We start from the raw sequence: 144179 nt of genomic DNA on the forward strand, positions 1-144179 counted from the left end.
GTTGCCACGGGACGGTAGGACAAAAGATGTCATGCAAGTTCTTTTCCATAAGCACGTATGACTATATTCGGAATACATGCCTACATTACATTGATGAATTGGAGCTAGTTCTGTGTCACGCTATGTTAAGACTGTTACATGATGAACCACATCCGGCACAATTCTCCATCACCGATCCAATGCCCACGAGCTTTCCATATATTGTTCTTCGCTTATTTACTTTTCTGTTGCTATTGTTACAATCATTATAAAACACCAAAAAAAATACTTTTGCTACCGTTACCTTTCGCCACCGTTACCACTACTCTCATATTACTTTGCTACTAAATAACTTGTTGCATATATTAAGTTATCCAGGTGTGATTGAATTGACAACTCAGCTGCTAATACTTGAGAATATTCTTTGGCTCTCCTTGTGTCGAATCAATAAATTTGGGTTGAATACTCTACCCTCGAAAACTGTTGTGATCCCCTATACTTGTGGGTTATCAGCCTCACCGCCTTCCTCCATGACCAACGCGAACAATATCTCTTACTCACCAATATCTTTGTGCAAAACTTTCATTTCCATGCTAGGAGCTCACCATCTTCGGTGGAATTTTATTTATATGATGAGCATAAGGAGATGTCACTTCGTGATTTTTGTCGGGTTTGTTTGATACCTTTTGAGGGCAGCATAGAGGAACCACATCGTGATGATGTGGAGGGATTTGTTGATATGATTGTTGTAGGGGAAACGAGGAAAGTTTCCGATGCAAGAATCACTAGCATACATTTTCCTGTTTTACGTTAATTTGCATTATTTGCTAGTAGATGCTTAATTGGTCGCGGAAACTGTGGCAACCTTAGTGCCCCTGATATTGTTATTTTGTGCCATGCCTTATTCCGTGACGACACATTTAGTCTGGGCACTATTGTTGCAAAGCGATTAAATCTTAACCGTACGAAGGGCCCCATCTTGGGAGGTATCTTCGCCTCGCGCCTCGCTGCACATTTTAACATCCCTATTAGGCATTATGAGAAAGAAGAAAAGTTGCTGCCTCCTGTTTTTATAGACTATAAGAGTATGGTAGCACACGATTTTATCGTTAAGAATAAGGAAAAGATGTTTAAGTACAAGCTGATATTTGATAAAAATCACCCTAAGACTATTACTTTGCCTGCTCCTTCCTTGTTTGACTTATCTGCAGGCAAGTACCTTGTTCCGCCGAAGGCCATTCACGCCTACCGAAACCCCACACCAGCTACAAAGTCAGAGCCGGAACCACAATTTGATCCTTCACGACAGTCTGTTTACCAGTGGGATCCGGTGGAGATTGCCAACCAGTGGCAACCCGAGGTTGCATCACAGTACGACCCCAACTACAACTTTGGATATCCAGCAGGCCAGTCGTGGCAGTAGACCAACTTAGGCCAAAAGCCTAAGCTTGGGGGAGTACGTACTTCTGACCGACATTACATTTCTGTTCACACACTCATGCTAGTTGTCGGTGTTCATACTTTTTCACTGTATCATCCATGCTAGTTTATTTCCTTTTTTATGCTTTCTTCTTGTGTGTTTGATAAACCTTAAGAAAAACTAAAAAAATAGTTGTAGCTTTTAGTTAGTTTACTTTCCATGCTTGTAGTAGTAGTAATTAAAATAAAACCCAAAAAGATTTCTCGTTCTTTTTTTGCTTGTTGGGAGCTTTCCCGTGTAAATAGTTTTGTTTCTTTTCTTTGTGTGTCGAGAGGAGAAGACCATAATGAAAATGTTGAGTGGCTCTCATATGCATTATTGTTGATCTAACAAAGAGCCCATATTACCTTGTCTTCTCTCTTGAATTGAATGCTTGCAGATTCCAGCTTAGTCCAATGCACGTGCACTATTATTATTATCCACACTATTCGGTCGTGCAAGTGGAAGGCAATAATGACGATTATATCATGAACTTATTGAGATGAGAAAAGCTGGTATGAACTCGACCTCTCTTGTTTTTGTAAATATGATTAGTTCATCGTTCCTCATTCAACCTATTATGAAAGAAACATATTTGCAATGACAATTAGAGATTATAGTTGCTTATGTCATGCTTAATTAGCTAGGAGCTTATAATGGTTTGCCTTGCATCCCAACATGCTATTAAAATGGTTGTGATGTGGTATGATAGGGTGGTATCCTCTTTTGAATGATTCGAGTGGCTTGACTTGGCACATGTTCACGCATGTAGTTGAAACAAAATCAACATAGCCTCTACGATATTTATGTTCATGGTGCATTATATCCTACTCATGCTTGCATTCGGTGTTGATTAATTTTAATGCATGTTCATGACTGTTGTCACTCTCTAGCTGGTCGCTTCCCAGTCTTTTCTGGCCTTCACTTGTACTAAGCGGGAATATTACTTGTGTATCCAATTCCATAAACCCAAAAGTTGTTCCATATGAGTCCACCATACCTACCTATATACAGTATCTACCTGTCGTTCCAAGTAAATTTGTATGTGCCAAACTCTAAACCTTCAAATAAACATTCTGTTTTGTATGCTCGAATAGCTCATGTATCAACTAGGGTTGTCTGTATCTTCCATGCTAGGCGGGTTATTCTCAAGAGGAGTGGACTCCGCTCCTCACTGCCGAGAAAATGGCTGGTCACCGGGATGCCCAGTCCCATGCTTTATGCAAATCAAATCAAAATAACTGCAAACAAAACTCCCCCGAGACTCTTGTTAGTTGGGGGCACTCGTTGTTTCGAGCAAGCCATGGATTGATGCTTGTTGGTGGAGGGGGGTATAACCTTTACCATTCTGTTTGGGAACCGCCTATAATGTGTGTAGCATGGAAGATATCGAGATCTCTTGGTAGTTATGTTGACAATGAAAGTATACCGCTCAAAACATTATTCATATATATTTCAAAACTGAGCTCTGGCACCTCTACAGATCCCTGCTTCCCTCTACGAAGGGCTTATCTATTTACTTTTATGTTGAGTCATCATCCTCTTATTAAAAAGCACCAGTTGGAGAGCACCACTGTCATTTGCATCCATTACTGTTAGTTTACATTGAGTATGACTTGACTGGATCTCTTTTACCATGAATTACAATGTCTAGTCAGTCCTTGATCTTTCAAGGTGCTCTGCATTTATGTTTTGCGGTCTCAGAAACGGCTAGCGAGATACCATCTTGTTATATCATATGATGATTGTTTTGAGAAAGTGTTGTCATCCGAGATTTATTGTTATTGCTCGCTAGTTGATTATGCCATTGATATGAGTAAACATGAGACCTAAATGTTATTGTGAATATGGTTAGTTCATAATCTTTGCTGAAAACTTGAATGTTGGCTTTACATATTTACAACAACAAGAGCAAACAGAGTTTGTAAAAGTTTTTCTTTATCACTTTCAGTTTATCAACTGAATTGCTTGAGGACAAGCAAAGGTTTAAGCTTGGGGGAGTTGATACGTCTCCGTCGTATCTACTTTTCCAAACACTTTTGCCCTTGTTTTGGACTCTCACTTGCATGATTTGCATGGAACTAACCCGGACTGACGTTGTTTTCAGCAGAATTGCCATGGTGTTATTTTTGTGCAGAAATAAAAGTTCTCGGAACGACCTGAAAATCAACGGAGATTATTTTTGAAATATATAAAGAATATTGGAAGAAAGATCCACGTCAGGGGGCCCACACCCTGTCCATGAGGGTGGGGGGCGCCTACCCCCCTGGGCGCGCCCCCTGCCTCGTGGGCCCCCTAGCGCTCCACCGACCTCAACTCCAACTCCATATATTCGTGTTCGGGGAGAAAAAAACAAAGATAAGGATTCATCACGTTTTACGATACGGAGCCGCCGCCAAGCCCTAAACTCTCTCGGGAGGGCTGAACTAGAGTCCGTTCGGGGCTCCGGAGAGGGGAATCCATCGCCATCATCATCATCAACCTTCCGCCATCACCAATTCCATGATGCTCACCGCCGTGCGTGAGTAATTCCATCGTAGGCTTGCTAGACGGTGATAGGTTGGATGAGATTTATCATGTAATCGAGTTAGTTTTGTTAGGGTTTGATCCCTAGTATCCACTATGTTCTGAGATTGATGTTGCTATGACTTTGTTATGCTTAATGCTTGTCACTAGGGCCCGAGTGCCATGATTTCATATCTGAACCTATTATGTTTTCATGAATATATGTGAGTTCGTGATCCTATCTTGCAAGTCTATAGTCACCTATTATGTGTTATGATCCGTTAACCCCGAAGGACAATAATCGGGATACTTACCGGTGATGACCATAGTTTGAGGAGTTCATGTATTCACTATGTGTTATTGCTTTGGTCCGGTACTTTATTAAAAGGAGGCCTTAATATCCCTTAGTTTTCAATAGGACCCCGCTGCCACGGGAGGGTAGGAAAAAGATGTCATGCAAGTTCTTTTCCATAAGCACATATGACTATATTCGGAATACATGCCTACATTACATTGATGAACTGGAGCTAGTTCTGTGTCACCCTATGTTATAATTGTTGCATGATCGATCGCATCCGGCATAATTCTCCATCACCGATCCATTGCCTATGAGCTTTTCCGTATATTGTTCTTCGCTTATTTACTTTTTTGCTGCTACTGTTACAATCACTACAAAAACCAAAAATATTACTTTTGCCACCATTACCACTACTATCATATTACTTTGCTACTAAATACTTTGCTGCAGATATTAAGTTTTTAGGTGTGGTTGAATTGACAACTCAGCTGCTAATACTTGAGAATATTCTTTGGCTCCTCTTGTGTCGAATCAATAAATTTGGGTTGAATACTCTACCCTCGAAAACTGTTGCGATCCCCTATACTTGTGGGTTATCAGGTCCCATCAAGATGAAGATGACCACCATTTGGTCTTTGCCACCTCACCTACACCCCATGAGTGGAATGACAACGGTAATATAGGTGACGGTGATGCTCTAGTCCCACTAGTGGACATTCTTGACATTGATTGCTTGCATGATGTTGATCAACCTATTTCCATGCTTCATGCTAGTGTGACTTCACCATGCGATAATTTGCCCATTTATGATGTGTATGATGATTGCCATATGGAGTCTATTAGTTGTGATGCCATGTTACATAGGATTTCTTGTTCTAATTCTCTTGGTCACATCATGTTTGCCAATCCGCTTGACTTGAAATATGCTATGCATGAGATCAATCATATGTCATATTTGCAATCTCTTCATAGTGACTATGCATATGCTATTAAAATAAACCCAATTTGCACATATGGCATAGATGACAAGCCCATGGCTATTGGCATTTGTTTTCTTGTGATGACATTGATATGCTCCCTTTGCATCATTTATCTCATATGCCATGCCATGACCACCTAGCTTCGGATATGCATTGTTTTGGATGTTGTCCATTTTCTCCATATGATGTTTCCGATATTGCTCATGAGGAAACCCCCATAGTTTCCTTATACATTTTAGGAGATTTTGGTTCATCCCATTCATTGCATGATCCCAATACTTGTGTGCACAATATGCTCCCCATGAATAAAAATGCTATTGTTGTGCCTTATACTTGTATGCTCAATTTGCATCCCTATCGTGTTATACACAATAACTATTTTTTCCTGATGGATGACATGTTCTTATACCATGCATCAAATTTCTTTGAGCGATGCTTATCTTGTGCTAACTCTCACGTGCACATACACATCAAGATGGATGATGTGTACATTTACCACACACACAATTTCTTTCGTTTGTGTCTCTTTTGTGTAGGTACCCATGAATTCTTGTCAACCTCGCAATCACACGAGTTAACAAAACGAGCTCTAGAGAGCAATGATGACTTGGGATCCCATGGATTGTCTTTCCCACCGCTCTCTTCGCGTAAAGACTTCGCGCATTTCTTCTACATGACCCTCACTTGGCTATGGGTTATTGTCCATTATATATCATTTGCCCATCTTGCCATGTTCACTTTGCATGATATGCTCATTCCTATACCTTTGCCATGCATTTGTGACCCATGCTTTGCATTACACATGATGATTGATTCTACTACTTGTATGTGTATTTGCAAGCTTGGTGGAGATATTGCTTGCTATTGCCATGTTTGCTTTGTACCCCATGCCTATGATGATACTTTCATCTTGCTTTGTGTTCGTGCTTGTGATATGTCATGTACATTGCCTAGGACTATCATTTTCTCACACGACATGATTGCCATGATTTCCTCTAGTATGTTGCATCTTCGCACTACTAGCTTGCATGACTTGATTCCTACGATTGCTTGCCTTGTTGCATCACCGATGATTCATACTTTCTCATTTCATGCGGTTGATGACAACCATCTACATGTTTTGCACATGGTTGTTATTGCTTGCCGTCATATATCTCCATATGTTGCCTCTCTCATGCTAGATGATTTTCCATGTATTGAGCGCAACCATGATTTTAGTCTTGCTAATGAGATTGCCACCATAGCATTCTCGCATATATTTGGAGGTTTTGACATATTTTTTGTGAAGCATGCTTGTCTTCCTTCTTTGCACCATATACCTCGTGCCATGAATATTGCCATTGTTGCATCATATTGTTCATGCACTTGTGTTTCTAATGGTTATGTGCAAGAGAAGAGAACCATCATGATGGATGATGTGTTTATCTACCATGCGCATATGTTCTTTGTTTTGTTGTGTGCATGTGTAGGATACTTGGACCTTGTGTCAAATTCCATGTCACGTGAGTTGACAATCCGAGCTCTTGAGAGCGAACCACCTTCTACCATGATGATTCTACATCGCACTTGCTTGTACTTCGGCATTATGAAGGACGCACAAGGACATCCTTTCAAGGTGATATCCTTCTCTTTTGAGAACCCCCAAACCATGAGCATGGATATTATGGATCATACTACTTGTGTTGCTTTCCCCATGAGACTTATTATTCATCTTGGACCACTTGATTGCACACTTGTTAGAGATCTTGCTTTGACTTGTCATTTTCACCATTCCATGCATCATGATATATATGCCTTGTGTGTTGCATCCAATTCTTGGATTACTTGCTCCTCCCATATGTTTGGTTGCAACAATGTCATCACTTCACATATGCCATGTCCCATTGCTTGTCACATGATTGACTTGATTGCCTCACACATGATGAAAAATTGCTCCTTCTATTGTGTTGAGTGCCACACTATATTCACTACACCCTATGCACATTATGTTTGGTTTGTCTTGCACTTGTCCCATGTGTTTAGACACTTCATTTTACTTGGTGTTGTGAATGGGTCCTATGCCTACCATCGACCATTTGTCGAGCGCTTAATCCATGATTGCTATGACCTTGAGGTTGATGCTTCTTCTCTTGTCACACATATTTGCATCACTACCACACATTTGCATGCTTGTTTCCATGATGTCCTTCTTTGCGCTCAATTGATATTCTTACATGCCATGTCACAATCCTTTGTCACACCATATGCTTTACATGATGACGACACTTGTTTGGTGAATCACCTCTTGAATGCTTAGTTTTGCAACGCTAACCACATTTGTTTTTCCAAGTGTTTGTTGTCCTTACTCCTTTTGAAGGAATCACAAGATGGTGCGACATTGGAGAGTGCCCATTTCGAGCTTCAAGATGACAAGAACTTGGTGAACGTCCACTTCTACACGGCGAAGCCATCTCTTTTCCATGGTGATTTGGTTTTCGATCCGAGGTCGGATCTTTCCCAAGGGAGGGGAGATGATGCGGAGCATCCTACGGATATCACCATGTCAAGAGTCCGTTTGGCAAGTGACACGTTCGACATCCACTTCACATACACAAAGGTGAATCATCTCCTTTACACGTGTTCACTTGACCCCTTCGAGGATGGTATACTACTTGACACTCCACTCGTGTGCATGCATAGGTATTGTTGGAACGCTACGGACGACGAGTAGGAGTGCGGGCACAAGTGTACAACTACACCATCCGCGAGGGAAGCGTGGAAACGAAGACGCAAAAAGAAGAGTTGCTGAAGAAGCTCCAGCGAGCAGACGTCCGGACGACACCGGACGACCGGCCCCTCCCAGCGAGCGGACGTCCGACCCCCACCGGACGACTGGCACATCTACACCCGAGCCAATTCAACGGAAGACCGACGACACCGGACGACCGGCGACCGGACGACCGCCAGCTACCGGACGTACGGTGCCACCTCAACCGAGCCAAAGTGAGCGGAAGTCCGGCGACTACCGGACGTCCGGAAGCCCACGAGCCACCGGACATCCGATACCTGTCTGCGTACAGAGATCGGGCCCGAGGCCCATGTATCCCTCTCCCATTTGCCCCTTCGTGGACCTAGACTATATATACTCATCCACCTCCTCCTAGTTAGGGTTAGCGTTGTCTTAGCTCATTTGTGAGATAAAGCTTCGCTCATCCATATCGGATCTACTCCTTGAGAGAGACCGCGGCCCCTCTTCGAAGAAGATCCACCTTAGATTCAAGACCCCTTTACCGGAAGATCCCCTTGTGGATTCAAGACCTCCTCACGAAGAAGAACCGGCTACCCTTTGTATCGTCCCTTGTTGGATTTGGATCGTATATCTCTTTGTGTTTCGAGGATCTAGCATATGTGTGACCGTATCTTGTTGGTTTTAGTGTTTCTCTCGTGTTTCCCCTCGTGATTCCCCCATTCCCCCCCTCGTGTTCTTTGTGTTCTTCGCGGGATCCGCTCCTTTCGTGAAAGATCGGCCACATAGGGTTCCACCCTACATCATAAAGTGTTCTAAATAATCAGATGGCACGCCATCATTTTTTAGGCCTTGCGATGTTTACTAGACTCGGCAATAAATATTGTTTTCTATAAGGAAAAGTGGCGGATGATCTGCCTTTGCATTAAAGAGTAGAAATCTACACAAAAGATAAAGGCCCCGAGAGCAGGGGCGGACCTAGAGAGAAAATGACCAGGTGTTCTACCATATGATCACTCATATTTTTCATCTATAGATAGGGTGTCACACACCATATTTTGCATAAAACTTATACAAAGAAAACATCTTGCGCCCGGTGTCCTGTGCAGGCGGGTAGCTCAACTTGGGTACGCCCTGCCGGAGGCAAAGAAAAACAGAAAAGATAAATCCTTTTTTATGTCAATTTTAGTTGACGCGACGATGACAAGTTTAATTGGCAAACATGATAGTTTTCTTGCAAAAAACGAACTGCGAAATTGTCATGGCCAAAATCCGAACGTTTGGACTTATCGGGGGCCAAGAAAAAACATTCAGCGCTAGAACACCAGCTATACACGGTAGGCAGAGCCTCACACATGCATCATGATATACTGCTTAGTGTTGGACTCTTTAAAAAAATTGTTTAATAATTCGTCCGATTAATCAATTAATTTGCCGATTAATTCCTACTCACAGGTTCACTGAGTAGCCGATAAACTAAAAAATTGACTGATTAATTGATTAAATGGCCGATCAACTTACTGGTTAACCCGCTAATCTCCTACCCGCTAGCCAACCGAGCAACTATCAGTTAATTATTTCCTCAAGATGCAAAAAAAAACACACCACATTTGTAGCTCAATGAAGATTAATTTTGAAAGATCCGATGATTTCTTTCGTTCCATATATATTCCAAGCGAAGAGGAAGGCACCTTTGGTTGCAAGTTGTTTGGGCCAGAGGCGATCGGGCTGCAATAAATATTGCGACCAATATAAACACTCCAATAGAATTCCAAGTCGTGTCCATGGTACTTCCTAATGCCGCAAAGTCGTCGCTCTGGCGTACGGTCGAGTCTCCCTCTTTTTCAATGAGGCTGGTCATAGTGAAGAGTAACTTAAATGTATGCAATAGTCTATGTTAGAGCATCTTCAGCCGCGTCCCCAATAAAACCCTCTAAGTGACTTTTTAGCCGTCAGCGTCGAAAAATCGGTCCGGTCGCGTCCCCAAAGGCCCTTTTCTCACCGGCTCGGATCGAAATTGGTGCCGACGGACTCAGGCCGAACCCGGTGCGCTGGAGGCGTTTGGGGGCGTCGGCCGAACCGTTTTTGGCGTGAAAATCGGCGGACCCTCCTCGGCAGTGACTCGGCGCTTCTCATCGCTTCGTCGTCCTCATCGCCTCGGTTCCCGTGGCGGAATCAATGCCAAAGCTGTCATGCGCTGCCGTGCCGGTCAGACTTCTCCATTGGTGCCTCATGGGCGGCGCAGTGAAGACGGGACGACGCGTGTCCTCTCGCCCGTCACGCGTACACACGGTGGCCACGCGAGTGCCGCCTATATAAGCCGACCCCTCCCGCACCGGTGACGCACAGACTCTCACCGCCGACGCCCCCGTTCCTCCCTCTCTTCTCGCTGTCTACAGTTCACCCAATGGCCGAGCGCTTTCCAGACGACGGCGCGGCGGCGAACGGCTTCGGCCGCCGCCACCTTCACGAGGACAAAGCTCGGTTTTTCTATAAGGCCGAGTACCCGGTCCCGCCAGACATGCGGGTGCCCGGGGCTTGGAGGATCAGCGCCGGTTGGATCCCGGTGCCACCGCCGCCCACGGGGGCGGCGCGTTGTGCAGAGATCGCCCGCATCCGCGCCTCTCTGTCATAGGCGGCGAGGGAAGAGCCGAGGTAAGTTCCCGATAGCCCGCTGTGGGAGCAGTACTTCCATCGCTGCTGCACCGAGCAGCTCGAGGCCACCAACATCGTCGTGCCCTCCGGAAGGCTCAACTCTGACGTCCGCCACCGATGGTGGGGCGTGCCCGACCGCACGTTGGAGGCCGTCCTTGAGTACATCGAGGGCGGCAACACGCCCAGGATGGAGTACCCCGCTCCCCCTCCTTCTCCCGCCGGCGTGGGAGCTCGTGGACGTCGAGACGCATGGACCCGGCGTCCTCCTCCTCGTTCGGCCGCTCGTCCGGCTCTCCCTCCCTCCTCCCCGTCAAGCCGGAGCCTCAGGACGCGTCGATCAGCCAGCGCACCCGCAGCTCCGGCGTCCGCATCGCCGACTCCTCCCCCACCTCTGCCTGGCTGGTTAGGCCAAAGGTGGAGTCCGGCCTCCCCGCAGAGTACGAGGCCATAGTCCAGCACGGCTTCTCCAGCGAGGAGGCCCTAAAGTGGGCGCGGGAAGACTACCTCCGCGACGAGATGGTCCGGCAGCGCCGAGCCCTGGAGGAGATAGCCGCCCACTAGCGTGGGCGCGAGGACGAGAACGGCGTGGTGATCCTCGACAGCGACGAGAACGAGGACGCCCCCGGACCGTCCAACCCGTCGCGCGTCGGCGACCCTGGGCAGGGGAGCAGCAGGGACGGCGGCCGCGGAGGAGGCGACGACGGCGACTACACGAAATTCTACAGGCTCCTCGGCATGTAGAGCTTCGTGGGCGGCGGCGACGGCGACTACACGAAATTCTACAGGCTCCTCGGCATGTAGAGCTTCGTGGGCGGCGGGCGGCGAGGAACGGCGAGGGCGAGGTGGGTCTAGTAGTGTTTTTTTCCTTATTTTGTAAAATATTTTAAATATGTTATGAACTCGCCGAAGTTTGGTTGAATTTGCGCCTTGTTTGTTTTTCAGAAAAAAGTGGGCGCGGCGACTGGGGAGCATCACGCCTCCAGCGCGCGGTTAGCGCCGGTACGCCCCCAGGCGGCGAATTTTAGCGCCTTTTGGTGTATTTTTTTTACGAACAAATTTTTATTCTATTCATCTATAATCATGGTAGTACAACAAATACTAGAAATAATAAAAATTATATCTAAATCCGTAGATCACCAAGCGACGACTAAAAATACTGAAGCGAGCCGAAGGTACGCCGATGTCATTGCCTTTCCCTCGTCAGAACCGGGCAAAACTTGTTGTAGTAAACAGTCGAAAAGTTGTCATGCTAAGGCCCCATAAAACCAGTGTACCAGAATAGCAACTGTCGCCATATGTGTGGCGCTATACAAAACTTCTATTACTAGATTGTAGATTCATTTTGTGTTGGTATGTGTGATGCTACGGTAACATATCATGTTACCGGAATCTTCTATTTCTTTATTAGTTACTTGTCACATCATATATTTTACCTAGATAGATGTGATGTTACCCACTTCGTTTCATAATGTAGTGTATGTAAATTTTTTGAAAAGTCAAACTTTACAAATTTTGATCAAGTTTACAGATAAAACTACTTATATTTACAATATTAAATATATACAATATGAAAGTGCACCTGTTGATGTACCTAAGGATATGTATTTGGTATTCTAAACGTATATGCTTTTCTCTACATACTTGACCAAAGTTTATAAAATTTAACTTTAAAAATAAAATACACACCACATTATGAAACGTAGGGAGTATCACTTATGCTACTCCCACTGTATGAGTAGCCTGACAGTGCGGAATTGACTACCGTACGCCCACGTCCCATCCATCTGTCTTCATCTTCCCCTTAACCTCCACGTACACGTCAAAGACCTATTTTTACAAATGGCCGGCCGACAGACCTAGAAAGCAACCAGTTTTCCTTGTTAAGTCCCCACCCACACCACCCCAGACCCCACATGTAAACGTACGTGCAAGACATTGCGCGCATCCGTGGATGGATGGAAACCTGCTCGGTCGTGTACCACTAATCCGTGGATGGATTGCACGCATCTGAGAGATTGAGTCAATAGATCAGATTGACGAAGGTACTTCATAGTTGAAGTTGACAAATACACCACATCATTAAGGGCGTATTTGGTTATCTGCATGATTTTTTGCCCATTTATATACTTGTAACTGTTGAGCCTGGCTGAGCAAATGTAGAACAAAAACCAACATCTGCACTTAGTTTGGTTGTCTGCATGTTCTTTTCCTGCATCGTAATGATGTCTCTACGTACTGTGTTTGATTGCTCTCATTGTACGTGCTCAAGGGTGCACATTGTTTGGTTACATACAAGCATAGAGTTGTGCTCATCTTGTACCCTACTTGATGAGCTTATCAACACCTTACACACTATCACACCGAGCACACCAACGCCGTAGCACTGCTATGACGACGAACTAGATGAAATTGCCTAGCTCAAAATATATAAGTGAAGCACATAGAGTATTCTAATAAATCATGATGCATGTGTGTCCCTCTCAAAAGGTATGTGTACGGCAAGGATGATTGTGGTAAACTAAAGAGCAAAGACTCATATCATACAAGACGCTCCAAGCAAAACACATATCATGTGGTGAATAAAAATATAGCATCAAGTAAATTTACCGATGAATGAAGACAAAAGAGGAGATGCCTTCCGGGGCATCTCCAAGCTTAAGCTCTTGGTTATCCTTGAATATTACCTTAGGGTGTCTTGGGCATCCCCAAGCTTAGGCTCTTGCCACTCCTTATTCCATAGTCCATCAAAATCTTTACCCAAAACTTGAAAACTACACAACACAAAAAACTCATGAGATCTGTTAATATAAGAAAATAAAATCATCACTTTTGATATTGTTGTGAACTTATTCTTTATTTATATTGGTGTAATATCTACTGTATTTCAACTTCTCCATAGTTCATACCCCCCGATACTACCCATAGATTCATCAAAATAAGCAAATAACACATAGAAAACAGAATCTGTCAAAAACAGTACAGTCTGTAGTAATCTGTAAACCTCGAATACTTCTGTAACTCCAAAAATTCTGAAACATTAGGACAATAGATGCAATTTGTATATAAATCTTGTGCAAAAATAATCAGTATTTTATCGCACTTTTGTTAAAAATGAAAATTAATTTCCTGGACACAAAAGTTTCTGTTTTTCAACAAGATCAAATCAACTATCACCCTAAACCATCCCAAAGGTCTTACTTGTCACAAACACTAATTAAATCATAAAAACATATCTAACCAGAGGCTAGATGAAAATTTTATTGAAAACAGGAACAAAAAAGCAAGAACAAAAATAAAATTGGGTTGCCTCCCAACAAGCGCTATTGTTTAACGCCCCTAGCTAGGCATATTGCAATAGATCTAGGTATTGTCATCTTAGGTATGCAATTTTTCAATTGCACACTTATAATCTTTAGGAGGTTCTTTGGTTTTATCAATGATCAAACTCCTAGGCAAGAAATCAAGAAATTCACTCGTGGCAAATGGTTCCTTAATAATATCAAAAAGGTTACGGTGAACACTTATCATTTTGAGATCTTCATTTCCTTTACTAGAAGATTCACCCTTATTCTTAGGAACATAAATAAACTTTGTAGCTTTAGTAGGAGGAAAATTTGGAGTAGTTTTAACGGAGGAAAAGGCGAAACCCAAGTTAGCAATAATATCTTCTAGTTTGCCAATTCTAGTAGAATCTTGATCTATATTTTTATTAACTATGAGTTCCTTTTCCCTTAGATTCTTTAAAGTAACTCCTACCTTAGAGCCATATTGTGTGATATGATTATGAATCTTTTTATCCAAGTTTTCAATCAGCTCCATGGCAGCAATTTTATTATCAATAATATCAAGCCTTTGCATCACATGTTCCAAAGTTAAAACAGTTTCATTAACCAGGCCTACCAAATCTATCATAGCATTATAAGCATCAAAAGTATGGATTGCCAAGAAATTTCCCCTAGTAATGGTATATAAAACATATCTATTCCAAGGAGTAACGCCCACATAAAAATTGCGAAGGAGAACGGTAGTAGATTGCTTATGAGTAGATCTATTCTGAGCATTTCAAATTCTATACCAAGCGTCCTTTAAATTTTCTCCCTCCCTTTGCTTAAAATTAAAGACCCCATTCTCGAGAGTGCTAACAATGATGGAAGGACTAGCCATGAAAGTGAAACAAACGATCAAACATACGAGCAACAAAAGGAAAATGAAAAGACGAACTGAAGAACGGCGAATAAAAAGGCAAATATTTTTATGCTTTTCTGAAAATCGTTTTAGAAGTGAGGGAGAGGAAAACAAGAGGCAAATGGCAAATAATGCAATGCAAGAGATGAGAGTTTATGATGGATACTTGGTAGGCTTGATGTAGACCTCCCCGGCAATGGCGCCAGAAATTCTTCCTACTACTTCTTGAGCTTGCGTTGGTTTTCCCTTAAAGAGGAAAGGGTGATGCAACAAAATAGAGATAAGTATTTCCCCCAGTTAGAGAACCAAGGTATCAATCCAGTAGGAGGTACAAGCAAGTCCCCAATCTATGCACCTGCACAAACAATCAAACACTTGCACCCAATGCGATAAAGGGTTGTCAATCCCTTCACTGTCAATTGCAAAGGTATAAAAGATTACTAAAAATGTAAAACAAAGTAAAAGTAAATAAATTGCAGCTAGATATTTTTTGTATTTTTGGTTTATAAATCTGAAAGTATATAATGGAAAATAGACCCGGGGACCATACGTTTTACTAGAGACTTCTCTCTTGAAGGCAAATAATACGGTGGGTGAACAAATTACTGTCGAGTAATTGATAGAAAAGCGCAAAGTTATGACAATATCCAAGGCAATGATTATGCACATAGGCATCACGTCCGTGTCAAGTAGACTGACTCCTGCCTACATCTACTATTATTACTCCACACATCGACCGCTATCTAGCATGCATCTAGAGTATTAAGTTCATAAAGAATGGTGTAATGCCTTAAGTAAGATGACATGATGTAGAGGGATAAACTCAAGAAATATGATGAAAACCCCATCTTTTTATCCTTGATGGCAACAATACAATACGTGTCTCGCTACCCCTACTTTGTCACTGTGTGAAATCACGCAAGATTGAACCCAAAACTAAGCACCTCTACCATTGCAAGAAATACCAATCTAGTTGGCCAAACCAAACCGATAATTCGAAGAGAAATACAAAGATATCAAATCATGCATATAAGAATTCAGAAAAGATTCAAATAATATTCATAGATAATTTGATCATAAATCCATAATTCTTCGAATCTCGACAAACACACCGCAAAATAAGATCACATCGGATAGAACTCCAAGAACATCGAGAAGAACATGGTATTGAAGAACATACAAAGAGAAGAAGTCATCTATCTACTAGCTATGGACCCGTAGGTCTGAGGTAAACTACTTATGCTTCATCGAAAGAGAAATAGGGTTGATGTAGATGCCCTCTGTTGATCGAATCCCCCGCCGGCAGATCGCCGAAAAAGACCCCATGATGGGATCTCACGGGAACAGAAGGTTGCGGCAGTGGAAAAATATTTTCAAGGCTTGTTCTAAAGGTTTGGGAATACATGTGAATTTATTGGACGAAGAAGTAGGTCGGTGGACTCCCGAGGGGACCACAAGCCAGGGGAGCGCCGCCGCCTCGTGGGTCTTCTGACTTGGACTCCAAGTCCTACGGATGTATTCTGGTCCAAGAAAAATCATCGCAAAAGTTTTATTCCGTTTGGACTCCATTTGATATTCCTTTTCTGCGAAACTCAAAAACAAGGAAAAAACATAAACTGGCACTGAGCTCTAGGTTAATAGGTTAGTCCCAAAACTAATATAAATAGCATATTAATGCATATAAAATATCCAAAACAAATAATATAGTAGCATGAAACAATAAAAATTATAGATACGTTGGAGACGTATCAATCTCACACATCTTGTTAAGCACAAAAGTGGAGAGGAACAACTGCCATTTCATGTTGTTCCCCCTGCCATCCTTCTTCTCCTTTGTTGCTGCCTTTAGAGTAGCAGCATGAGCAACAACATTGGGTTGAGCCAGCACAAGTGGAGGAACTGTAGGCGGCACCTCGAAACCCTCTGAATGAAGAGGCATCTGTTCCAGAGGAAGCTGGGAGTGCTCGATGTACGACGGCGGGAACTGGCTCTCGGACAGCACGAGAGCCTGACTAAACTCTCGCGTGCTCATGTCCTAGAAACGTAAGTGTCATCAACACCACAAGACACTATGTTGAGGCATATCTCTCTCAAGGTAGTTTTGGTGATTATTGACAATATGTTTGCGGACTAATCATGTGCTTTGAGTAGTTCACAGATTCATCCTTGGCACGAGACGTTTTCTTCCCTTCGGAGTGTCATTCAAGACAGTGTAGCTTTTTCGTTTCTCTCTCGGTGGACTAGTTGCATAGAGGGCACCGTACTATCAAGAGGGGGTCCACTGGGGTATTGCATGGGTGGAATCAACACGTACACATCAGCTTCTCACCCTCCTAGCTCTTCCACTTCTTAGAAGAGATCTCTCCTCTTTTCTATGTCCTGTCTGGGTTCCAGTGGCAGTACCGCGCAACCCAGCGGTAGTACCGCTGAGGAGCCACAAGCGGCAGTACCGCTCCGCAGCGGTAGTACCGCCCGTGACTCCATAGCAGTAGTACCGCTGGGGTGCCTGGCACCACCGCCTCGTCCTCAGGCTCTATGGAGAGATCCTCTCTCTCTTCTGTGTCCCTGCGGTAGTACCGCACTAACAGCGGTAGTACCGCCGAAGGGTCATAAGAGGCAGTACTGCTCCGCAGCGGTAGTACCGCCCGTGACCCCGCTGCCGTAGTACCGCTGGGCTGTCTGGCTCCTACCGCCTCGACTCGAGGGCTCTTTTTCTCGTGTCGGGTTTTGCGGCACTAGTTGCGGTTGTAGAGGCGGTAGTACCGCGCTGGGTCCAATTCCCTACTAGTCTTCTCTGCGCGGCAGTACCGCTGGCTGGAGCGGCAGTACCGCTGGGCTAGCGGTAGTACCGCCCCCTCTCAGCGGTAGTACCACCCTGTGCGGGGCTGGTTGGTGGGGCAACGGTTGGTGTGTTGCCCCCACTATAAAAGGGGGTCCCCTTCTTCTCCTTTGACCTATCTCTTCCCCCTCAAGCTCCATTAATGCTCAAGCTCCATTAAATGCTCCAAGCTCCATTTTCGCCCGATCTATCTCTCTAGCCAATCAAACTTGTTGATTTGCTCGGGAGTGGTTGAGAAGGCCCCGATCTACACTTCCACCAAGGGATTTTCGATTCTCCCACTCATTCCTAGCGGATCTTGTTACTCTTGGGTGTTTGAGCACCCTAGACGGTTGAGGTCGCCACGGAGCCATAGTCCATTGTGGTGAAGCTTCATGGTTTTGTTGGGAGCCTCCGATTAAGTTGTGGAGATTGCCCCAACCTTGTTTGTAAAGGTTCGGTCGCCGCCTTCAAGGGCACCGATAGTGGAATCACGGCATCTCGCATTGTGTGAGGGCGTGAGGAGAATACGGTGGCCCTAGTGGCTTCTTGGAGAGCATTGTGCCTCCACACCGCTCTAACGGAGACGTACTTCCCCTCAAAAGGAAGGAACTTCGGTAACACATCCTCGTCTTCACCGGATCCACTCTTGGTTATCTCTTACCTTTACTTGTGCAAGCTCTTTAGTGTTACTTCTCTTGCTTGCTTGTATGCTTGTTGTTATTTCATCATATAGGTTGCTCACCTAGTTGCACATCTAGACAACCTTCTTTGATGCAAAGTTTAATTTGATAAAGAAAAGTTAAAAAATGGTAGTTGCCTATTCACCCCCCCCCCCTCTAGTCAACCATATCGATCCTTTCAATTGGTACCAGAGCCTCGTCTCTTTATTAAGGACTTTACCATCCAAAGAGTATGGTTGATACCGTAGACGGTGTGGAGGGACACTCCGATGTGAATCTGACCTCGTCTACGGGCGATGGGGGAACCTCGGTCTCTCGTGAGGAGTTCAATGTGGCCTTGGAGACATTGAAAACCTCCATGACGACCGAGGTGGAAAGCATGTTTACTAAATTTCTTAAGGGGCTTAAACTATCCACCGCACCGTTGAAAGTGGGTGACCCCACCGACAAGGTGACGGATGCTATCCCCGACAAGGGGGAAGCTAGTAGTGAAAAGGCTCCTTCTTCTAGTGGTAAAAATGGCACCGGCATCTTTGCTCGTGTGGAACCACCACTTGTTTATGGTGGACCGGTTCCTTCTACTCATTTGAATCATGCCGGTCCTCCCCCTAAGATTGTGAAAAATGAGGACTTTGATTCTTGGGTTTACCGCTTTAAACGTCATTTAAATCATGTGAACACTAACCTTTGGAGAATCATTGAAGAAGGTTTCTATCCGCATGATCCAAGCAACTTCACTCCTCGAGAAGCCGCGGATAATCAATTCAATGAGAATGCTCTCTTCATCATTCAAGATGCAATTCCACTCGAAGACCTACCTCATCTTCGTCCTTTCTCCTTGGCCAAAGATGCATGGCATTGTGTTGTCTCTCTCTACCGGGGAAGCGCAAGCATTCAACGCTCCAACTATGAAGTGGTGCAAGATGAGGCCGATGAGTTTGCTATGAAAGAAGATGAAGAACCTCGTGGGCTTTATCGGAGAGTAACCAAACTCGCGGTCTCACTACGAGATCACGGGAGCAAGGATACGGATGACAATTGGATCAAGCGCAAATTCCTCAAGGCAATGATGCCCTACCACAAGGCCATGTCCTCCGTCATTCGTCAAAGACCGGACTTCCACACTTTGAACTCAAGCGAAGTGTTGGATGAGTTTGCGGCCATGAACATTTTGGACAAGACCACCGACAATGCGGTGCTTCGTTCTCAACGGGCAAAGAAGCCTAACCTTGCATTGAAGGCCAAGCTCACCGTTGAAGAAGAAGAAGAGAAAGAAGAGGAGAGCAACCCCGAAGATACGAAGTATGCGTATCATGAACACATGGCACTTGCTTCAAGGCAATTTTGGAGCAAGAAAAACTCGAGGCCAAACTTTAGCAAAAACAACTCGAGTGGCACGAAGAGCAAGCAACGTGTAAGGACTTACTACAATTGTGGCAACGTGAGTCATTTTGTCGCGGAGTGCCCGTATGAGAAGAGGGAAGACAATGGTGGCAAGCTCATCCGAAAGGACAAGGCCAAGTCATTCCCCAACAAGAGCAACTTCACCAAGAAGACTCCTCCCAAGGCATTGGTGGTACAAGAAGAGTACAATGAGGATGATGACGATGATGAAGGTGATGAGTCGGTTGCCATGGCCTCCGTTGCCATTGCGACGACTTCAAGGGTGTCTCTCTTCGACTCACCCAATGAGAGCATCACCGCCAAGTGCCTCATGGCTAAAGCCACCAACAAGGTAACCTCCAACATCAAAACTACCATCATTAATCATCCTTCTCCGACGGATAGCATTAATGAACTAGAGGGAGCTAATGTGGAGGCTAATGAGTTTGAGGCCTTTATGTGCAAACTCAAGGGAAATCCAAGAAGCACTTTGTTGCTCTCTTGGAACAACTTGGTGAAGCCAATGACATGATCGAGGCTCACGAAGACACCATCACTAATATGGAAGGGCATAGTCGTGACTATGCCGATGAGATTTCGGATCTTTCCAATGCTCTTGAGGAAGAGAGTGGTCTTCGTTTGGCTCTTGAGGAGTCACACAATGTTGATCATGTTGGGGAACGTAGCAGAAATTCAAAATTTTCTACGCATCACCAAGATCAATCTATGGAGTAACCTAGCAACGAGGGGAAGGAGAGTGCATCTACATACCCTTGTAGATCGCTAAGCGGAAGCGTTCAAGTGAACGGGGTTGATGGAGTCGTACTCGTCGTGATCCAAATCACTGATGATCCTAGTGTCGAACGGACGTCACCTCCGTGTTCAACACACGTACAGCCCGGTGACGTCTCCTACGCCTTGATCCAGCAAGGGGAGAAGGAGAGGTTGGGGAAGACTCCATCCAGCAGCAGCACGACGGCGTGGTGGTGGTGGAGGAGCGCGGGACTCCAGCAGGGCTTCGCCAAGCACTACGAGAGACGAGGAGGAAGAGGGGTAGGGCTGCGCCAACAGGGAGATTGAATCGTCTGTATGGCAGCCCAAAACCCCCACTATATATAGGGGAAAGGGAGGGGCTGCACCCCCACCTAGGTTTCCACCCCTAGGGGTGGCGTCCAGCCCTAGATCCCATCTAGGGGGCGGCCAAGGGGGGAGAGAGGGGGGGCGCACCACTAGGTGGGCCTTAGGCCCATCTGAGCCTAGGGTTTCCCCCTTTTCCCTTCTCTCTTCGCCTTGGGCCCTGGTGGGAGGGCGCACCAGCCCACCTGGGGCTGGTCCCCTCTCACACTTGGCCCACGCAACCCTCTAGGGCAGGTAGCCCCACCTGGTGGACCCCCGGGACCCTTCCGGTGGTCCCGGTACGTTACCGATAGCACCCGAAACTTTTCCGGTGACCAAAACAGGACTTCTCATATATAAATCTTTACCTCCGGACCATTACGGAACTCCTCGTGATGTTCGGGATCTCATCCGAGACTCCGAACAACATTCGGTAACCGCATACATACTTTCCCTATAACCCTAGCGTCATCGAACCTTAAGTGTGTAGACCCTACGGGCTCGGGAGTCATGCAGACATGGACGAGACAACTCTCCGGTCAATAACCAACAGCGGGATCTGGATACCCATGTTGGATGCCACATGTTCCACGATGATCTCATCGGATGAACCACGATGTCAAGGACTTAATCAATCCCGTATACAATTTCCTTTGTCTAGCGGTACGATACTTGCCCGAGATTCGATCGTCGGTATCCCGATACCTTGTTCAATCTCGTTACCGGCAAGTCTCTTTACTCGTTCCGTAACACATCATCCCGTGATCAACTCCTTGGTCACATTGTGCACATTATGATGATGTCCTACCGAGTGGGCCCAGAGATACCTCTCCGTTTACACGGAGTGACAAATCCCAGTCTCGATTCGTGCCAACCCAACAGACACTTTCGGAGATACCTGTAGTGTACCTTTATAGCCACCTAGTTACGTTGTGACATTTGGCACACCCAAAGCACTCCTACGGTATCCGGGAGTTGCACAATCTCATGGTCTAAGGAAATGATACTTGACATTAGAAAAGCTTTAGCATACGAACTACACGATCTTTGTGCTAGGCTTAGGATTGGGTCTTGTCGATCACATCATTCTCCTAATGATGTGATCCCGTTATCAACGACATCCAATGTCCATGGTCAGGAAACCGTAACCATCTATTGATCAACGAGCTAGTCAACTAGAGGCTTACTAGGGACATGGTGTTGTCTATGTATCCACACATGTATCTGAGTTTCCTATCAATACAATTATAGCATGGATAATAAATGATTATCATGAACAATGAAATATAATAATAATAAATAATTTATTATTGCCTCTAGGGCATATTTCCAACAGATCATGCTAAGTTAAAGAAAGATTATGATCATGTCCTCATTGTTTCTCATGTGCTAAACTCCGAGAAGGCCGAACTTGAGGTTGATCTTGCTAGACTCAAAGAGGAGTTTGATATACTTGACAAGGCTCACAAGGTCTTGAAGGGTGCTCATGCTAGCCTCAAAGAGTCTCATGATCAACTTCAAGTAAAGCTAACCAAGGAAAAAGCCACTTTCCCTCGTATGATGTTAATTGATAATGCAAATGCTACTAACCCGTGTTGTGAGCATGTGCATCTCATTGAGGAGAACGCTAAGGTAAAGGGGCAACTTGAGAGAGGTCTTGTGACTTGCATACAAGGCAAGAAGAACCTCAATGATCTCTTGATCAACCAAAAGAGAGTTGTGGCCAAGGAAGGGGTTGGGTACGTGCCCGACTCCAAGAACAAGAAGAAGAATGACAAGACCAAACGACCTCCTCCTCTCATGCAAACCTTTGTGAAGGAGGGAGAGAGTGCCTCCCAGGAGAAGAAGAAGAAGAACAATGCAAAGGGTGGCAATGTCAAGAAGGACAATGCCACCCCTCCCAACAAAGCCGGCGATTTTAATCCTTCTTATGTGTTATGCCGTGCTAGTGATGGGCATGTTTATGCCAAATTTGTTGGTTCTCTTCATGAATACATTGAATGGTCTATTTGGGTTCCAAAGATCCTTGTTACTAACAACAAAGGACCCATTACAAAATGGGTACCTAAAACCAAGAATTAATCTCTTGTAGGTGTTTGCTTCCGGTGGGGGATCATGGTTGTTCGATAGCGGAGCTACAAATCATATGATCGGAAGCAAGGACTTGGTGGTGGAAGTGCACAAGATTCCATCTATGCCCACCAATGTCGAGTGGGGTGATGCCTCATCCTCCAAGGTATTGGGACTTGGCAAGGTGGGCATCTCTCATGATCTCACGATCGAGAAGGTCATGCTTGTTGAGTCCCTTGCATACAATTTACTTTCCGTTCGTCAACTTGCAATCATGGGCTTTGCCACTTTCTTTGATATCGATACCGTGGCCCTCTTGTGGAGCAAGACTCCTAAAGTAGCCTTTGTTGGGCATGTCGAGAACGGTCTATATGTGATTAACTTTTCGGAGCGACCCACTAAGACCGCGACATGCCTAATGGCTAAAGTTGATGTGTGATGGATTTGGCATCGCCGTTTAGCCCATGTCAATATGAGATCTTTGCAAAGTCTCCTCAAGGGGGACCATGTCCGTGGACTAACGAATGTTAGTTTTGCTAAAGATCGTGCTTGCAGTGCTTGTATCGAAGGAAAGCTACATGAGAAGGCTCACCCTCCCACGACTATCATTTATTCAAAGAGGCCTTTGGAGCTCCTTCACATGGATCTCTTTGGGCCTCCATCCTTCGATAGTCTTGGAGGTAGGAAGTATTGCTTGGTGATTGTGGATGACTACTCAAGGTACACGTGGGTGTTTTTCTTTAAGAGAAAGAGCGAGACCCAACAAACCGTCATTGACTTTGCAAATGAAGCACAATGTCAACACAATGCAAAGATCTTGACAATAAGAAGTGACAACGGCACCGAGTTCAAGAACTACACCTTGGATGAGTTTCTTAGTGATGAGGGGATCAAGCATCAATATTCGCACCTTACACCCCTCAACAAAATGGTTTTGCGGAGAGGAAGAACCGGACGTTGATGGATGCGGCAAGGACCATGATGGCGGAGTTAAAGTCTCCGTACAACTTTTGGGCCGAAGCCATCAACACCGCGTGTCATGCATCCAATCGGCTCTACCTCCGCAAGGGCTTGAACAAGACTCCATATGAGATACTCACCGGTAACAAGCCCAACCTCAAGTACTTTCGGGTATTCGGGTCTAAGTGTTTCATTCTCAAGTAAGGTGTTCGGTTGTCTAAATTTGAGGCTAGAGCTTATGAGGGCATATTTGTTGGTTATGCTACAAACTCTCATGCTTACCGTGTCCTCAATAAATCCACGGGACTTATTGAGGAGACGTGTAACGTGGAGTTTGATGAGAATAACGGCTCCCAAATGGAGCAAAGTGGCACTTGTGATGTAGGTGATGAAATTCCTCCCCAAGCCATAAAAAGAATGGGTGTTGGCTTTATCATACCCATTGAGGAACCCCTTGTGGCCGAAGGAGAAGGACAAAGCTCCACTCAAGTGGAGCCATCACCAACCCAAGGCCCACACGCTTCCGAAGAACAACATGAAGGCCCTCATCCTCAAGGACATGATCAAGGGCAAGATCACGCTCAAGACGGTGTTGACACATCAAGTGATGTCCAAGGTCAAGTTCTCTCCTCCGAACAAGTTCAAGAATAAGAACAAGCCCAAGACGACATTCAAGATGATCAAGTGACCACTCCTCGTCTCACCCCGAGGAGGAATTAGAGCGTCGTGCCGCCAAGGTTGCTTCCAAGGTCTCCACCAAGGATCATCTCATGACGAATGTGCTTGGAAGCTTGAGAAAGGGGGTAAGCACTCGTAGACAATTAGCAAATTATTGTGAGCATCACGCGTTTTTCTCTTGTGTGGAACCCCACAAGGTCTATGAGGCGCTAGAAGATCCGGATTTGCTCAATGCCATGCATGAAGAACTCAACAACTTTGAGCGCAACAAAGTGTGGAGATTTGTGCCAAGACCGACCAGGAATCACAATGTCATTGGAACCAAGTGGATATTTAAGAACAAGTAAGATGCCCATGGGATTATCATTCGCAACAAGGCTTGTTTGGTAGCACAAGGCTACTCCCAAGTCAAGGGTATCGACTATGGTGAAACCTTTGCTCCCGTTGCTCGTCTTGAATCCATTCGCATGTTGATTGCATATGCTTCTCATCATAACTTTAAGTTACAACAAGTGGATGTGAAGAGTGCTTTTCTTAATGTCCTATTAATGAATTGGTTTACGTCAAGCAACCCCCCGGGTTCGAGGATCCCTACTTTCCCGTTCATGTGTATCAACTCGATAAGGCACTCTATGGCCTTAAACAAGCCCCACGTGCGTGGTATGACCACCTTACTGAGTTATTACAAGACCGTGGTTTTGAAGTTGGGTTAATCGACCCCACTCTTTTTACTAAGAAGGTCAAAGGGGAGTTGTTTGTGTGCCAATTATATGTTGATGATATTATCTTTGGTTTACCTAACAAAGCTTTCAATGAGGAATTTGCCGCTCTCATGACCTCAAAGTTCGAGATGTCCTCCATGGGAGAGTTGAAGTTCTTTCTAGGTTTCGAAGTGAAGCAAAGAAGAGAAGGAACCTTCATCAACCAATCCAAATACACTCAAGACATGCTCAAGAGATTCAAGCTAAGTGACGTCAAGGCGGCTTCCACTCCAATGCCCACCAAGTGCCAACTTGACTTAGATCCCAATGGTAAAGTGGTGGATCAAAAGGTATATCGCTCCATGATTGGATCCTTGCTTTACCTTTGTGCATCTAGACCGGATATCATGTTGAGTGTGGGAATTTGTGCACGGTTTCAAGCCGCACCTAAGGAAAGTCACTATGTGACGGTCAAACGAATCTTTCGATATTTGGATCATACCCCAAACTTTGGCTTATGGTACCCAAGAGGATCAAACTTCAAGCTTGTAGGGTACTCGGATTCCGATTGGGTGGGAGACAAAGTGGATAGGAAGTCCACTTCCGGAGGGTGCCAATTCCTTGGTTGCTCTTTGGTAAGTTGGTCCTCCAAAAAGCAAAGTTGTGTGTCTCTCTCGTCCACCGAGGTGGAGTATGAAGCAGTCGGTAGTTGTTGTGCACAACTCCTATGGATGAGGCAAACTTTAAAGGATTACGGTGTCACTTCTGACAAAGTGCCTCTTTGGTGTGACAATGAAAGTGCCATCAAGATCTCTCTCAACCCGGTGCAACACTTCAAGACGAAGCATATTGAGATTCGGTATCACTTCATCCAGGATCACATTAGGCGAGGAGAGATCGAGCTCAACTATGTCAACACTCATGACAACCTTGCAGATATTTTCACGAAGCCCTTGGATGAAGCAAGATTTCGCGAGTTAAGGCATGAGCTAAATATCATTGATTCGAGCAATGTGGCTTGAACCCTTGCACACCCCACCACGCTCAATTTGCTGTCTAGTTTAGGTGTAGGCATGGACATAGGGGGAGTGTTGTTCTCTCAATGAACTATCCCTCCCCCCATTATGCATAAATTGGTCAATTCTTTCACTTTAGCCATTGTTGATGGTAGTTGTGTTTCAAAGACGAGTTTTGATCATGGGCCCAAGGTTAAAATATTCACGGCGCCATACCTCTAGACTCAAACATAGGTGGCCTCGGCCACCGCCCTCTCTTGAAGAGGTGTGTCTTGGTCGTTTGCTGGTGTGCTCTCTTTTCTTGTCGTTTTGTTTTCCCTCGAGCTAAGCCGTGTTGTTTGGTTGCCGTGGCGTACTGGGTGGTACTACCGCTGGTGGTGCGCGGTACTACCGCTTATAAGCGGTACTACCGCCCCCCAGCGCGGTACTACCGCTGAGGGACGGGACCAGGGGGTTATATCGGGGCAGGGGGAGGTTTCTTCTCCCCCATACCCATTCTCTTCGCCCCCTCTTTCCTCTTCCTCTCTCCAGCCTCCTCTCGCCGCGGGAGGGCTCCGACAGATCTTCGTCTCCGGGGCGTCCCTCTCCATTTCCTTCGGTGGAGTCGATCCCCACCTCGTTCTCTTGCCATGGATGCCGCTATTGCCCCTGTTCCTTCTCTCCTTTTGTCTCATTTTTCAGATCTTGTTCTTAGGGGCAATGGTGGTTGCATCTCTAGATTTTTGGCTAAATCTAGGCTTGAGTAGGTTGGAGAAGGCAACTAGACTATCTTGATTAGAGTTTGGTAGGAATATTTTTGAATTTGGCAGGCCGGTAGTGCCGGATCTAACCACGGTAGCAAGAAACTGTTGTTTCCCCGTCTCGAGCGGTACTACCGCTCTCTTTGGAGCGGTAATACCGCTTGGGTGGTACTACCGCGAGCATGTCACGGTACTACCGCTACCTGCCAAGCTCCATCATATTCCTGCCTTTTCTTTGATCCTTTTGTTGTGTTTGTTGGCTTATGCTCGTTCTTTCTGGTTGTTTTGCGTGTTCTTGTGTTTGGCTCCAGGTGATGAACATCTTGAGCATCAAGCTCGCTGTATCAACCCAGGGCGTGCAACATCAAAACGCTACCGCACCTCTGAGCTAGCCGGTGGTTCCTCTAGCACCCAACCGCCTCCAGCAAGTGCATCCGCAAGTGTTCCTCCACCTCCTCAGCACTCGAAGAGATCCGCCACCAAGCCAAAGGGGAAGACTGTGACTGAGATGGCCAACAAGGAGTTTTGGGAAAGGCATCGCTGCAATCCCTATGAGGTGGACCAAGAACCCACTTTGGTCAACCGACCGTTCTGGAACCGATTTCAGTTTGCCATCTATTTTGATGTGATCAAGGCCAAGAAGAATCTCTTTGTTGATGTTCGCTCCATTGACACTGATGCTATGGAGAAGGACCCGGAGTACTTTGGCGAAGCCCTTCAGATGTGCACTCAGCTGAACATTCTCAGGATCATGCAATTCAACAAGGATTTCGATGCAGATTTGGTGGCTCAATTCTTTGCCACTGTTCATCTTGGGACGGATGTCGACAGAACTATGACATGGATGACCAATGGCAAGATGCTTTCCATCAAGTGGAAGGCTTTCATGGAGTTACTTGATGTGGTGGATCACGGGCTTGAGACTCCAGTCGGTTTCCGCCCTCACCGCAATGCTACGTCCACCCACAAGCAAGCCCTTTGGCCCTACTGCACTATGAAAGTTCACCCAGTTACTGAGAAGAAAACCTATGAGTTGTCTCCGTATCTGGACATTCTTCATCACATCTTCCGTGAGACTCTCTTCCCTCGAATCGGGAATCTGGATATGGTCCACTCTTATCTCGTGGACATGCTTCTTTTCTGTCAGTATGAGAAGGAAGCAAACACTGGAGAGAGCCTAGATATTTCTCATGTCATGTGGTCTGAACTTCTCTCTGCCGTGTCTGGGCGCAAGTGCCCGATATATGGTTCATTCATCATGAGGCTCATTGAGAGGGCCTGGGCACAGATCTATCCCAGAGTGTTGCTGGAAACTGGAGACTTGGTTTCCCATGAGATCAAGCGTCTGAGGAAGAAGGACAATTGGGTCACCCCAGCACCTCAACCCGGGGGTCCGTCTGCTGTTGCTGCTGCTGCTGTCATGGAGACCGAGGGTGGGGCAGCCACTAATGATCACAAGGAGGATCTTGGGCCCTCTAGTGCTGAACCCTCTAAAGGAAATATGCCCTAGAGGCAATAATAAAGTTATTATTTATTTCCTTATTTCATGATAAATGTTTATTATTCATGCTAGAATTGTATTAACCGGAAACATAATACATGTGTGAATACATAGACAAACAGAGTGTCACTAGTATGCCTCTACTTGACTAGCTCGTTAATCAAAGATGGTTATGTTTCCTAACCATAGACAAAGAGTTGTTATTTGATTAACGGGATCACATCATTAGGAGAATGATGTGATTGACTTGACCCATTCCGTTAGCTTAGCACTCGATCATTTAGTATGTTGCTATTGTTTTCTTCATGACTTATACATGTTCCTATGACTATGAGATTATGCAAATCCCGTTTACCGGAGGAACACTTTGTGTGCTACCAAACGTCACAACGTAACTGGGTGATTATAAAGGAGCTCTACAGGTGTCTCCAAAGGTACATGTTGGGTTGGCGTATTTCGAGATTAGGATTTGTCACTCCGATTGTCAGAGAGGTATCTCTGGGCCCTCTCGGTAATGCACATCACATAAGCCTTGCAAGCATTGCAACTAATGAGTTAGTTGCGAGATGATGTATTACGTAACGAGTAAAGAGACTTGCCGGTAACGAGATTGAACTAGGTATTGAGATACCGACGATCGAATCTCGGGCAAGTAACATACCGATGACAAAGGGAACAACGTATGTTGTTATGCGGTCTGACCGATAAAGATCTTTGTAGAATATGTGGGAGCCAATATGAGCATCCAGGTTCCGCTATTGGTTATTGACCGGAGACATGTCTCGGTCATGTCTACATTGTTCTCGAACCTGTAGGGTCCGCACGCTTAAGGTTTCGATGACAGTTATATTATGAGTTTATGAGTTTTGATGTACCGAAGTTAGTTCGGAGTCCCAGATGTGATCACGGACATGACGAGGAGTCTCGAAATGGTCGAGACATAAAGATTGATATATTGGATGGCTATATTCGGACACCGGAAGTGTTCCGGGTGATTTCGAAGAAAACCGGAGTGCCGGAGGGTTACCGGAACCCCCCCCCCCCCCCCCGGGAGAAGTAATGGGCCTTATGGGCCTTGGTGGAGAGAGAGAGGAGCAGCCAGGGTAGGCCGCGCGCCTCCTCCCCCCTGGTCCGAATTGGACTAGGAGAGGAGGGGCGGCGCCCCCCTTTCCTTCTCCCTCCCCCCTTCCTTTCCCCCTCCTAGTAGGAGTAGGAAAGAGGGGAGTCCTACTCCTACTAGGAGGAGGACTCCTCCTCCTTGGCGCGCCATAGGGCCAGCAGGCCTCCTCCCCTTGCTCCTTTATATACGGGGGCAGGGGGCACCCCTAGACACAAGTTGATCCTCGTGATCGTTTTCTTAGCCGTGTGCGGTGCCCCCTTCCACCATACTCCTCAATAATATTGTAGCGGTGCTTAGGCGAAGCCCTGCGACGGTAGAACATCAAGATCGTCACCACGCCGTCGTGCTGACGGAACTCTTCCCCGACACTTTTCTAGATCGGAGTCCGGGGATCGTCATCGAGCTGAACGTGTGCTAAAACTCGGAGGTGCCGTAGTTTCGGTGCTTGATCAGTCGGGTCGTGAAGACGTACGACTACATCAACCGCGTTGTCATAACGCTTCCGCTCTCGGTCTACAAGGGTACATAGATCACACTCTCCCCTCTCGTTGCTATGCATCATCATGATCTTGCGTGTGCGTAGGAATTTTTTTGAAATTACTACGTTCCCCAACACCCTCGTGGGCAAAGAAGCTTAAACACAAGTTGAAAAAGCTTTTCTGCATGGAGTCTCATGGTCAGTACATGACTCATGTGGCAGAGAAGCATGCCAGGGTGCGCCACAAGGAGCTCATGCGTCAGATGGGAGCGACAGTTGCCAGTGGATCTGAGGGTCAGATCACTGAAGAGGAGGAGTGGATTCATCAGCATTGCCCTTGGACCGACTCCGACGCCGAGCAGTTTTTGACCAACGATGGAGATGCAGATGATCACGCTGAGATATGATGTTCGAGATCCTCAGCTTGCCATCACCTGGAGTCGTAGCGTCGCTCTTTTCCCTTTTTGGTGTCTCGCTGCCAAAGGGGGAGAGAGTGTAGGGATTTGTGTTGCCGAGCTTTGAGTTTGTCGTCTTGTCGTCTTGTGTTTTCTTGTGTGTTCTCTCGGTGTCTTTGTTTGATTTGGTTTGGTGCCCGTGAGACCAAAGTTCTAGACATATGGTGTGAGCCATATGCTCCCTATCGCTACCTTATTTCTTATGTCTATTCAGTATTGTAGTATATTATGAGTTGCATGCTTGTCCTGTTATATACTCTTCTCTCATATATCTTGTACTTAGAATTGTTGGACTATAAAATATAGGGGGAGTGTTGATCCGGATGTGTGTGTCATGCTTTCCTTTTGCTCCTCTTTCTAGGTGCACACATTCTGGGGGAGCCCGTCTATATTTTGTAGTTCTTAGTTTTCTTACGTTTATATCTTTTCCTTGTGCAAATCCCTAGTTGTCATCAATCCACCAAAAAGGGGGAGATTGTTGAGGCATATCTCTCTCAAGGTAGTTTTGGTGATTGATGACAACATGTTTGCGGACTAATCATGTGCTTTGAGTAGTTCACAGATTCATCCTTGGCACGAGACATTTTCTTCCCTTCGGAGTGTCATTCAAGACGATGTAGCTTTTTCGTTTCTCTCTCGGTGGACTAGTTGCGTAGAGGGCACCGTACTATCAAGAGGGGGTCCGCTGGGGTATTGCATGGGTGGAATCAACACGTACACATCAGTTTCTCACCCTCCGAGCTCTTCCACTTCTTGGAAGAGATCTCTCCTCTTTTCTATGTCCTGTCTGGGTTCTAGCGGCAGTACCGCGCAACCCAGCGGTAGTACCGCTGAGGAGCCACAAGCGGCAGTATCGCTCCGCGGCGGTAGTACCGCCCGTGACTCCACAGCAGTAGTACCGCTGGGGTGCCTGGCACCACCGCCTCGTCCTCATCCTCTATGGAGAGATCATCTCTCTCTTCTGTGTCCCAGCGGTAGTACCGCACTACCAGCGGTAGTACCGCTGAAGGGTCACAAGCGGCAGTACCGCTCCGCAGCGGTAGTACTGCCCGTGACCCCGCTGCCGTAGTACCGCTGGGTTGTCTGGCTCCTACCGCCTCGACTCGAGGGCTCTTTTTCTCATGTCGGGTTTTGCGGCACTAGTTGCGGTTGTAGAGGCGGTAGTACCGTTTCAGGAGCGGTAGTACCACCCTTACCACCACGGTAGTACCGCGCTGGGTCCAATTCCCTACTAGTCTTCTCTGTGCGGTAGTACCGCTGGCTGGAGCGGCAGTACCGCTGGGCTAGCGGTAGTACCGCCCCCTCTCAGCGGTAGTACCGCCCTATGCGGGGCTGGTTGGTGGGGCAACGGTTGGTTTGTTGCCCCCACTATAAAAGGGGGTCCCCTTCTTCTCCTTTGACCTATCTCTTCCCCCTCAAGCTCCATTAATGCTCAAGCTCCATTAAATGCTCCAAGCTCCATTTTCGCCCGATCTATCTCTCTAGCCAATCAAACTTGTTGATTTGCTCGGGAGTGGTTGAGAAGGCCCCGATCTACACTTCCACCAAGGGATTTTCGATTCCCCCACTCATCCCTAGTGGATCTTGTTACTCTTGGGTATTTGAGCACCCTAGACGGTTGAGGTCGCCACGGAGCCATAGTCCATTGTGGTGAAGCTTCGTGGTTTTGTTGGGAGCCTTCGATTAAGTTGTGGAGATTGCCCCAACCTTATTTGTAAAGGTTCGGTCGCCGCCTTCAAGGGCACCAATAGTGGAATCACGGCATCTCGCATTGTGTGAGGGCGTGAGGAGAATACGGTGGCCCTAGTGGCTTCTTGGGGAGCATTGCGCCTCCACACCGCTCTAACGGAGACATACTTCCCCTCAAAAGGAAGGAACTTCGATAACACATCCTCGTCTTCACCGGATCCACTCTTGGTTATCTCTTACCTTTACTTGTGCAAGCTCTTTAGTGTTACTTCTCTTGCTTGCTTGTATGCTTGTTGTTATTGCATCATATAGGTTGCTCACCTAGTTGCACATCTAGACAACCTTCTTTGATGCAAAGTTTAATTTGATAAAGAAAAGTTAAAAAAAATTGGTAGTTGCCTATTCACCCCCCCTCTAGTCAACCATATCGATCCTTTCACACTAGACATGGACATTATGAACTAGCAGTACAACATGGACAGATCGAACTAGCAGTACATCTGGGATAGATTGAACTAGCATTACATCTTGGACAACTCAAACTAGCAGTAACACATGCACAAGCATACCACAACATAACATAGCACTAATCATGGACCACTAACTACCAACACTTGCCCACATGGAAACAACCCCTAGCATGCTCGAAATCCATCACAACTAGCTACTGCACCTTCATAGTCAAACAGATCGGACGACCTAACCTTAGCACATGGACAGATCTAGCTAGAACTAGAAGAGAGTAGGTGGTGATTGAACTTACAGAGGCCATCGGAACGGCCGCGGAGGAGGTGCCTGGCACGTCGGAGAGGAGGAGGAGTCGACCCGCCGGCTCAGTCAACCGGTCGCCAGAGTAGATGCGCCACTTACCTCGTCGTCGAAGTGGATCCGCGGCGGAGGGAAAGCTCGAGAGGGGAGAAATGGTGGCGGGAGTTTTGCACGGCGGTGACCCTCGATATATAGGGCGACCGAATCAGCGGGCGGTGAGTCGAATTCGTCCCGCCACTTTTTCATAGATGCGCCATCGCTCCCGCCATCTCCCTCCCCTGTGCGATGTTCCCCTCCCCTGCATCGCTCGAGCCTGGCTCGCTGGAAATGGCCGATTTGGCCGTTCCTAGCGGGCCAGGACGAGGGGTGCTTTGAGGTTTGTGCTATGCGGGCCAAACAGTAAACACGGGCATCCAAACAGCCCAAAAACATCCCGCGTGGGCCTGGTTGGGCCTAATGCAGCCTACCAAACGCATCCTAAATGTATAACGCCGCGTGCCAGTCTAGGACTTAAATCTAGATAGCGGGTCTAAAGAACACAAGTATTTAAACTATGCTTATTCACATTTATATATGCAATTTGGTTGGTGTTTGTTCACACATACTCAGATGTAATTCAATTCTTTAAGTACACTATGTTTTCTAATTTTCAATATGCATCGTCATACTGCTTAGAGCTTCAACAGCCGCAGACATCAAATTCGGCCTCTCCACGCGTCTGCGGGCATTGACCGGCCAAACCTCATCTTGGTGCTATGCATTCGAATATCTCATATTTCATCCCCTAAATCCATACAAACCATGCAAAAAAAATCCTACGTACTATACAAATCAGGCTAGCCTAAACTACGCTTCTTCGTCGGAGATGTCCACGATGTCCGTGCCGGGCACCGGGTAGATGGGTGCGTAGGAGGGCTTCGGCTCCTCCTCCTCATCCACATATGTGAGCATCTCGTCGATGGCCGCAGTGTGCTCCGCCTCCGGAGCCAGGCTAGGAGCGGAGCCCGTCAATCCGATAGTGCACTATGCAGCCCACCGGAGCGGCGCCACGTGGCGCCATCGGTCCGAAAGATGAGAGGAGCTTTGGGCCTTCGGGTTTCGGAGTGTTTTCATGTGGGACTAGGGCGGTAGGCCGACGTGGCAGACGCATCTCCTCATGTCCGCCCCAGATTTGGGGTGCCGGTTAGTCCCAACGTTTGAGGCCTATTTGAGGAGCCGGGGCGTTTAAGGGTTGTTTGAGGCGCGCGGCCTTAGATGCTCTTAGTGTCAGAGTTTGTTAAAAAAGACACCACATTGTAAGTCCTGCAAGATCGATTTTGAAAGATCCAACGATTTATCTGGTTCCATATATTCCAAACAAATGCCTTCTTTGGTTTGGAAGAATTTCATAGGAATTCTAGAGGATAGCATTCTTATAGGATTTTTTTCCTTAAGAGCCCTTTGGTTCATAGGAATGGATTCCTATTCCTACATAGGATTGGTTCCTATCCTTCACATTTCATAGGAAAATAAAAATAAGCCTAGACTCGATGAAAAAATCCTTTGGTGTCAACTAAATGACATCTCGTTTCCTATTTCTACTTGTAGGATTTGAGATACATGTCATCTCAGGCCTCCTTTGATTCATAGGATTGGAAAATCATAGGAATAGGAAAGTCATAGGAAATGAGATGACATGCATCTCAAATCCTATGCATAGGAATAGAAAAGGAGATGCCCTTTGATTCACCCCATAGGATTTTTTTTCATTGAGTCTAGGCTAATGTTTATTTTCCTATGAAATGTGGAGGATAGGAAGAATTCCCCCATAGGAATAGGATTTCATTCCTACAAACCAAAAAGCTCTGAAGGAATTTTTCTATAAAAATCCTATCCTATGAAAATCCTACAAAATTCCTCCAAATCAAACAAGGCCTCATTTTTTACAAAATCCCTATTTCTATGATAATCCTATTCTATAAACCAAAACAGGCCGAAGAAGGCAGCTTTGGCTGCAAGTTGTCTCGGGCCCGAGTCGATCGGGTTAAAAATTGTGACCAATATGTACAAACACTCCAACTGAATTCCAAGTCTTGTCCATGGCAGTTCCCCATGCCGCAAAGTCGTCGCTCCGGCGTACGGCCGAGTCTCCGCGTGAGCTCCACCCGCCGGCCGGCCTTCTTTCCCTAGTGACAGTGCGGAATTGACCGTCATCGATCACCTAGCCAGCACCGTACGTCCACGGACCACGGCCCATCCATCTATCTTCACTTCATCTTCCCCTAAACCTCCACGTACACGTCAAAGACCATTTTCACATTCGGAGGGCCGACAGATCCCAGAAAGGATCCAGCTTCCCTGCAAGTGTCAAGCCATCGTTAACCATTGTCAAGTCGCCAGCCGCGCGCCCCACACGTAAACGTACGTGCAAGACATCGCGCGCGCATCCGTGGACGGATGGAAACTTGCTCCGTCGTGCACCGGCACCGGCCGTGTGCCGTTCCTTTCGCCGGCCCGATCGAAAAGCGCGCGGCATCGCATTCCATTCCTTCCACGGCGTGGCTGGGTTGGGTGCATGATTAAGCCCGCCCGCTTGAGTGCACGCAGCTGGCGGGCCAAAGCAGCTGCCGCTGCCAGCTTCGAGTTGTTGCGAGCCGCGTTATCGCGCATGATTTGGCCGTTTTATTTTTCTTTGAGACAGAGAGAGGAGGCGTGGACGCCAGTGGGCGTCTAGAAGGGGGTGCCGGGCCGGGTCAGCCCTTCTAGAAAGCGGTGCTGGAGCTGGTAGCCTGGCAGAAGACAACGCACGCAGACGCAGACGCCAAAAGGAAATGAATTTGCTTCGTCTCTGGTACGTGATGCCGCTGCTCGTTGGCTTATCCGATCCGTCTAGAACGAATGTGTAAACCCACCGAGAGGGAGGGAGACGGACCGACGCAGACGTATGCGCCCGGTCCAGCGCAAAAAAGTAGTAGCACAGCAGTATTCGCACGGCTACTCAGTAGTAGTAGTACATGCGTGCATGTCGTTTCCCACATGGCGGACCCGAACCCCGTCCCAGAACAGTGGTGGTCTCCGTAAGAAAATTTTACTAGTACCACGTAACAGGGTTGAAGTGGGATTTGGTCTCCTTTCTTTAACTTTCACAGCGTCAAGCAGTGGTCAAAGTCGGCGGGATTCCCTTCTAGAATAGCAGCAGCTTCCTGGTAATTTTCGTGTCAACATCAAGAGAATTCGGGTTTCTAGTACTAGTTGGCAGCGTTTTCTTCTTAAAGTACTTTTGTGACTGCTGCTTAAGGAAAAAAATCTTTCTAACAAATACTGTTAACATTATTTGCATGAAATCGAAATATATGGTACACACCAAAAGATCAACATCACTGGCTAAACATCCGAGACGTGCGTTTATGTGGAAAGAAGAAAAAACATCTTCAGGCATATGGGCGAAGGTGATTCTGTTTTCTTTTGCAGGTGAAAATGAGTTTATAATTCTATAATGATAGAGTTACAATCTAGAGGCAAGAGATCTTCAATAAAGAGGGACCCTCTGTGTGACCAAACATAAATGCTAGACCCACTACGATTGTATCTCATCAATTGATCTGCTATTCTATTTTGATCATGACGAAGCTTCCGCGGAATAAACTTCCGGTCTAACGAGAAAGCTGTAATCTTCAGAACAATGTTCATAAACTAAGCAGTGAACTTTGAGACCTGTGATATATTACAGATAGTGCTTGAGAAGAATTGAACATACAAAGGATGAAGAGGGTGCTAGGCAGGCTCACGCCGTCCACGTGTCGCTATGAATAGTGCACAGCAAACGCATCAAGCGAGGAAAAGATTAGGATTGGGGCCTCTCTCTCCCGTGAAAATATCTTCTCTCTCCCTCATTCCGCTACTCTTTTCCGTGCCGCCGTCACCCCCCTCCCTCTCGGCCGCAGCCTCCTCTCCTCCGCCTCCACCACCTCCTCCTCCCTTGCCTCTCCTCCGCCCATGTCTTCTCACCCCCTCCCTCTACCTCCGTGCTCAAAAGGAGGAGCCGGGGTCGCTGCTGCTGCGCCTCTACATCGTCCTCACACGCCGTCGTCCTTGCCATTCTGCCGGTGGAGAGCTCCTCCATGATGACATCCACCGGATCTTGCCGGCCCAGATCCACACGCCTCCTCCTTCCTCGGCAGCTCGTGGAGCCCTATGATGCGTCAACGACGCGTGACTGCACTAGGTCGTGCTTCCCGCCGCTCCTAGTCATCGGGCGCCGTCCCGCCGACGCGGCCCACCGCACGCTGCCACCAGCGTCTTCTTCATGGCAGTAGAGGCGCAGCTTGGGCCCGGGGACCCTGCCGCCGTGGGTGCTCCAGCGCCGACTTCATCTCCATGGTATTCTCTCTTCTCCAATCCCCTCTTTCAGTTCTCTCTCCTTCTCTTTCTTATGTACTCTCTCCCTGATAAACAGAGAGGGCCGAATCAGGACGGATCCAAGCTGCCGGCGTCTTTGCTGCCATGGACGAGCCCTCATCCAGCGACCAAGGAAGGCAGGAGAAATCCCTCCTCCTTGCGTTGTTGCATCACTACATCCCCACGGTAGTCCAGGAGGAGCTCGACTGCCTGCTTTGAGAAGAAGAGATGGCAGGAGGATGAGGCCTGGGCTTGACAAGAAGTGGGTTGGAACAAGAAGTAGAGCAGGCAATGCCCCTCTCTTCATTGGCATCTGCACAGCCAAATCAAGGACCTAAGCTCCTGGTAAGATCCTCTTTCATTTGTTTTCTTTTTCTTCCATGCCTGCATATCTCTAACTTTTATTAGTTTACCCTTCTAATTTGTGTGATTAATTTGTTGGTTATATTGTTGTTACTAGCTCCTGATTTGGGTGATGAACAAATGATTTAGATTTTGTGTGTAAATCTGAGACGCTGCATTGGTTTGGAAGTGAATTTGTAACCTTTTGTTTAATTTAATGGCATGCTAAAGCTGATGCAGATGTCCTGTATTTGCTAATGTTATCCATAGGAACCGCCCTCCTATGCCCTGCTCCTCTCGCATTGGCGCAAATTCGGCTCCTCCCCGCCTCCGTCTCCACGTGTGCAGTGACGACCCCGGGAGGAGCTCGAGCCGCAGAGGTGGTCCATGGTGTCGTCGCCGTCATCCTCGGCAGGAGAAGCGTGGGCTGTAGAGATGGCCAGATCCGTCCGATCCTTGCGCTGCCGTCCGTCCACCATCGAGGTTCGTCCCTGCATCCTCGCCTCCATCCTCTCTCACCGTCATGTACGCCCTCGTGGCCGAACGAGGCGACGTGGAAGCTGTGGTGGCGCAATGACATCTTTCCTTGTTTCTGTACTTGTTGAAACAATTAATGGCCTCTTTTTACCTGCAGGATAATGTGTTTGTTCAGCTGATCTGTATAGTTTCAATACCGGGTTGTTAAGGAGAATGCAGATGATGCATATTCCACGAGTTGCAGACCCCCCAACAGCAAATTCAGTCCTACATTTTTTATGGTACATATTAATATTTTGCCGTGTCCTTATACTGCCCTGGTCAATCCAAATTGGGTTGGAAGGTCTGTTTTAATTTGGTGTTACCTGTAAATCATTTTATATGCTATCTACTCTTCATGATTGAAGTGTAAGTTTTGCTCCATAATTGACTAGAATGAAAGAGGCTTGATTCACATAATACTTAATAGAAGATCACTTTACTTTAGTTATGCAAATTCCTGGAGGGTGTTCCATGGTCGTCATGAGTAGCAGCTGCTGATATTGCTGCTTTCACCTCTGCGTCGGCCCCGGGCAAAGCTGCAACCTTCTCTTCCCCCTCCCCCTAATTCTCCTTATTTCTTCATACATTTGATTATATTTTATTTACATCCCAAAGGTTTATAATTAATTGTACTACTGTGTTATTTTATTAGTAGTCAAGAGAAGTATGCAGTGTGATACTTAGTGTCGTATTCATTGAATTTTTTTGATCATTCAAAGGTTACACAGAGATGGCTGGCTCCGTCCAGCTCCGGCGATGGCTTCCATCCACCCGATGAACAGGACTACATGGGAGATGTATGACGACCTAGCAAACCCCCGTCTGGTCAGCAGGTACAATGCCCACCTTTGCTCAATTTGTGACTTTGGGAGGAATTGGAGATAGGAGATGCGGAGAGAGGTTGCTGGATGGCGATGCAGGTGTATTAGCGCCAACTCAAATGCCTGCAACTTGTGAGGAGTGATGTTGTTTATTTACCTGTGATGTATTAATATCTCTAGAATCTTGGGAAGAAGCTATTCACCATGAGGGTTTTAATTCTATGTCATATTTCATTTAATTTTGCTCAAGTTCGCAGCCTCTCTGTTAGGCACTTTCAGTTTGTAACTCGAAGCATCTCATTTTTCTGGTATTTGCATGTTCAGGTCAAGATGTACATTCTGGCTGGGCCAAATGGTCAGTCCACTGTATATAGTTGCTTCATACTGTCTAAAACTGTTTAGCTGATAAGAACATTTAAGCAAGTTGTGTTTTGTACCATACTGCATTGAAATTTTCATCGAGAAATATTTTAAGACTTCATAGTTATTTCAATCTGCCTTCACAAAGTAGAGTAAATGAGAAATTTATTCTATTGGTTACAAATCAGTGACTTCTGGTACTTCAAAGTTTAAAGCAGTATAGAGTATGCAATGGTCTGTGGGGTGCAATTGCTGAAATTTCTCAGTACTCCCTTCTGTATTTTGCTTTTTCTTGAGTAAGGTCGTACCAAATTATGGTTCAAACTTATGTGTATTCACATATTGGATGTTGGCCTAACAGAGGTCAAAATGTAAAATAGTCAGGGGGTCTGCTCTCTGCCTCGTGTGGATGCAACATGCTTGTCGAAATTTAATTCTGTAAAAGAGAAATACTGATATAACGCAATGATCAGTGTGGAGTAGGATAGTTATAGAGTTCTTCCTCGGTTTTCATTGAGCAAAGATTGGAAATGTTTGACTCTTCTGTTGCCGTAATTACCTCTCTAGGTTTGGAGAAATTTATGATCACCATGCACATCCCCATTACTTCCACTTATGATTTTGTATCTATATGTAAAGTCATTTGTCTTGAAATTCTATGCAGAAGTATTCTGATACTTTTCCTTATGAGCCGATGGCAGCCAATGAGGGTTCCCCATCCGATGCTTGGTGCGGAGAAGGGGCCGTTCTCCTCTCATGCGAGCAGCCCAAGTGCTGCCTGATCCTTCCGTCCAAGATGGAGGTGGTGAACATCGATGTGGCGACGCCTGATGCGTACACGAGGCCGCTATGTGTTGTGTCTGATGTAATTTGGAACTCTGGAATTTTCATGCTTGAATGTTTCTCTTTGTGCTTGAATTCATTTGTGGTTGATGTACTATGAATTAATGATTAGCTTTCCGATTGACTTGGTTGTGTCTTTTGTTCGAATCAATTGAGAAAAATCTGAATATATAGCTGAATGTGGTGGTTTCACACATTCTGAACGAAGCTCGCAATGAGTATACTTTGCTTCTGAAATCATGAGCTTATTTATTCTATGAAAAAGAGATAAAGTTGTAGTATAGTTTGCTCAACAGTGTGTGCAGCAGTATAGATTGAGCAAGGCACAATTTGAGAAGTAGAGCACAAAACTAGAAACAATGTGTGCATCACGTGTATGTTTTCTCAACAATGTGAGAGTATAAGAATATGCAGTACAGTTTGCTCAAAAATATGTGCATCCATGCAGATCGAGCAAGGCACAATATGAGAAGTAGAACTCAATATCATATACAGTACTTCTGAATAGCAGTACATCAATAACCAGGAGGAGCTACAAAATTCACACTGAATCAATGAGTGCCGAAGCTACAACTTCAAACAAATATTTACACAAAAAGTTGTAACCAAAAACACTATGGGCCTGTTTGGTTTGCAGCATAAGCTTGCCACGCCTAACCTTAGTCGTGCCATAATAATTTAGGCATGTGTTTGGTTTATTGCCACACTTGTGGCTTGCCACATTTTTCTAGCCACTTGGTCCACATGTCATAGGCTCAACTTTTTCCCAATTCTTGCCACACTTGTGGTGGCCATTTTGTAAGCCACACTTTGCCTAAGCTTAGTTGTGGCAAAGTTAGCCGTGAAGCAAACAGGCCCTATGTTCGACACAGTTCCCTCCAAAACATGGCCACTAGCGCCACCCAACTTCAACTCTACGGCCGGTGTTATAAGTGCGTGCTCTGGCCGCCTCACCTCACGAGCCTACATGCCGAGGGGGCGCAGTGCGTGGCTGCGCCAGTCATTGGGAGCTCTGGATGTAGCTACCTCACCTTGGGGCCCCTCTCCGCCGAGGAGAGCTTCATCTCCGCAGTCGGTGTTGTCGGAAGGAGGGGGTTATATGCTAAGGATTTTTGATTTTAGGGATGTTCTGGACAAGTTCATCAAGAATTGTGGGCAACTGAAGGATGATCTGCTCCGGGCAATGGCGAAGCTGCTGGAGCTTGTGGAGAAGGCTCTTACTAACGCTGGGTAACTGGTGTAGTGGACTTGGTAGAGATTGCACGACAGTAAAAGAATTTTATCATATAATAAATGTCAGCTTCACAGCAGGATCAATGCCTGAAGATAACAATCTGAACCATACTCTGTCGCAGGTAAGATATGTTGCAGAATACCTTGACGATGCAACTTTACAATCCGAGGATGTTCTACACGAAATGAACAAGCATTATTGGGGATTGGACGATGATATGAAAGGCATGTGCTTTGGCCAATGACAACGCACCAAACACACCCACCGGAAAGAGCTGCTTAGACGATGAGGCCATCTTCAATACCGATGGCACATGCAACGATGACTCTACCTGATGTCCATGACCGCATATCTTAGTCATCATAAGCTAAATGACCAGAGCTATATATATGATGAATCTCTGCCATGTAGCTTGCTTTTTAAAAGCAATGTAAATACACTATCATGATCTGATCTCATGCCTTTGTTTTGGTCTATAAACCTTCCATGCAATGTAATATATAATGATATGCATGAATATCATACCTAAATATCCATTTCCTTATGTTTCAAAGATTTTATAAATGGTCTTTAAATATTCTTATTTACATGGTTTGAATGTTTGGCTCACGCTCGCCCTTTGCGCCATTGGCGCAACGGGTCATCTAGTCTGACTAAAACATAAGCTCAGTGTGTTGGATTGGAAGGATCATGCCCTACATCATCGCATGTAGCTCCGTTTCCACAACATCGTTGTGAAATAGAAATCTTTTTTTTTCTGCATGGTAATATGTGTCTCATTTATAGCATAAAGATCATAGTGCAAGTCACGTGCACACCGACCTGGCAAGATTGAAATGACAACATAATGCTATTCTTTGCACAAAGAAACACCAACCATGAAAGATAAATACAATCAAGACTGAAGAAACCCCTGAGCTTTACACCAACGCCCGTCACTTGCCTCCGGCACCACCGTAGCAGTCGCCAAAGAAAAAAAATGACTGGCCACCTCCTCACCCGAGCTCGACGCGACTCCATCACTAATATGCAGCTTTGCGCACCTCCAAGATGGCTCACAAATGGTGTGAAGTCATTACAGTTGAACGAATCAAATTAAGACAACCGGATCACCCTCGCACGACTAAGACGTCGGAGGAGGGAATCATACTTGTCAGCCATAAACCCACGAACGTAGCACATGATCCACCATCTTCTAGATGCCGCCGGTGCAGACCATAATTTGCATCCGCTCCGAGACTACCTCCCAAGCCCCGCGTCAGCACTGGAGCAAATGTCGTCGCAACGGCGGAGCCCGAGGACACAAGTCCACCACAAGGATGTTGTCGCCGTCACGTCATTCTTATTTGAACAGACCGGTTTCTAAATCCATCCCCAATCACAGGATAGATCGCCTCGTCGGGAAGGGGTCTGAAACTTCTTTGTTGGGTCGCCTCGTCGGGAAGGGGTCTGAAACTTCTTTGTTGGGTCTTGCCAACGATGAACGACCCAAAAAGCTAAACTATTGGGGTCTAGAACTTGAAGCTACATGATTTACATGCGTGGATCCGACGGCCTCCTTCATCACCGACGATCAAGGTCGTCAACGGAGGGGAGCCGCCGGAGGTCGGCGATGAAAGGACCTAGAGGCTGGCTAGATCGTGAAATAAAAAATACTTCCTCCGTCCGAAAAAGTTTGTCCCAATCTTATATCCCTCAAATGAATGAATTTAACATTAATTTGGTGCTAGATATATTTTTTTTACAGGGCTAGATACATCTATTTGAGATACAAATTTTTTCGAACGAAGGAAGTACGAATCTATAAGCCGCAAAAATCACACTCCCATTATGTGCCCGGAGTAGAATCCCGGTTGCTGCCATCTTCCGCATATGAGCCATACACGGACAGCGCAACCGTGTTACGTGGCGATTCTAATGCGACCATGTGTCAAGCTAAAAAACCGTACCACCTCACCCCAAGCATCGAGTCCTGGTCTCTGCCGACCACTCGTGTACCTCTTTGACTCTTCCTTACCTTCCAGTTTCTTACTGGCCCATAGCTTACAGGGAGGCGATTTGTAGCAACAACCAACACTATTTTTCTTTTGACTTTCACATTTTAATTTATTTTATCTTTTGAACCAAAAGTCCAATTTAAGATTGGTTTGCATATACACGTTCCTTATGATGATGCCTTTAACATGAGAAGTTTTAAAACCCCGCCAAAAAAACACGAGAAGTTTTAAAAACTTCATCACTCATCAATTATTTTGTATTATTTTCTTCTTTGTTTGTACAATGGAGATTATATGATCAATATTTTTTATTTTCATTGTTGTATTTCCTTGCTTATTAACATGTATTATTTTCTTCCTTATTTGTACAAAGTGAAGATTATATGATTAATATCAATAATTACCATTGTTGTATTTCGTTCTTATCATCATCCATTAATTAAGTAGTATTATTTTCTTCCTTGTTTTTCTAAGGTGTAGATTATATGATCAGTATCAATAATTTACCATTGTCATATTTCCTTACTTACCCTCAACCATTGACTACACAATATTTTCTTCCTTATATGTAGTAAGTGGAGATTATATGATCAATATCAATAATTACCAAGGTTATTTGCTTACTTACCCTCAACCATTGATTACACAATATGTTTTTCCTTATATGTACTGGTTGAAGATTATATGATCAATATCACTAATTACCATTGTTATTTACTTACCTACCACCATCTAGTAATTACATATTATTTTCTTCTATACTTGTACGTACTAGGTGAAGATTATACTGATCGATGTCATTAATTATTAAAATTTGAAAAATATCCTCATATAAAAATTGGCAAACAAAAAATTTGGGGCAAAATGGTAAACAAAATTGACTACTGCTCCCCACTTCACAAATATAAGATATATTCTAACTTTTTCCTGAATCAGATGTATATAGACATATTTTAATATGTTTGCTTACTCATTTTAATCCGTTTGTAGATCATATTAAAATGTCCAAAAGATCTCATATTTGTGGACGGAGGAAGTACATCATTCTAGAAAAAGTACAATAGAAATGATGCAAAGGCTGACCAAGGATTTCCTACATATATTATCCTGAACTCACACCAACTGTCCAACATAATCCGAGGGTTTCAGTAGACCAACTAAAACCCAATAGTTTATCGGCATCGGCATCGTCGTCGTCTTTTTTCCAATTTTTGCGTGTGGCGAAGCAGTGGGAAGCTCTAGCACTCGTGCCATCGACCGCACTCCATTCATACCCTTTTAAAAACCGTGGGTGCGCGCTATAAATACCAAGGGTCTCCGTCCACCTCGCCGCCGGAGACAACCACCAAACCCACGCATCCCCAGCTCCCCTCGCCTCCTCTTTCCACAGCGCGGCGCCGATGGCCACGGCACACTGCTACCCGCCGCCGCCGCCCATCGCCCACGCGCTTCCAAGGCCGCACGCCGCCGACGGCGCCGTTGCCCTCCTTCCCGACGACGGCGGCAGCGACAGCGAGAGCGTGGCCGAGTCGTCGTGCCCGCACCCGCGCGTGCGCCGGCCGACGGCGAGCCGGGACGAGGAGGAGGAGGAGGACAACGACGGGTGCAGCAGCTGCGTGGAGGTGGACGAGTACTGGGGCTACTACCAGCAGCAGCAGCAGCATCCGCAGGAAGCCGACGACGAGGAGGAGGTCAGCACGGCGAGCGTCTGGTGGAAGAAGAAACGGGCGGCGGCGGCGGCTAGTAGGGCTGGCGGCGCGTTCCCCTCGGCGTTCCCCTCGGCGGTGGGTGGTGAGGGGGAGGAGAAGAAGGCGGAGGACCCGAAGCGGGCGGCGGCGCGGCAGGAGGAGGACCGCAAGTTCTGGGCCGACTGCCTCGCCACCGGGTACCCCTGAAACCCAGGAAAAGCCATAGGTCGGCATGCAAAGGCCATGGCAAAGAAGCCATGAGCGCCGCCAACCGAAACTGCAGCCGCTCAACCCAAGCGTATGCCTACCTTTGTTTGTTTCTTTCCATTTTTCTTTTGATTTCCTTGTACATAATATTCAACGGAACTCCTCAACAAGCCACTGGGTGGCGTATTTTGACCCCCGTAAAGCTCTACAGAAAGACTCGATCTTCTTCTTCTTTTCTTGTCGTTGCGGGTGAAAGAATTGAATTGAATCTCCGTGCAAACTAGTACTACTAGAAAATACATTTTTCTTTTCTTAGCTTGGTCTAGATGGGGGGTGGTCAATTAAAGCAGCGGCGGGACGCCAGGGCCAGTGGCATTGCCGGCGGCCACCAACCGGTGGAGGGGCATGGGTGCCAGGAGAGGTGGCAGGCAAGGAGATCTCCTCCGCCTCCGCCGCTTTAAATCCCCGTCCTTCCTCGTCAAACTCCCAATTGGACACACGCACGGCGGCCGATCACCGACGGGGCATCGCATTCCGTCCGTCCTAGGCTCATGCAGTAGGTCCTAGCCCGGATCGCGGGGCCTCCGGTGGAACGTGCGCCGGTTGCGCGCGCCAACGACCGGCGGGGAATATGGTCCACGCTCGGCCGCGTAACCATGTGTGTGTGTGTGTTTATGATGGGTTTGGTGCGTAAAGCGGCCGGGGTTAAATAAAGGGGGCAAGGCCAAGCTGCTGTTGCTTCTCCTTGAGAAAGATGGTTTCAGTTATGTTTAAAAGAAAACTGGCGGCTGTTGCTCAGCTTCTTTCTTTCGTTCCGAGCTACAGCTGGTACTGTAGTTGGCTTTATAGAAAGACAGCACGTGTGGCACGCAGCTGACCATGTTTTCTAGAAAGTCTAGCACCTAAGGCATTGTCATAGGTGCCGGCATCCCACAAAACTCATCGATTAAGAAACATGCATGAAATGGAGCGGAAACTTTCTGTTGTAGAAAAACAGAAACGGAGAGAAAAAACAGAAATGAAAGCGCAGTTCATAAAACAGAAACAGAAACAGAATTTCTTATGCGTGTTGGATGATTAGAGGGACTGTGGTATCCTCACCCCATCAGGGTTCAAATCCTATTGCTCGCATTTATTTCTGAATTTATTTTAGGATTTTTGGCGATGCGCATTCAGTGGAAGGAGACGTGATATGCCGGCTCAGTCTTTTGGAGGTGCTCATAGGAGTAAGGTGTGCGTGTGTGCGTTCATAGGGATAAGTATACGAGCGTGTATATAAGTGTTTGCGTCTGTACTATGTTAAAAAAAACCTTTTTCAGCGAAACAAACGTAGAAACGGAATTTTCCATTTTCGCTAATACAGGGATTTCCGTTTTGAATGTGGACATATGGCTATTTTATAGTCCAACAAACACATAATTAGGCCCTTCAGATAATGAGCAGAATAACCCATATGACCTAACTTCTACACTACTAATGCATCGTGGACACTTCTCGTGCTGAGCTGGAGTGTGTACTATAGTACAACTATTCAAGCTGTCAACTATGTAAGCAATGATGTCTGAACTGTGTTCAAGTCCACTATTATATCACCGGTATGAGCGTATGAGCACTGTTGTGATTTAAGATGCAATGTTTGTATGTTTGACGCCTTCCAAGTTTTTATATTGCCAAAGTTGTATATTTATGCACAAATTGATATCTCATTATATATCCACGACATATCTTAATATTTTAACGCCTTCCAAGTTTTGTGTTGTCTCCCAAGTTTTTGTGTTCTCAAAGTTCAATGGTACTTTGTTGGTTTCATTGTGTACTTTGTTGGTTTTTCTATGGTTCAAGGGGTCTTTGGTTCCGGTGAACACTCGCTTCCGTTTCGGTGTCCATTCCATATTCGCTTCGGTTTCATTTCTTGTGCTATTAGTTTTCACTTCTGAAAAAATATATGAAAACAAAGGCAATATTCAGTTCCATCCGTTTTCGCTCCGTTTCCATTCCTAGACGCATAGATGTACATGATCTCACATATTTCCGCCAAAGAAGGTTGTCACGTCCAAACTTTGTGCTAACTACCTGAACTGTCTTGGTTACCTGCCAAACCAAAAAGGAGAGCGCTAGGCGTCAACCGACTGTAGGGAGAAAAGATCAGCCACCTCTCCAACGGTCTGATTATCATGTGTGTGCCCGTCGGATTGGGTCAATGCATCGTCCTCCATGCCTTCCACGGTCGCATCCCATGCACCGCATTGTCCTCCTCCCACCTCGCATCACCCGCACTCCACTCCCCACCATGCACAACAGATGCCCCCTTTGTAGCATCGGCCATCCCTGTGGCGCCCATCTCCGCTCGTTCAGATGTTATGGCCACACAACAGCGCTGCCCTGCCTCGCAACGTCGTTGGACACTTGCAGCAACATGGCAGGATTGCAGCATCACTTGCACATCCTAGTGCCCACCCCCCACAGCACGCCGGTGAGGCGTCCATCCTTGCAACACCGGGTTGTAGCAACCCCTTGCAGCACCGGTTGTGCCTCGTTGCAACATCTGCTACAACCACCCCTTGCAGCACCGACACACTCTATGTTTGCAATGGCGACGAGGTCCTGTGATTGCAACACCGTTGAGAGAGAGCCACCTTGCAGCATCAGTCACTGCCTTGGAGCAAGAATGGTTGTTGCTATCACTTCGTGTTTAGCACCGGCCATCGGTTGTACCACTCTAGCGAGGTTTTGCAGTTGCACTATCTAGCCCCATGCAGCATCGGGTACCCTATCCGGTCGATAGAGAAGGGAACGGAGGGTGCTTGCGCTCGTCGGGGCCTTGCAACACCATAGTCGTTGGAAACAAGTGGGATGCCCATGACGCACTGGGTGGCTATCCCCCATCCTTGTAGCAGTCGAGACCGACCTTACAACGCCGACGCTTGGGTTGGCATGAGCAAACAATGAGTAGCGACAACACCTCCTCTTGCAACATTGTTGCACCCGGGCAACACGACTTGCAACATCTTCTCCGCTCGCAACGATGGCGCGGTTCGGCTTGCAATATCGCATCCGTCATCTCCCCGACTCTCTGTGCACACGACCGAGTCGGCTAGCTTGCTCGATGAGGTGGAGGGGTGCTGGGAAGAGAGATGGGGACGATAGTCAATAGGAAGAGCCAAAAGAGCAAGAATCCAAAGATGAGGGGATGGCGTTTGAGGCTTTGATCGACGAGGAATGATGGGGTACGTGTATTGGGAAGGGCCTTAGCCCGTGCTAGGCGCCCTGCCTCCACCACTGGGTGCGTGGTGGCAACTTTACCTGGCAAGCGTACTTCACGTTGGTGCTTTGCCGAGAGAGATGAGTGCTCTATGCCGCAAGATCAGGCAGGTAAAAGAATACTCAATCAAATCAAATCTTCCCAAAATCAAAACTTTCCTTTCTTTCCCCTACGAATACTCAAATCAAACCAATTCCTATCAAAATCTCAACTAAACAAAACATTTTCTTGCACTCAAATTAAATCTTACCAAAATCTAGAGTATGATGAGTGTAAGCTATATGCCACCTATAATTAGCGTTGAACTGACCACAAATGTATGAGCTCGTTGCAACGCACGGGCGATTAACTATGATATTATAGAGTACTCCCTTCGTCCGGTGAAGAGTGTACATCTAATTTCAAAATTTGTCCATAAAAGAGTGTACTTCTATCTTCCCAATGCACTTTAAAGTGAGAAAAAAATACTTCTCTCTCATCACATGGTAATCAAGACCAATAGCAATCTACACATGGTCTTCTTAATTTCTACATGCACTTAGCTCATTGAGGATTGGGTAATTAAAGAGGAAAGAGATGGTGGCTTGCACATTTTCAATGCATTTTTCACTCAACTTCATAATTTGTTCTAAAATTTTTAGATATACACTCTTCACCGGACAGAGGGAGTACTAAGCATACCCCTTGTCACACATAGGTCACGTCTCTCCGGACCAAGTGCTTGCTGAGCCAGCGAGCAGAGCAGGATCTACTACTCTGTGTCAACTTCAATTTCCGAAGTTTGCACTGTTGCCATCAAATGGCCGGCGGCAAGAGATGGCACCTGTCCACAAATAAAAGTCATGTAGTCCCAGTGCCACCGTGCTACCAACAAAGGGCAAGCAAGCAAGATCCAACCATATGCCATGCCGGCATGGAAGGGAACAGTTAAACTAGCCACGCACGGCCAGCCAGCCATGCTTATCGCACAGGCAAGATGAGTGCGACCCTTACCTTCAAAAAGCCAGCGACACTTTTCGCTAAATGTTTCACTGATGAATCGGCATCTGGTACAACCTAACTAAACCTAAGCTTCAAAAGCTAACCCTTTTTTTCTAATAGAATAATAATGGTGTCATGATGCAAAGCAACAAGGTGACGTTTTTGTTTCCCCTTTTGCTCCGCACCAAAGAAAATGGAACCGCATCTTAGCCAGAACCCAGGTTCAGACTTCAGAGGACACGGTTCACGGCAAGATTATAAAAGAAGAAAAAAACAGCTTTCTCAGAGGGCAAAGAGCAGATGAAAATATGCAGAAGCTGCATCAGGAACTCCATTTCAGGGCCTTGAATCACACACACATAAAGTACTCCCTCTATCACATAATGTAGGACGTTTTTTTTACAATAGTGTAGTGTCAAAAAACAGCTTACATTATGAGACGGAGGGAGTAGAAAACACGCAGAACAGAAAAACAGGTGAAGGCAAGACGGCGGGAGAAGATCTCGACGACACAAAAACCGGGGCGCAGGATCATTTATTTCACAAGCCGGCCTTGATATATAGAATGATATACCAGTAGTTATTATTCTCCAGAGCATCGAAAAAGGAATTATGAGCGGGCGTAACGATTTTCTCTAGCCGAAACAACATCAGCTAGCTCAACGGGGCATGGCGGTAATACACCGCCTTATTATCCTATATATTCCTCATGATCATGATCGTGCCCGGCGACGACTGACCGTTCTTCGCGGTCCTTTGTTGTTCCTACAATTTGCCGGTCGACTAGGGCTTGTCCGTTTTCTTGCCAGGGAATGACCTCCCGCTGCTTGTGACGAGGTTCTTGATACTCGCCTGGATGTCCTTGTCCTCCAGTATGGACTCCAGTGACACATGTAGGCCTGCAGCAGATGTATTTTGGGAAAACAAGTTAGATCCAAGGTGGGGGAAAAAAGATACGCTTTCCGGGGTTAAATATACACAATGGGAACACAAATCACATGCGAGGCTCCAAAGGTGTCGCTTTAGCTTAGAAAGGCTACGCTGACGAATCGTTCGAAAACGATAGTGTCCTACAAGTTCTCCCGGGTGTTATCTATTCAGCTGAAGTTGATGGGACAGCATTTTGATGATGCTTTTGTCCCCAGATATTAAATTGGTCCGCCGCGCCACCTCCAGTGATGTGTATAGCTCCACATCAAATGGTTAAGTAGACACTGGCAGGAACACATACTGAACTGTAAAAATGTTTCAACCTTGCCACTAAAACCAGGCAAATAACGAAACAGGTAGTAGGAGTGTATTGTATTTGCACGAAAAAGAGGCATTGTGTCAGGAATAGCCTTTGGAAAAAATGAACTTACGGAATCTCCAATAATGCCTCGGGTTAGTGGGATCGTTGATTGTTTCTTCCGCTGCTGGTCTTGCGGTGTATTTGTCTTTCAGAGCGAGCAGATCCTGGTAAAGAAGAAACCCCAAGTATATTCATGTACTTGTTTCTGTTAAAAACCCAATCATAGTACCCCCTCCAGTACTTAAAAATATGATGTTTGGACATTTGATAGTCTCCAAAAGATAACTTTGATAATTAATTTGTACTACAATATAATTATAAAACCCCAAAATGTTAACATTTCAAAGTAAATTTTGAGACAAATCCAATCCAATATTTCCAAATTTATTGGCTGTCAATGCTGTAAAAGTTTAGCCAAAATTATGTCCAAACAGCATATTTTTACTGGATGGAGTATATGGTACAAGTTGAAGTCCTATACCTGTAGCGGAAAGATTGCCCACATTGACGGTGCATCGAAATGCTGCTGAAGAATGAAGTTTACTACTTCTGGGGTGCAACGAGATGGGGCCTCTTTGTCGCTGCCAATTACAGTCTTGTAAAAACGACTTCTTGTCCCTTCATCTCCTTCCCACCAAGCACGTAATGTGGAGCAATCATGACATGAGGGAGCACAAACCTGGAAGGTCATCCAACACAATTTATCATCTGATGTAGCATACTTTTACTTATATTTCCAACTCTTACTTTAAATTTTGTCTTAATATAATACTGTAAATTTTCATCTAAAAAATTAGAGTGTAATACTGGCAACAGAGTGAAACACACCGTCATATAGCTGTACTTGGACGGAATATCAAATTCCAAGCCTGGTTCACTAGGCATTCTCTGGATACGCAATCCAATCAACGCGAGTTCTAGCATAACCTGGATAAATATCTTACTGTTATTTTAAGAACATAGTCAGCACAAACCAATAGTTATTTTTTAGCATGTCCAGGAAAGATGCCATACAGGGTGAACACAAGCAGGGATAAGGCCAAGATCTTCCCCGCATGCCAACATATCCGAACAGTCCAATAGAACAGGTAGAGTCTTCAGTGCATTTTGTCGCCAAAGATTTTCTTGGCGAACGAAATAATAGTCATGGTATAATCTTCTAAGGACATTTTTGCTGTAAAAAAACATCGATGAGAAGATGAAATAGTCAATAAAGACAGATTTGGTTAGGACATAATGTTAAAATCAATAGCGTACTACTCCCTTTGTCCGAAAAAGCTTGTCCCTCAAATGGATGTATCTAGCACCAGGGGCAAGCTTGGGACAAGATTTTTCGGACGGAGGGAGTATAAGCAAGAAACTAAAGTTGGTTGCACACTATTTTGATTATCTTGATAGCAAACTGCCTACTAAAGATATAATTCATTTTTCTTGAGGAAATGCATAATATGAACCATGATTATGCAACTAAGAGGTTATAGCAGTACGATGAAGATAAAAATCGCAACTAAGTAGAACATCACAATGCTCATACGCCGTTAGTCTGTTGCACTAAGTACTTAATCAATATCAACAAGCCTGAAGAAACTTTACAGATCAACCAGAAGCACCTATAACTGTGAAAAAAAGATTACCTATGTTCATCTAAGTCCCTAAAACTTGAAGTATCCTCCAGGTTAAAACGGGGATAGTACTTTGTGGAGTCCTCAGGATCTCTGATGAGGACTATATTCTGCAGAACAAACAAACAGATCTACTTTAATATGTTTTCAAAAATATTAGTCAAAATTTGATAGAAGAAAAAGGAGGCGGATGTTAGGAGAAAATATTAACATGAGGATACAGTGTGTGCACAACAGAAGGCCGAATTACCTGTAGAAGATCGAACAGACCACGCTGAATACTGTCTTCTTTCTCCAGCCAGAGTGATTTTTCGGGACTGGTTTTAATCTTTGTAATAATCTTTTTCTCGGTGTTGCATTCCTCTTTGAACTATATGCATGAATGAACCAGTCAAAGACAAGTGAAATTAAAGGAAGCAATGGCATGTAAAAGAACACCAGTTAAAAATTCACATGCCTTAGATTGAGAAATAGATATGCTTGTAATAATTACTGAACTAATAATATGTTGCTACCAATAATAATTTCACATGCAGACTCAAGTACCCCATATGTCCAACTGTTATAAAAGGAGAATATAACTGCTTTGCATTACCTCGTAGCAGTGTTTCTGATACTCGTGCAGAAAGTTGGATGCAACAACTGTCCAAAGAGATCCAAACTTCTCCTGAAACATGATAAAAACGTCATGCTGCTGGCACCCTCATCTTTACTGAAACAATTCCGGAACATCGGTTTGAACATGGTTACCTCCAGCATGTCCTGACGAATATATGGGCGGCTCATCCGATCAAAATCCCAGATACCATCACCTAGAAGCTCCTCCTGTAAGTGAACTCAGAAACAAGTCAGATAAACTACTATAGAGGTTTTTTCTGGTCCCTTTTGTTTCTTTTAAAACGGATAAGAAACGAACCTGACTAAGAGGAATTGAAGGTCTAAATTTTCCACAGAGACCTGTGGCAGCATGTTCTGGAAGCTCCCAGATCCTAAAGAAACCCAAAATATGGTCTATCCTATACGCTGTGAAGAATTTTGATAGCTGCAACATGCTAATAGCAGATGAGTAATGGCAAGCAAAGGTGACTGCCAGACAGGGAAAAAATAAAACAGTGCTGTTAATAACCTGTGTCAGACGAGCTCGCCACCACCCATAATTATCCTTTGACATCTCCTCCCAGTTATATGTAGGAAAACCCCAATTTTGTCCACTTTTGGCAAAGTAATCTGGAGGTGCACCAGTAGCGGTATTCATGCGAAATAATGTAGGGTTTACCCAAGTATCCACGCTGTTCCTATCAACACCAATAGGTAAATCTCCTTTCAGAATAACCTTGTTCTTCCTTGCATATGTAGCTGCATCTGATAACTAATAAGGAGGGAATGAGAATGAATGTCCACAAATATATATACATTTATAGAGTTCTGAATGACAACGGCCAATACTTACTTGTGTAAATAGATGATATTGGACATAGTAGTGGAAGCGTATAATATCGTGGTGCAAAGCATCTGCTGCGACTAGCTTGTCAAGCTGCAAGAAATTGCATAAAGAGACATCTCTTATTAGCTGTGTATTTTCCATATGCGCTCTCAGAAAGAACTAGACCAAATTGCAGAATTTACTAAATAGTAGAATGTTATTAGGAAGCTATGCAGGAAATATGGGATCATTAGCATATCATTTCCAATACCTTCTCCTTGGAAAACTGAGAAAACCGACCCCACTGGCTGTGATCTGATGTATCGAAGAAATCCCGAAGAAAGCAAAATGCAGCATATGGCTTCAACCATTCCTATTGAAACGTGGTATGAAAGCAATCAAATGTAGTTTGAAATAAGTGGACTAAAAAAATATGAAATGCCAGTAGTTATACCTCATTTTCAGATAAGAACTGCTTGAACGGAGCTGAATTTAGCACTTTGTCCTTTTCTAAATTAAATATTTTTTGGGCAATTCTGAGTTTCGTGGCCAACGCTGCCTCATAGTCGACGTCCTATTTTAACATTAGGGGAAAATGTTAGATCTGCAAAAAGTCCAAGAACCATTTGGGTTCCATGAGCAAAGTCACACTTTTTGAAGTTTTTCAAATACAGTGGATGATCTGATTTAAAGAGCAAGCATAGCAAAAGAGCAGCAAGGACAAGAAGTGCATCCAGCCCAAATGCAAAGCATAGTCAGAGATTTACTTTTGCAGTGATGACAGAAAGTAAATGATACTTTATACACGTGAAAATGCATTACCTTTTTGTCCAACTCCTTCTTTGCCTTCGAAATCTCTTCCTGTGACAATATGCAAAATTGAGTACCGGATCAGGTGATTCAGAATTGAAGAGATCAGTGAAACGAGAAGCCAAAACAGACTAGTATAAGAGTTAATATGAAAGGCACACGAAGTTAGACCTTAACATCTGCTGGAATAGCATCTGAAAGCGCCTGCACTCTCAGGTACAAGGGGTGCAACGCAAATACGGAGAGTGAGCTGTAAATAAGAACGTGTAGGACATTATTTTCTCTTCAGAAATGTGTCTTTCATACTTCAAGCGAAAGCACAAGGGAGGATGAAGCAGTGTATCTTAGTAGTACCTATATGGATATGAATCCCACCACATCTTGTTAACAGAAGTATCATTGATAGGAAGGAGCTGAACAAGATGAAAACCCGAATTGACTGCCCAGTCAACAAGAAGTTTAAGATCTGGGAATTCTCCAACACCAAGATCCTCATTTGACCTGATTGAGAACATCGGTACGGCAACACCAGCACCCCTCCATGGTGCTTCCTGATAAAACAAATGATAAATTAGTCCGACACGCTAGTCGTGTATGATGCATACTACATCCTCAGCTTTCTTGCCTAAGCACAGTGTGGCAGGGTTCTATCTGAATATGGTTCATTTCCTAATGCACCATAGCATGGTAAACGGTTGCGGGAACTAAATAGTAGCATGTACCTACCAAGCTTTCTGGCAAGGAATATATGAATTGCTAGAACATTCTTAGTGGATGACTCATTATGAATGCAGACGTTACCCGGAGGGAGCCATCAGATAATAAGATGTGTCTGGATGGCTTGGGTGATGATAAATCCACATCAACCTCTCTGTTTGGGCCAAACTCCAATGAAGAGACTCCTGCTTCACTAACTTGACAGTACTTATATGTGGAATATTATTAAGGACAACACATTAGTGTTGGCACAACAAATAATACAAAAATACTAACTAAGAAAATAGTTTTTTGCACAAGGATATTTTACTGGGAACTCAGACTTCCGCAACACACAGTAGGCTTTCCAAATGGAATCTCCAACATAGTTGAGCTTGAGGCCATTTTGAGCTTTCCAATTTCCTACCGCGAGGTTACTTCCTGTGACGACAACCTGAAGTTTTGTGATTGGCAATAGTTAGGACACCAGCAAGTAAGTATAACTCATTGAACTATGATGCGATAAGGGCGCTAAGTACAACTAATCATAGCTTATAAACGGAAACAAAAGTGTATGAATAATACTTACAGTAGAGCCAGCTGCTAGCCGAGGACAACTAATAATAAATTGCACGACAATATCTGTTCAACAAAGATCATAGAAGACAAATTCAAATAATGCTAATGTTGTACCGAAAAAGGCTTCTGCCCCGCTTTATATATAAAGCAAACCACCAGAGCCAAACAAGGTAACAAACAAGTCCACGCCACACACATACCAAGTACGATAAGGTTCTGCTGAGGGCACAGCTCAATGCTAATGTTGTATCTAACCATCAAAGCAGAATTAGTTCATTTCTTTGTTTACTTTCAGATACTCCATTGGTAAAGACTAAATAGAAAAAATTCTTTAAATAGTAAATACTACAAGCACGAGACATCACCTCGAACGTTCTACAAATACTATAAAGTAGGAAGGAAAAGAGTGTTTTACTTAACATGTATTTAGCATGGAAAGAGCTTATGCTACATTCTTTATTATTCAGCAAATCTTTACTCTTGTAAAGATCAAAACCGATGGCGGCGGTCCGTTCATCTTGGACTATACCAACCACCAGATCTGCACCAAACAGCAGTCCTAGACCCTATTTTTGTGTCCTTGTATTTATCTTGATTCCTGTAGAGATGCCAATGTTGCAAGCATTGCCAATAAGCAATCTGCAAAAACTAATGTTGATACCATTTTTCTTCAAAAAATTGCAGTGGCTGTTTATTATTGTGGCGACAGTCCGCTCATCTCGGACTATACCAACCATCAGATCTGCATCAAACGGCAGTCCTAAACTCTAAAAAAATTATCCTTGCATTTATCTTGATTCCTGTAGAGATCCCAATGTTTCAAGCATTGCCAATAAGGCAATCTGCAAAAACTAATGTTCATAGCATTTTTCTTCAACAAATTACGATGACCTTTTATTGTTTGGAGCCAGTGGCTTGACAATCAATCCAACTGGACTTTGCATGATTATTTTAAATACTTTAACAGGTTTCCAGTAATCTTTCAACTAAATTTATTGTCGACCCGTAGCAACACACGGGCTCCTAGCAGTATCTTTACTCTTATAAAGATCCGAGCTGGTGGTGGTTCGTTTACCTCTTAAGTTATTACGAATTAGCACGGAGCACGTATGGTTGTTTCCATTGATGTAGATTTTCAGATAATAGTTCTTCATTTTGCACGAACTCACGGACTATGGCGGCACAAGCATTTAAACAATGCATAATATACAACAGATATAAATTCTGTAGCAACGCACGAGCATTTAGCTAGTATTTTTTTTAAATCAGGCATGTGTTGATTGGCTTCTCCGGTGCCAGTTGATTCCATCGGTTTGAGACTTTCAGTTTTAAAATATTACCTTCAGGATCCAAAGTTTTGCTGAGGGAAGGAGGCTGCAGTTGCCTTTTAGCATTATCAGTTGTGCTGAAAATGACGTTCTTGAACGCACTCCGGAGGAAAAGAGCTTCAGAAGCATCCTGAATCCAGACGACGACCAAATGGTCATATAAGCAGCAACTTAACAACAAAGATACATAACATTCAGCTAAGTTGGTAAGCCTCGTTCATGGTTGCTGCCAATGTGGCTAATACTTGTACAGAATGTAAATATACACCAGCAAGCAAGAGGACAGTTGGATGAACACATGAAAGTTTCAATGAGTACCTGCCACCAGTCGCGGACCTCGACGACGTCGCCGTCCTTGACGCCCTCCGGCACCACTAGCTTCTTCTTCTCCCCGGCCTCCCGTCTGAGAACGTTCTTGTGGTCGTCCACCACATGGTAGCTGTACTCACAGGTGAAGACAGCGGGGACTGAAACCTGGCCACACCAGACCAGCGCGTTCCCCTCGTGGACCGGGCTCAGGGCCAGCCCCTGCTTGACGTTCCAGGAGCCCAGCGCCGGCGCGGAGCCGGCGATGACGAGGCTCTGCCCCCATTCCGTGTAGTACGGTAGCTTGAAGATGAGGGTCACTTTCGCCATCTCTTCAGAGCAGGCAGGCAGAAACATGAGCGCAGCAAGGTTAATTACGAGCTCAATGCATCAATGGCAAAAAATATAAAAAGATGGCTTAAATATTTGTTAGCGTAAGGATGAATCCGCCATTTCTCCCTCGGAGATGAATCACAGATCCAAAGAATGGATGAGCGGTTCCTTGGGACACGCCCCTGACCCCCCCACCCACACACACATTGATTCCTCCTGTTCCCATGGGATTCGAGGATCCGAAACACGGCTTTTCCGGTTGGGCGCGAAAAGAGAGGCGGGCCAGATTCACGGAATCAAGAAATCCCCCACGTTGGCACGTCCCTCCCCGCCCCATTGCCGCCATGACCGAGGTTACCGAGAGCAAACAGACGGCAGCGGCCCGGTGCCCAGGCGAATCGGGACGCCGGGGGCTCTCTGTCTGCCTTCCAAACCAAGAAACAGAGCAGGAGGAGGAGGGAGGAAGCGGGCGTTACCTTGGGCGAGCACGGACGGCGCCAATGGCGGCCACGGAGGGGGATGGGATCAGCGGCGGAACAAGGAGGGAGGGGGCTCAGGAGAGCGAGAGCATGGACGGAGGGGGAGAAGGTGCCAAGAGATGATGAGGGGTGTGAGGGTGACGTTAACGACGGAGGGCGGGCATGGGAAGCGGCACCTGTGAGCCGCGGTGACGGGAGGGGCTAAAAAAGGCGGCCTTTCTGGTCCCTTCCCCCGGCTTTGTGGATCCGGGCGGGCGACGGGCGGAACGCTTCTTCCCCGGGCGGCCACACGGGCGGAGCGGCGAGCCCGAGGCGGTAAAAGCTCGCCATTTTTTGTGTGGCTGGGGAGGAGGTAGCTGCTGCTGACACGGCGACACGTGAGGACGAGACGAACCGCAGTTGTCCATGCCATGCCGCCCGTCTCGATGCGCTCTCCGCTCTGCTGCGGCTGCAACTTGCGGATGGACCTGCACCTGCACGCGGGAGAGAGAGAGAGAGATTATTTGCGTGTGGGTGTGGGTGTCCATTAAGGGCAAGTTGTCGCGTCTGGAAGGGATGAGGAGCGCAACAAATCTGGGCTGTATCCGATCTGAACTTTTTATTTTTACTGTAAATTAAACTGCGCGTCAGACTGGCGGTCTGTCAGTGTGCGATTTGGTCCCAAGATAAGCTTATTTTCTCGCCGTAAACGGCAACGCTGATGGGATCTGGAGCTGCCGATTCAGGCAAAAGCACTACACTGGTGGTAGTACTAGTACTCCCTCCACCCCAAAATTCTTGTTTTAGATTAGTCTAGACAGGAACTGCCACTTGAATGCTGCACTGACTGGTGAGAATTGCGGCTTTGTCCTATGCACGAGGGCTTCGACATAGGTGGCCAAATGGGCTAGCCCGCGAGCATGCCGGTACGGCCCGCCATGGGCCAGGCACGGCACGGGCTAAACGGCCATGCCCGGCACGCGGCACGCCTTGGACCGTGCCTGGGCTTGGAGCCTGGGCACGCGGGCCGGCACGGCATGACCCGTTTATTTTTTATATATGTATACCTAAAATATAGCTCAATAGGCACGATTACGATGGGCCAGGTTGTGTCGTGTCGGGCCGGTCCGTTTGGCCAGGTCTGCTTCGAGATCCCTGGGCGGTTTGGACGGACTTGGCCATGTGTACCGTCACCGGATGCACAACTCCAAACACCCACAGGAACACTCAGGGCCTCGTCATCTTTGGGACCGGAAAAGAAAACAATAGTTTGGTTGTGTTGAGATAGACTAGTGTATTTGTTGCAACAAACACTCCATCCGTCCAAATGCCCGAGGTGCTACCAGTCCTTGGCTTGACAGCAAAATATGAATTACACGCCACTGAATGTTTTGCGGCATATAGTTCATCTTCAAAAGCCAACATCATTTATTTATTTATTATGAGTAACATCGGTTTATCTTTTTCTTTTTCTTTGCGAATAGCATGGGTTTAACATTCCCCACCAAGTTCCGAATCACGTGCAATTCACGGTCGAATTTGTTAGATTTGTCGTTTTGATTCTCTATATGTGGAATGAATACTGCAGGTTTGCAAATTTATAGCATAGTGTATACATGTCATACTGTTAAAATTATATCACTACATAATTTTCATGATCATATGGGCGTCAAACTATGCATTAGTAGTAGTAGAGGTACATGTAAAGGAGCTGGAACACTAGACACTTCAACTAGCACCTAAGCAGTCCTAAGCAACATTTTTTTATCACCTTCTCTTACGGTATTGTGAAGGCAGCCCTAAAGTTCAGAAAGTCAACGTAGACTTTCAAAAGAAAATATAACAACGTGTAAATCAAATGTAACAGTTGGTAGGTGCAGGGAGTTGACGATGGTGATTGTAATGAATTTACCACTCATACCCAAGTTCAGGGTCTCGAGATGGTTAATAACCCTACATTCTGCTACTGAGCTATATTGACACAGAGGGTTCAGCGAATACAAGAGCTAGATTGCATCTAGTACAAAGGTAGGTCTTCCAAGAATGGTCCCGACTCTTCGACAAGGGCCTTCGCGGGGGGGGGGGGGGGGGGGGGGCATATTCCTCTGTAAACAATCATCGATTTTCACCATGATCCTATCTCCAGCCAAACTATGTAAATAACCTCTAGTTATGATATGATCCCGGAGTTAACATGCCGCATCCTTATCTCCTCCAAGCGCCTACCTTAACATGACTACATGTGGGCCGCTAGAGGACCCTAGGCAATCTTTGGTCGATATGGTTTGTCCACGTCCAGACTGTGTACACCTCCAATAGTTCAGCACTATGCACCAACAATGATGTTTGCAAGAACCGTGGCTTTCCTTGAGGTGTCCGTGAGGTATTCTTCCCATCTTGAAACAAGGGTGCAAACCCAAAACTAACAAATTTTTTCAAGAGTAGGCCTAACGAACTAGCTCCATCTTCCACAAAAAAAATGAGGTGGGCTCCACTTGTCAGAGCAAGGTGGCGGTCTTCGATGTCGTGGGCTTCCTAGAGAAGTCGCCTTATATTAGTGCTGGGCCTACTAGTGTTTTGTGGCGGGATCAACAATTTGACATTTTTCGCGAATATGCAAAGCTTGTGTATCATTTCATTGATAGTTATGACCGTATGAGAGAACAACAACATAGACAAGAGAGGAAGGGGGCACCACACTAGGTGTGGGAAGAGCCGAACATCGGATGCAACCTAGCACTAAACTTGCCTAGCCCGAACTCCAGCCAAGGATGATGAAGAGATGAGACACAGGACACCTAGACCGCATCACGACCAACGTGAGGCACCTCCTTCGCGGAGTCCTTGACTCTAGAACTGGCCGGATCAATGTGCCCCCACCTTAGGCGCGAAATGGGTTGCTGGACCCCAGCCAGGCTAAAGGGAGAAGCCATGGAGAAAGCGTCGACGATGATGTATATTGTACCCGGGATGCCCATGCTCTCAGAAGCAACCCAAAGCAAGCATGACATACAGCATCTCTAAATTCGACACCGGGTACGCCACGAGCAACCAAGACAACACCTTCACAAAAGGGGACGATGTCGTGCTGCCGTTGCCGCCGTCCGGTCCAGTGAACCAGAACTAGGGTTTCCCTCGATGCTCGAAGAGGGGCACAAGAATGTATCAAAGAAGGGGACGACACCCATAGGTCACGCCACTGCCATCATCGGCAAGCCTAGCAGGGATCGTCGCGGCCTATGACCGAACAAACCCAAAAGTTTGCATGACCGAACAAACCCAAAAGCCGAGCAAACTGACATTGGAGGTGGATTTGCTTCTTCTTGTTTCGAGGATATTGGAGGTGGCCCACAGACTTGAAGATCTTTGGGAGACTACTTCTTGTGCTCTAACATGGATTTGCTGGCCATGATTTTTTTCATGCTTTATGTAATCAGACGTTTGACTTCGGCATTCTGACATCATTTTTTATTTTTATTTTTTTTAAATCAATTGGTGCATATCTTTTTCTGACAGATCGACCACGCTAGTGTGCATCTATAATTGGTGCAGATCGATGGTGGCTAATAAAGCTTTTTCTGTATTTTTTATGAAAAAAAATAAAATCAAACGTACCAGCAAAGCAACTGCAAGTTTGCAAACCATCGCACAACAGATCATGGATCCTTCCTTAAGCATACGCACATGCAACAACAAAAAGTTTGGGCAAGTGACAGTTCAGCTTCCTTCCTTCCACACAGAGCTGATCCACAAACACTCACACTGCCATTGCGCCACAGCACCAGAACTTTTCAGCCTGTACACCTGCGCCACACAAACCCCCACCAATAACAACCGGAAGATAACAGAAAAAGAAAAAAACCAAAAAAGCGAAAGCTCCAAGCCTACCTCTACTGAGAGGAAGAAGCGGCAGCGGCAGCCGCAGCAATGGCAGCAGCCGCTCTCCAGTGCTGCCCTCTGCTGAGCTCACCGCCGGCATCATCCATCTTGCCGCCTTCCTCTGTAAGAACACCGGCGGTTAGCAGGACAGGGGAGGCCAGGAGGAGGAGGCTGCAGCGATGCCGCTGTTCCCAGTCTGCCGAGGGGCGATCGCCGGGTAGCTCGCCACCGCAGCTGGAGCGCCTCTTCTCCAATGTCAACCAGGCCACCATGAAGCACGAGCCTGGTAACCATGCTCAGATCATGCAGTCTGTTGCTTTGCCGAGCTTTCTTCCGCTTTTCTTTTTTTGCCTTTGGGGGTGCACCTGATGGGATTGTGTCTCTGTTTTTCGCTTGGATGTGCCAGGGAGTATCACCGGTTCCGTCTTCCTTGTGGCCGGCACAACGGTAAGTTGAAACGTAAGATTGCGTCTTCCTTCTTACCGCCTTCGATGTATCACTGGTTCCGTCTTCCTTCTTGCCGCCTTGATGTAAAATGTAAGACCTGAAATTTTGATGTCAGATTGCGTACTAGGCTGCAGGTAAGGCTATGTTAAAATGCAATGCGCCTGTCGAGAATCACTGAAATGAGAAAAGAACACGCGACAGATGATCAGATAAAACATTGAGATAACAACCCTGTCTCATGAAACTAATATTGCAAGCCGAAAAATTCATAAAGGACTAATGCTACGCACCTTGAAGCCTCGGCAGCTTTGATACATGCTCTACCATAGCGGCCTTATTTCACACATGTTAGAAACTACTTGAAATATCCCTTTGGAGTGAACATATATTTCAGGAATAGTTCAGAGTAAGCAAAGGCATATTATGTTTACATAACTGAACTTCCTTTTCATCTACATTGATGCCATAGGTCGGGGCAGGTATCCTCGCGATCCCTGCCGTCACACAAGAAGCTGGATTCTTGGCCTCAGCAGTCACATGCGTTTTCTGCTGGACATATATGGTAATAGAATCAGAATTGACTGGGTAAACTATCAAACCCGATGTATTAGAGGTGACATGCAGTCAGAGAAGCCTCTCAAAGGTAAACAAACCCTTTTGCATTGCGCGTTCTTGGATAAATTCTCATCATAAAGAATATTTATCTTCTTGTGTGTGTCACCTTGATACGGGAGGGTTTGATAGTTTCACCCAATATTTTGTCTATTTCACTTACTTGTCTACACTGACAGTTTTTGTTTGCCACCACTTTCTCCAGGTTGTAACAGGGCTGTTAGTTGCTGAAGTAAATGTCAATACAATGTGTGAACTAGGATCTGGAAGTGTCTCGCTGGTAGTTAACGTGCCATCCCATTGCTGATTTCCTGATAAAAATTTCTATTAGAGGCAACTAAAATGAATCTGCAACTAAAAAGTGGCATATGAAGTGTTTGGACATATTTTACCTGAACACAAGGTCCATCTATTAAGACTGGCAAAAGATAGAGAATCATACACACTCCAAATATGAGAAAGTACTCAATAACTGGTGGGGTGTTGCATCTAGCCATCTATGATATGTATTTCGTTCCTTGTATATTTTCTATCTTGCTTGGTTTGAAAGTAGCGAGCATGCTCTCTGAAGGCGCATTTTTTCCAGGTTTCAATGGCCAAGCGCACTCTAGGGACAGCTGGAGTAAGAACAGTTTGGTATGATAAATTCAATACGGCTGAGGTTTATTTATGTATAAGACCTCCAAATCGTAATTGGGATTCATAAGCCTATGTAATGACACTCAGTTACAAGCTCATATTTTTGGACTGGAGAAATTCTGACCATGATTTCTATGTGCCTGCAGCTTTTCATATTTGTTTATACATTATGCACTTCTTGTTGCGTATGTGGCACGCTCTTCAGAGATCTTAACGAACTCACTGGGCATTCCATTGTATGACCTCTTTCCTTGATCTTCACTTTCAATATTCATTTTCTCAATCTTTGTCGTAACAATGTTGTATCCCTCTTACTAGTCGTGTATAGCACTCTAGTGTCTATCATATGTTTGACCCTTGTGTTATAACCCCGGAAAAACAAAATATCAAGAACTTGCATTATGTGATAAATAACTGCTACGGAAACTACACTAGTTGGTACTTCTACAATTCACATAAATATTTTCAAGCATGCAGGTTCTACTTAGCAGTTACTAAGGGTCATTAGTCATCACCATACATTTCAGTCACCATTCAATAATTTCTTTTCATCAGCCATTGATGACATGAGTATGTTTACAGATGGGAGAGTGCCACCCTGTTTTCACTGGCTTTTGGTGGACTATGTTACTTCGGAAGGTAACTGAAAAATGTTACCGCATCATATTATGTGATACACTTCCTGTAATAGCAAAAAAACAATGACCAAGCAGATATCTCCTTTTCCGAGTTCTCTGCTGCTTAACTTCAGGGTTCACTGCAAAATATTTCTATGTTATGGGAGCTCCTGACCACGTCCAGTGTAGCTTCAAGACTACTACTTCTTACTTTTTTGACCATTAAGGGTTAACTTCATTCTCGATTTCAAAACAAATGCACATATCAATAGTAAGGTTCTCAAAAGATGGACAGTTTGCTACTTACAAATATTTATTATATAATTTTTTGTCCTGATGTCCACAATTACTTAGGCAATTTATCATATAACATGGTAGAGATTATAAGTACCAAAACTAATCTTCTCGATGGCTGCAGTCAGCGAGTCATTGGTGCCGTGAATGGTTTTTTGGTGTTCAGTATCATAGCATCCTTCACACTTCTTGTGGTAAGTGTTGTTTTACATTAATCCATCATAAATATTTGGAACCTTGATAATCCTAGGCTCCTAGAAGTTGACAAAGAGAATGAAACATGACTGCATTTCCTGAAATAACTTAGGACCTACTAATTTTGGTTGCAAAATATCCTATTAGTGAGATAAAATTCTAAGATAGTCCAACTCTGCACGTACAGTGAGCTACGTGAGTGCAAGTGTGTAGATCCAAAATCCAATATGCTTACAGATAAACAGGTCCTGTTTGATAGGAAATATTGCTACTCTTTTAGTATTCAGTAATGGTACGAGTAGAGAGAAAAACTCATGTCCGCTGACAAAGATAACATGAGCAAACCACTAGGAAATTTATTTCGCGTAAGGAACATCCTACAAACAGAGTGTAGACGCTGAACAAATGGATGTAACCTTCACAGGTGGTGGCAAGTGGAAACATACAGTGGAGTTCTCTTCTCGAAACGAATTTTGCTGCTGCTCCCCAAAGTATACCAATAATTGCTCTTTCATTTGTATATCAGGTAATCTTGTATTCTTGCTTACCATATTCACTTCAAAAAATTATTCTTGACATTTGACTGAGTATTTTCCTGAACAGAATGTAGTTCCTGTTCTCTGCACAAATTTGGAGGGAGACCTGTCAAAAGTAAGGTAAGGTTGTGAAGATAAATCTGACACTACCTGCATAAGTACAGCAGTTGTGACTTGTGACATTAAAAAGAGATATACAGTGTTTTCAGACTTGCAACAACAGAACAATATGTGCCTTCTTTCGAGAAAACACAAGATCTTGAAGAACAAGAAAAAATTCTCATTAAAAAGGGGCAGACATATTTATGTTGGACCGATCACGCCACTATCCTAAGTTGGTGACTTCCAGAGGCATATGACAATCTTACTGAATCTTGCAGGAAGGCCATTGTATTAGGTACTGCCATACCCCTTGCTCTGTTTCTCGTATGGGATGCTGTCATCCTGGGGACAATCCCGGGGTTTGCAGAAAGTGGGGCTATTACTGATCCGTTACAACAACTTAGGTCAAGCAATGGTACAGTGGGGGTAAGTATTTTCAAGATGTTCTTACGATGTGCTATAAATTGGGATTGATTTGACACACCTTCTTGTTTGCAGCCTATTGTTGAGGCATTCTCATTTCTGGCAATAGGCACATCATACATCGGATTTGTTCTGGGACTCACAGACTTCATCGCAGACTGTAAGTATCTTCTTCAGTCCAGACTCCAGAGCAATCATATTTTTAAGCTAGGAAGAGGTCTAGAGTAGAACCTGGCCAATTTTATGTGAGATAGACATGAAGGTAGCAAAACAGTAGCCAGATTTCTGGGACTGCAGCCTACTGTTATTAATTCACTATCCTTCTCTTTTTTGCCTCTTCTATAAAACTTTGCAGTGCTCAAACTACCAAGTGGACAGAACAAACCTCTGACATACCTTGTAACTTTGTTCCCTCCGCTTGTTCTGTCACTGCTTGATCCAGAGATATTTTTCAAGGCATTGGACTTTGCAGGAACTTATGGAGGTAAGGATGCTTTTACAGTGTCTCTAATCCCAAGGAGAAATACCTGTCTCCTTGCAGGCTGCAGCCACAAAATAATATACTGATACAGAAATGCAGAACATTCATATGGATTGCTTTCATCTACTGCAGTAACCTTTTGTGAATAGGAAGTGCAGAATATTCGTATGGTTTACTGATTGTGGAAATATTATATTTGTTACTTGAAGGAATGAAACTGACCCTTGCATGTATTCTTTTCAGTTCTAGTACTCTTTGGAGTTTTCCCTGCAGCTATGTCTTGGTCAGAGAGATACTCAAATGACTTGGAAGCTCCTATATCCCCTATAGTCCCAGGAGGAAAATTAACCCTCTCATTTGTTATGGGGGGTGCCTTGCTTGTAATATTTTCAGAGGTTTTCAAGGACATAATGCAGTTACAAGGACTACATTGACAATCATGATGTGCAAAGCTCCACTACTGATGCTTCTGCAGATTTTTGTGCAATGTTGCTAATAAGAGGTATTAACACATCCAAAAGAGAATAGTAGCCTTTCTTAACCCCTTCGGCAGTTTCATCAAGATATTCTTGTTTTTTTTTTGAGAAATGTCAAGTTGAGTTGTGTTGTAAATATTTACCATATACCACTTTTTCTAGTATATATTTATCAATAGGGTCCTCTCCTACTGCTACTTTACATAATGCTACGCGTGAGTTGTATAGCCTAAGTATTCTTTATTTATTTTTATCGAATTTAAACTGAAAAACAAGAACTTCTAAAGTTTCAAGAGACCCGCAACAATAGTAAATTCAAGAAAAATAGTGTTGAAAATAGTTCCTTGTCCTCATCAATATTTTTTCACATGTGTGCAAATGAACAACTGAACGATTTCATTAGTTCGTTTAGAGTTCATGATGTTCCTCGACTTATTCAGGTCCGTTATCAAGAATTTTGAACTTATCCCCAGACTACACACGTTGACTCACACAACTGTGCATCATCATATCCTACTAAAGAGTAAACAGGAATTAGCAAGCAGAAACTCACACTGAGAAAGACATACTGTATACCACTGCCACTGTGCTAGTGATTCTCTTCTACCAAAAATCATTGCAAGAACAAGTTCCCCCTCTAAAATGATGGAACCTGGCTCTATCACGAACCACAATTTCCCGTTGATAAATCTTGGACACTAGCTTAGCAAACTTGTGGCAATCCATACAAAAGCGAAGATTTTTGACAATTCTGATTGTAGCATCTGGAGGTCCTCCAATGAGCCCAAACGCTATTGCAAGCTTCTCACTGTGATGTCCAACCGCCTGCTCTTTCTCTTCATCTTCAATGTCATAGAACACCTCAGTGGTCTCTGTGACATGACCTTGCTGTTGCATCCTTCCACCAATCTCGATCAGTTTTGCATGAATGTCATCATATGATGGATGTGACTTGTCACCTGAAATGAATTCATGGATGGAACCATCCATCTCAACCGAGCTGCAGCCAGGAATCTTCTCGATCCCCTTGCTTCTCATGGTCCTCCGAACATCTTCAACACCACTCCATCTCCCTACTGCAGCATAGAGATTGGACAGGAGCACATGGTCTCCACTGCAGGTCGCTTCCATTTCAGTTATGACAATTTCGGCCATCTTGACATTCTTGTGGAGCCGGCATCCACCAAGCAATGCCCTCCAGATGACAACATCTGGCTTCATTGGCATCTCTGTAATGAGCTTGTGTGCCTCTTGTAGATGACCAGACCGGGCAAGGAGATCAACCATGCACGCATAATGCTCAAGGATTAACCCTATGCCATACTTCTTGGAGATCATGTTGAAATGCTCCCTACCTGCATCCACAGGTCCACCATGGCTGCATGCCAAGAGGACTCCTACAAAGGTCACTTCATCCGGAACCACTCTTCCATCAAGCTCCATTTGGCGAAACATGTCCAACGCCATCGCTGAGTAGCCATTCATGGCCAAGCCATTGATCATGGCATTCCAGGTACACGTGTTCCTCGCCCTCAGGCCGGTGAACACCTCCAGCGCAAGCTCCACAGCGCCACACTTGGCATACATGTCAACAAGCGCCGTCCCCAGGAACTCGTCCCACCGGAGCCTGTTCTTCTCTACGAACACATGGACCCACTTCCCCGTCTCCAACGCACCGGCGCTCGCGCAGGCTGACAGCGCGCTGACAACCGTCCCGCGGTTGGGCGCGAACCCTTCCTCCATCATCCGCCCGAAGAGACAGAGGGCCTCGACGGGCTGCCTGTTCCCGATGTGCCCAGAGATCATGGCGTTCCACGAGACCAGGTCCCTCTCCGGCATCTTCTCGAAGATGCGCTTCGCCGACCCGACATCCCCGGCGCGGCAGAGCCCGGCGACCATCGACGTCCACGTGACGGGCGTCGGCGCCGGGACCTGCTCAAAGAGTCGGCACGCCGACGCGACGTCGCCGGACACCGCGTAGCCGTGGATCATGGAGTTGAAGGAGACGGTGTCCTGGCGCGGCATTTCGTCGAACACCCTGCGCGCGTCGGCGACTCGCCTCGTGGCGCAGTAGCCCTGGATGAAGCCATTGGTGACGCGCGTGTGGGCGAGGAACCCGAGCTTGATGTAGACGGCGTGGAGGCTGGGGAGGCGGCGGGAGGAGGCGGAGGCGGAGGCGGCGGCGGCTTTGAGGAGGGAGAGGAAGGTGTGCTGGTTCAGGCGGGAGAGCTGCATGCGTACGCGTTTGCTACTGGCTTCTAGGAGTAGTTCATGGTGTGTGAGGCCTTGAGATTTTATGGCTAGCTTGTTTCGGAAAGGAAATTCAGAAAATGCAAGAACATGAAACCAAGTGGATTATGTTTGAAGTATAATTGCCTCAGTTATCGATTCAATATTAACTTTTTACAGTTTGTGACACATGTCTTGTGAACACTCATTTTTTTTTTTAAGAAAAATGATCATAATCATCTTGCCGATTCTACGCCTCGTGTCCACTGCCTGGAGAGCCAACCACGTGTGAATTAGTCCCACCCATCGTATGTTTTAGGATTTTGCAACATCCCTCATGTTTGTGAAACACGAGGAATGTTACAGTGGCAACACAACAATGCGACGATGCGGGAAAACAATTTCTACAACATAACGTCTATTACAAAAAAAACCCGCAACAATACCCTTATTGCAAAAAAAAAAAATATCTGTAAACACAACCTATGTTACAAATGTCTTATGCAACATGATGCATGTTGCAAAAAGTTTGGCAACAAAACCTATGTTGCAAAAGTAAGAAAAGTGAAGAATGGCCCTCGACGCTACAGCTCGTGAGGCGGCGGATCTTTTAAAAAGATCCGCCAACCGACGCGTAGCACACCCCTTTTCTAAAACACTTAAATATAATTTTTAACAAATGATAGCACCTGATATTCTCCCGTAATATGGTATAAGAACGAAGAGGCATACGTTCAAAACCAATTCCGGTCAAATAGTGGTGGTCTGGCTTCTCTCCCTTCCTCCTCTCTCTAATAACAACACCGACTCTTAGAACATACACATTATTTATTCGCGGACTGGTCCACGGATACAGATACAAGAGCAGACCATCCAATTATATTCCTTGAACGCTCGCCTCTGTTTTTTTAAGTACCCAACACTCAAAATAATTATAAAAATAGCCAATTCACTCACAAATAACCTGTAGATATCCCTAGAACAACAATAGTTCCAATGTAAATATTACATCTGAGATAACTGAATGTTCAGTAAATTTTTCGAATTCATCAATTCCAAATTCAACGATACTTGAATTAGATGGAACAAGTCCTCTCACACACTGTTGCCCTTGAGCTTCATCAAACAATATACTCTCTCCGTCTGAAAATACTTGTCCTAGAAATGATTGTATCTAGACTTATTTTAGTTATGGATATATCCATTTTTAATCATTTTTAAGACAAGTATTTCCGGACAGAGGAAGTATAAATGTAAATGGCCTCCCTCGGTCCCGTGGTATAGCACGGCAGCTCGTCCGGACTATATAACATGACAATTATCAAGTTGCAATATTAAGTAAATCAGTGAATTGACCAACATGAACCGTGACACATGCACCATTTCTTCGACGATGTTGCCATGAACCAGCGCTGTCACCATCCACAGCAGGAACCCGAACTCACCCATGTGCATTATTATTCTTTCGAAACAAGATATAAAAGCCAGTAAGAGTGTAGTAATTGCTAAATAAACAAATTGTGCAACTGGAAATCATCCACACACGTTGTGCAATCCCGAGCAGTTCAAGTTCAGACGGCGTTGAGCTTCTTGGCGATGCCGGCGAAGTACTTCCCCTGGTGCGCCGCCAAGGCGAGCTCGGCGTCGCTGGGCGTCCTGCCGCCATCTTTGCCGGCGAAGGTGCCGGATCCGTACGGGCTGCCGCCCTTGACCTCGTCCATGGCAAACATGCCGGCGCCGTGCGTGTAGCCGACGGGCACGAAGAGCATGCCGTGGTGCGTCAGCTGCGTGATGGCCGTGAGGGCCGTGGTCTCCTGGCCGCCACCCTGCGTACCTGTGGCGAGGAAGATGCCCGCGGGCTTGCCGGCGAGGGAGCCCTCCTGCCAGAGGCCGCCGGTGGAGTCAAAGAAGGCTTTCATCTGCGCCGCCATCATGCCGAACCGCGTCGGGAAGCCGAACAGGATGCCGTCGGCCTCGGCCAGCTGGGACGCCGTTATGACTGGGTGGTCCTCGCGCCCCGGCGCCGCGTGCATCTTCCCCAGCACCTCCTCCGGCAGCGTCTCCGGCACCCGCCAGACGGTGACCTCGACACCGGGGACGGTGTCGGCGCCTTTCTTGATCTCCTCCGCGAGCGTGGCGACGTGTCCCCATGTCGAGTAGTACCTGAATCATACAGAGTAATAATCAAATCATCGAGCTAACCAGCCGGAAGAAGAGCAATCAGAGGCGGAGCATTACACGATGTAGATCTTGGTCGCCATTGCCGATCGGCTAGCTGCAGAACTCTGCTGTGAAAAACTGATTTGGTTTGGAAATTGCTTTGCTTCCTCTTGCAGTGTAGGTAGCTGGTGAAGAAAGAAGGCGGGCAGGCTCCCGTATTTGTAGGGGGAATTGGAGCCTTGAAGATTGTTAATTTGAGAGGACCTTGTATGTACTGTAGTCTGCATTCTCGCAGATTAAGAAGGTTCTTGAAGAAGGTATCTGATCCTCGCCCGGGGCTCCCGTATGAGCCTTGTCATCTTCTGTACTAGCGCTGTATAAAAAAGTGTGGTCAAACTCTAAGAACGGCCAGGAAGATAGCGAGGGTGGACCTGATCATACCCTGGGCCGGGCCGGGTTTCGGGCCAGGCTTTGCAAAGCCCGAGGCGAAAACCCCAAGCCCGAGCCGCCCGATACACATGAACAGTGGGGTTTAAAATAAAATGATTGTTTTCAGGGTATAAAAATAATATATTATACCTATATATCGAATAAAATATGTAATTGGTTTTTTGAGCTTTCGAGCCGGGCTTCGGGTGGAAAAGTTGAGCCCAAGCCTGGCCCAAATGTCAAGCTTTCTTCGACGATGTTGCAACGAACCGCCGCTGCTACATCATCGACAGCAGGAACCAGAACTCGGTCAGGACGATTGGCGCGTTATCACCATCTACAATGCCATCGCCATCGACTCCCGATTGTCCAACCCGGTGAGGAAGAAGTACACCGCAATGCGAGACAAGGGTTGAGCCCATGATAGGTGCCCCCGAGAGCTAAATCCGCACCGGCCGGAGAAACCATGTTTTGAGCACAAGTGTTTCCTCGAAACAGGCTTTCGTCGGGGAAATACCCTTTGACTCCTGGGTGTATAAAAAAAGTCAAAAAAGCTTAGAAGTTTTTTTAGAATAAACTTGACTTTACTTTACACTAGTATGTAAATTTTTCACGAATAAAAAACTAATGTTGACTTCATGGCAAAAAAATTATTGCTATTATAGGTCACTATTCACATTATTTTGGTAGAATTTTTTTTCTAAAAGAAGTCAAGGGAGGGTTTACTTTTTCTGGGATTTTTTTACAAGTATAATAGAAGGTCGAGTTTATTTCAACAATTTTTTTTGAATTTTTTGACTTTTTGTTTAATTACTAAATACTTTTCCATATAAGGCGTATATACACCCATAGACCAAAAGTCCCCTCCCTTTTCTCCCTCTATATATAAAGCCACAACCAAACCAGGTACACGGTCGAATAATACAAGATGGTGATGTAACCCTCATAGAATGTCGATCCCAAGATACACGCACAAACGCACACGCCTACGCAACCGAAAGTAAACATAGGAAGAACTGATAACAACACCACACTACGCCCTAAAACACCTAATCTCCACAACAATGCCTTCGTGAGGGAGAACGACGCTAAGCATCGTCGCTGCCGAGTCCAGAATGGACAAAGGTCTTCACCCGAAACTCTGACTCGGAGAGGAGCACCATGTCGACGTCTTCAGAAAGAGAGCGGCGTCCGTGTGCGTCGTCACCGTTGGCGCCAAAGCGCAAAGCTTTCGCTTGGCAGCTCTCCCATACCACCACGAGGTGTTCACTTTCGCTTGACAGCTCTCCTGTGCCACCACGAGGTCTTCAGAACAAGCACAGCGAGTTCAGATCCCCATGTCCGGATCAGGGTGACGCAACTAACAGTGATAGAAAGCGTGCTCGAGCCACCCGCTGCTACACCTTCCACTGCCCACACGACCAAGGGGTAAAGCCGCCACCACCACCGCCATGGTGCCCACCAGAGAGCCACCCATGTGGTCCGCCTTCTGGAGCCGCCGCCGAGGCATCCATGTCTGGGCCACCAACAACCATCCACATCATGGTGCAATAACCACAGAAGGAAGAGTAAAAGGCATCTCCTTTCCCTCCCCAACCCAGCATGAGTCACGAAGTCTGGGTCAATGCCTCCACGGTGGGAAGCGTCCACACCCGTGTCCCCAGCTAGTCCCAACGGACCGGGGGGCACAATCCCGTGACTACCGACGGTCGTCGACCAGCAAAACTCACAAGACGCCATGCCCGTGGATGTCAACGTCGACACTGCCCAGACCATGCCCAACCTTGCCTACCCAGAGTGAGAGCCCCGCCCCACCTCGGGCCCATATCTGGTGTGCCCAAGCGTGAACCCTAGGCCATGGACACCTCCGCCGCATGGACAATCCGCACGCCGCCAGACTGGATCCAAGAAAAGGAAAACCGCCACCACCACCCGCACGTCGCTGCCAAACGGTAACCGCCACCACCGCCAGCACACTGATGACCCATGCATCCACCTGGAGCCCCAAAACGACCAGAGCAGGGTCGAACCCTAGCCAGGTGCAGACGGCATGGATACTAGCATCGAACCGCCGCCGTGGGAACCCCCGCGCCGCCCGCAACACAGGTGGCCAGATCTGGCCGAGCCAAGTCAAGCCGGCACAGCCACCATGGGAGCTCCACGCGTGCAACCCTCCACACCTTGGCCAGTCGCTGTAGGGAGCAGCACGTCCACAAACCCGCCACCAGCCACCGCGCCGCCGCGCCCTGCCGCCAGTGCGCCACCACCGCTCGATGGAGAAAACCCCATGCTTGCATCTGTAGAAGAGGTCTCGCCGCCGTCGACGCCGACCGGCCTTTGCCTTGCGGCTACGAGGAGGGGGAGAGAAAGGAGGGTGCCTAGGCCGGCGTCGTGAGGGTTGGCCCTCCCGGTCGCCACACCGGAGCGGCGGGAGGTGGGCCGGGAAAAGTCGGACTTCGAACCTCTATTGACCCATGAGCACAAATGTTCCCAACGTGCTCGCATTATTATTCTTTCCAGACAAGATATAGATACCAGTATGGTGTAGTAATTGCTAAGTAAACAAATTTTGCTCCAAGTTGACACGCTGACGCCATGTGACGTGAGTGGTTCAGACGGCCTTCAGCTTCTTGGCGATGCCAGCGAAGTACTTCCCCTGGTGCGCCCCCAAGGCGAGCTCGGCATCGGTGGGCGTCCTGCTGCCATCAGCGCCGGCGAAGGTGCCGGCTCCGTACGGGCTGCCGCCCTTGACCTCGTCCATGGCGAACATGCCGGCGCCGTGCGTGTAGCCGACGGGCACGAAGATCATTCCGTGGTGCGTCAGCTGCGTCACGGCCGTGAGGGCCGTGGTCTCCTGGCCGCCGCCCTGCGTGCCCGTGGCGAAGAAGACGCCCGCGGGCTTGCCGGCGAGGGACCCCTCCTGCCAGAGGCCGCCGGTGGAGTCGAAGAAGGCCTTCATCTGCGCCGCCATCATGCCGAACCGCGTCGGGAAGCCGAACAGCACGCCGTCGGCCTCGGCCAGCTGCCGCGCCGTTATGACGGGGTGGTCCTCGCGCCCCGGCGCCGCGTGCATCTTCCCCAGCACCTCCTCCGGCAGCGTCTCCGGCACCCGCCAGACGGTGACCTCGACGTCAGGGACGGAGTCGGCGCCTTTCTTGATCTCCTCCGCGAGCGTGGCGACGTGCCCCCATGTCGAGTAGTACCTGAATCGATGCAGACAATAACAATCAAATCATCGAGCTAACCAGCCGCAAGACGAGTGAGCGGAGCATTACACGATGTAGATCTTGGTCGCCATTGCCGATCGGCTAGCTACAGGATTCTGCTGTTTGAAACTGATTTGCTTTGGAAATTGCTTTGATTTGCTTCCTCTTGCAGTGTAGGTGGCTGGTGAAGAAAGAAGCCGGGCAGGCCCCCGTATTTGTAGGGGGAGATGGAGCCTTGAAGATTGTTAATTCGGAAGTACTGTGCGGCCGAAACTCATTGGCCGATCAACAGACGATGCTTCATCTTATCTTGACGTCCTTGCAGTCGCGTTCTTGCAGATTATTTAAAACGGTTCCTGAAGAAAGAAGCTGATCCGATCATCACCAGGGGCTGCTATAAGTCTTGTCACCTTGTGTAGTGGGTATAAAAAAGTGTGTCAAACTCTGATGAACGTGGGGTATACTACGTGGTCATGGCGTCGACACTGACGTACTACGTATGTAGATATGTATCGCCATGGTGGATGCTTTTCTCCCGGAAGAACGGCGATGGAGTCAGCGAGGTCGAAAGAAAAAGAATAGGCAGATATAGAATCGCAAATACACGTTGCGACATGGTGCCATGCGAGGATTATATGCATACTTGAAACCCCTCGGATAGTTTTAGGAGTTATGGTGTATTTTACTCTTTTCCAATTCTAAACCTTCACATGTGCATGTCCATTAACTCCGTAAATGATCCTTCATCCGTGTAGCATCACTCTTTGCTTAATCGCTATGAGTGTGACTAGGTCTCAGTCGACTGAGACTTAACAAAGTCTCAATCAAATAACAAAACATACAAAAAGGAAGAAAGAAAAAATAAAATAAAATTACACGGATCTCCACATATATATAGGCAGCTAGTTTGGTTTCAACTACCGCACCTTCGACACATACCGAGCTAAGCAGTTAACACGCCCCATCAGATTAACGATCAACCCCCCACAGAAGAAGATTAGTATGTTTTTAATGTAATTTTATTTTGTATTGCTCGTTTTACCTTCAGATGTCTATTCTTTGTACTGACCTTTGTTTTCTTCGATATTAATCAGATCTAAGATACTCTCTAGTTGTATTTATTAAAAAAAGTAAATAAACCAAGCTACGTACTGATACGTTAGTTAGCCGGCCGAAGCACACTGCCGGACCTAGAATCGCTAGGATGCCAAAATAGTGCAATCATAATAATCCTAGCAAACAATTCTCACAACATTAAGTTGTGAGACAACTTACTAATGTCTAGTGGAAGAAGATGGATCTCAGTGACTCACTATAATCTTGGATGGGCGCATGACAACACACCACAAGTTCTCATCGCGTGTAAAAATGGCCCCTGCATCAACTGTAAAAATGAAAACCCAGGCCGCTGGATCAAGTGTAAAAATGGCCACCGACAGGACGACCCGCTGTCCCCCTATTTCTTCATCATCGTCACCGATCTGCTTCAATGCTTAATCCTGCAGGGTTTCTCTTTAAACCAACTCTGCCGCCCGATCTACACAGAACGCCTCCCCTACTGTGCTTCAGTACGCCGACGACACCCTAATCATAGCCCATGCCTCTCACCAAACCGCGACAACCCTCAATGATATCCTAGACAGGTTTATCGTTGCTATCGGTCTTACAATCAACTTTCACAAAACCACATTCGTATTCATCAACACGGATACGCACACTTGCCAAAACATCGCCTCCACTTTCGGCTGTGAACTCTCATCCTTCCCGCAAATTTATCCCGGACTCCCTCTCTCCCACATATGCCTACCATCCTCCGCTTTTGAACCGATCATCATGCGCTCCCTAAAATACATCTCCGGTTGGGCGGCAAAACTCCTTTCCCGCGGGGCAAGACTAACGGTTATCTCCTCTACTCTCGATGCCCTTGCCACTCACTTCATGTCCATTTTTAGGTTCCCCAAGAAGGAAATCAAACAAAAGATTAGACGCCATCTGAAGATCCTTCTTGGCTGCCGAAGAAACCTGCTCCAGAGCTAAGTGCCTTATCGCTTGGAAAAATGTTTGCAAACTCAAAACTGTGCGGGGAGGAGGGAGGGGGACTAGGCATCAAAAACCTTCTTCTCCAAAACAATTGCCTCCTCATGAAATTTTCTTTTAAACTTCTCAAAAACGTGACCTGCCTTGGGTGAATTGGTTCTTCCAACACTACTCTCTTGACTTCAAAATTAAACCCCACAACCCCTCCTACCTTTGGAAAATCGTAAAAGCACAACTTTGCTACCTCCGCACAATCTCTTTTTTCGTTACCAACAATGGCACCTCCACCTTCTTCTGCTTTGACACTTGGCTGCTTCCAACTCCGCTCGTAGACAGCTAGCCACACCTTGTCTCCCACTCCACCTCACCCCTCGGTACTGGTATCACAAGTCATGCAAAATGGTTTACTCACTACTTTGCGGAGCCACCTAACCAATGTTGCTTCTGTAGAGCCTGTGTCTGTTTTGTCTTTGTTGCAGGATGTTACCACCAGCGATGCGCCTGACAACAGGTTCCTCACCCACGGGTCACGGACAGTGACCTGACACGCCTCGAATATTCAATTCCACAATTGGATACTTCAAGTTATAAACCTCGAATCCATACTATTACATGGAACGTAAACCTAATCTTAAGCGGAGCTCGTCTTGCTCCGTCGTGCCCATGTCCGGCGGCCGGTTGCGCCCCCCGGAGTGTTGGTCCAGTCGTCGGCGAGGTGGAGCAGGACATGGGACATGCACCGTCTCAAGAGAGTTGAGGCGCTGCCATCTCCCATGCCCTACTCTTCCTTGTCGGAAACCAGAACCTTGACTGTGCCGGTGGACGTGAGATTAATGATGGATTCGTCCTGGGAGGAACCGGTGCTATCCATCACGACGCGGTTGCGGCGCCCGGAGAATGGGACTCCGCCTTGCCAACGTCCACTAGCGTGAGGGCTGTCGTCGTCTCCCACGCCCGTTGCCTCGCCCGACGGGCACGTCACGCCATATTTGCGTCTGACGACGCCCATGCGCTCCCCTCCACCTCGGCACACCAACGAAGGGGTTGCGCATCCGCCGCCATGTTCGGACGCAAGATGGGCCACTGCCTCAGTGAGGCAGCGACAACACACCTTGCGGCGAATCCATGCGCCATTTGGGTGGACGCAATGGATTCCTGACGGAAGGAGTCCGAGCGTTGTCCTCGGACGGCCTCCTCCCAGGAGTGGGGAGCACAAGCCGGAACACGGGGCCGCGTGGGATGAGCTCATGGTCAACCGATCTAGAGGTATAGGACTCGGATCTACTTCCCGCCATGCTGGAGAAGGCCGAAGATCACCGGACAGGAGCTTGGGTGGCGGAGTGGAGTGGAAGGGAGTGGAGTGCCTAGGGTTTGGTTCGACGAGCGGATGAGCTCGAATATATGTAGGGTCGGGTGGGCCAGCGTAGGCCGGGTCCGACATGGCCGGCGCGCCCGAGCCTCCACATATCCGCCCTCATTTAATGTTGACCAGCTCGCGGCGTTTGAGTTCAATTTAAGGCGTTTGTCTCGGTCAGGTTTTTTTGACCGGTCATTGGCCGGGCCGTCCGCCCAGACGTATGAGGGGGTTTAGCATCTACAGCCGAGCGCCTCAAATCCTCCTCAAATGGCCGGGCAGGCCGCCCGGTCACTGATCGATCATATTTTTTCGACCCAGACGGACGCCTCAAATGGGCCTCAAACGCCACCGGCGCCCCTCATATCCAGCCCAAATATGGGACGGATATGGGGGCGCCCGGGCATTCCTGCCACGTCGGACCCGACCCATGCTGGCCCACCTGACCCCACATATATTCGTCCCATCCACTCGCTGGAGCAAACCCTAGCCACTTCATTCCAGTTCCCTCCGCCACCTGAGCTCACCTCCTATGAGTTCTGGCCTTATCCGGCATGGCAGGTAGCAGATCGGACTCCAACCACTCCGGATCTGTCGATTGGGGTGTCATCCCGTGCGGGTTGGAGGAGGCAATAGCAGTCCGCTCCGCACTCAGCCGCTCCCGGGAGAACAACGCCCGACCGACGGACGGATCCGTCTGCCGCGACGCCATAGTGTCGGCTCACCGGGCGCTCGGGTCCTCTGGTGCTGGATCCTCGCGGTCCCGGCAGTCGGAACACCTCCCCTTCCCCATCACCGGTCGGGCATACTATGAGTCACATCGGGAACGGGCAACTCGCCGTGGGAAGGAGAGGATAAGGACCGTTGAGGCCCGTATTGTGGCGGAAATGGCAGCGGCGGAGGAGGCTGATGCGTCGGTGTGGGCAGCCGCAGAGGAGGAAGCCATCCGCGACCGCATTGTGAAGAAACGACAGCGGAGGAACATGCGCGCCCTCGACCGAGAGCAGAATCGGGCGGTCTGTGCCATGGCCGGACTGCCACCGAAGAAGGAGAAGGAGGACAACGTCGACGAGGACAGCTCAGGCAACGAGCAGATCCGGCTCGATCCATACTGTGTCTTCGACCGGTATTTCCGTGAGAAGGACGGCAAGAGCAGACATGGGTGGATTCCACCATAGCCAAACATGCCAAATTTTGGTCATCTGATGGCATGTTTAGTCAGTAATGATGGAGTAGCCGGATGATGTGTATGCATCGACGTAGTTGCATGAGTTTGTATGAATTTGAGATATGATAACTGAGGTGTCCGGATGTGAATTACATTATTCAAGGGGTGCTCGATCAGTGCCCGCGGACGCGTCTGGGCGCGTTCGTGGGCATTTGAGGGGCCGGAATTGTCAAGTCCGGTTGTAGACGCTCTAAGGCCAACTCCACCGCGCGACCCCATCCCGTCCGGCTCCGTCCGTTTGGGGTAAAACGAACAAATCAGATAGCCCAGCGCACGACGGCCTGAACCCATCTGGTCAGTTTTATGTCCGGGCCGACCCATTTCGAGCGCAATCATGCGCCGGGTTTGGGTCGCGGCGGACAGCAAGCAGACGCGATGCTCGTCCGCGTCGGGGCCGCGTGGCAGGCGCCACCTACCTCCCACCCGCCAACATCAATGCGCACGCACGGCCGGCCCCACTTGTCATCCGCCCAGGCGCACAGTCGCCGTCCTTCTTAAATGGGGAGGCCGTGGACCGGTCGTCGTCCACACTTCCCACTTCCAGCCCGCTGCCTCCTCGAACCCCGACACCCCAAAACTCTAGCCTCTCCCCGTCCTCGAGCTCACCCGCCGGCCACCTCGCAACCATGGGGTTCTGGAACCACGACCGCAAGGAGAAGCACGACCGCGAGGCCGGCTCCTCCTCGGGATGCCACCACGGCTCCGTGAAAGAGGAGGTCGCTTCGCCGTCGCGTCGGGCCCCCGCGCCTGCCCCGTTCAGCATCGCTCATAGGGCCGCCGGCGAGCGCGACCGGCAATACCTGGGCGTGGACGTATGCCGGCGGTATTGGGAGACGCGGACGTCGGTCCAGTGGAGCGACGTCCACCTCCCCAACAACTGGCACATCTTCGTCGATCGGGTCCCGATCCCGCCGGTCCCGATGAGCGATCATGCGCACCGCGATGAGATCGTGCGCCGACGCTGCCTCCTCCCCGGCGACCTCTGCTACGATGAAAGGTACGCCCCTGACTCCGTGCTCTGGGACACGTGGCTCCAGGATGAGCACGACGTGCGGCGCGCTTCCTACTTCGCCGGCACAATGTCGGGGCCGCGGCGGCCACGTCAGTAGGTGCGCGGGGCGTACGCGGGTGCGCGGCCTCACGCGCGCCCACGCCGTCGCCATCCCCATCTCCATCGCCACCTCCACCTCCTCGCATGACAGCGGAGGAGGAGGCCCGGCTCATGCGACGTGTCATGGAGGACTCCATGAACACGCACGATGAGCGCCAATGGCCGGGCCTCGAGGAAAAGATGGCCCTATCTGTGGCCGGCGACATCGGCATCCCCGAGCTGGAGATGGCAAGGGCGGAGGAGGTGGCGGAGGAGGAGCCGGTGGCCGTGATCCACCCGGCCCTGGTTGGGTAGCACCGGAGCTGGTCGTGCTCGGCTCCAGAGATGGCCGACGCCGTGGGGGTCGCGAACTGGTGCCCCACGCCATCGCGGTCACCGGAGCGGGACGCGTCGCCACGGGAGGAGGTGGTGCAGGCACCTCCCGCCTTCCAGCCCGTCCCCGTCTACCACGCACCACTGGCCATCTCTGGACGCCGCCGGACTACGTCGACCTCGTCAGCGACGACGGCGACACCGATGGCCACTGAAGACGGCGACGGCATCGACGGGCACGGCAGAAGCGCGCGGGCGGCGACCGTTTTTATTTTGTTTTTTATGTTAATTATGGCAATGTGAACCATGAAACTAGGCCGTTTTGTGGCCGTGAACCCAAACTTATGTTTTATATTTTTTTATTTGCGTTTATTTACTTTTTTAGGCATTTTATATAAGTTTTTTTAATCACGTCCATCCCGAACATGATTTGGAGTGCGGTCGCGCGTTGGGCACACCCACGACCAAACGGACAGAAGCGAACATGGGCGAACTCATTGTCGCCCCAAACGGACGAAATCCGGCCAAACCGGACGTCCGTTTAGGATCGTGCGGTGGAGTTGGCCTAAGGCCACTTCCAACAAAGTGCATCGAAATGGACACACGAACACGTTTGGACGTGTCATCCGACAACGAATCGGGGGCCGACATCTAACCTTTTGCACGAAATGTCCGTGCACATTTCAAAACTAAATTTTAAAAACTGAACTTAAACTACGCTAGGTATCTTTTTTTTTTAATGTTAAACTACGCTAGGTATCGAACGGTGATCTTGTAGGCATGCACTCCAGGGCTGTCGGCACCGCCGCGGTCGTCCATGTTGTCATCGCCGTGGCTGCCGGCCCTGCCGCTATTGTCGCCGTCGTCCTTCCAGCACCGGACGACCGTCAAGGATTCGCGACAACCATGATCAGTGGCCGCCGTGCGCTCGTGGCGTAGCCAACCGACGTCACGCAAACGATTGGCCACGTCCGGCTTGCGGTGATGGTCGGGCGCAAAGTCCAGTCCACGCCGCCCGCCCTTGGCCTTTGGCCTTGTCATTGCCAGCTATTTAAAGGGCGTGGTCAGACTTGGCAACCCTATCTTGTAGAGTTAGTCGCTGATCCAGCGGTGGTGGAGGATCTTTGGCCCGGGGTAACGCGAGGCCGGTGTTACAATTAATTAACCATGTGTAAATTATGGGATTAATCCCTGCTTGTACTAACCGCAGGCCGTTGTAAAACTACCGCGTCGGTTCCCGCCGAAAAGGCACCTCCTCTGAACAGACACCTTTTTCAGTGGTGTCTTTTCCCTTGTATAAATAGCAGATGGCATCTAGTAATAAAGATGGGACTCGATTCATTCAAAGCACGTTATCAGCACGCTCTGGCGAGAGCAGAAGGCCACGAGAGATTAGGCCATCCCGGCGGTTACGGATGTTACTTTCGTCGTCGATGGCTTACAGGCGATGCAACCGGAAGCGGAAGCAGGAACCGGAATCGTTCCATTGAGCGCTCGCGGCGAGACATCTTCCGGTGACGAGGCGATGGAGCCCAGGTGCCGGCGCTCCACCGCGGCGTCCTCCAGCGCATGGTTTGGTCTCACCCTCTCCTTCCCCTTCTCCCAGACGCCGTCCACAGTGGCCGCATAAGCGGCCCTCTCCGGCACGGCCGACCGCGGGGCATCTGCGACCCCGGCCTGCTACGCAAGGCACGGCGGCGTGGCAAGCGCCTCCCGACCGGTGACTCGGCGCCTATAGCGGGGAACAACCCGGCCTCGACCTCCCGGCGCGCGGAGCCCACAGCGGATCCTCGACAGCGGCGCACCCGCATCTTCTACGTCCTGGCGACGACGAAGACGGGCGATGGAGGCGAGGCAGCCAGCGCCCGACGCGGCTCCCGGCATCCGCGTGGAGTTCCTGCAGCCACGGTCCTGCCCGTGGCGAAGATGGAGCGGGCTCTCCCTTCAGCTGACTGTGTGCAGCCCGCCCCCGACGGTCGGCCAGGCCCGAACCTGGCACAGGCCTCCTCCGGCGCGGCAAGGCCCAGCGCGCGAACGGTGTCGTTTCCACCGCCAGACTACGGCGGTGGCGACCCTCGACCTGCGCTCCTTCCTCCGGCCGGCTGGTGCGCGGCTACGCGGAGCGGGACGTCGAGTACGGCCTCGGCCCGGTCCTCCTCGCGTAGCCATGGCCCTCGGCCTAGGTTGACGCGGACCTCCACGACACGCGGCGCGGTGCCCGTGGCGTCGTTCAGCGTACGCCGACGAACTCCGGCGCGAGGCAACTCAGCACCGCGCGCGAGGCGAAGGCATCCATGGCTGGATCTCCCGGAAGCGGCGGCGATGGCTCCTGTGTAAAGCTAACCGAATCGATTGATTCGTGTACTAATTACAGGCCACACACAGGACAACGATGGGAACCTTATCTCTTTGAAGGTTTTTCATTGTAGCCCTCTGGTTATGCACTAACCCCGCACAAGTGGCTATGTATTTGCATTGACCATCAAATCAGGCCACAGGCTGTGCATTGGAGACCGTCAGATATCTCCATATCACATTTACAATATATGTAAATGATGATTTCAGATATACTTGAAAATGGGACATGTTCATCGTATTTGCTCTCTAGCAATTCCTATAACATGTTATGCATTGCAATTGAGATTAAGTTTTCTCACACAGCAATATTGATTTGCGATTGAGAATTTTTTTCTCGCAAAATAATTGCGGTTGAGATCAATTTTCTCTCGCAAAATAATAATTCACTTCGCTGAATTATCTTGCAATTTGATACAAGATCTCATTTAATTTGAGATCTATACAATTCAAGTTTTTCACTTGAGGATCAAGTTTGCAACACCATTATTATTCATTACATTAGTAATGTACATCTGTAGAGTACCTTGCATTCCAGAATAAACTATGATGTTATATATCTCCATGTTATTCTACATGTTGAGATTAATTACATCTACTATTTGCAATTGAGATTTTCAATTTCTTGCAAATAAAAAAATCAATTCATCTTTATTGAGTCTTTTGACTTAATACGAGGAAGAATTGATATGCAAAACTCAAAGTGATTTTCGTCAAATTGATGTATTGAGATCACAAGGTAGTGTGTAGATCTACTGCTTTGCAGATTATCACCACTATTGTTAAAGCTTACATTTTGTCGTTTCGGCATTATGATTACTTTACAAAATGCTCTCCCACACATTTTACTAAGTCATGACATAAGGCATTAGGAATAAGTATCTACTGATTTCATCAGATTATACTCCCTAGTGCTGCGAGATCTACTCCCTTTCCGAGATTATCTTCAAGGTGTCATATTTAGCAATTTGAGGTTCATGCTAATGGTTTCAAGATAACTTCTTAAAATACCCATTGATTTTGCTAAGTTCATTACAACATCAACCATGATGGTCCTTAATTTACTGGTTGTAAATTAATTATCTCTAGTTTACCCATAGAGGTACCATATGGCTATAGAATTTGAGGCATTCGCCCTCAATGGCCACCACTGCCCTATCTGGGCCATGGACATCATGATCGCTCTTGTGTCTCGTGGAATAGTGTGTGCAATTCCGGATTCATCTCTGGTCAGGATCACACCGCTAACAGAAAAATGGTGTCTTATAAATCATAAGGCATTAGATTCAGATCTTGGCATCTGGTTATTCTGTATCAGCAATTCCTGGGATACAATGAACCTCAAGGGCAAAGGTTTGAGTCTTACTTCAACCTTCAATCCGACATCACCAGCTGTGACGGGACCCTATGAGCACGGAGAATGTGATGGTTGAATATGCCTCAACCGACATATTTGGAGACTATGAATAGTCTTTCAATCTCCTGAGTGGTCAATATAATTAATGTACATTTACGATGTTGTAACAACAACATAAGTATTGTTGTCATCGTCATATATTGTATATCACAATATATTGTATCAGCACTTTGATACAAATACATTTGTATGTATTCTATATATCTGACAGTGATTTTCATATTGAGAATCTTTATGTTTATATATAGATTTCTACGGGAGTCAATCCGATGAAAAATGATATGTGCCTTGTGGACACATGCACCACAAACTCTATACTGAGGGAAGTCCAATGTTTCCACTCTCATTGAGAGAAAAGAGATATTTTAAAATCGCTAGACGCGATAAGGTATTTGTTGGCTCAACTCGAGTCATATTTACTATTCCTGTGGGTACTCGAGTAACGTCGGGATGCTTTATTGCTTCTCAGGTTTAACTCATACCCTACTAAACTGTGGAGGTATCCGTTAAAATAGTTTCCATAGCGAAACTTATGATGACAACAAAGAGAAATAACTTCTCTTTACCATATGCAACGGATATGGCAAGCACATTCTCTGTGTATCATCTGGATTGTACTACACCTACGACACAACCCGTAGCACATGTTGTGTATGAAATAGTTTTACAGAGTGTCTTGTACATGACAAACTTGGCATACTCGCCTTGGTCATCGAGACATTGGGTTGAAATCGAAACTATCAGCAATTCCAATAGTTTATGATTATTGTGATGCTAAATTCTAACAACATTTGGATTTTATGTGCACTAAAAGTGACACGGGGAAGCTAATTTTAAGGCCCGCACACCTTAAAGTCTATGCTGAACCACTCAGACTCCTTGAATGCATCAAGTTGAGATAAGTGGCTCTTCCGATCCATTGACTAGACTATTCAGGTATTCCATGGTTCTAAATGACATATCTACATGATGGTCTTAAGTGTGTGCTTTATTCACACGAAACCATTGGCTCATTATCCTGACATTGATTTCAAGCAAATCGAATGGATAACATTGCCGAATTCTCCTTGAGTGCCTTCTCTATGGCCCTTGGATTGAAGTTTAGCAATTTGTCCTAATGTCTAGACTCAAGATGGTTTGGTAGAATCCTATATCCAAAGAATTAAGCTCATTGCATTATCTTTACTTTGGAATTGTAACTTACCAACTTTACGTTGGAGTCATGCAATTTTACACGGTCATGACAGAACTGCATAATATTATTCTCCTCTATCTTTGATATGTGGATATCTACCAAGTATTTCCTATCTGCGGTAATTCGGTTGCATACCGATATCATCACCTCGGCATACATCATTGGCCCCTCAACATATAGTTGGGATCTATGTGAGGAATAACTGTATTACCGTCAATACTTCAAGCCCCTCACATGGGGAGTTATTCAAGGCCAGTATGTTGATTCAATGAGGAATATTTCCAGGCATTAGGGAGAGAATTCAAGTACCATAAAGAATGCCAGGAAATTAGTGGAATGTTCAACACATTTCTGCCTCATATCCACGTAATCAAAGAGTTGAACCATGTGTTCAGAAGATTTGCAACATATTGCAAATAACCTGCCAGATTCATTTACTGACTATAAAGGTGTCACACAATCCTACAATCCTGCAAAAGTATGCCTGAAAGAGTGGAGGTACCAACAAAATCCACTCCACTCCCCGTTCAAAGCAACAGGGGGAGATGTATGGCAGAAGTACATCAGGATTCAGCTTCTCGCAAGCAAGGATATCAAGGCCTGTGAATCAGTAAGTGCAAGTCAACTTCACGTTGGCAGACACCTAATGGGTAGTATACACCCAGTGGACGGGAAACCTCCACCAACCCAGGTCATAGTGCACACAATGACCGGGACATCGGAATACCTGACTCAATGGCATTGGGAAATCACGAGCAGTCACCATGGGTAACGATATTTCCATCAACTATATATTGATATATAGATTCTGGAGAATCACATAACCGGAAGTCTACAATTGTCGACATACATTTCTCAACTAGATTGCAAAAACCTTTCAAATAATTCAGATCCAAAGACCATGGCCATGGCAAAGTGTGAACAACACTCGGACTGAACTCAAGCAAAGGGTACAATCTAGGTAGAAATGATCTTGCTCAATAATGGGAAGGTATTCATAAGCAATACCTACACCAGTTTTCTTCTGGAAACAGAATTGAGAAGAACGAGGTTGTGAAACAAAGAGCAAGTATTGTAGCACAAGGGTTTACGCAGATACCTAACCATTCTCCAGAGGTGGAATCTCATTCCGATAACTTATATCATTGGCAGTACAAAATCATCTATCTCTGCAGTTGATAGATGTAGTGATCACATATCCATGTGGCTCACTAGATTCAGACATGTATGATTGATTTCCAATGGAATCTCAATTCTGAATCGAAATACAAAACACAACATACATTGTGTAAAAATCAGTAAGTCACCATATGACTTATTGTTGTCGGTACATTTGATACAACCGACTTAATGAGTTCCTTTCCACAAGGATTACTCCTACAATGATGGTTATCCATGTTTGTTTGTCATACACAGTGATTACTCCTGCAATGACGATACATGTAATCATCTAAACGATGGAGTTTAAATGAAGGATTTGGGTAAAACCAAGATACCACTCGTTACTACAACTTGAACACCTTCACTCATACATTTTGGTACACTATGTTGTCTATATCCAAAATATATTGGAGAAATTCATTATGGACAAGTCTTATACATCCATAACTCTCATGGTGGTTCATTCTCTAGACGTAGAGAAAGATCTATTTAGACCAAGAGATGATGAAAATGAAATATTGGGACTCAACGTTCCTTAATGCCATTGAATCCACCAAACACAATTGGTTGGTACTCAAGAATATATTTCGATATCTCCAAGGCATCAAACATCTTGTCCTGGTTTTTCAGTTGCACAGAAATGTGAACACCGATATCATTGGATACATCGATCAGATCCCACTATATCAGATCATAGACAAGTTTAGTGTTCCTACTAGGTGTGGTAGCCCTCTCATGAAGAGTCTTTGAGAAAGACCTCATGGCTAAATCCACCAACCATTATCTCAAGGATAATGTTTCTTGTGTTGCCCGGATGCAAACATGCTACATAATAAGCAATATCGCTATATTGCATATCTTGCAAGTCAAATCATGCGACTGATTTGTTCACCAGGTCTCTACCAACTTCTATGTTCTAGAAATGTGTTCATGGAATTGGTATATAACGACTTCGGAATATGCAAGAATCAGGGGGAATATCTTCCTGAATTGTTCCTGTTGAAAGCATCATATTATACTCTTTTTCCCTTCACGAGTTTACTTTATAAGTTTTCATAAAGATTTTTAATGAGGTAATATCAACACAAGACCATATGTCATATTTTCTGTTTTCCCCACCGGGATTTTTAAGAAAGTATATTAGACATATTTATTGTCCTCTAAACTCTATGGGTTTTTCTCATATTGAGTTACACAGACAATAATCATTATATGTTGCGGCATTTTCTCCTTATTTTTCCTACTGGGTTTGAAGGAGTTTTGGCAACATATCAAACACCTCTATCCTCATTTTTTTCCCACAGGATTTTTGAAGGAAACTTTATCAAGATGACGTCTGCTCACAAGATCAAGCATTGATTAGGGGGAGTGTTACAATTAATTAACCATGTGTTAATTATGGGATTAATCCCTGCTTGTACTAACCGCAGGCCGTTGTAAAACTACTGTGTCGGTTCCCGCCGAAAAGCCACCTCCTCTGAACAGACACCTTTTCCAGTGGTGTCCTTTTCCTTGTATAAATAGCAGATGGCATCTAATAAAGATGGGACTCGATTCATTCAAAACAGCTCGGTCGGCACACACCCAGTTCGGGGCCACGCCCGACTTGGCAAATGCCGAACAACGTGCCGCATTGGGCCCCGCCCGGCGCTCCTCCTCGGTTGTTGCCTTTTGGTCTGCCATCCTGGCGCGCGATGACGAGGCGTCACCGCCTCGACCGAGGTGGTGAAGGACGCGGTCACGCGCGTTGGTGATCGTCGACGGGGTTACCCTTCTTGATGACGGCGGGGCGAGAGGGCACCTCCATCTTGATGTGACGTTGCAGCGAGGACGTTGGGGCATGCACAAACTTGCCGAACTTTGCTTTCGATTTGCAAGAATTCAGACATTCAAGCCAATCACAGGCGTTTGATGGATGGTGTTGGAGAGCACAAAGTATCCGGACCGCACGACCCAGACATTTACGAACAATTTGATAAATAGCCTTGGAGATGCCCGTACGAGAGAATATCAAATGCCACAGGAGCACCTAAGCTGCAAGCTCAGCCGTGGATCTAAGATACAATGATAAAAAACACATAAGTGAATAGTGTCAAAAAAATTGACGGGGTCAATAGTGTCAATTTTTGTGACACTATTATGCTGAATGTCTTTTTTTCCTGTATATTTCAGAAAAAATAAATCAAATGTTAGAAGAGAGGTACCAAATCCATTACTTAGAAAGAACACCCCAAACAAGGAATGCATCGCATAAAGAGAAAATAAAAAGGGCAACTCGGTTTATTGAGAAAAACCAGACGAAAACCTATACAACGCCTAGCAAGACTAAGCCTAAAGCACCACAAATCCATGACACATGCAAAGCGTGGAAAGGCCAACACCCAAACAAGCACTCGAGCACCTACGCTGCTGCCAAAGTACACACCGAACCGTTGCGTTATCTTTGTTGCCACAAGCATATCCACGAACATAGATGACACTGGAGAGGAACGATATATCCGATGGATTGAACATATGCCGCTTCGATCCCAAAGGTTGGCTAACGCATGTGAAAGGTGCTCCTCCTATCCTCTCGGAGATATCATGATAGCCACCGTCGACCATCTTCACAAGCCCTGAGTCCCTCTGACTAAATCCCACTCAAGAGAATGCCCCAAGAGGGAGCACAACGCCAAGCAGAGCCAATAGCGCCATCATCATCTGATCCGAAAGACCAAATCTAGGGTTTCCCGGAAGCATGATGGGAAAGGTAGGGTCTGCAACGTCAATGCCATCAACAAGGAAACGATGCCCAAAGGCGCCACCATCGACGACTTCGGCCATAACTGGAGTACAACTAGAGTAGCTTTCACCGGCAACCAAACTTGCCCAAATCCAAGACCCGGTCAGCCCATCCAGCCTATAACCTCCCCGGCGCGCAAGCACGGCGCCACACCTTACCCCTGCGCAGCTCAAAACCACAGCAAGGGCCATCCACGCCTCCCCGGAGTCTCCAAAGGCATAGCCAAGTACAAGGAGAATGGCAAGTACAAAAGGTCCTTTGCGCTGATCTCTTGCAGCATGGAAGATGGATCTCCAAGTGTAGTTTGGCTGCGTTAAATCACAGGAGGGGGGAAGGACAACCGCCAAAATGAAACGTTCTACAAGAAAATAGTCCAAGTCCAACAGGAATTGGAGTTTGGTGGTGAAAAACTGAAAATAATCCGACTAAAGTTATAACGTAACGTCAAGACAAAAATGACAAAACAATACGGCCCCAGACATGAACTGAACATTATTTCTTGCACGCCACCAAATTCTGTTATAATCCTGCAGACACTTAATACATACCAAAATCCCTGAACAGAGCCAGAAGAAAGGCAGATTAAAAACGTAGCTCAAATTCAGTGGGAGAGGTCCTTAGCAGCTACCATAACAGTCACACCAGGCTCCCACAACAAGAGATCATTCATCTACAAATAGAAACGAATAGTCTAAGCTCCAGCTCTTCAACTCACACCATAAAAGTTACTGGCGAAAATAAACAGGGCGTCTCTTCATCCCAGACCTCCATCCTCACCCATCATAAGTCTATAGAGATATAAAATGTGTCAAACAAATATTTTTGGCTAAAAAAAAAAGCATACATGGTATTATTGCGGCTAACAATCATCGTACGTATCCCAGGTAATAAGCTAAGGATGTTAATTTGCATTATCAGGCAAAACATCACACGGATCCAAGTTACAGGATTTGCTCAGCCATGTGCATTTGATAAAGCAAAAGAAATACGATTGGTAAAAAAATAGCATGCATCTTCATCCGTGACCTCCATCCTCACTGATCTCAATGATCTACAGAGATATAAATTGGGTCAAAGAAACAACTTTTTGGCTACAAGGAAAAAACTTACATAATATTATTGCGGCTAACAATCATTGTATCTTAAGTAAGCTAAGGACGCAAATTTGCATGGTCGGGCCAAACATCAAGGAGAGCAATTACAGGATTCGCACGGCCATGGGCATAGATGTCTTTGTTTGCAACAACAAAAAAGCATCTTCATCTTGCATTCTTGCTCAAACAATGGGAGGAAGATTGATAGAATATACGCTATCATGGATACTACTCCTACTTAAAATCTGGCCAGACCTGAATATTTGTGGTGACTGGATTTAGTCTGCTACATCCACCTAGATATTTTCACAGGTCGTCATTGCCAGCTGGGTGGACAATACAAAAAAACGAGTGACCCTTTTGCCTCTGCTTTGTAATTAATCATGACGTGTATATTAAAATAACAGAAGCAAACCATCAAAACACTACACTTATAGAGTTTTTCAAGAAACCAAAGGGAAACTTCTGTGAAGCTAATAGTCTTTGGCAGGCTCCAGCAGTCAACAATTACAACCATACATAGTTTAAATTGTCACTAATGACAAATTTTTGTTCTGGCATAATAAAGGAAATCATGGCAGCTTCAAGTAACATGTCTTGCAACAGTAGAAGAAACAATAACACGTTTCTAAAAAAATTACATCTAATTGATTTAAGGTTTCTACTGTTCTTACTTCACTTTAATGAAAGTGAAGTCTGTTGTCAGAAAGTGCAACCACTTATGCATCTAACTGATTTAACTTGTGAATACAGTAAATTTGACGCCACATATGCAAATACTTTCTCTTAAGAACAATATATGGGTGCACTTCTTATCCACAAACAACTAAAGCAATGTCAGTTCCCCAGAAATTAGTAATGATTTCCAGGTTGAGTTATGTTGCAGCTCCTATAGTCCTATTTATGCATGGGAGGTTTGGACCAGTGACAAAATAGATCAAGATTATCACTAAACCATACTTCCATTGTGGGACACATGTCTTTATAGCTGTCAGCATTTGACCTTGACGATAATCTAATAAACTAAAATTATTATGGTCTCTTTTACCCATGCATGAATGCACATGTATTACAAATGAACGGCTGTGACTTGGACTTCGGTGGATACTAAGCAAATACAGACCACTCTCGATGGCAAATAGCACATATACGAACAAAGGGGCTTCATTCATAGGTGAAGTACAATCAAACATTGCAGGAACAGTAAGATGAGGGGGGAATTCACCTTCGGAGATCCAGCAGGAACCGACGCGAGCCGGGGCGGCGAGGAGCGACGTCATGAGCGCCGAGGCCGTGGCGCTGTGCATGGGCATCAGCGACTCCAAGCAGGCGCTGCTCATCTCCAGCGGCGACCTCCACGGACCGCAACGTAATAAGCACCAAAGTTTTCATCCAGATCGAAGATACGGAAGGAAGAATCCCGGAAGCAAGGGCGCTCGTCGTACCTTAGGGCGAGGCGGGCGCGGGGAGGGGAGGAGAGGAGCCGCCTCGAGGGGGCCGCCGGCCCGGAGCGGGAGGCGGCCCTGGCGGCCGCGCCGCGGAGGGAGGAGGTGGCGGATCCGGATCGGAGGAAGGATCTCGCGGCGGCTGCGGCGGCGGCGGCCATTGCTGCGGCGCGGCAGGGCGAGGGCGAGGGGGCTAAAAACCCTTGGAATGGATGGGAAAATCAGTGTAGCCGCAGTGTGGCTAGATGAAGGTGGATGGGGTCGGCCCATTTTCTCCGTGGAAAGCTGCTGAGTGCGGTTTCTTCTCTCCATTCGGTGGGACGGCCCATTACTGCTCTATCTCGGAATGCTACAAAATCCGCAACCATGCTTCGTTTTTCTTTTTGAAACTAAAGAACAATCTTTATTTAATCATTCCCCGTGGGAATCTCGTCCGAAACCACATGCAATATGAAATCTGGGGGCACAAATCGCCACACAGAGTCTAGCTTATTTGTCACAGCTTCTCTAGCTACTAAGGGAGCGGCCCTGTTTGCCTCTCGTCTAACCCACGGCACCTTCCATCTTTCACGCGATGCAAGCAGATGCTTGACTTCCTCCACGATCGGTCCCAGCGGCGACAAATCTTTCCCTTTACTCTGAAGCTCGCAGGCGATCTTGCGACAGTCCGTCTCAATGTGTACGTTGGGTATATTTAGCTCTTCCGCCAGACGAGCTGCTTCTCTACAAGCCCATAACTCAACTGTCGCTGGGTCGCTGCACATTGGAAGGAAATGACATGTTGCATCCATATATGCGCCCACATGGTTTCTGAGCACCACACCCGTGCCACCATCCTCCCCCACCTTGGGCGTAGCTCCATTTACATTGACTTTCACCCACCCCTCCTCTGGTGGACTCCATTTCTCCTTCACCGCAGTTCTCGTTAGTTTGTGTTTCCGACCATGAATGGACTGCAATTCCCCCATTAAGTTGACAACTCTTCTTGCTATCGCGTCCGCTTCCTCTATCTTCTGCCCATCACATGCATTATTCCTTGCTAACCAGAGCGCATACGCACCCTGTACAAGGATATCTCGTTCATCATCTGATGCATCCGCGAACCACGACAGGAGCCATCTCAACAAAGCACTCTGAGAGCAAACCGACTCTGGTGGGATCGCCACCGGCACCCCCAATACCGAGTGCATTATCTTCCAAAATTTTGCTGAATGGTAGCAACTCCAGAATCTGTGGTGAATCGTTTCCTCTCGACCACACGCCGTATAGAAAACACCTGCTTTGATTTTCCTCCTTAATAGTTCCGAACCCACTGCTAGCCCGTTGCGGACCAACCTCCACATGTGCGTCTTGACCTTGTCTGGTGCCACCGTGTCCCATAAGTTTAGCCAGGATTTGTGATCAGCCACAGATGAAGAGGACTCTGGCCGGCCTGAACACAACTGTTTCTGACTCATACGTAAGTGGTAGGCCGATCGGACTGTAAACACCCCATTCTTCGTGTAATTCCATGCCTGGTAATCTTCCATCTCCGGTCCACCCACTGGGATTTGAGTGATCTCTCTCGCCTCGTCGGGGGGGGGGCATAGTTTCCACTTTGTTTACGTCCCAGGAACAGCCCGTTTCTTCCAGCAGGTCACTCACTCGCACAATCCCTTCAATATAGCTCTGGCCCAGTGGCTTCAATCTACCCTTCCTCGGAATCCAGTTATCGTGATGAATCTTAATTTTGGAGCCTTCTCCAAACCTCCAGATCAGATCCTCGAGCAGAAGATCCCACCCGTGCAGAATACTCCTGAAGGTGTATGAGCCGCCACTTGGACAAGTTGCATTCAGAATGGATCCATCAACATAATACCGGGCTTTCAAGACCCTTGCACATAATGAATTGGGTTCCTGGAACAGTGATACATCCATTTTGCATCATGCTTTTATATCAATATTTATTGCATTATGGACTGTTATTACACATTATGTCACAATACTTATGCCTATTCTCTCTTATTTTACAAGGTTTACATGAAGAAGGAGAATGCCGGCAGCTGGGATTCTGGGCTGGAAAAGGAGCAAATATTAGAGACCTATTCTACACAGCTCCAAAAGTCCTGAAACTTCACGGAAGTTATTTTCAGAATAAAAAAAATATTGAACGAAGAAAGTTCTAGAGGGGGCCCACACCCTGGCCAGGAGGATGGGGGCGCTCCCTACCCCCTGGGCGCGCCCCCTGCCTCGTGGACCCCCTGGTGGCCCTCGGATGCCCATCTTCTGCTATATGAGGTCTTTCATCCAAGAAAAAATCATAAGCAAGCTCACGGGACGAAACTCCGCCGCCATGAGGCCGAACCTTGGCAGAACCAATCTAGGGCTCCGGCAGAGCTATTCTGCCGGGGAAACTTCCCTCCTGGAGGGGGAAATCATCACCATTGTCATCACCACCAACGATCCTCTCATCGGGAGGGGGTCAATCTCCATCAACATCTTCACCATCACCATCTCATCTCAAACCCTAGTTCATCTCTTGTATCCAATCTTTGTATCCAAACCTCAGATTGGTACATGTGGGTTGCTAGTAGTGTTGATTACTCCTTGTAGTTGATGCTAGTTGGTTTACTTGGTGGAAGATCATATGTTCAGATCCATTATGCATATTAATACCCCTCTGATTATGAACATGAGTATGCTTTATGAGTAGTTACGTTTGTTCCTGAGGACATGGGAGAAGTCTTGCTATAAGTAGTCATGTGAATTTGGTATTCGTTCGATATTTTGATGAGATGTATGTTGTCATCCCTCTAGTGGTGTCATGTGAACGTCGACTACATGACACTTCACCATTGTTTGGGCCTAGAGGGAGGCATTGGGAAGTAATAAGTAGATGATGGGTTGCTAGAGTGACAAAAGCTTAAACCCTAGTTTATGCGTTGCTTCGTAAGGGGCTGATTTTGGATCCATATGTTTCATGCTATGGTTAGGTTTACCTTAATACTTTTGTTCTAGTTGCAGATGCTTGCAATGGGGGTTAATCATAAGTGGGATGCTTGTCCAAGTAAGGACAGCACCCAAGCACCGGTCCACCCACATATCAAATTCTCAAAGTACCGAACGCGAATCATATGAACGTGATGAAAACTAGCTTGACGATAATTCCTATGTGTCCTCGGGAGCGCTTTCCTTCATATAAGAATTTGTCCAGGCTTGTCCTTTGCTACAAAAAGGATTGGTCCATCTTCCTGCACCTTATTTACTTTTATTACTTGCTACTCGTTACAAATTACCTTATCACAAAACTATCTGTTACCGATAATTTCAGTGCTTGCAGAGAATACCTTATTGAAACTGCTTATCATTTCCTTCTGCTCCTCGTTGGGTTCGAAACTCTTACTTATCGAAAAGGCTACGATAGATCCCCTACACTTGTGGGTCATCAAACAGCCGCCACGCTTGTTTGGCAAGCATAGCTTGATTGAAAGCCTCCGGGTCTCTAAATCCCATTCCCCCTTCATGCTTTCTCGTGCACATTTTGTCCCAAGTGATCCAATGCACTCTATTTTTACCATTAGCTTCACCCCACCAGAAGTTAGGCAATCGAGCCACCACCATTTTCTCAATAAAAAAACAAAAGAAAAAAACAAGCCACCACCACTCAAAAAATAAAAACACCCTAATATTGAGCGGACGGTCGCTAAGGGGAGATTGCATTTGCGAATGTTTTGCCTTGCATTTTTTTTCAAAATGCATGTCATCTTTTTAGAGGCACACAACAATTTTTGTTAGGAAGGAAAAATTGTGGCAAGAATGACCAGAAACTGGCATCAAAAAAATGTTTGCAAGTATGACCTAAAACTGTCATGCAAACCCGTTTGTTTGCCATCTAGCCCCCAGCGACGGGTCATAGTTAACTTTCACGGAAAAAAGGCAATCAAGCCACCTCATTCGCCTTGTCAATGATTCTAATGGTTTCTTTGCATCATAGGATTTCCTAATTTTCATAGGAATTTTGAAGAATTTGAATAAGCCCTCTAGATCGCAAGATTAGGACTAACAAAATTCAATGAAATTCATTCCCCCCTTATTCTGTAGGAATCTTAATGTATGCTCAAACCTCTTTTTTCTGTTGAGAAGTCCAATGCACTTTTACTTATCTCTCGTTACCTCTCTTCTCAATACTTTAAGACGTTTCAATCGTACTCTATTCCTATGTTTTCAAAGCCATGCAATGCAAAGAGGCTCTTAAAACGCCTTTCCAACATATTTATTTTGTAAGGGAAGAGAGGTCATGTTATATCAGCGGGTTCCAGAAGAACACTTGTTACATATGATCAAGGAAATATGGCGTGGAACATCATTCTAATTTTTAAGGATCATATCCCTGTAAGTTCTAGTGAATCTAACAAGCTCATGGGCAATGGCATTACTCTCTCTTTGAATCAACAACATAACACACTCCTCAAATCTTTCCATCTGCTCTGGAGCATCAATGTAGGTGACAAAAGTAGGTACATCTTGTCACTGAGTCTGCAGCATGGCCTATCTCGCACGGCATAGGCCTGCAACATAAGTTCCAGATTCTTCAGCACAGGTATCGTTAGGCAATCTACAACAAATGGACATACGACATCACTATTCCGGACGATTGCACCCACACTACCTTATCTAGTAGCAAGAAGGAACCCCCCTCCCCCGGAAAGGCAAATATCGAGATTGAGACGATAGTGGGAGTCTTCATTCTCTAGCCCCACCCCTCCCAGCTTAATCCAGATTGTTTCCTGCCAATCGGTGTCCTACTCTCACCTGTTAGCCAAGGGAGATAGGCTATTTGCCCTTGTTGTTCGAGTCATCACAGAGATCATGCATGATCCCTTCCTAGTAATTCTGCAAGAATGTGACCAAACACACAAGAGAGGCCATCAACTATTAATAGAAACAAGTACTCCTGTTATTCACAAATATAAGACGTTCTAACTTTTTTTGAATCAGATGTATGTAGACATGTTTTAGTGTGTTTGTTCACTCATTTTAGTCCGCGTGTAGTCCAAATACATAAACATCTTATATTTGTGAATGGGAGGAGTACATGGCAGACGTATCTCCTTGTCAAAGTCCTCTCAATGTCTAGTTTTGTGTGTGCAACTTTGAGCCATTGAACCGGACGACATATCTCAGCTGTCGCACACAACTCATAATCCATGACTTCCACCTTTAACTGAATCCCCCTTTCAAAATGGATGGAACTGGGTGCTATCACATTTGTTTTCATATTTTTTTGCAGAAATAGATTCGAATACAGAAACGCCGGAAATGAATACGAAAATAGATACTGCCGGAAACAAACACAGAGCGAATACAGCACGAACACGACAACGGAAGCATGTGTTCACCGAAACTTAAAAAAACCTTGAACCATAGGGAAAACCACAACAAAACCAACATGCTTAATCAATTGTTAACATGACTACAAAATATTATGGTGATTATATTATAAGATATGCACTTCTGCATGTTTTATTCATCTTAGGTAACATAAACACATTTGTGGTATTCACAAAGACAAGCTTCATATATAAGCAAAGCATAGTGCATCAGGTAACCCTCAAACAAGTAAAACACATTGTAACATCACACAATAATCACTGAAGGGGAATTTTTAGGTCCGACCTCCATTGCGACTACAATCAGGGCTTCCTTATATGGTACTACAATTTGGGCCAGAGATGTGTCATTCTACTCATTATTTAATTGTGTGATGTTTGATGGTTGGGCTACAAAACGGCCATAGGCCCATAGTAGAAATGGAAAATTCCATATTCACGGAAATGGAAATGTTTGTTCCGCCAAAAAATGTCGTTCCATTTTTGTTTCCATTTATGCATAAAAAAAATTGGTTTCCATTTTCATTTTGCAAATTTCCACTTTCTATCCATATTTCCTCTCTATTTCCCTTTTTCTACCAGAAAAGAGGAAAGTTTCCGTTCCGTTTTCATCCCTATGGCCAGGTCACTTATGAACACAATGAGTAGTGAATGCATTCTTGATATGCTTAATTTTATGAAAACACTCAAAAGTGATGATTGCATGATCTATTATTAGCCTTCCTGCTTTGTGCCTTAGGAATGAGCACATAGAGGTAGGGCCGAAGATGGTTGATGAGATATTTAGAGACCACCTTCTATAGCATGTTGTATGTGCCGATGGGACGACAATATTTCAAGTATTCATGATTCTTTCCATTTGAATGAGCACAATCATCATATCATCCGCCCCTTCCGGCATAACACTATCCTCAAAACATTCCATGACAGTTATGATTGTTGGGGAACGTAGTACTTTCAAAAAATTTCCTACGCACACGTAAGATCATGGTGATGCATAGCAACGAGAGGGGAGAGTATCGTCCACGTACCCTCATAGACCGTAAGCGGAAGCGTTATGAGAATGCGGTTGATGTAGTCGTACGTCTTCACGATCTGACCGATCCAAGTAACGAACGTGCGGCACATCCGAGTTCAGCACACGTTCAGCTCGGTGACGTCCCACGAACTACGATCTAGCAGAGCTTCGAGGGAGAGTTCCGTCAGCACGACGGTGTGATGACGATGATGATGATGCTACCGACGCAAGGCTTCGCCAAAGCACCGCTATGATATAACCGAGGTGGATTATGATGGAGGGGGGCACCGCACACGGCTAAAAGATCAACTAATCAACTTGTGTGTCTTGGGGTGACCCTGCTCCCGTATATAAAGGAGCAAGGGGGGTGCTACGTCTTGAGCTTGCGTTGGTTTTCTCCGAAGAGGAAGGGATGATGCAGCAGAGTAGCGTAAGTATTTCCCTCAGTTTTTGAGAACCAAGGTATCAATCCAGTAGGAGCCCACGCTCAAGTCCCTCGTACCTGCACAAAGCGATAGCTACTCGCAACCAACGCGATTAGGGGTTGTCAAGCCCTTCACGGTCACTTACGAGAGTGAGATCTGATAGATATAATATTTTTGGTATTTTTGATATAAAGATGCAAAGTAAAAAGTAAAAGCAAAGTAAAAAAGCAAAGCACGATTAAAGTAATGAAGATTGATATGATGAGAATAGACCCGGGGGCCATAGGTTTCACTAGTGGCTTCTCTCAAGAGCATAAGTATTCTACGGTGGGTGAACAAATTACTGTTGAGCAATTGACAGAATTGAGCATAGTTATGATAATATCTAGGCATGATCATGTATATAGGCATCACGTCCGTGACAAGTAGATCGAAACGATTCTACATCTACTACTATTACTCCACTCATCGACCGCTATCCAGCATGCATCTAGAGTATTAAGTTAAAAACAGAGTAACACCTTAAGCAAGATGACATGATGTAGAGAGATAAATTCATGCAATATGAAATAAACCCCATCTTGTTATCCTCGATGGCAACGATACAATACGTGCCTTGCTGCCCCTTCTGTCACTGGGTAAGGACACCGCAAGATCGAACCCAAAGCTAAGCACTTCTCCCATGGCAAGAACTACCAATCTAGTTGGCCAAACCAAACGGATAATTCAAAGAGACTTGCAAAGATAACCAATCATACATAAAAGAATTCAGAGAAGATTCAAATATTATTCATAGATAGACTTGATCGTAAACCCACAATTCATCGTTCTCAACAAACACACCGCAAAAAGAAGATTACATCGAATAGATCTCCACAAAAGAGGGGGAGAACTTTGTATTGAGATTCAAAGAGAGAGAAGAAGCCATCTAGCTACTAACTATGGACCCGAAGGTCTGAGGTAAACTACTCACACTTCATCGGAGAGTCTATGATGATGTAGAAGCCCTCCGTGATGACGACCCTCTTTCGGCGGAGCTCCGGAACAGGCCCCAAGATGGGTTCTCGTGGATACAGAAAGTTGCGGCGGTGGAGTTAGGTTTTTGGCTCCTCTTATGATAGTTTGGGGTTACGTGGATATATATAGGAGGAAGAAGTACGCCGGAGGAGCAACGAGGGGCCCACGAGGCAGGGGGTGCGCCCTAGGGGGGGGCGCCCCCCCCCACCCTCGTGATCGCCTCTTTTGTTCCTTGGAGCAAGGTCCAAGTCTCCTGGATCACGTTCGGTGAGAAAATCACGTTCCCGAAGATTTTATTCCGTTTGGACTCCCTTTGATATTCCGTTTATCTGAAACACTGAATAGGCAAAAAACAGCAATTCTAGGCTGGGCCTCCGGTTAATAGGTTAGTCCCAAAAATAATATAAAAGTGGAAAATAAAGCCCAATATAGTCCAAAACAGTAGATAATATAGCATGGAGCAATCAAAAATTATAGATACGTTGGAGACCTATCAAGCATCCCCAAGCTTAATTCCTGCTCGTCCTCGAGTAGGTAAATGATAAAAGAGAATTTTTGATGCGGAGTGCTACTTGGCATAATTTCAATGTAAATCTTCTTAATTGTGGTATGAATATTCAGATTAGAAAGATTCAAGACAAAAGTTTATATTGACATAAAAATAATAATACTTCAAGCATACTAATAAAGCAATTATGTCTTCTCAAAATAACATGGCCAAAGAAAGTTATCCCTACAAAATCATATAGTCTGGCTATGCTCCATCTTCACCACACAAAGTATTTAAATCATGCACAACCCCGATGACAAGCCAAGCAATTGTTTCATACTCTAACTTTTTCAAAACTTTTTCAATCTTCACGCAATACATGAGCGTGAGCCATGGATATAGCACTATAGGTGGAATAGAATGGTGGTTGTGGAGAAGACAAAAAGGAGAAGATGGTCTCACATCAACTAGGAATATCAACGGGCTATGGAGATGCCCATCAATAGATATCAATGTGAGTGAGTAGGGATTGCCATGTAACAGATGCACTAGAGCTATAAGTGTATGAAAGCTCAAAAAGAAACTAAGTGGGTGTGCATCCAACTTGCTTGCTCATGAAGACCTAGGGCAATTTTTGAGGAAGCCCATCATTGGAATATACAAGCCAAGTTCTATAATGAAAAATTCCCACTAGTATATGAAAGTGATAACATGAGAGACTCTCTACTATGAAGATCATGGTGCTACTTTGAAGCACAAATGTGGTAAAAGGATAGTAACATTGTCCCTTCTCTCTTTTTCTCTCATTTTTTTTGTTTGGGCCTTTTCTCTCTCTTTTTTATGGCCTCTTTTTATTTGGGCTTCTTTGGCCTCTCTTTTTTTATGTATCGTCCGGAGTCTCATCCCGACTTATGGGGAATCATAGTCTCCATCATTCTTTCCTCATTGGGACAATGCTCTAATAATGATGATCATCACACTTTTATTTTTCTTATAACTCAACAATTACAACTCGATACTTAGAACAAAATATGACTCTATGTGAATGCGTCCGGCAGTGTACCGGGATATGCAATATGACAATGATGGAGTGTGTCATGAACGGAACGGTGGAAAGTTGCATGATAATATATCTCGGAATGGCTATGGAAATGCCATAATAGGTAGGTATGGTGACTGTTTTGAGGAAGGTATAGGGTAGGTGTATGATACCGGCGAAAGGTGCGCGGTATTAGAGAGGCTAGCAAAGGTGGAAGGGTGAGAGTGTGTATAGTCCATGGACTCAACATTAGTCATAAAGAACTCATATACTTATTGCAAAATCTAGAAGTTATCAAAGCAAAGTATTACGCGCATGCTCCTAGGGGGATAGATTGGTAGGAAAATACCATCGCTCGTCCCCGACCACCACTCATAAGGAAGACAATCAATAAATAAATCATGCTCCGACTTCATCACATAACGGTTCACCATACGTGCATGCTACGGGAATCACAAACCTTTACACAAGTATTCTTTAAATTCACAACTACTCAACTAGCATGACTTTAATATTATCACCTCCATATCTCAAAACAATTATCATGCTTCAATCTTTTCTTAGTATTCAACACACTCAAAAGAAAGTTTCACAAATCTTGAATACCAAGCATATTATTATTAAGCAAATTACCATTCTATTAAGAGACTCTCAAAATAATTTAAGTGAAGCGTGAGAGATCAACAGTTTCTTTAAAACAAATCCACCACCGTGCTCTAAAAGATCTAAGTGAAGCACATAGAGCAAAATTATAACGCTCAAAAGATATAAGTGAAGCACACAGAGCAAAATTATCTAGCTCAAAAGATATAAGTGAAGCACATAGAGTATTCTATCAAATTTTAATTCATGTATGGCTCTCTCAAAAGGTGTTTACAACAAGGATGATTGTGGCATACTAAGACACAAAGACACAAATAATACAAGACGCTCCAAGCAAAACACATATCATGTTGGTGAATAAAAATATAGTTCCAAGTAAATTGCCGATGGAAGTGGACGAAAGAGGGGATGCCTTCCGGGGCATCCCCAAGCTTTGACTTCTTGGTGTCCTTGGATTATCTTGGGGGTGCCATGGGCATCCCCAAGCTTAGGCTCTTGCCACTCCTTGTTCCATGATCCATCAAAAGAATTCACCCAAAACTTGAAAACTTCACAACACAAAACTCAAAATAGAAAACTCGTGAGCTCCGTTAGCGAAAGAAAACAAAAGACCACTTCAAGGCACTGTAATGAACTCATTCTTTATTTATATTGGTGTTAAACCTACTGTATTCCAACTTCTCTATGGATTATAAACTATTTTACTAGCCATAGATTCATCAAAATAAGCAAACAACACACGAAAAACAGAATCTGTCAAAAACAGAACAGTCTGTAGTAATCTATAGCTAGCGCAAGATCTGGAACCCCCAAAATTCTAAAATTAATTGATGGACGTGAGGAATTTATCTATTAATCATCTGAAAAATTAACTAAATAGCACTCTTCAAATAAAAATGACAGCAGTTCTCGTGAGCGCTAAAGTTTCTGTTTTTACAGCAAGTTCAACAAGACTTTCCCCAAGTCTTCCCAACGGTTCTACTTGGCACAAACACTAATTAAACACAAAAAAACACAACCAAAACAGAGGCTAAATAATTTATTTATTACTAAACAGGAGCAAAAGTCAAGGAATAAAAATAAAATTGGGTTGCCTCCCAACAAGCGCTATCGTTTAACGCCCCTAGCTAGGCATAAAAGCAAGGATAGATCTAGGTATTGCCATCTTTGGTAGGCAATCCATAAGTGGCTCTCATGATAGTTTCATATGGTAATTTTATTTTCTTTCTTGGAAAGTGTTCCATGCCCTTTTTAATGGAAATTGAAATCTAATATTCCCTTCCTTCATATCAATAATCGCACCAACCGTTCTAAGGAAAGGTCTACCAAGAATAATAGGGCAAGAAGGATTGCAATCTATATCAAGAACAATGAAATCTACAGGCACATAATTCCTATTTGCAACAATAAGAACATAGTTAATCCTTCCCATAGGGTTCTTAATAGTGAAATCCGCAAGATGCAAGTTTAGAGAGCAATCATCAAAGTTACGGAAATCTAGTAGATCACACAAAGTCTTGGGAATAGTAGAGACACTAGCACCCAAATCACAAAAAGCATAAAACTCATGATCTTTAATTTTAATTTTAATAGTTGGTTCCCACTCATCATAGAGTTTTCTAGGGATAGAAACTTTCAAATCAAGTTTTTCTTCATAAGATTGCATCAAGGCATCAACAATATGTTCGGTGAAGGCTTTATTTTGACTATAAGCATGTGGAGAATTTAGCACGGATTGCAACAAGGAAATACAATCAATTAAAGAGCAACTTTCATAATTAAATTCCTTGAAATCCAATATAATGGGTTTAGCAACATCTAGATTTTTATTTCTTTCAATCCCACTTTCATCAATTTCATCATTAAGATCTAAACACTCCGAATTTTTAGAACGCCTTCTAGGTAAAGGAAGATCATATTAAATTTCATCAAGATTCATATTGCAAAATAAAGATTTAATAGGAGACACATCAATAACTTTTAGATCTTCATCTTGATTTTCATAGGAATTGGAAGAACACGCTTTAATAAAGGCATCTTTGGAAGGACGTATCCTAGCGGTTCTTTCCTTACACTCATCAATTGAAATTCTCATGGCTTTTAGAGACTCATTGATATCATGCTTAGGTGGAATAGATCTAAGTTTCAAAGAATCAACATCAAGAGCAATTCTATCAACGTTCCTAGCCAAATCATCAATCTTAAGCAATTTTTCTTCAATTAGAGCATTAAAATTCTTTTGAGAAGAAATAAATTCTTTAATATTAGATTCAAAATCAGAGGGTATCTTATTATAATTTCCATAATAGTTATTGTAGGAATTCCCATAATTATTAGAAGGATTACTAGGATATGGCCTAGGATTAAAATTACCTCTATAAGCGTTGTTACCAAAATTATTCCTACCAACAAAATTCACATCCATAGATTCATTATTATTCTCAATCAAAGTAGACAAAGGCATATCATTAGAATCAGAAGAAACACTCTTAGTAGCAAATAATTTAATAAGTTCATCCATCTTTCCACTCAACACATTAATTTCTTCTATCGCATGCACTTTTTTATTAGAAGATCTTTCAGTATGCCATTGAGAATAATTAACCATAATATTCTAGGAGTTTAGTAGCATCTCCTAAAGTGATTTCCATAAAAGTGCCTCCCGTGACCGAATCTAAAAGATTTCTAGAAGCAAAATTCAATCCGGCATAAAAATTTTGTATGATCATCCACAAATTCAAACCATGAGTAGGGCAATTACGTATCATTAATTTCATTCTCTCCCAAGCTTGTGCAACATGTTCATGATCAAGTTGTTTAAAGTTCATAATATCGTTTCTAAGAGAGATGATCTTGGCGGGAGGAAAATACTTAGAGATAAAAGCATCTTTGCACTTGTTCCATGAATCAATAATATTCTTAGGCAAAGACGAAAACCAAGTTTTAGCACGATCTCTAAGCGAAAAAGGAAATAGCTTCAATTTAACGACATCATTATTGCCATCTTTTTTCTTTTGCATATCACATAAATCAACGAAGCTATTCAGATGAGTAGTGACATCTTCACTAGGAAGGCCAGCGAATTGATCTTTCATAACAAGATTCAACAAAGCGGTATTAATTTCACAAGATTCAGCATCGGTAAGAGGAGAAATCGGAGTGCTAAGAAAATCATTATTGTTGGTATTAGTGAAGTCACACAATTTAGTAGTATCTTGAACCATCGCGACAAACAAGCAGTCTAACACACGAGCAAACAAAAAGCAAACGGGCAAAAAGAGGCAAATAGAGAGGGAGGATAGGGAGAGAGAGGGCAAATAAAACGGCAAGGGTGAATTGGGGGGGAGAGGAAAACGAGAGGCAAATGGCAAATAATGTAATGCGAGAGATAGAGATTGTGATGGGTACTTGGTATGTTGACTTTTTGCGTAGATTCCCTGGCAACGGCGCCAGAAATCCTTCTTGCTACGTCTTGAGCTTGCGTTGGTTTTCCCCAAAGAGGAAGGGATGATGCATCAGAGTAGCGTAAGTATTTCCCTCAGTTTTTGAGAACCAAGGTATCAATCCAGTAGGAGCCCACGCTCAAGTCCCTCGTACCTACACAAAGCGATAGCTACTCGCAAACAACGCGATTAGGGGTTGTCAAGCCCTTCACGGTCACTTACGAGAGTGAGATCTGATAGATATAATATTTTTGGTATTTTTGATATAAAGATGCAAAGTAAAAAGTAAAAGCAAAGTAAAAAAGCAAAGCACGATTAAAGTAATGAAGATTGATATGATGAGAATAGACCCGGGGGCCATAGGTTTCACTAGTGGCTTCTCTCAAGAGCATAAGTATTCTACGGTGGGTGAACAAATTACTGTTGAGCAATTGACAGAATTGAGCATAGTTATGATAATATCTAGGCATGATCATGTATATAGGCATCACGTCCGTGACAAGTAGATCGAAACGATTCTACATCTACTACTATTACTCCACTCATCGACCGCTATCCAGCATGCATCTAGAGTATTAAGTTAAAAACAGAGTAACACCTTAAGCAAGATGACATGATGTAGAGAGATAAATTCATGCAATATGAAATAAACCCCATCTTGTTATCCTCGATGGCAACGATACAATACGTGCCTTGCTGCCCCTTCTGTCACTGGGTAAGGACACCGCAAGATCGAACCCAAAGCTAAGCACTTCTCCCATGGCAAGAACTACCAATCTAGTTGGCCAAACCAAACGGATAATTCGAAGAGACTTGCAAAGATAACCAATCATACATAAAAGAATTCAGAGAAGATTCAAATATTATTCATAGATAGACTTGATCGTAAACCCACAATTCATCGTTCTCAACAAACACACCGCAAAAAGAAGATTACATCGAATAGATCTCCACAAAAGAGGGGGAGGACTTTGTATTGAGATTCAAAGAGAGAGAAGAAGCCATCTAGCTACTAACTATGGACCCGAAGGTCTGAGGTAAACTACTCACACTTCATCGGAGAGTCTATGATGATGTAGAAGCCCTCCGTGATGACGACCCTCTTTCGGCGGAGCTCCGAAACAGGCCCCAAGATGGGTTCTCCTGGATACAGAAAGTTGCGGCGGTGGAGTTAGGTTTTTGGCTCCTCTTATGATAGTTTGGGGGTACGTGGATATATATAGGAGGAAGAAGTACGCCGGAGGAGCAACGAGGGGCCCACGAGGCAGGGGGCGCGCCCTAGAGGGGGGCGCCCCCCACACCCTCGTGATCGCCTCTTTTGTTCCTTGGAGCAAGGTCCAAGTCTCCTGGATCACGTTCGGTGAGAAAATCACGTTCCCAAAGATTTTATTCCGTTTGGACTCCGTTTGATATTCCGTTTATCTGAAACACTGAATAGGCAAAAAACAGCAATTCTATCTGAAAACGCAAAACACCGGGGATATTTTCCCAGTCTCGGGGTCTACCGGAAAGAAGTAACGAAAGGGGAACAAAATAAATAATAGAGCAATCAAAGTAACACAAAGCATAACATGGCAATACGCGGCGCTAGGGGTGACCTAACGCGGTATGAGGTGATACCGGTGAAGGGGGAAAACAACTGGGAAAATATCCCCGGTGTTTTGCGTTTTCAGACAGATGAACCGGAGGGGGAAAGTTGCGTGTTCTCTGTGCTAGGGATGCTTTGCGGATGAATGGGTCACGTATCCGGATTCGCCTCGTCGTTCTGAGCAACTTTCATATATAAAACTTTTTCATCCGAGTTACGAATTATTTTATATGATTTTCCAAAGTTTTAAAGATTTCCAGAAATTTTCAAGAATTAATAATAATTCGAGTTGACCAAGTCAACATGACTGGTCAAATGGGGAGGGTGTGGCCCACATGGCATAGGCAGCAAAGAAACTATTCTTGTTAATTAGATTAATTAGCCTAGGGACCACTTGCCATTTGCTAATGGGCTAAATTAGTACTAAACTAATACTACCTAACCTAATTAAACAAGGGTCGGCCATTACTGGACACAACCCAGCCGGCCACACACACACGGCCATGTATAGGGCGTTGGCACCCATGGCCAAGAGCAGTAGCAATAAATGGCAGCAGCAGCTAGTAGCAGTAGAGCAGCGCGCTGCTAGCAGGGGAGAAAAGCAGTAGCGGCAAGCAAGAGGAGCGCATGAGCAGCAGTAGCAAAGCAGCGGCAGCGGGCGGCAGTAGCGCATGAGCAGTCGTAGTGTAGGCCGCCGCGCGCGGCAGCAGCAAGGCGCCAACACAAGCAAGCAGCGCATTAGCAGGCACACGGACCTGGGCGCACGCGCACACGCAGGCCACGGGCAGGGGGTGCACCCGGGACGCGGCCATGGCGCGGGACGCGGTAAGCACAACGCCAGCAGGCAGCAGGGCGCGTACAATACGGGTGCGGCCATGGATGAGCACAAGGTGACGGCTACGGCTGCGGATCGAAAGGGGAAAGTAGGGGAATCGGAGGAGGGGCTCACCACGGAGCTCGTGGACGTGGTCAGGAGGTCGGGGGCGGCCCGGAGCAGCGGCAACCGGCGACGTACGTCGGCGACCGTGGGCGAAGATGAGGACCATGGCGAGGCTGTGGGACGTTCCGGCTCGATTCAGGGCTTGGGGAAGACGAAGCCGAGGGTGGCAGTCCTCCTGGACGGATCCTCAATCACCAGGGAGCTCGATGGCCACGGGATCAACGATGGCCATGGAGACTACGCTCGGTTCGAACATTCAGATCGAGAGAGAAAATGAGTGGGGAAGAGGAACGAGGGTTAGGGTTCCGCGGGGTGTGGGGATGCTCTTAACCTCTCAGAGGGCCGGGGGATGGCCGCCGCGTGTCCGAGGCGCGGCCATGGTGGGTGGATTGGCGCCACGATCCCGTGCCTCCCTGTAGCGAGGTGGAAGACAGGGGAGGTGCGGCTGGGCTAGGCCTCTGTGCACCTAAGGCCCAGTCGCACCACAGCTTTAGGCCTTTTCTTCCTTCTCCTTTCATTTTCAGTTTTATTTGTTTCTTTACTACTTGCTTTTAATTGGAGCAACAAATGACTTATTTTTAAAATGTGTGGCTAGTCTAAAAATTTATTATGCAATATATCTCACTGCCACAAAAAGTTTGGGAGTGATTTGAAGTTGTCTGATTTTTTTAAAACCAAAAGGATTAAATATGTTGTTTTGGGTACTGTTTTGGATGCTAGGGTCAATATGGGCATTTTAGTTATGTTGTTTTCCTAATCACAAATGACTATGGAATATTTGCAAGAATATGAACTATTTAGTTTTGTAGTTTGAAGAAGTAATTTATTTTACTTAAATTTAAATTTGAATTTGAACTTGGTTTGAATCAACGCGAGCTTAGCAACAGTAACCATGATGATGTGCCATCATTAGTAGAGGGTTACTATAGCATAATTATCCGGACGTCACACTCTCTCTCCACTAAGGCCCAATAAGTCCCATACCTTTACCGGGGGGTTCCGGTAACCTCCCGGTACTGCGGTAAAATCCTGATTTCACCCGGAACTATTCCGATGTCCAAATATAGGCTTCCAATATATCGATCTTTATGTCTCGACTATTTCGAGACTCCTCTTCATGTCCGTGATCATATCCAGGACTCCGAACTACCTTCGGTACATCAAAACATATAAACTCATATTACCGATCGTCACCGAACTTTAAGCGTGCGGACCCTACGGGTTCAAGAACTATGTAGACATGACCGAGACTCATTTCCAGTCAATAACCAATAGCGGAACCTGGATGCTCATATTGGTTCCTACATATTCTACGAAGATCTTTATCGGTCAAACCGCATAACAACATACGTTGTTCCCTTTATCATCGGTATGTTACTTGCCCGAGATTCGATCATCAGTATCCTTATACCTAGTTCAATATCGTTACCGGCAAGTCTCTTCACTCGTTCCGTAATGCATCCCGCAACTAACTCATTAGTCACAATGCTTGCAAGGCTTATAGTGATGTACATTACCGAGAGGGCCTAGAGATACCTCTCCAACAATCGGAGTGACAAATCCTAATCTTGATCTATGCCAACTCAACAAGTACCATCGAAGACACCTGCAGAGCACCTTTATAATCACCCAGTTACGTTGTGACGTTTGGTAGCACACAAAGTGTTCCCCTGGTACTCGGGAGTTGCATCATCTCATAGTCATAGGAACATGTATAAGTCATGAAGAAAGCAATAGAAACAAACTAAACGATCATTGTGCTAAGATAATGGATGGGTCAAGTCAATCACATCATTCTCTATTGATGTGACCCCATTAATCAAATGACAACTCATGTCTATGGTTAGGAAACATAACCATCACTGATTCAACGAGCTAGTCAAGTAGAGGCAAACTAGTGACACTCTGTTTGTCTATGTACTCACACATGTACTAAGTTTCTGGTTAACACAATTCTATCATGAATAATAAACATTTATCATGATATAAGGAAATATAAATAACAACTTTATTATTGCCTCTAGGGCATATTTCCTTCAGTCTCCCACTTGCACTAGTCAATAATCTAGATTATACATTAATGATTCTAACACCCATGGAGTCTTGGTGCTGATCATGTTTTGCTCGTGACAGAGGTTTAGTCAACGGGTCTGCAACATTCAGATCCGTATGTATTTTGCAAATCTCTATGTCTCCCTCCTTGACTTGATCGCGGATGGAATTGAAGCGTCTTTTGATGTGCTTGGTTCTTTTGTGAAATCTAGATTCCTTTGCCAAGGCAATTGCACCAGTATTGTCACAAAAGATTTTCATTAGACCCGATGCACTAGGTATGACACCTAGACCAGATATGAACTCCTTCATCCAGACTCCTTCATTTGTTGCTTCTGAAGCAGCTATGTACTCCGCTTCACACGTAGACCCCGCCACGACACTAATAACCCACAAGTATAGGGGATCGCAACAATTTTCGAGGGTAAAGTATTCAACCCAAATTTATTGATTCGACACAAGGGGAGCCAAAGAATACTCTCAAGTATTAGCAGCTGAGTTGTCAATTCAACCACACCTGGAAACTTAATATCCGTAGCAAAGTGTTTAGTAGCAAAGTAATATGATAGTAATGGTAACGGAAGCAAAAGGTAACAGTAGTAAAAGTAACATTTTTGGTATTTTGTAGTGATGATAGCAATAGCAACGGGAAAGTAAATAAGCGGAGAACAATATATGGAAAGCTCGTAGGCAATGGATCAGTGATAGAGAATTATGCTGGATGCGGTTCATCATGTAACAGTCATAACCTAGGGTGGCACAGAACTAGCTCCAATTCATTGATATAATGTAGGCATGTATTCCGAACATAGTCATACGTGCTTATGGAAAAGAACTTGCATGACATCTTTTGCCCTACCCTCCCGTGGCAGCGGGGTCCTTATGGAAACTAAGGGATATTAAGGCCTACTTTTAATAGAGAACCGGAACAAAGCATTAACACATAGTGAATACATGAACTCCTCAATCTACGGTCATCACCGGTAAGTATCCCGATTGTTGTCACTTCGGGGTTAACGGATCATAACACATAATAGGTGACTATAGACTTGCAAGATAGGATCAAGAACACTCATATATTGATGAAAACAAAATAGGTTCAGATATGAAATCATGGCACTCGGGCCCTAGTGACAAGCATTAAGCATAGCAAAGTCATAGCAACATCAATCTCAGAACATAGTGGACACTAGGGATCAAACCCTAACAAAACTAACTCGATTACATGATAGATCCCATCCAACCCATCACCGTGCAGCAAGCCTACGATGGAATTACTCACGCACGGCGGTGAGCATCATGAAATTGGTGGTGGAGGATGGTTGATGGTGACGATGGCGACGGATTCCCCTCTCCGGAGCCCCGAACGGACTCCAGATCAGCCCTCCCGAGAGGTTTTAGGGCTTGGCGGAGGCTCCGTATCATAAAACGCGATGAAATCTTCTCTCTGATTTTTCTCTCCCCAAAATGCAATATATGGAGTTGGAGTTGGAGTCGGAGAGGCAACAAGGGGCCCATGAGGTAGGGGGCGCGCCCTAGGGGGGCAGGCGTGCCCCCCACCCTCGTGGAGAGGTGCTGGGCCCCCTAGCCTTCATCTTTTGCAGGTATTTTTCATATTTTCTGAAAAGTGGCTCCGTGAAGTTTCAGGTCATTCCGAGAACGTTTGCTTCTGCACATAAATAACACCATGGTAATTCTGCTGAAAACAGCGTCAGTCCGGGTTAGTTCGATTCAAATCATGCAAGTTAGAGTCCAAAACAAGGAAAGTGTTTGGAAAAGTAGATACGTTGGAGACGTATCAACTCCCCCAAGCTTAAACCTTTGCTTGTCCTCAAGCAATTCAGTTGACAAACTGAAAGTGATAAAGAAAAACTTTTACAAACTCTGTTTGCTCTTGTTGTTGTAAATATGTAAAGCAGCATTCAAGTTTTCAGCAGAGATTATAACTAACCACATTTGCAATAACAGTCAGGTCTCAAGTTTACTCATATTAATAGCATAATCAACTAGCGAGCAATAATTATAGATCTCGGATGACAACACTTTCTCAAAACAATCATAATATGATATAACAAGATGGTATCTCGCTAGCCCTTTCTGAGACCGCAAAACATAAATGCAGAGCACCTTTAAAGACCAAGGACTGACTAGACATTGTAATTCATGGTAAAAGAGATCCAGTCAAGTCATACTCAATGTAAACTAACAGTAATGAATGCAAATGACAGTGGTGCTCTCCAACTGGTACTTTTTAATAAGAAGATGACGACTCAGCATAAAAGTAAATAGATAGGCCCTTCGCAGAGGGAAGCAGGGATTTGTAGAGGTGCCAGAGCTCGGTTTTGAAACAGAGGTGAATAATATTTTGAGCGATATACTTTCATTGTCAACATAACAACCAATAGATGGCGATATCTTCCATGCTACACACATTATAGGCGGTTCCCAAACAGAATGGTAAAGTTTATACTCCCCCTTCCACCAACAAGCATCAATCCATGGCTTGCTCGAAACAACGAGTGCCTCCAACTAACAAGAGTCCCAGGGGGAGTTTTGTTTGCAATTATTTTGATTTAGTTTGCATAAAGCATGGGACTGGGCATCCCGGTGAACAGCCATTTATCTCGTGAGTGAGGAGCGGAGTCCACTCCTCTTGAGAATAACAAGCCTAACACGGAAGATACAGACATCCCTAGTTGATACATGAGCTATTCAAGCATACAAAACAGGATATTTATTTGAAGGTTTAGAGTTTGGCACATACAAATTTACTTGGAACGGCAGGTAGATACCGTATATAGGTAGGTATAGTGGACTCATATGGAATAACTTTGGGGTTTATGGAGTTTGGATGCACAAGCAGTATTCCCGCTTAGTACAGGTGAAGGCTAGCAAAAGACTGGGAAGCGACCAGCTAGAGAGCGACAATAGTCATGAACATGCATTAAAATTAATCAACACCGAATGCAAGCATGAGTAGGATATAATCCACCATGAACATAAATATCGTGAAGGCTATGTTGATTTTGTTTCAACTACATGCGTGAACATGCGCCAAGTCAAGTCACTTAAATCATTTAGAGGAGGATACCACCCTATCATACCACATCATAACTATCTCAATAGCATGTTGGCACGCAAGGTAAAGCATTATAACTCATAGCTAATCAAGCATGGCACAAGAAACTATGATCTCTAGTTGTCATTGCAAACATGTTTATTCATAATAGGCTGAATCAGGAATGATGAACTAATCATATTTACAAAAACAAAACAGGTCGAGTTCATACCAGCTTTTCTCATCTCAGCCAGTCCATCATATATCATCATAATTGCCTTTCACTTGCACGACCGAATAGTGTGAATAATAATAATAGTGCACGTGCATTGGACTAAGCTGGAATCTGCAAGCATTCCATAAACAAGGGAAGACTAGGCAATATGGGCTCTTTTGTCAGATAAACAATAATGCATATAAGAGCCATTTCAACAATTTAATTATGGTCTTCTCCTATCGACCCCCAAAGAAAAGAAATAAAACTATTTACACAGAAAAGCTCCCAACAAGCAAAAGAAGAACATGAAATCTTTTTGGGTTTTCTTTTTTAATTACTACTACAAGCATGGAAAGTAAACTAATTAAAAGCTAAAACTAATTTTTTTGGTTTTTCTTAAGGTTTATTAAACACACAAGAAGAAAGCATAAAAAGGAAATTAAACTAGCATGGATGATACAATGAAAAAGTATGGGCACCGACATCTAGCAATGAGTGTGTGAACATAAATGTAATGTCGGTGGGAAATACGTACTCCCCCAAGCTTCGGCTTTTGGCCTAAGTTGGTCTATGGCCACGGCTGGCCTGGCAGATATCCATAATAGTAGTTGGGGTCGTACTGAGATGAAGAAGAGGAAGACTCCGATTGCCACTGGCTGACAATCATCTCCGGATCCCACTGGTAATTAGACTGTCGTGAGGGATCGACTTGTGGTTCCGGCTCTAGCTCCTCGGCTGGTGCAGGGTTCCGGTAGGCGTGAATAGCCGTCAACGGAACAAGGTACGTGCCTGAAGATAAATCAAACAAAGAAGGATCAGGAAGGGTAATAGTCTCAGGATGATGTTTATTAAAGAACAATTGATATTTAAGCTCTCCTTCCCTATTCTTAACAATAAAATCATGTGCCACCATACTTTTATAATCTAGATAAACACGAGGCAGCACCTTTTCTTCCTTCTCAAAATGCCTAATAGGTATGTTGAAATGTGTAGCTAGGCGTGAAGCATAGATGCCTCCAAAGATGGGGCCCTTGGTACGGTTCAGACTTAACCGTTTAGCAATAATACCGCCCATACTAAAAGTGTTATCACTGTATAAACAGTGGAGCAGAATAATAATATCAGGGATACTAAGTTTTCCACAGTTTCCACGACCAATTAAGCAACGACTAGCAAATAATGCAAAGTAATGTAAAACAGGAAAATGTATGCTAGTGATTCGTGCATGGGAAACCTTCCTTGTTTCCCCTACAGTGATAGTATCAATAAACCCCTCCACATCATCGCGACGTGGTTCTTTTGTCTTGCCCTCAAAAGGGACTAAACAAATCCAACAGAAATCATAAAGTGACATCTCCTTATGCTCATCATATACATGAAACTCCACCGTAGGTGGCGAGTTCCTAGAATGGAAATGAAAGTTTTGCACAAAGGTATTTGTGAGTAAGAGATACTGATCGCATTGGTCATGGAGGAAAGCGGTGAGGCCTGCATTCCTAGCCATTTCATGAAAATCTTCGTAGATACTGAATGCTCTCAAGAAACCATCAGAAGGCCATTCACACGCCCGAACCTCCGCGGTGCGAGGTAGATTATACTTAGGCTTTGGTGCCTTTTCCTTCGAGCTTTGGCTCGATGAGCCCCTTAATAGTCTCCTCATGATATTCTGAAAAATTCTGAAATTTTTAGTAACTTCAAAATAAAAGTAAACCAAACTCAATAATATTGATAGCAACTACTCCTACAAGTGCCTAGGGCCTATATCATGCATCAAAACTACTTTTGACCATATAAATTTGACATGCAAGCTCAAGAATAGGGTCACCTAAGCAGCAAAAATTTGCAATGAATAAAGCACTAGAACAAAAACTAATTGGACCAATGGAGGAGTCACATACCAAGGAACAATCTCCCCAAGCAGTTTTGTGAGAGGTGCTTTGAGCAAGGAGATCGAAAATGGCAGCAAAGTGAGCTTGAACTCGTGCTTGAGCTGGATATTCATGTTTGGGGGAGGAATAAGGAGTGTGTAGGTGAAAGAATAAGTGGAGGAGGGCCACCGTGACCCCACGAGGCAGGGGGCGCGCCCAGGGGGGTAGGGCGCGCCCTCCACCCTCGTGGGCAGGTGGTTGACCCCCCTGCTGTGTTCTTAGTGCCAAATATTCTCAAATATTCTAGAAAAAATCATATTTAAATTTCAAGGCATTTGGAGAACTTTTATTTTCGAGGTATTTTTATATTGCACGGATAATCAGATAACAGACAGAAAAAATATTTATTTTTATTTAATATAAATAACAGAAAGTAAAAGTGAGGTACAGAAGGTTGTGCTCTCTAGTTTCATCCATCTCATGATCATCAAAAGGAATCCTCTAACAAGGTTGATCAAGTCTTGTTAACAAACTCATTCCGAATAACATGGAACCGGAGAAATTTCGAATAACACTATGTTACCTCAACGGGGATATGCACATCCCCAATAATAAGAATATCATATTTCTTCTTGACAGTAGGAAGAGGAAATTCAGAACCTCCAAATATAATCGATGGAATTTTTCCAATAGAGTTGATACTATGAACTTGAGGTTGTTTCCTCGGAAAGTGTACCGTATGCTCATTACCATTAACATGAAAAGTGACATTGCCTTTAGTGCAATCAATAACAGCCCCTGCAGTATTCAAAAAGGGTCTTCCAAGAATAATAGACATACTATCGTCCTCGGGAATATCAAGAATAACAAAGTCCGTTAAAATAGTAACGTTTGCAACTACAACAGGCACATCCTCACAAATACCTACAGGTATAGCTGTTGATTTATCAGCCATTTGCAAAGATATTTCAGTAGGTGTCAACTTATTCAAATCAAGTCTACGATATAAAGAGAGAAGCATAACACTAACACCGGCTCCAAGATCACATAAAGCAGTTTTAACATAGTTTCTTTTAATGGAGCATGGTATAGTTGGTACACCGGGATCTCCAAGTTTCTTTGGTATTCCACCCTTAAAAGTATAATTAGCAAGCATGGTGGAAATTTCAGCTTCCGGCATCTTTCTTTTATTTATAATAATATCTTTCATGTACTTAGCATAAGGATTGGTTTTGAGCATGTCAGTTAATCGCATACGCAAAAAGATAGGTCTAATCATTTTAGCAAAGCGCTCAAAATCCTCATCATCCTTTTTCTTGGATGATTTGGGAGGAAAAGGCATGTGTTTCTGAACCCAAGGCTCTCTTTCTTTACCATGTTTCCTAGCAACAAAGTCTTTCTTATCATAACGTTGATTCTTCGATTGTGGGTTATCAAGATCAACAGCAGGTTCAATTTCTATATCATTATCATTACTAGGTTGAGCATCATCATGAACATTATCATTAATATTACCACTAGTTTTAGGTCCATTACCAGATTGTGTTTCAGCATCAGAAATAGAAATATCATTTGGATTCTCAGGTGTTTCAACAATAGGATCACTAGAAGCATGCAAATCCTATCATTTTTCTTTTTCTTCTTTTTAGAAGAACTAGGTACATCTATATTATTTCTCTGAGAATCTTGCTCAATTCTCTTAGGATGGCCTTCAGGATACAAAGGTTCCTGATTCATTCTACCAGTTCTAGTAGCCACTCTAACAGCATTATCATTATTCTTATTATTCAATTCATTGAGCAAGTCATTCTGAGCTTTAAGTACTTGTTCTACTTGAGTGGTAATCATAGAAGCATGTTTACTAATAAGTTTAAGTTCACCTTTAACATTAGCCATATAATCACCCAGGTGTTCAAGCATATTTGAATTGTATTTCAATTGTCTACCAAAATAAGCAATAAAGTCTTCTTGCTTAGCCATAAATTTATCAAACGTATCTAAGCATGTGCTAGCAAACTTAGTAAATGGGATTTCAGCTTTATCATATCTATAGAGAGAATTTACCTTTACCACCTGTGTCGGGTTATCAAGACCATGAGTTTCTTCAATAGGTAAAGGATTTGGATTATATGTTTCTTCAACAGGCGGTAAATTAAGACCATGTATTTCTTCAATAGGAGGTAAATTCTTAACATCTTCAGCTTTAATACCTTTTTCTTTCATAGATTTCTTTGCCTCTTGGATATCTTCAGGACTGAGAAATAGAATACCCCTCTTCTTCGGAGTTGGTTTAGGAATAGGCTCAGGAATTGGCTCCGGAGGTGTCCAATTATTTTCATTTGTCAGCATATTGTTCAATAGAATTTCAGCTTCATCCGGTGTTCTTTCCCTGAAAACAGAACCATCACAACTATCCAGGTAATCTCTGGAGGCATCGGTTAGTCCATTATAAAAGATATCAAGTATTACATTTTTCTTAAGAGGATGATCAGGCAAAGCATTAAGTAATTGGAGAATCCTCCCCCAAGCTTGTGGGAGACTCTCTTCTTCAATTGCACAAAATTATATATATCCCTTAAAGCAGCTTGTTTCTTATGAGCAGGGAAGTATTTAGCAGAGAAGTAATAAATCATATCCTGGGGACTACGCACACAACCAGGATCAAGAGAATTAAACCATATCTTAGCATCACCCTTTAATGAGAACAGAAATATTTTAAGAATGTAAAAGTAACGAGTTCTCTCATCTTTAGTGAACAGGGTGGCTATATCATTCAATTTAATAAGATGTGCCACAACAGTTTCAGATTCATAACCATGAAAAGGATCAGATTCAACCAAAGTAATTATATCAGGATCAACAGAGAATTCATAATCCTTGTCAGTAACATAGATAGGTGAAGTAGCAAAAGCAGGATCAGGTTTCATTCAAGCATTTAGAGATTGCTTACTTCATTAACCTAATAACCTTTTGAGTTCATTTCTATTTTCTCAAGCTAAAATAGCGAAAGAAGCTTCTTGATCAAAAACATAACCCTTAGGAATAACAAGTGATTCTTCATCATCACTTTCATCAGTATCATCAGATTCAATATTTTCAATCTCTCTAGCCCTAGCAATTTGTTCATCAAGAAAATCACTAAGTGGCACAGTAGTATCAGGCATAGAGGTAGTTTCATCATAAGTATGATGCATAGCAGAAGTGGCATCATCAATAACATGCGACATATCATAACGAATAGCAGAAGCAGGTGTAGGTGTAGCAAACTTACTCATAACAGAAGGTGAATCAAGTGCAGAGCTAGATGGCAGTTCCTTACCTCCCCTCGTAGTTGAGGGATAGATCTTGCTTTTGGGATCTCTCAAGTTCTTCATAATTATAAGCAGATATATATATCCCAAGTGACTCAAAGAATAGAGCTATGCTACCCGGCAACGGCGCTAGAAAATAGTCTTGATAACCCACAAGTATAGGGGATCGCAACAGTTTTCGAGGGTAAAGTATTCAACCCAAATTTATTGATTTGACACAAGGGGAGCCAAAGAATACTCTCAAGTATTAGCAGCTGAGTTGTCAATTCAACCACACCTAGAAACTTAATATCTACAGCAAAGTGTTTAGTAGCAAAGTAATATGATAGTAGTGGTAACGGTAGCAAAGGGTAACAGTAGTAAAAGTAATGTTTTTGGTATTTTGTAGTGATGATAGCAATAGCAACGGGAAAGTAAATAAGCGAAGAACAATATATGGAAAGCTCATAGGCAATGGATCAGTGATAGAGAATTATGCCGGATGCGGTTCATCATGTAACAGTCATAACCTAGGGTGACACAGAACTAGCTCTAGTTCATTGATATAATGTAGGCATGTATTCCAAACATAGTCATACGTGCTTATGGAAAAGAACTTACATTACATCTTTTGTCTTACCCTCCCGTGGCAGCGGGGTCCTTACGGAAACTAAGGGATATTAAGGCCTCCTTTTAATAGAGAACCGAAACAAAGCATTAACACATAGTGAATACATGAACTCCTCAAACTACGGTCATCACCGGTAAGTATCCCGATTATTGTCACTTCGGGGTTAACGGATCATAACACATAATAGGTGACTATAGACTTGCAAGATAGGATCAAGAACACTCATATATTGATGAAAACATAATAGGTTCAGATCTGAAATCATGGCACTCGGGCCCTAGTGACAAGCATTAAGCATAGCAAAGTCATAGCAACATCAATCTCAGAACATAGTGGACACTAGGGATCAAACCCTAACAAACCTAACTCGATTACATGATAGATCCCATCCAACCCATCACCGTCCAGCAAGCCTATGATGGAATTACTCATGCACGGCGGTGAGCATCATGAAATTGGTGATGGAGGATGGTTGATGATGACGATGGCGACGGATTCCCCTCTCCAGAGCCCCGAACGGACTCCAGATCAGCTCTCCCGAGAGGTTTTAGGGCTTGGCGGCGGCTCCATATCGTAAAATGCGATGAAATCTTCTCTCTGATTTTTTTCTCCCTGAAACTCAATATATGGAGTTGGAGTCGGAGAGGCAACAGGGGGCCCACGAGGTAGGGGGCGCGCCCTAGGGGGGCAGGCGTGCCACCACCCTTGTGGAGAGGTGGTGGGCCCCCTGGCCTTCATCTTTTGCAGGTATTTTTCATATTTTCTAAAAAGTGGCTCCATGAAGTTTTAGGTCATTCCGAGAATGTTTGCTTCTGCACACAAATAACACCATGGTAATTCTGCTGAAAACAGCGTCAGTCCGGGTTAGTTCCATTCAAATAATGCAAGTTAGAGTCCAAAACAAGGGCAAACGTGTTTGGAAAAGTAGATACGTTGGAGAAGTATCAGACACTTTTCTTAGAACTGCACCAACTGACAGCTCCACCGTTCAATAAAAACACGTATCCGGTTTGTGACTTAGAGTCATCTGGATCAGTGTCAAAGCTTGCATCGACGTAACCACTTACGACGAGCTCTTTGTCACCTCCATAAACGAGAAACATATCCTTAGTCCTTTTCAGGTATTTCAGGATGTTCTTGACCGTTGTCTAGTGATCCACTCCTGGATTACTTTGGTACCTCCCTGCTAAAATAATAGCAAGGCACACATCAGGTATGGTACATAGCATTGCATACATGATAGAGCCTATGGTTGAAGCATAGGGAACATCTTTCATTTTCTCTGTATCTTCTGCAGTGGTCGGGCATTGAGTCTGACTCAACTTCACACCTTGTAACACAGGCAAGAACCATTTATTTGCTTGATCCAGTTTGAACTTCTTCAAAACTTTATCAAGGTATGTGCTTTGTTGAAAGTCCAATTATGCGTCTTGATCTATCTCTATAGATCTTGATGCCCAATATATAAGTAGCTTCACCGAGGTCTTTCATTGAAAAACTCTTATTCAAGTATCCTTTTATGCTATCCAGAAATTCTATATCATTTCCAATCAGCAATATGTCATCCACATATAATATTAGAAATGCTACAGAGCTCCCACTCACTTTCTTTTAAATACAGGCTTCTCCAAAATGTTTATTCCAACTCCGAGATGCTTGCACAAGTCCATAGATGGATCGCTGGAGCTTGCACACTTTGTTAGCACCCTTTGGATCGATAAAACCTTCAGGTTGCATCATATACAACTCTTCTTCCAGAAATCCATTCAGGAATGCAGTCTTCACATCCATTTGCCAAATTTCATAATCATAAAATATGGCAATTGCTAACATGATTCGGACGGACTTAAGCATCGCTACGGGTGAGAAGGTCTCATCATAGTCAACTCCTTGAACTTGTCGAAAACCTTTCGCAACAAGTCGAGCTTTGTAGACAGTAACATTACCGTCAGCATCAGTCTTCTTCTTGAAGATCCATTTATTCTCGATGGCTTGCCGATCATCAGGCAAGTCAACCAAAGTCCACACTTTGTTCTCATACATGGATCCCATCTCAGATTTCATGGCCTCAAGCCATTTTGCGGAATCTGGGCTCATCATCGCTTCCTCATAGTTTGTAGGTTCGTCATGGTCAAGTAACATGACTTCCAGAACATGATTACCGTACCACTCTGGTGCGGATCTTACTCTGGTTGACCTACGAGGTTCTGTAGTAACTTGATCTGAAGTTACATGATCTTCATCATTAGCTTCCTCACTAATTGGTGCATGAGTCACAGGAACAAATTTCTGTGATGAACTACTTTCCAATAAGGGAGCAGGTACAGTTACCTCATCGAGTTCTACTTTCCTCCCACTCACTTCTTTCGAGAGAAACTCCTTCTCTGGAAAGGATTCATTCTTAGCAACGAATGTCTTGCCTTCGGATCTGTGATCGAAGGTGCACTCAACAGTCTCCTTTGGGTATCCTATGAAGACACATTTCTCCGATTTGGGTTCGAGCTTATCAGGTTGAAGCTTTTTCACATAAGCATCACAGCCCCAAACTTTAAGAAACGACAACTTTGGTTTCTTGCCAAACCACAGTTCATAAGGCATCGTCTCAACGGATTTAGATGGTGCCCTATTTAACGTGAATGCAGCCGTCTCTAAAGCATAACCCCAAAACGATAGCGGTAAATCAGTAAGAGACATCATAGATCACACCATATTTATTAAAGTACGATTACGACGTTCGGACACACCATTACGCTGTGGTGTTCCAGGTGGCGTGAGTTGTGAAACTATTCCACATTGTTTCAAATGAAGACCAAACTCGTAACTCAAATATTCTCCTCCGCGATAAGATCGTAGAAACTTTATTTTCTTGTTACGATGATTTTCCACTTCACTCTGAAATTCTTTGAACTTTTCAAATGTTTCAGACTTATGTATCATCAAGTAGATATACCCATATCTGCTCAAATCATCTGTGAAGGTGAGAAAATAATGATACCCGCCGCGAGCCTCAATATTCATCGAACCACATATATTGGTATGTATGATTTCCAACAAATCTGTTGCACACTCGATAGTTCCGGAGAACGGCGTTTTAGTCATCTTGCCCATGAGGCATGGTTTGCAAGTACCAAGTGATTCCAAAAGTCCATCAGAATGGAGTTTCTTCATGCTCTTTACACCAATATGACCTAAACGGCAGTGCCACAAATAAGTTGCACTATCATTATCAACTCTGCATCTTTTAGCTTCAATATTATGAATATGTGTATCACTACTATCGAGATTCATCAAAAATAGACCACTCTTCAAGGGTGCATGACCATAAAAGATATTACTCATATAAATAGAACAACCATTATTCTCATATTTAAATGAATATCCGTCTCGCATCAAACAAGATCCAGATATAATGTTCATGCTCAATGCTGACACCAAATAACAATTATTTAGGTCTAAAACTAATCCCGAAGGTAGATGTAGAGGTAGCGTGCCGACCGTGATCACATCGACTTTGGAACCATTTCCCACGCGCATTGTCACCTCGTCCTTAGGCAATCTTCGCTTAATCCGTAGCCCCTGTTTCGAGTTGCAAATATTAACAACAGAACCAGTATCAAATACCCAGGTGCTACTGCGAGCATTAGTAAGGTACACATCAATAACATCACTACAAAAAGAAGACACATCCGTGACATTTTGGGCCGAACGAATTTTTTTTCTGTCATACATATGACACTTCTATGACGATAACTGTGACAAAACCCGGTAGCATCATAGATGTGGTGGGCTCCTACTTCTATGACAAAAAATCATGACAGAAAATGGGCTTTTTGTCCTGGGCGGGCCGGAGACGCAGCTGCATGACATTCTTTGGGCCGTCCATGACGGAAAAAACCGCGGTAGAAGCGAGGGCGAGGAAAATTTTGGGGAGTTCCCGTTTATGGTGAGAGGTCGGGGGCCGAGCGATGCATGTTTCTCTCGTACACGTACGCGCGTGTGTGCGAGGCGTTGGCTCTAACTGACCCTGAGTGAGGCGTTGGGCTCTAACTGAACCCGAGTGATTGCACTGCAGGCTACGCGTTACTGAACCCGAGCGATCGATCGATGGCTGTTAACTGAACCCGATCGAGCGATTACTTCGCTACTGGTGCTAACTAAAGCCGATCGATTGGATGAACAGTGAGCGTTGCGTGGGGGGGGGGGTGGATGAACAGTGAGCGGTTGCGTTGCCTCTGGATGAACAGGACCCCGTGGTGTGGTGGAGGGCTAGATGAACAGTAGACGATGGAGGGGTGCCCGTGGAGGGGTGGTGGAACAGGACCCCGTGGTGTGGAGGGCTGGATGAACAGTAGATGGTGGAGGGGTGCCCGTGGAGGGGTGGTTGAACAGTAGCCGGTAGAGTAGCGCGCGGTGGAGGCTGGATGAACAGGAGCCCGTGGAGGCTGGAGGAGGTCGACGGTAGCCCGTGGAGGCTGGAGGAGGTCGACGGTGGAGATGAATAGTATCCCGTGGAGTCTCGTTTTGCGGTACGCCACACCCCTCCCGATGAACAGGACCCCGTTTCGACCGTAGCGCTCCAACACAAGTCCGTTTCATCCATTTTGCGGTACGCCACACCCCTCCCGATCAACAGGACCCCCGTTTCGACCGTAGCGCTCCAACACAAGTCCGTTTCATCCATTTTGCGGTACGCCACACCCCTCCCGATCAACAGGACCCCCGTTTCGACCGTAGGAGGTCAGTTTCCTCCGTTTTGCGGTACGCCACACCCCTCCCGATCAACAGGACCCCTGTTTTGACCGTAGGAGGTTAGTTTCCTCCGTTTTGTGGTACGCCAGACCCCTCCCGATCAACAGGACCCCGTTCCGAACGTAGGAGGTTCGTTTCCTCCATTGTGCAGTATGTCAGGCCTCGTTTTCATCGCCTGTTCCGTCCAAGCCCTCCCGATGAACACGACCACACATTCCGTTCCGACCCAGCCGGTTGGTTCCCACGCGTTCCGTTGCCTCCCGATGAACACGACGCATTCCGTTGCCTCCCCATGAACACGACGCATTCTGTTGCCTCCCCATGAACACGACGACGACGCTGTTTATCCGTTCCGACCCAGCCATGTACACGAGCCCTGGTCGTACGTATGCGCGAGTAGGCGTTCGAGACCCCACCCGTATGTACACATACGTGGCCGTATTTTCTTTCTTGCACCCTGGCTGCTGTACGTACATGTACATGCTATGTGCGCGCCTCTACTACGACACGTACGCGCCTCTACTACGACACGTGCGCGCCTCTACATCCACCAGTATATATGTACGGACACATTCGCGACCAGAATGACAACGCTACGTACGCTTCGACCAGGTGGGTCCTGACTGTCAGGCACTTCCTTGCATGTGAAGATGTAGCTGGTGGGTCCCAGCAGTCAGGGGGAAATGTTTTTTCACGAAATACGGTGGACCATCCGGTGGGTTCCCGCTGCCAGGTGGAGGAATAATTATTTTGCACGTAATAAGGAGGCATTTCCTTGCTGCGGTCATGGACCCAGCTGTCAGCCTCTCCACGTACAGTCCACGTCCGATGGAAGCCGTTCCTTGACCACGTTGACCCAGCCGCGCCGAGAGCACCAGGGCAGTGGACGACGGCGAGGCCTAGGAAGGGGACGACACGGAGCCGGGGAAGACGCGGCAGTGGATGCCCACACGTGGAGTACGAGGGTTCATTGGTTCGCTGCGGTGTGAGGCTGCCGTCGCTGCAGAATAACAGGGGGTGTGGGTGAGTAGAGGGATGGCCTGGCCAGCGGTGGGAGTAGTAGGGGGCGGTGAGGCCTCCGCCGCATCGCAGCCGGCCACGGGAGGCATGAGCACGAGGCACGACCGGCGCTGGTTTGGGCGGCTGGAGCAAGAAGACCAGAGGTTGAAGAAGCACTACGGCCGTTGGATGGACATCATACGGTCACTGGAGCGAGAATCGTGCATATTGACTAAGTTGACAAAGCCCTCCGTCCCCGTCAACTTAGTCGGCCCACAAGTCAGCCTGCCACTATACTGGGTCCCAGCTAACAGGGGGAGTATTCATTTTTTTGTGTATAATAAGGAGGCACTTCCTTGCGTGCGAAGATATAGCTGGTGGGTCCGAGCTGTCAGCGGCGGTAACGTTTTTTTCGCAAAATACAGAGGCCCTTTCGGTGGGTCCCTGATGTCAGGTGGAGGAATCATTATTTTGCGCGTAATAAGGAGGCATTGGCATTGCCTTGCATGTGGCCGTGGACCCAACTGTTGACCTCTCCATGTACAGTCCACTTCAGATGCATGTCGGTCGTTGACCACGTTGACCAGGCCGCGCCGAGAGCACGAGGGCGGTGGACGACGGTGAGGCCTAGGAAGGGAATGACATGGAGGCATGGAAGACTTGGCAGTTGTTTCCCACGCGGAGGGGAGTACGACTGTACGAGGGTTTACTGGTTCGTCTGCTGTCGGTGGAGAATAACAGCAGCTGTGGGTGAGTAGAGAGATGGCTAGGCAACGATGGGAGTACGGCGGGGCGGTGAGGCCTGCGCGGCAGCAGAGCCGGCCGCGGGGAGGAGGGAGCAGGCAGTCCCGCCGGCACTTGTTTGAGCGGCTGGAGCAGGAAGAGCAGAGATTGAAAAAGCACGACGGCCTTTGGATGGCCATCCAACAGTCACTGCTTGTGCGTCAACCTTTTTTTTAGGAAAGCCTCAAATCTGTGGAAAACAGCATACAACCCATCTGCCATTATTTCTAATAATTTACAACCCATCTGCCATTATTTGCCATGGTTTTTTTGGAGCCCATATTATTTTTGTTAGCATTATAGCCCATATTGTGGCCACGGTTAAAAAATTATACGAAATTTTGCATATTTCGTTGCGGTCCGAACTGTTTTTAATCCCGAAATTTCGACTCGCATTCAAACTGATTTTAAAAATAAATGTATATCAGTATAAAATCCAACAAATTCTCCACGCATAAAAATTAATGTAATTTAAAATCTCGAAATGAAAAAAAGATATTTGAAACTAATTGCCGGTTTGATGTGTTTTAAAAATGTACAGCCCATTTCTCATTACTGATGGGCCATTTTCTCGGCCAGCCAAATGAAAGCTCTCCTTGTCTTGAAAGATTTGCAGCCCAACATGCCTGACAAAGTGACTTACTTGGCAAATCACAAAAAAACTGGGCTGTGGCCGTGGACCCAGCTGTCAGCCTCTCCACGTACAGTACTCTTTCGATGGAATGTCGTTGACCATGTTGGCCATGCCGCGCCGAGAGCACCAAGGCGGTGGACGACGGCGAGGCCTAGGAAGGGGACGACACGGAGCCGGGGAAGACGCGACAGTGGATGCCCACGCGGAGAGGAGTACGAGGGTTCACTGGTTCGGCTGTGGTGTGAGGCTGGCGTCGCCGCAGGGCCTGGCTAGTGGTGGGAGTAGTAGGGGGCGATGAGGCCTCAACGGCAGCACAACCGGCCACTGGAGGCAGGAGCAGGCGGTCTCCCCGGCCCTGGTTTGGGCGGCTGGTGCAATAAGAGCAGCGATTGAAGAAGCAGCAGGACCGTTTGATTCAAATCCAACGGTTACTGCTGCTATAATTGTTTGTTGACTAAGTTGACAAGCCCTGCGTATGCGTCATCTTAGTAGGCCCACAGGTCAGCCTCCCAACCGGTGTGCCCCAGATGTCAGTGGGAGGAATCATTTTTTTCGCGTAATAAGAAGGCAGTTGATTGCGTGCGGCCAGGCCAGCGGAGGGAGTAGGGTGTGCCGGGGAAGCCAACGCGGCATCACAGCGGGCCACAAGAGGAGGGAGCAGGCAGTCCCGCTAGCGCTAGTTTAGGCGGCTGGAGCAAGAAGATCAGAGATTGAAGAAGCACGTCGGCCGTTGGATGGACATCCAACAGTCACTGCTGCTAGAATCGTGTGTTCATTGACAAAGCCTTGCGTAAACAAGTCAGCCTCAAAATCTGTGCCGTGTACAACCCATTTGCTATTATTTTTATAATTTTTACTCTTTTCTAATTCATATGGAATTTATTGTAGCCCGTTTTCCATTTTTAGAATTGTTGGCCATTTTCTGGTCAGTACCACGGTCAAAAAATTAACTAAATATGTGGGAAATTTTGAAAATTCGCAAATTTTTGCTGGGGAATGAAATATTCTTAATCCAAAAATTAATAGCCATACTAAACAAATTTAAAAATAAATTAGTACTATGTCATGTTAAATCCAATGAAATACGTATAAGATATCAGTGAAGAACAAAAACAAAAAAAGAAACTTATATCCCATTTGCTATAATTTTTTTGGAATTTTCAACCCCTTTTGATATTACTTTTTAACAGACATTGACCATACTCTTAAGCCAGGCCAAAATGCATCCCTCCTCGTCTTGAAAGATTTGCAGCGCAGTAATTCGGAGAAAACAAATAGGCCAAGCTTGGGTATTCTTCAAAAAGAAATACTGGGCTACCTATTTTCCCAAAGAACTGGTGCATGGGAATTTAGCTTTATTTATTTACTTATTTATGTTTAGGGGACCATGAGCATGTACCTGGGCCGGATTCATGTGAGAGCCTCCCTTCCAGTTAATTATGGGCTTCTCTATTGGGCCTTCATCAGTGGGCTGCATGTTATCAACAAGCGGAAAATGTGTTCCGTACGAAAAATAGTATGCGCTATGTACGGTACGGGGCACTAAAGGATCGAACCATGCAACGACTTCCAAAACATTGTGTTTGTCGTTCTAACAACACATTTATTCAACCAACAGACGAAATATATACTACTGATTGTACATTGAAAACAGCAGCAACAGCAACCAGGGCTGGGGGTGCAACAGAAGCAGTAAGCATGCCAGAAGAGTGAAGACACAGCTCTCTCTTCCAAACCAAACATCAGCCATCATTACAAAAGGGCTACCAAAAAAGAACAAGTGTATGCATCAAACTAAATAAAGATCCTACTACACCAAGTGTACGCATCTAACTAACTGGCTCAGTTAGACGTTACTATTTATTAAGCTGTGGAGATTGGCTGACGGCTTAAACCAGATGGGTGCCTGACGGGGGAAGCTCTAGCCAGCAGGTCGAAGTCTGATACTTGCGACCCTCTCTCCTACTTTGGGCTGCAGAGCGTGGCGGCACATATCAGGGTATGGTGCATGCAGAGACACATGGTACGCTGTGTACACACAGTTTTGCCTGATGAACCAAACCGTGCTGCCATCATGATACTTGCCGTCGGTTATCTCCTGGTTAATCGGATAATTCAGTCTGACAGACAGAGAGCATGTACCAAGGCTACTTACCAGCATCCAGTCAAAAATTCCTGAAGGCCCAGAGAAGCTGGGATCCTGCTCAAAGACCTTGCAGTGACTGTGATTGTATTCCACAAAACAACACGTCCGGTACGTGCGAACGATCATCAATCTTTCGCCGTCGTCTGATCGAGCCAGGAACCACCTGCAACTGCCATGCCGCTTTTCTTTGAAAGGTTCTGGGATTAGGAAGGGTAGGGACACCAGGCGGCCTACAACATCATATCAAGTTGGAGTCAAATAAAAAAGGGCTCTTGATTTAGTCAATCTTAAGAACAACATGTTATGAGCATGACTATTTTTTCAGCAAATGTTGACAGTAATATAAGAAAGCCATCATGATATCATAGGAAAGTAACATACTGCTGTAACAGCCGTTCGTAGCGATGACTGGAGTAGGCCAGCAATACGTCCAACCATAGAAGGAGTCGACAACGTAAATGACGCCATTGTGTTCAATGGCATTAGAGAACCATGGAGGATGTATGATCCTGCGATGGACGTGCAGATTTATCCACTTACCGCAGTGACCTGTCAGATAGGCGAGACTGCGGTTGAAGAATGCAATTAGCCTGAAGTCTTTATAATTCGCAGATCTTGTGGGCACTTGGCAGATTACAACCTTGAGCAAATCAAACTTGGTATCATGTTGGCTACTGTAAGATTCCGAGTATTCTGGGCCGCGGTGCCAAAGCAGTGCAGTGTTAATCGAAGGAAGGGGGATCAATCGCCGGGTGTAGACCTCCACGAGCATCCAGCTGCCGTGACCGTCGACGAGCATCATCCAAGACGTGTTCATGCCGACCCAGTACATACCGTTAATGTAGTTGAGGCTGACGGGGTTCGGATCGCAGTCAAGGGGGTTGATGCTCGCCACACTACGATCGTTATGCTGCGTGACACGCCATTTCTGAAGATCAGGCGGCATCAGCAAGCAAGGAGCTGGCTTAAAAATCTCCGGCTTGAGGGCTTTGAGTAAACGGTACAGCCCCGACGAGCACGCGGCGAGCGGCATGGTACTGAGATTGTCCACACGCGAAACAATGAGCTTGATTACCTCTGTGGGGAGCGAATTCTAGCCACTCTTTCGGCGGACGCTGCTCGGTTCTGCCATTGTTAGTGCTTGGGTTTCCGACGAGGGGGGGGGAGGCGCCTTAGCGGGGAAGAAAGATTGGACGAGATTACGTGCGGACAAAGATGGAGAAGCGAATATGTGCTGCGGGAAGTGGACAGGTGATGATGACAACAGCACACCGCTTGACTTACGAGACACATACCAGCAGCGTAGGGTCATGTCGATGCCAGACAACTTGCTTGAGTGATCACAGTACTGGTACTCCCTACAGTGCTATGCCGTAACTTGCTTGAGTAGAGTAGTAGAGTAGGACTCTGCTCTACTACTAGCACAGGAGGAGTAGTATATTCTAATCTAAAATAGTCACAAACTTCAATGCCCGAGCATGGAACGACTACGAACCGTGCTTAAAGACTGTGTCTACGTGGTGTTTGGACATGGGCGACAACCTCAACGCCAACAGTGCTGCTCTCGTTGCACCATATGTGTTTCTGTCCTTCCTGTTCGAAATCGTGGTAGAATTCATGTTTCTACTTTGTATCCTACTACTATGCTAGTCCACATGATTAGTTTCATCTCTGTTATAGCCGTCATGATTTATTTTGTGCTTATTCAGATTAAATCTCGTAGTAACTTGCTCATATATTCAACTAGCGCAACGTCCCTTACAGCCACTCCCGTTTCATGGACGGCCTGGTCGATGCCTCCAAGGAGCCCTTCGTCCACTGCTATGAGTTCCCGATGCCGTTTTGTGGCTCGCCGGCGGACATGGTGCATCACCTCACGGATGCGTGCATCGGTCACTGCTAGCCCCTGGCGGAGAACATCAAGTACGAGACGTGCTACCCGTTCACCATGCCGGAGTCGCTGGAGGATCACCACCGTCTGATAGTCTCGGAGGAGGACGTTAGTGTCTTCCTCTTGATCGTGGGCACTGGCGAGGCCCGCGCAGGCCGCCGTCCTGTCTCTGTAATGTGCATCAGGGGCGACGCCGCTGACGCTGACACTGACACAAGGCCGATGTACGGGTGCTCGTGGCGCGGCAGTAAAGCCGTCATATCACAAAACCCAACCACTCCCAGTAATAAGTGGCCCGGTAAAATAAACGGACAAGCAACCAGCACATCCCTCCGTCTTTTTTGCATCTCATCCCTCTGCATTTACTTTCTCCGGTTCATCTCGCACACTCGATCCCTAGCTACTACTCCTAGGGCCAGTTCTTTTGGCGGCTTCCCCAGCTTTTCCCACAAGACTAGTCACAGTGGAGAGTACTACTCATTTATTTGGGCTTCTAAACTACTACTCCGTCCTGGTTTATTCCTCACCATTGTAATTTGTGCTAAATTTTGACCAAAGATTTAACTGGTTTATTCCCCACCATTGTAATCCCTCCGTCTAGGTGTGTAAGTCATCTTATGAAAACCAAAAAATCCCAAAACACTTAGGCGCGGTGCATTAACTTCTACCTCATTTCTTGTTTCTTGACATATCAACCAATAAGAGATAAAGAGTGTGCATGCTTTTAATGACTTGAGATATCAAACACGACAGGCAGTGGTTAGTTCATTGCATGCAATACTATTAATTAGCAAATAAACATTAATGTTTCTCGTTTTCTCCTCCTCCTTGGTCACGGTGCACAGCCTAAGATGACTTACTCACCTAGACGGATGGAGTAGTGCATGTGACATGCACTAACATTTCATTAGTTAAATTTATGATCAAAATTTGACACAGATTACAATGGGGACCAATAAACCAGGACGGAGGTTGTAGTTATGGGATTACTAATCTAGAAGCCGAAAAGAACTGGCCCCTGGTACTCCTACTAGTAGTAGTACTCAAGTTGGAATTCCAATTGCACGGCACAACTTGTTAGGAAAAAAATTCGATACAGGGTGTAGGAAGCGGTTTGGGAATTTGCATGCCTTTCCAACCAGTGAGATACTCCGTACAAAGTACGACAGAGAAATAACCACAGAGAAGGAAGCTAAAAGTAAACAATCAAACGAGCATTTTTGCATTTGTTTTGCATTGAATCGTTTCACAAGCTTGACTAGTGTTGTTTTTTCTACTTTTACAAAAACCGCATCGTAATGTTAAAACGTGCATTTGCACGTACTCCCTCCGTCCGGGTTTATTAGGCCTAAAGACAACTTCTCTTAGACCAAGACACATAGTAATTTGCTCACATTAATTCTTCCATTCCACTCCCAATGCACTCTCTCACATGCATGCAGCCAATGAAAAAGCACACATGAAGTGTATTAACTTTTCAGCCATGGCACCAACAACAATAGCTTTCAGTACAACCAATGAAATGGTGGCATGCATGCACCTTTCCAACGCGGGGCCTTATAAAAGGGGTCATGCTTGTGATGCTGAGAGGCCGTAGTACTCCCTCCGTCTAGGTGTATAAGTCTTCCCTCCTTCTTGGTCACGGTGCACAACCAAAGATGACTTATTGACCTGGACGGAGGGAGTAGCACAGTCTGCAAGCATATATCGAGAGAGACATGTAGTGCGATAGTATATAGTAAAGTTTGTTCTATATGCACGTACTTGCAAAATGCGTACGAATACACAAGGTTTCCAAACTTTCCCTTTTACATACTTAATTAAGGACGCAAAAAATTCCTGAACGTTTGGGATTTATCATTTGCGTCCCAAAACTAATGAGATCGCCTTACGAAACATAAATTATACTCCTCCTAAAAGCCACGACGCTCGCAGGAGCGCTTGCGGCGTGCCACGAGTGCCCTGGTGCGCGGCCGTTTCCCAGCGCGCCGACACAATGCCTCTTCCTCAGCCTCGCAACTCGCGAGGTGCTGATTGGCGGCTTGCCGGTGGGCGAGCGCGATCTCATCGGTGTGGTGATCCGGCGCCAACAGGTACTCCTCCTCGCTGGAAGCGTGCACCCGGTCCATGTACCGCCAAGCGTAGATGAGGCGCTTGGGCCCGACTGCACTCAGGGCGTTGGCACGGGCGTCCTTCGCCACCCTCACGGCCCTCGCACGAGCCTTCTACCAAAGAGCCAATTGCCTGACTCTGTCGGATGCGACATAGGCCTCCCAGGCAGCTTGTTCCGCGGTGCGCTTCTCTTCCTCGGCCTTCTTCTCCGCCTCTATTTTGGCGCGCTCTGCTGGAGGCAGCCTCCCACAAGGCGACATCCATTTCTTTCCAAAGCTCCTCAAGGCTAGGGGGCTCGGCGGGCGGCGCGACATTCTCCTTGTAGCGGGGAGCCGACACGTCCTCCGATGCGCGTGCTGGCGAGATTGGGAATGCCGACGCGTCCACCTCGACGCGTCGCGGCGAGGAGCGGAACGCCTACGCGTCCTCCTCGACTAGTGGCGGCGAGGAATGGAACGGCGATTCGTCGCGTCGCGGCGAGGAGCGGAACGCCGACGTGTCCTCCTCGACTAGTGGCGGTGAGGAACGGAACGGCGACGCGTCGCGTAGCGGCGAGGAGCGGAACACCGATGCGTCCTCCTCGACTAGTGGCGGCGAGGAACGGAATGGCGACGCGTGACCATCCGCGCGGTGCAGCGAGGGGCTCCTAGGGCTTGGGAGGGGCGATGCCATGGTGGTCGACGTGCGAGGGAGGGGGAGGAGATAGCGATGAACGTGAACGTGAGGGGGAGGAGATAGAGATGTCGTGGGAGGTGCAGTATTTATAGCGAGCAATGGCACACCTACGTAAGATATGGAGTGAGCTACACTGACTTAACTGCAGGTCCAGTTGCGTCACTGACATGTGGGCCAGACCCCTGTTGGGCCCATATGTCAGTGACCCAATGCACCTGCAGTTAAGTAACAGCTACGTGGGCATATTTGTTGGAGTAAATTACGGGGAGCGAAGGAGTGGAAATATTGCTGGTCACAATGGATTGGATGAGCGTGGGGGGAGGAGAGTCATGCATGCAGATTTTTTCACACGGGCTTCCTGCAGGTATGGGGAACGGTGCATAATAAGTCATCTTGCATGCCGGGCTAGGTATAGTCTCAAGTCATTAAAAACATACACGCCCCACACATGTTCATATTTCAAGGTGCACTAAATTATTGCATGCGATGATTAAGGCTGGCCATAATGGTGGTATCTTAGCTGGTATCATGCACACGGGAATAGCAAACATGCTAATGTGGCAAAGAATTAAAGAAGAGAGGGGGTTAGATCTAAACCATAGTATTTGCCCTAGAACTACCAGGTTCAACATCTCGCAACATAAACCCATACAACCTCCATCGCAAAAAAACCATACAACCATACGCCAAGGAGGTACGTAGTACTATGAATTCCATTTTCGCTCCATACCAATCGTTCTAAAAACTACTTACTACTTATAATGCGCCATTGAAAATCGGAACTCTTAACCCCGCAAAAAAACGATATTTTAAACGTGGCTACTCGATCTGTGGCAACTGGCGAGCCACCGCGCTCCAAGTCATTCACATGTGGTCCCGACCATCAACTCCTACGGATCAAATTATCACGCGAGCTGACTATTCCTACAAAGGTGCTCCACCACGTACCCGGTACCCGCAAATGCAGCAATCGTGCACCTAGGGTTTTAGGGTTCATTTGTTAACATCGCCTTTACGTAACACTCATGTGTGCGAGACAGCGAGAGGCCGACTGCGTGCGTGCGCCTCTTCTCTTCGTATATGTACTCCACCGTTTGTCTGGTGTCCAAAAAATTATAATAACTACTAGCAATGTGCCAATGCGTTGCCACACGATCAAAGTAGATTAATACATATTCACCGATTTGATAGAAAAAAAGTCTAGTTTTGAAATACGTATATCACTAAAAAAAATGTTATGTTTCACTCAAAATATATTCCTTTGGCGGTTTTGATGAGATAAGGGAGGAATGTTATTGGTTTCAAGATTCGAGAAGTGGTATATGTCTAATTTCTACTCTTACTAGCAAGATGCCCGTGCGTTGCATGGAACATCAAGATCTTGTGGGAGAAAAGGGTGAATGAGGGAAGGCCTTATCTGCAAATGTGGTGAAGAGTGCGGGTAAATTGCCATATTTTCCTTCCTATCCGTCAGATATAAATCGGATGACCTACATTGCAGGATGGCAGGCCCACCATCATCACCAACTCTATTTTTATCCCTACTCTTATAAAAAGCATTGTCGGTGATGATCGTGTGCCTGCCATCCTGCAATATAGGCCGTCCGATCTATATCTGACGGATAGGAAGGAAACTATGGCAATTTTGCAAAGAGATACCCACACCCCTCTTCACATTTGCAAATAAGGCCTTCCCTCGTTCATCCTTTTACCCCACAAGATAAAATACTCATACAAATGCATCTTGATGTTCCGCGCAACACATGGGCATCTTGCTAGTTGTTGCAAAAAGCCCATGTGTGTGTGAGAGAGAGGGAGAGTGGAGGAGGACAGAGTGCATGTGTGACAAAGACACAAGGAGTGTGTGTGCGATAGGTATCAGCTTAAAATGAGGCGATAGTGTGTGTGTGCACGATCGAGAGGGCGTGTCTCAAGAAGGGAAGAAAAATCTACATAGATACAAGGAGCGGGAGAGAGACATGTATGCGATGGTGGAAGCACGAGTGTGCGGGTGTATAAACCTATCTAGAGGCTAGCTAGTCGATAAATGTTTGTGAGAGAAATACGAGTCGGGGTGCAAAAGCGAGAGTTTTGTGTGTGTGAGAGAGAGACGGTAGTCGGGAAGGGGAGTGGAAGCAGGAGTTGTGTGTGTGTCTGTGAGAGAGAGAGGAGATGGTAGTCGGGGTTGTCTGATCGGTAAACAAATGAATAATGTCAGTCTGGGATGGAGACGAAAAGGAGACCGCAACAAATGTTGTGTCTACATGAGAGAGAGAGAGTAATTTTAGTGGTACGAGTCATATGTAGAGACATATAGGGTGTGTGAGAGAATCCCATAGAGAGAAAGACAAAGTGAAAGACGAGTGGAGACTGTGTGTGTGGCGATGAAAAAGAAAGCTTAGGTACCGAGTGATACCAGAGAACAGTAGAGACGTGAGAGATAATGAAAACCGTGTAATGTATAATGATAGGGAGAGTGTGACACTTCTCAAGGGAGACATCGAGAGACCATGTTTGCGAGGATAGGAGAAACATGAAGTGAGCGTGCGGGTGAGCTGGAGAAAAGAGAGTGATAGGTACCTGAAGGAGCATGCATGTGAGAGAGATGAGCGTGAAAGGAGTGAACAAAAAAAGGATTCAAATATTTGAATTCGAGATGATGATACATGTAATCCATACTCGAACCAAAATTGATCTATCAAACATGCATACTCATATGAATTCACGCACATCTATGTTATTTAATATGTAGATATTACTGATCCATACATTTTAGTAGAACATAATTTGGTTAAATTTTTTCGAATTCAACCTTAAGATTTCGAGATCGTTGTATTTGCAAATCATATTATACATATAAAGGAGCAGAATTCTTTGTTGTGCTTTTGAAAGTATATATAAACAATGATGTATATAGAATGTAATTCCAATTGAAAATGGATCCCGCCCGAAAAAATAGAATACAAATGGGATTCGAATTGAGTTGGCACGGTAAACGTGCACTCTGCAAAATTTGAACGAAGCGGGGAAAGTCGCAGTAACCGCCCGAAACCAAAATTTGCGAGATGGAAATCACTACTGCCTATCCCTGCCACGCAAAGCCTATCTACTGGATCTCTATAGGTTTCGATAGGGGTAGGTTTGTAATTTCACCCAAACGTGACGTAACCGCCTCTCACCCGGTTTCATACATGGTGGGCGCCAAAACACAGTGTGTCCTCGGCCGAAATCGACTCCCTCCCCGATTCATATTCATACACGGTGGGCGCCAAAAACAAACTCTCGTCGGCAAATATTCGGTGTATGCGAGATTACCGTCCTATCCCGAACCGACTAATGTTGATGTGATGTAGTAGAAACTTGAAACGGGGGCTAAGTTTGTAAATTTCCTCGCATTTGAGACAAGCGCGCCCTGAATACATGGTTCCCCCTTCCTCTCTACCTCCCTTTCCCCATTCGTACTCTGTGGGCGCCAAAACACCCTCTCCACCCCACCCTCCTCCGTCCGCCGCCGTCCGCCACCCCATCCACCGTCGTCCTCCTCCACCATGCCAGAGCTGATACCCCGACGCCGCCATCCATTACAAGAGATCGACCTCTCTCATCCACGACTTCGGACCGGGATCCTTGCATCCGGTCCTCTCGCTTCATCCCCGCCGTCGTCCACCTTGCCGGTGCCGCTCCTACGACCGTCTCGTCCACCGCGCCCCGCCGCCACCGTCTACCCTCCTCGATCTGCTTCCACGCCGCCGGCAGCCATCGCTACCGCAACACCGTCAAATTATCAGCAGATGCGTACACGGCGCCGCACCATAGGCGGTACTCTTTCGTATCCGCTCAACTTATTTATCGCAGCAAGAAAATAGATCGCCACTGCTTTACTCTGATTTCTTGTCTTGGTTGCGAAGTTGCCTTCCGGTTTGCACCTTCAGATCCACCATGGCACGCTCAACACTATACTCCTAATGCTTATGGTTTTCCCCTTTTATATTCCACACTAGTTAAATCACAGTAGACTAAATTTCAAAATTGGTTCAGTCGACTTTTCAGAGCCTGCTAGAGTTCGCCGGTGCAATCGAAGGGGCTCGGGTGGTTGTGGGGCCTCGCCGAACAAAGAAAACTCAACGCAGGTGGGGGTTGGGGCGGGGGTGGGGGTGGGGGTGGCGGAGGAACACAGGCGGTGGGGGCCGGTGGTCCGGCCGGCGGCCCGTGCGGTGTTCTGTATGGGAAGAATTAGAGACGAGGAAGAAGAAGGGTTAGGAGACGTAGGATCTTCATCCAACCGCCTGAAATGGTCGAGAGACAGCTGGGAGTTGCATTCTTAATGCGCTCTGGTTCATCATGTGTGGGCACTGCGCAACCAACATTTTATTATCGAAAATCGAATTGCTCTTCTTTACCATGTTCCTCTTCCGTTCTTCTTTAATATGTACTCTCTCCGTTCCTAAATACAAGTCTTTATATAGATTCCACCATGGACTACATATGGAGCAAAATGAGTGAATCTACACTCTAAAATGTATCTAGATACATCTGTATGTGATCCACAGTGGAAATCTCTACCAAGACTTATATTTTGGAACGGAGGGAGTATGATAGTAGTACAGTATGTTCCTTGTACTGAAGATGAGCAGGGACATTTGAAGTGTAGAGGTCTATACGGTCGGTTGTGATGGACACTTTGAGCCTCTTTGATTCGTAGGATCTTGTAAACATAGGAATAGGATTTGTAGTGGCCTGCCCACTTGAATCCTATAAGAATAGCAAGGAAATGCGGGGAGCTGTGTCGCCTTTGAGAGTTACACTGATATTAACAGTACCACACCTTCACTTGAAGAGAGCTGGTATCCGAAGCCTTTCTAGCCGTACCGGCAATACTAGCACATATATTCCAGCAAGTTCCACTTTGCTGATTTTACTCTGATGCTTAAGGTTTTCCCGTTATATCTACACCATGATCTGTGTAGCTGCTTTGTGTCGCACTAGCAACGGTCCACTCTTGAAGCTAAACACTGCAATACAAAATTGGCACCAAGGCATTGAGTGCCATTCTGGATGTAATGAAACTCATACGCTCCCCACCTGTTGATTCTTGTTCAGAATATGATCCTAATGACTATTCTAACCTCGAGGAGTCAAAGGCAGATGGCCTGTCCTGTTCGCCCATCAAGGTGCCTGTTCTAATTTGGCAATGTTTTATTGATTGCGGGTATCTTGCATATGTTGTCTTGCATTTCTTCTACTTTGTTGCACCGCCATCTGCTTAGTTTACTCATCATATATGTGGAGATGCCATTCCCATCCATTATCAATACATATTCCATTTGTCATCATACCATGTTTTCCCACTAAAATACTGTTCTTGTGCATCAGACATCAAAAAGGAAGAGGGTGATTGCCGAACCTGAAGGAGCACCAGCAAAGTCCTTGAAAAACGTGGTGGTGCCGGAGAAATCAGATAGCACCCCACTTATATTGGTTGTACAACCAGTGACACAAAACATAGGACCGAATCCAGCAGACTGTACCCATACTTCACTGGCCACACCACTAGCCCCACCACACAGGACCTGCACTCCAGCAAAAGGTATACCGATTTCATTTGCCATAGCACCAACTGTACCATAGAAAAATCCCACTCCAGCAAAAAGTACAGCAAGTCCACCGGCCGAAGACCTATCCCAACTGCAGAGACGACCAATTCCTGCAGATTGGAACCCCATTCCATTTATTCCCAGTTTAAAAGACAATGCTTTCAATGTTGTTAGGGACTACGTGCATATATTCCCATCATGGGAAGATTATTGTGAAGACAAACACCATTTTCACATCTTCCTGTCCAACTTACGTGTAAGTGCTATTATTCATGGTTATTATTTTCATATTTTCTGCTGATTGAACACATCAATGATTTACATTACATTGTTGTAACTAGGCGAGGGTCAATCTGGATGGTCATGACGAGCAAAGCTTGCTTGTGCTTTTCAAGGAAGCATTGCAGCAGTATCGGTGTTACCTGAGGAAATCACACTTTGATGGCAAATCTATAAAATAATTTCCGGTGAAGTCTCCTGTGCTAAATTTAGAAGACATTGAATGGAAAAACCTTGTTATGCACTGGTCTCGTTCCCAGCATGAGGTACTGTCTATGAAATCACATGACAATTTGAACTTCTACTTTTCCGCATGTGCCTTACGGATCTTTTTTGTAGGAAATCTGCTCGAAGAAGAATTCCGGTTTGACAAGAATGACAGGATATCGCAAATATGCTGCCCGCTGCTTTGCTCTTGTTAGTACATGTTGTCCTGTATCACTGTACTTGCATACATACCTGGTTCATTATGTGACAGCAGTATGCATGATAGCTTGCTTATCAATTGTTCGCTCCAAATTATCTGATCTGTATGAATGGTTACATTAGTGTAGAATATATCCAATGCCAATGTTTTTTAGCTCTACATTGTTCTTGTAAGTACATGCTGTCCTTTATCAATGTACTTATAATGACAGGTAGTTGTTCATGTACCATCACTCTGCAGCTTATTTTCCTTTGCCCTCCATTTTCTACACATCAGATCTATATTTACTCTTACCATAAGGTTGGTACTGAAGAAGTTTAGCTGTGCATTGCTCTTGGCTGTACCTTTTGCCTGTATCGCTGCACTTACATTTATAGCTACTTGGTTATGTAGCATCACTCTTCATCTTATCTTAAATATTCTCCATTTTTTCGTATATTATCACATCTATATTTACTCTTAACAAAATGTAGAATAAAGGCACTGCTTTTGAAGAAGATTCTGTGGTAAACTTCTTAAATTGCCCCCCATCAGCATGGACAAGGCCTTTATAGAGCCTTTCTTCACCAATAATGTAAGTTTGTCCATCTCAAGCCTTCAAACTTTGTTGTATATATTTGGTTAGGCATGACTGCAACAGCTGTTTATTTTTGGTGTTTGCATCAAATTGCTTGTTTAAACTTTATTATGTAGTTCATAAACAAAAGTTTGTCCTTTCTCAATTTAAGTTTTCAGTTGTACAACCAAGTTCCTTCTTCATACCATGTAAATTAAACTATACAGAGCAAGTGATCTTCTTTTGCACTGCATGTATGCTTCTGTTCTTCATCCGTAATCCAGTGGTGTGGTGAACCTACCCACTACAGCACAATGTCATATTCTGCAATGTCTTAACTATGAACAATGTCATATCATTCTACTATTATTTAAACCATCTCTTTATTTGCCAATCTGAAATGGTATAAATTGACAGCACACTAACCATTGATACTTATGAGTTCTTGATCTGTAATCCAGTGGTGTCCTGAAGCTGCCAACTCCTTCACAATGTCATTTCCTGCCATGTCTTGACCTGAACAATACCATATTGTGTTAATGCAATTTTAAACTGTGTCACTTTATTCATCAGTAAGAAATGTGATGAACTATCAGCATTGATACTTTTATGTGCAAAACCTGTCATCTGTCTGCTTGTTTATCTTTCAGAGTGAGGAAGATATAAGTGTTGAACAAGCGCAGTCTCATCATCTTGCTCAGCTGCTTGTGCTGCAGCTCCCCAACAGGGCTAACCTTTCTTGAGCTCTATTGAAGTGTTGTCGGTTTTGTATATTATTTTGTCGGCGTATTTATTTGCACTAGTGGCGATCTTTGATGCCCAGTGTATGTAATCAGCTGTCTGCTTGTGCTTTATTATCATAGTGGCGAACTTTGATGCCCAGTGGATGTAATATGCCGTAATTTCTTTATTGTATAGTCTAGGTTTTTTCTTATTCATGATGCTGGAGTTATTTTACTGTATATATATCCTGTCTTCGCAGTAACCAGCCAAACCGTAAAATTACGGTACATAATCGAGTCGTCATGCAATCACGATGTAGGTTGGGCCTGAAACGTGCCGAACAGCTCACGGGCCGGTAGCAGCCCGAAATGAACCCCGACCCATGATTGTGCGAATCAAATCACGGGCTTTTAACAGGCCAAAATTGTCTCGGTCCTTGTTTGGCCCAATCAGATATCGGCTGCGAGCAAGCCGGATGCAAACCGGGCCGTAGTTAGGCCCAACTATATGACGGACTTTTAATAGGCCGAAATTAATATAGTGCCGAAATGTTAAACGGGCCCTTAACAGGCCAAAACTAATATCAGGCCGAATTACTAAGTGGGCCTTTAGCAAGTGGGCCTGAAAGCATAGTGTCCAGTTGACGGGCCGAATCTAATATGGGCCATAATTGAGCCCAAAGCCTCTTAAAGGGCCGGACCTGATCCGGGCCGTAATTTGGCCCAGAACGTGGTAGGCTCTTAATAGGCTGGATCTCATATGGGCCACTATTAGGCCCGGAGTGTGGCAGGCCATTAATGGACCAGATCAAATATGGGCCGGCATTTGGCCCAAAACATGGCAGCCAGTTAATGGGCCGGCCTACTAGGGTCCTCAAAATCTTGTGGGCCTATAGCTGGGCCGGCCCATTAATGTCGGCGAAATCTCGTGGGCCTTTAGCTGGGCCGGCCCATTATGATCCGCAAGAATCTTGTGGGCCTTTACCTAGGTCGGCCCATTATGGCACACAAAAATCTTGTGGGCCTTTACCTGGGCCGACCCATTATGGCCCGCAAAATCTTGTGGGCCTTTAGCTGGGCCAGCCCATTATGGTCCGCAAAATCTCATGGGCCTTTAGCTGGGCCGACCCATTATGGTCCGCAAAATCTTGTGGGCCTTCAGTTGGGCTGGCCCATTTAAACTTGTGGGCCGGTCCACGTGTCAACATATCATAGGCGCGTCTCGCCCATTGGATGAGTGACACCTGTGCCAACGCGGACCTGACACGTGTCTCCTCTGGCCAATGATGATTTTACACGTGGAAAATCCCCATTGGTCGGGGCTGTTAACGGGTTATCGGATCCAAAACCCGACCCGATAGCTTAACGGCGTTCCGTTACGGTGGATGCCACGTGTCGGTCACCCTTGACGAAAGCACTTCTGTGACGCGCGATTTATCGTCATGGAAGTGGACACTTCCGTGATGATAATTTTGGTAATGTCATGGAACACTTCTACGACAGCAGAGGTATGACTATCTTGATTCTGTCATTAAATCGTCATGGATGTACATGCATGACAGAAAACACGACCTACTGTGACAAACACGTATCATCACGGAAGTGTATTTTTTTGTAGTGCATGTATATCACACATACCTTTGTTCACCTTGGCATCCTTCTTATCCGCCAAATACTTGGGGCAGTTCTGCTTCCAGTGACCACTCCCTTTGCAGTAGAAGCACTCAGTCTCAGGCTTAGGTCCAGACTTGGGTTTCTTCACTTGAGCAGCAACTGGCTTGCTGTTCTTCTTGAAGTTTCCCTTCTTCCCTTTACCATTTTTCTTGAAACTGGTTGTCTTGTTGACCATCAACACTTGATGCTCCTTCTTGATTTCTACCTCCACAGGTTTTAGCATTGCGAAGAGCTCAGGAATCGTCTTATCCATCCCTTGAATATTATAATTCATCATAAAGCTCTTGTAGCTTGGTGGCAGTGATTGAAGAACTCTGTCAATGACACTATCATCAGGAAGATTAACTCCCAGTTGAGTCAAGTGGTTGTGGTACCCAGACATTCTGAGTATATGTTCACTGACAGAACTATTCTCCTCCATCTTGTAGCTACATAACTTATTGGAGACTTCATATCTCTCAATCCGGGCATTTTCTTGAAATATTAACTTCAACTCCTGGAACATCTCATATGCTCCATGCCGTTCAAAACATCGTTGAAGTCCCGGTTCTAAGCCGTAAAGCATGGCACACTGAACTATCGAGTAGTCATCAACACCCGACTGCCAGGCATTCACTATGTCCGCAGTTGCCGGCGCGGGTGGTACACCTAGCGGTGCTTCCAGGACATAATTTTTCAGCAATGAGGATAATCCTCAAGTTACGGACCCAGTCCGTGTAATTGCTACCATCATCTTTCAATTTTGCTTTCTCAAGGAACGCATTAAAATTCAACGGAACAATAGCACGGGCCATCTATCTACAACAACATAGACATGCAAAATACTATCAGGTACTAAGTTCATGATAAATTAAAGTTCAATTAATCATATTACTTAAGAACTCCCAGTTAGACAGACATCCCTCTAATCATCTAAGTGATCACGTGATCCATATCAACTAAACCATGTCCGATCATCATGTGAGATGGAGTAGTTTTCAATGGTGAACATCACTATGTTGATCATATCTACTATATGATTCACGCTCGACCTTTTGGTCTCAGTGTTCCGAGCCCATATCTGCATATGCTAGGCTCGTCAAGTTTAACCCGAGTATTCTGCGTGTGCAAAACTGGCTTGTACCCATTGTATGTGAACGTAGAGCTTATCACACCCGATCATCACATGGTGTCTCGGCACGACGAACTTTCCCAACAGTGCATACTCAGGGAGAACACTTATACCTTGAAATTTA

General features: G+C 45.5%; 7 protein-coding genes and 1 pseudogene across 13 annotated transcripts; 3 read left to right on the forward strand and 5 right to left on the reverse strand.

Moving 5' to 3' along the window:
• The first annotated feature begins 38371 nt into the window (after positions 1 to 38371).
• LOC147983945 (uncharacterized) lies at positions 38372 to 40324 on the forward strand. Its single transcript, XM_087539644.1, has 4 exons — positions 38372 to 38439; positions 38920 to 39033; positions 39346 to 39376; positions 40046 to 40324. Exons 1-4 carry the CDS (start codon positions 38372 to 38374, stop codon positions 40322 to 40324), a joined length of 492 nt encoding a protein of 163 aa, XP_087395770.1.
• Positions 40325 to 44733: 4409 nt separating this feature from the next.
• On the forward strand, positions 44734 to 45633 carry LOC125541067 (uncharacterized). The gene has a single exon (XM_048704556.2). The coding sequence runs from the start codon at positions 44856 to 44858 to the stop codon at positions 45348 to 45350; it is 495 nt and encodes a 164-aa protein (XP_048560513.1). The 5' UTR covers positions 44734 to 44855; the 3' UTR covers positions 45351 to 45633.
• A 4469-nt stretch (positions 45634 to 50102) lies between these two features.
• Positions 50103 to 58760, reverse strand: DPE2 (disproportionating enzyme 2). The gene is made up of 23 exons (XM_087543225.1): positions 58458 to 58760; positions 57661 to 57980; positions 57355 to 57472; positions 56025 to 56077; positions 55758 to 55889; positions 55541 to 55666; positions 55094 to 55290; positions 54911 to 54989; positions 54752 to 54790; positions 54384 to 54503; positions 54201 to 54302; positions 53957 to 54040; positions 53633 to 53875; positions 53423 to 53548; positions 53257 to 53331; positions 53102 to 53173; positions 52757 to 52876; positions 52519 to 52616; positions 51899 to 52058; positions 51713 to 51811; positions 51366 to 51563; positions 50955 to 51048; positions 50103 to 50492 (listed from the first exon to the last, which is right to left on the reverse strand). The coding sequence occupies exons 2-23, from the start codon at positions 57976 to 57978 to the stop codon at positions 50377 to 50379; spliced, it is 2769 nt and encodes a 922-aa protein (XP_087399351.1). The 5' UTR covers positions 57979 to 57980; positions 58458 to 58760; the 3' UTR covers positions 50103 to 50376.
• Positions 58761 to 62226: 3466 nt separating this feature from the next.
• Positions 62227 to 67337, forward strand: LOC125535818 (uncharacterized). The gene is made up of 14 exons (XM_048698887.2): positions 62227 to 62604; positions 62725 to 62765; positions 63235 to 63327; positions 63583 to 63657; positions 63964 to 64013; positions 64163 to 64252; positions 64599 to 64655; positions 65052 to 65121; positions 65547 to 65648; positions 65726 to 65778; positions 66039 to 66186; positions 66259 to 66343; positions 66539 to 66667; positions 66908 to 67337. Exons 1-14 carry the CDS (start codon positions 62367 to 62369, stop codon positions 67096 to 67098), a joined length of 1422 nt encoding a protein of 473 aa, XP_048554844.2. The 5' UTR covers positions 62227 to 62366; the 3' UTR covers positions 67099 to 67337.
• Positions 67338 to 67471: 134 nt separating this feature from the next.
• LOC147983946 (pentatricopeptide repeat-containing protein At4g21065 pseudogene) lies at positions 67472 to 69490 on the reverse strand (annotated as a pseudogene).
• A 1309-nt stretch (positions 69491 to 70799) lies between these two features.
• LOC125541068 (quinone-oxidoreductase QR2) lies at positions 70800 to 71884 on the reverse strand. Its single transcript, XM_048704557.2, has 2 exons — positions 71608 to 71884; positions 70800 to 71532 (listed from the first exon to the last, which is right to left on the reverse strand). The coding sequence occupies exons 1-2, from the start codon at positions 71814 to 71816 to the stop codon at positions 70941 to 70943; spliced, it is 801 nt and encodes a 266-aa protein (XP_048560514.2). The 5' UTR covers positions 71817 to 71884; the 3' UTR covers positions 70800 to 70940.
• Positions 71885 to 74443: 2559 nt separating this feature from the next.
• On the reverse strand, positions 74444 to 75388 carry LOC125535820 (quinone-oxidoreductase QR2). Its single transcript, XM_048698888.2, has 2 exons — positions 75234 to 75388; positions 74444 to 75161 (listed from the first exon to the last, which is right to left on the reverse strand). The coding sequence occupies exons 1-2, from the start codon at positions 75254 to 75256 to the stop codon at positions 74570 to 74572; spliced, it is 615 nt and encodes a 204-aa protein (XP_048554845.1). The 5' UTR covers positions 75257 to 75388; the 3' UTR covers positions 74444 to 74569.
• A 15209-nt stretch (positions 75389 to 90597) lies between these two features.
• LOC125535821 (protein NUCLEAR FUSION DEFECTIVE 6, mitochondrial-like) lies at positions 90598 to 92925 on the reverse strand. Of its 7 annotated transcripts, none has more exons than XM_087543229.1 (4): positions 92656 to 92925; positions 92436 to 92542; positions 91466 to 91536; positions 90598 to 90904 (listed from the first exon to the last, which is right to left on the reverse strand). In XM_087543229.1, the coding sequence occupies exons 1-3, from the start codon at positions 92814 to 92816 to the stop codon at positions 91517 to 91519; spliced, it is 288 nt and encodes a 95-aa protein (XP_087399355.1). In that variant the 5' UTR covers positions 92817 to 92925; the 3' UTR covers positions 90598 to 90904; positions 91466 to 91516. The 7 variants fall into 7 exon arrangements, with proteins under 7 accessions (XP_087399355.1, XP_087399353.1, XP_087399357.1 ...); XM_087543227.1 differs by having other exon boundaries at positions 92436 to 92563; positions 92656 to 92901; XM_087543231.1 differs by lacking the exon at positions 91466 to 91536 and having other exon boundaries at positions 90598 to 90786; positions 92656 to 92924.
• Positions 92926 to 144179: the final 51254 nt, after the last annotated feature.

Source organism: Triticum urartu, chromosome 2A (genome assembly GCF_056163025.1).
Source record: "Triticum urartu cultivar PI428250 chromosome 2A, HENAU_Tu73, whole genome shotgun sequence".
Lineage (NCBI taxonomy): Eukaryota > Viridiplantae > Streptophyta > Magnoliopsida > Poales > Poaceae > Triticum > Triticum urartu.

Coding starts and splice junctions, on each gene's coding strand:
- LOC125535820 (XM_048698888.2), bottom strand. CDS start 75,256: ATGGCGACCAAGATCTACATCGT. Junction 75,162..75,233: donor GCGACCAAGATCTACATCGT/GTAATGCTCCGC, acceptor GCATCGATTCAG/GTACTACTCGACATGGGGGC.
- LOC147983945 (XM_087539644.1), top strand. CDS start 38,372: ATGCAGATGATGCATATTCCACGAGTTGCAGACCCCCCAACAGCAAAT. Junction 38,440..38,919: donor TCAGTCCTACATTTTTTATG/GTACATATTAAT, acceptor GATCATTCAAAG/GTTACACAGAGATGGCTGGC. Junction 39,034..39,345: donor AACCCCCGTCTGGTCAGCAG/GTACAATGCCCA, acceptor TTGCATGTTCAG/GTCAAGATGTACATTCTGGC.
- LOC125535818 (XM_048698887.2), top strand. CDS start 62,367: ATGGCAGCAGCCGCTCTCCAGTGCTGCCCTCTGCTGAGCTCACCGCCG. Junction 63,328..63,582: donor TTTTCTGCTGGACATATATG/GTAATAGAATCA, acceptor CACTTTCTCCAG/GTTGTAACAGGGCTGTTAGT. Junction 66,187..66,258: donor CAAGCAATGGTACAGTGGGG/GTAAGTATTTTC, acceptor TCTTGTTTGCAG/CCTATTGTTGAGGCATTCTC.
- DPE2 (XM_087543225.1), bottom strand. CDS start 57,978: ATGGCGAAAGTGACCCTCATCTTCAAGCTACCGTACTACACGGAATGG. Junction 54,990..55,093: donor TGGGATTCATATCCATATAG/GTACTACTAAGA, acceptor TCTTATTTACAG/CTCACTCTCCGTATTTGCGT. Junction 53,332..53,422: donor CTTCAATTCCTCTTAGTCAG/GTTCGTTTCTTA, acceptor GTTCACTTACAG/GAGGAGCTTCTAGGTGATGG.
- LOC125535821 (XM_087543227.1), bottom strand. CDS start 92,816: ATGGCCGCCGCCGCCGCAGCCGCCGCGAGATCCTTCCTCCGATCCGGA. Junction 92,564..92,655: donor CGCGCCCGCCTCGCCCTAAG/GTACGACGAGCG, acceptor CGGTCCGTGGAG/GTCGCCGCTGGAGATGAGCA. Junction 91,537..92,435: donor TTCCTGCTGGATCTCCGAAG/GTGAATTCCCCC, acceptor TTGTCCACCCAG/CTGGCAATGACGACCTGTGA.
- LOC125541067 (XM_048704556.2), top strand. CDS start 44,856: ATGGCCACGGCACACTGCTACCCGCCGCCGCCGCCCATCGCCCACGCG.
- LOC125541068 (XM_048704557.2), bottom strand. CDS start 71,816: ATGCAGACTACAGTACATACAAGGTCCTCTCAAATTAACAATCTTCAA. Junction 71,533..71,607: donor GCGACCAAGATCTACATCGT/GTAATGCTCCGC, acceptor TGTATGATTCAG/GTACTACTCGACATGGGGAC.